Here is a 131,678-nt window from a genome sequence, read left to right on the forward strand (position 1 = left end):
GGCCCTTCGTGAATGGTGCCCATCTGAGAGTCCCTATCCAGAGAGGCTGGCAGTTGGCCTCCGGAAACAGGAAGAGAGTGAGTGGGGAGCTCCCTTGGGAACGTTTTTTAATTTTTTTTTAAAGGATTTATTTTTGTTTTATGTACATTGGTGTTTTGCCTACATGTGAGTCTCTATGAGGGTATCAGACCCTCTGGAACTGGAGCTACAGACAGTTATGAGCTGACATGTGGGTGCTGGGAATTGAACCTAGGTCCTCTTGAAAGAGAAGCCATTTTGCCTGAACTACTGCTTCTGTGTCGTGCCGAGCCTCTGTCGTGAGTCTTCCTGCTTGGGTCTTCAGACTGCCTTTTAGATTCGACTTCTTTTAGATTAGAACAGGGGAGAATGACACTCTTCTGATGAATTAGGTTCACTGTGAGGTGACGGAGACCGAGTTAGCCTCTTAGCATGGAAGTGGATAAGGCCACACAGTCTCCCAAAGCCTGCCCCTAGTGACACTTCCTTCAGCAAGGGTCTACACCCTGAAAGTTCCGTACCCCCACCACCCCCACCACCATCACCAGCTGTGAACCAAGTGTTCAAACACATGACCTATGGGGGCCATTTTTTATTCAAACCACCGCAGCAAACTAGAATATGAGGGCTAGAAAGATGGCTCAGTGGTTAAGAGCATTGGATGCTCTTACAGAGGACCCAGGTTTGGTTCCCAGCATCCACATGGTGGCTTACAAGTAACTCCAGTTCCAAGGAGATCCATCACCTTCTTTTGGCCTCCACAGGAACCAGACATGTACGCAGTGCTCACACATACACATAGTTTAAAAAAAAAAAAAAAGGCGGGCGGTGGTGGTGCACACCTTTAATCCCAGCACTTGGGAGGAAGAGGCATGTGGATCTCTGAGTTCACGGCCAGCCTGGTCTACAGAGTGTGTTCCAGGAAATCTAGGGCTACACAAAGAAACCCTGTCTCAAGAAAACAAAACAAAACAAAAAACTTAAAATAGGATTTTTTTTTTAAAGGAACTTAAACCACAGGTACTCTACACATTGAACAATGCTTCCCCCAGATTGTGTGCGTTATTAAATGAACATCTCAATATTGGACATGACCTACTCGCCTGCAAGTGGGTCAGGGAGGCCCACAGGTCCCTGAAACAGCACAAGTCATTGTCACGGCTCTCAGTTGCCCACCATAGCTAGATTATTAACATCCTACTGCCGAACAATTGGTTGTAAGAGAAATCAAACTGGAACTCACCTGAAAATGTCTTTTCTGTAGGCTAGCTTGTGTACTGACAGCAGGTGCTATATAGGTCGGGGTGGGGGATCGGTTTTATCAGGTAAAGGTAGCAGGGGTAGCCAATTACTTCCTGGTTGGATTTTAGGCCTGGCGCACAGGAGGGAACTCATACCTGGTATGTAGATCTCTTTTACAAGATTGTGACAAGTCCATAGCTTGGGAGGTCTCGGTCTACATGTTGTTAAACTGCTTGTTAAATGTTTAAAGTAAAGCCGGGCGGTGGTGGCGCACGCCTTTAATCCCAGCACTCGGGAGGCAGAGGGAGGCGAATCCCTGTGAGTTCGAGGCCAGCCTGGTCTACAAGAGCTAGTTCCAGGACAGGCACCAAAAACTACAGAGAAACCCTGTCTCGAAAAAACCAAAAAAAAAAAAATGTTTAAAGTAATGCACATAGATTAGAGCTGCTCTCAACCTCAGCCTGAGAAGCTTCTCCCTACAGTAGGCATCCGTTAATGCAGACTTGTCTGATCAAAGGGCCAAGAGTTGTTGACTATTGAGTGGTCAGCCATAAATGAAGCATCTATATCAATTCTGTGTGTGTGTGTGTGTGTGTGTGTGCAAAGCTCAGGGACCGTCACAGAAGAGAGAACAGGGAGTGTAAAAGCCAGGGTACTGGGAGGAGAGCTGTGCAGGGCTGTCTGCTGGACACGACCTGGCCATTGCCCTCACGGCTGCAGGGATACCAACACAAGATCCAGCCAACGAGCACATCACACATCAGCGGGCAGCACTGATGGGACTCAGTGGTTACGAAAGCAAAAACTAAAAAGGAATAGATACGAAAGTGGGAGGGAGACGTGGGAGAGTGTTGGGGAGGATGAGAGTTGGGTCCTGGAACTCTGAGTTCAGGTCCTCATGTTTGAAGAGCAGTCGTTTTGCCCAGGGTTCCATCTTCTCAGCCACCTTTTCCTCTTTCTACACTTAAAGAAGTGTGAAAGTAAGAGCGTGTGGCCAGTCCAGTAAGCAAACTCGTGTTAGCTGGCTCTCCAGTCCCAGTGCATGAGTCAACCAGCCTGGATGGAACCCATAGTGCAGGCCAGCTGCCGCCATTCCATTCCTCCAGGCCTTTGCTAATAAAATATGTGTTTTGGGGTGTGTGTGTGTGTGTGTGTGTGTGTGTGTGTGTGTGTGTGTGTTTTAAGCCAGGACTAGAGAGATGGCTCAGTGTATAAAAGTACATACTGCTCTTACAGAGGACCCAAGTTCAGTTCCCAGCATCCACATAGAGTGGTTCACAACTGCTTTAACTCCATCTTCAGGAGATCCGATTGTGTGTGCATGCCCACACACACACACAGAGACACATACACAAAGAGTCCTAAATGCAAATTAAAATAATAAAAAATGCACTAAACAAAAAACAAAACCCAAAGCCATAACCAAGCCTGACCAGGGTGTTTGTTGCAGTCTCTTGAATCCTAAGTCAAACACTAGGAGGAGACAGGTCAGCCATGTTGGAGCACATGTGCTCACGCGCATGTTACCTCATATAGACGCTCATATAGTGGTACATTATTTGTGCTTTAATAAATAACGCTTGCCTGAAGATCAGAGGGCAGGGCAGCCATACTAGTCAACCACACAGGCCAAGGAGTGGTGGCACACACCTTTAATCCCAGGACTCAGGGGACAGAGGCAGACAGCTCTCTGTTGAGTTCAAGGTCACTTTGGGCTACACGAGACTGAATCTGTCTACAAGAGAAACAGAGCTCACACGAAGGTGATCCCAGTACTTGGAATCACACACCTTTAATCCCAGCACTAAGAAGGTAGAGACAGGAATGATAAGCCTGGGCAGAGAGGAATATAGAGAAGAGACAGGAACTCAATGGAGTGTGGAGTCTGAGGATTCGTGGAGACAGGATCTCACTTTTTCGATCTGAAGATTTGGTAGAAGTAAAAGGTCTCTCTAATGGTTGACTGCTTTGCTGTTCTGATCTTCAGCTTGAACCCCAATATCTTTCTCTAGGTTTATTCATGCTACATGCTCACCCACAGGTAAGATCCTGCAGAGATTACTAGGAGAGTCCATCTGAGGATTCTACCTATGCAGGACCTGAGGACAGAGCCAGAGGTCACCTGGCAATCGCTCAATCAGCATCCTGCCGTCAGCCTCTGCTGTCTGCATATGGTTTCTGACTGCCATGGATTTCAAACAGCCTTGGCTTTCTTACTCCTAATGTAAGGCACCTCTTTGGCCTCTCTGATATCCAGATACCTGTGAAAACAGTACCCTCCCATGTCAGAGAGGTTGGGAGGAGCCCAGACTCAGTGTGATAGATGATCCAGTGAGGCTTAAACCAGAAAAGTATCACTGTTATAGAAGCGACATACACAGTTACATAATTCGAAGTTGAAGAGAGTCTACGCAAGAGTTGATGTAAACCAATGCAAACCAACTGTTTTTGTGATTGTGAAAGATAAGAGTGCATCTCCAGGAGAAACTGGTGGGATAAAACAAGCAATGTCCTCAACACCAGACACAAGAAACGTACCACTAGATCACTGACTCCCAAGATGAACTCCCACAGCACATGAGCCGGAAGCACTGGGTGAGGTGGAATTCCAGAAGTCCATGGGACTCCCCTGGTTCAGGGAATGTCTTGCATCTGGAGCCTTGGGACTTATTTCTCCTGGTCCTTTTTCTTCTCTGCTTAGTATTTATAAAATTCAAAAATTACCAAAAGAATACGTGGTAGCATTTCATTCTATTCAGGCTCCACCTACTTGGTCACTCCTTCCAGAGACAACTAGGGTTAGCTTGTGCCCCAGGACACACGTGGAGGTCAGAGGACAACCTGTGGGAGCTGGTTCTCTCCTCCCACCATCTGGGTCATCAGCCTTGGCAGCAGTCACCCTTACCCGCTGGGCCATCTTGCCAGCGGTGTTGCTGTGCTTCTCATGCAGAGGTGACAGCGTTGCCAGTGAGCGTGGCATGTTTGTGACAGTTCTGCTGACTACTGACCCACAAAGCTCTCCAGGTACATGCTTGAAATCAGAAAGGCCTGGCGTGCGCTAGTAGACATGAGGGAGTCCCCAGTGATCTGCCTGGCTGAAAGCCGTCCTCGCGCTTGGGAGAAAGGGAGGAAGCTCCAGAGGTTCAGCAGGGGTCTCTCTAGAAAATTCTACCTGTGTCTCCTTTGATGTAAAAACACATGAGAAACGGTGGGGCTGGATTCCTACAGCATGGATTCAGGGCACAGCCATTTGAGTTGGGCACTAAACTATAGGCAGGTCCTGATGGATTTCCAGCAGGGAGCCCCCTACCCTCCTCCACCCTACATCCCATGCAGGAAGCAACAGAAAGCATGGAGAGGTGGTTTGTGCTGCCCAGACTGCAGAGATGAGATGCCTGGCATTCAGGATACAGAGTTGTGCTCCAGAGAGGTCACACAGAGAGCAATCCTGTCCCAAATTTAGAACCTCCCCCACCCCAAAGCCCTGGCCAGGACCTAAGTAGAGTCTCAGCTCTGAAACATCTTCAGTGACGTCCCTGCAGGAGAAGCATCAGCCCCTGACACACCCATCAGGGAGAGTGTGCGCTGAAGGCTTGGAATGACAGGCTGAGCGGACTTCTATTTATAAGTCAGCTGACAGCATAGGAACAGCGACAGGAAAAGCTTCTCTCGTTGGCGAAGAGATGAGTGCACACCCCTCCCCCATGACGGGTCATCAGGGTGGCCATAGGGTACAGACACTCCCGAGTGGCAATAATAAAACTTTACAGCCCAGGGGCAAAGGGATGCTGGCCAGTCCATTCCCTGGAGTGAGGCCCTGTGCTGGTTCTTCAGAAGGGTCACTTCACAGGGTGGGGTTCTACTCAGGGCTCCCCTGCACATCTGTTTCCACTCATGATTTCGTGTGAGTGTGCACATTCCTGAGACTTTCATTGGCTCATTTAGTCCTCCCACAGCCTTTGCTGAGTGGCGACTACGGGCACGGTACGGAGAATTTGGTGAGATCGGTCCTGTCACTTCATAAGCGGGACAGGCCTACAGATGTGCTGAGAGCCACTGGTTCAAAGCCCAGGCACAGGGTTAAACTCGAAGACCACTAAAAACAAGTCTCTGCCCACTGGGAGCGCCCCACTCACAGAAGCCCCTGCCAAAAGCAAGAAAGGACTCCATATGTGTTAGATGGGGAATAGGCCCAGCAGAGACCACTGTGTCTGCTACACGGTCCTAGCACCTGAGCTATGGCTTCAGCCCTCACTCTCTTTGGGGAGTTTTCCCTCCTGCCAGACCCCAACCTGCACCACCGACAGGCTGTGTGTGAGTCACCCTTGTGTGAATGGAAACTCTTAGAAACCGATGATGCCTATGTTAAAGGTCCTTTAACATAGGTCGACTGACTAGAATTTCGTAATTGTGCTAGTTACCAAAGCAGCTCGGTTGGAAGAACATTAGACTGAAGAATTTAATAATGGTGGGGAGTTGGAATATTGCAGATCTGGAGCTATATTATCTTGGGCTCTCTTTATCCAGATTAGTAGCCATCCACTGCCCATCCCTGTGTCTGACCGAGAATCCGTGTGACTATCACATGAAACGCTTTGGAATGTCTTCACAGACCCCCATCCTAAAAGAATGTCATCAGACAGCAGCTGCAACCATAGCAGAGATGTCCCCTGCTTTGCTCTGATCCACTTACCTGACATTCCCATCTGTTCCTTTGAAAGGGTTTTCAATTTATAATACTCTCATGATGTAACTTTAAAAACGTCATGAACCTGCCACCACTCTGGAAAATGGTATTTGGGGCAACCTGATCCTATATCCTTGGGCCATGTCATGGGCCATTATCACTCATATTTGGCTCTATCCTCCTCATCTTGAGACAGGATCTCACTATGCAGCCTCAGATGGCCTGAAACGTGTATGTAATCCATACGCGCATCAGCTTCCTGAGCCTTGGATTAGAGGCTGTGCCACTGCCTGGCCTCAGAAACTACCTCCGAACTCTCTGAGATGGGAGCTGTTTTGGAGTTGCCGCTTAGCAGTTTCGCTGGACCGCAGAGCAGAGTGGTGTGGGGAGAGCCATGTAGGTATGTGAGGATGGATCCAGCTCCAGTCTTCTAGTCTGGGAAGCTGCACATCCTGCATTGAAAGCTGCTTCAGATGCAGATGGCTACAGAAACTGAAGTTAGGCAAAAGGAAGCGTTTCAACAACTGGAGACGCTCAGAGAATGCAGGCAAGTGTCCTTAGCTCACAGCAGGGAACATGGGCCTCACCAGGCTGTCCCAAAGTCAACAGGTTGGCAAAGCACAGAGTACCTGCTTGGCCTAGCCAGCAGCAGTAAGTGGCCACTCCTCTGGTGGGTCCTCCCCCGTCTTAGGGTACCACTATACCCGCTTGGGCTCCACACCCCTCCCCTACTCCTCACCATCACCTTGTAAGGTAGACAGGGCAGGCGTCGGCATTCCCAGCAGATGGGGAAAGACAAAGTAAGTCAGCCAATGTGGCCTAGGCGAGAGTGAGCTGGGTCCAGCTTCTGGGTTATCACCCAGGAGTTTCCGCGATGTGGGGAAACTTTTTCTGACCAGGAGCTAAGAAAGAAAAACAGCTCTTAACTGACTGCAAGAACAGTCCCAGGGCTACCCAGAGAAGAGATACCTGCCAGGGCCTGGCCTTCTTCTTCACCTACGCATTCGGAAGAATGAGCCCTGTATGCAGCCTCAGGCAGGGGAGTGGCTGTGTGACTGAGGAAAGAGCCCAGGAGTAAGGCCTGCTGGAGCATTGCCTGCCTGGGCTGGGAGCCAGCCTGAGCAGAGGAGCAGAAAAACTGCTCCTAGGAACCACAACTACTGCTACTAATGATGGTGATGTGGCAGAGAGGACACATCTGGCCAGGGATAACTACCAGTGGCTCGTTGGTCTAGGGGTATGATTCTCGCTTAGGGTGCGAGAGGTCCCGGGTTCAAATCCCGGACGAGCCCTGTCTATTCTTTTCTGTTTCCCCTTGGCCCGCTGCCACATCCACTGCCTGCTCATGCTAGAGGTATGACTGAAGGATCTTGATGTGATGGCAGCTGTCAGTCACCTCGGAGTCTTAGTCTATATAAATAAATACCTTGTTATTCCAAGTGGTGAAACTGGACAAGCGTGGCTGGGTTACCAGGCTTCCACTGGGAGACCTGGCCGAGAGAAGTCCTGTGAGTCATCTACATAGCACTAGGACCTAACTGTAAACCTGGTTCTTAACCCTTGAAGTTCCTAGAAATGCTTCATGATCACACTGGAGCAAGGAAGAGTTCTATAGCAATGTTTCAGTAAACCAGGCATATGGGGGGATTTTACTGAGAGAGAGAGAGAGAGAGAGAGAGAGAGAGAGAGGAGTGAGCTACTGAAAATATCACAGTGCCTCAGGATGATTTGTGTAGGCTTTCCCAGCTTCTTCTACTTTTTCTGACCCAAGAAGTACAAACTGCATAGAAAACTTACTCAGTCGGCTATGTAACAGGCAGACTCAACCATGCCCAGGCACTGAGGGCTGCTCAAAACACTGCCAGTCACGGTGGAAGTCTTCTGGCCCCACACCTCACCAAGGAGCTATTGGAGGTTGGTGGCTGCCGGGGAAGAGAACATCGGTTTTGTTCTGGCATGGAGCCCCTCCCATGCTCCATGGGGTGGGGGCGCACCCATGCACACACCAGCAACACTAATTCAACTCAGGGAGCTAAAAAATATATATATAAAGATAAGGGTCATATTGGGGCAGAGGCTGTGGAGACAGGGAGGAGGCGTGGGGCGTAGATATCATCAGGATATATTGACTACATGTATGAAATTGTCAAAAATAAATTAAAAACAAAGGAAAAGTTGTTGGATAATCAAAATGTACCCTATCTACAGCTATTCCTTAAGGCCTTCCATAAACTCTGTGCCCCAACCCCTTCTTGTGGATACACCAGGGAGAACCCCTCACCCCGTGTCTGTCCTGAAGGCGGTCAGCAGCCTACTGTGCACGTGCCCCCCAGTCAATGCTTCGGACTCACCCCCTGCCATGTAGAGTGGCTTTCTGTATGATCCCCACTGGTCCGTCATCTATATGTCCCAGTAACAGTGCCCTGTCATGGCTCAGTGGTTAAGAGCACTGACTGCTTCTTCGAGAGGACCCGGGTTCAATTCCCAGCGCCCACATGGCAGCTCACAATCGTCTGTAACTTCAGTTCCAGGGGATCTGATACCTTAATACCAACACACATAAAACAAAGTTAAATAAATTGTATCTGTTTTTTTTCTTTAAAAAAGAGTGGTCTGTCCCCATCTTTGTGGTGATAATTCCTCCTAGGGGAACAGAAGGAACATAGCTCACGAGAGTGCTCCAAGAGCTGGGATGACTCAGGAAAACTACTACAATCAAGACAAGAAAACCAACTGTAGTGAAAATAACCATGACTATAGCGAGAGCATCAAGGGAATAAAATAAAACATTAAGAAATGAAAAGCAGGGGCTGGAGAAATGAGATGGCTCAGTGCTTAGAGGACCTGGGTTTGATTCCACATGGTAACTTACAGCTGTCTGTAACCCCAGTTCCAGGGGATCCAACACATAAAATAAATCTTAAAAAGGGCTTAGATGCTTGCTTGCCCAGTGGTGTACGTCTATACTCTCAGCATCAGGAAGTGAAGACAAAAAAACCAGGCATTCAAGGTCATGGGGTTGGGGGACAACAATGCACCACACAGATTAGACTCAGAGAACTAGTGAGCTAGAAGATAGAGCTCATAAAAATCATTCAGAATTTCTGGGCAGTGGTGGCGCACGCCTTTAATCCTAGCACTCAGGAGCCAGAGGCAGGTGGATCTCTGTGAGTGAGTTACAGAGCAGCAAGGGCTACACAGAGAAACCTCGTCATAAGAAACAAAAACAAAAAACAAAACAACAACAACAACAAATCATTCAGAAATGTGAGCAAGTAGAAAAATACTATGAAGAACTATGAAAGAATAGACACAAGGGAGAGAATGATCCACAGGCTAAGAAGCTGCAGTATTTTTTTTAAAAAAAATGAGTATTTAAATAAAAAACTGAGAATTTCCCAGACTCAAAACCCAGACGTAAATCCTCAGGTTGAAGAATCCTGAGCTCAATAGGGTGGTACAACTATAAAGACAAAGAGAAAGGAAGATCTTCAAAATGGCTAGAAAGGAAAGTACCTAGCTGCTGCTGGTAGCTGTGTGTGTGTGTGTGTGGTATGTATGTGGTATATGTGCACATGTGTGTGGTATGGGGTGGGGTGGGGTGTGTGGTATATTTATGTGTATGGTATATGTGTGTGTATGGTGTGTGTATTTGGGTGGCATGTGTGTATAGTGTGTTTATGTGTGTGGTGTGTGTATGTGTGTACACATGTGTGTATGTATGTGGTATGGGGGTGTGGTGAGTGTGGTGCGTTTATGTATGTGGTATGTGTGTATGTGTGTATGTATAGTGTGTTTATGTGTGTGGTATGGGGGGTATGTGCCATGAAAATCCGATGTAATTTGTTGCCAGGTGTCTTCTATTCCTCTACATCTTATTTTTTAAGACAGGGTCTTTCCCTGAACCTGGAGCTTGTCATTTTGGCTAAACTGCTGAGCAGCAGGCCCCTGGGAGCCACCTGGCTCCACCTCCCAGTGCTAGAGTTACGAGTGTGTGCTGCCATGCCTGGCTTTTGAAGTGGATCCAAACTCAGGCCTCATGCTTAAACAGTATTTTACCCAAAGAGGCAACTCTGAAATTTAAGGTCAACCTGAACTACCTAGCAAGTTCTCAGTCAGTGTGGGCTAGAGAGTGAGACCTTGTTCCAAAACAAAACAAAACAAAAAGTCCAAGAAAGAAAAATCCATGTCCACCTAACTTTCATTGAAGGAGTATAAAATCCAGGCATTTCAAGAAAAAGACTAAGAACAATCGCCAAGCAATGACTTTCACTGACATACTGCAAATGCATTTCATAAAAAGGAAACAGAAGCACGCAAAAAAAAGAGTGGAATGCAAGCAAAAGTGGTGAACAGAGGAATTTATAAATATATCAGTAAGGCTGGAGATCTATTAGTGGCTCAGTCGGTTGAGACTTAAAGGAAAAAGATTATAGGATCTAGCCGCAGGAAGCCTGGGTTCTATCCGCATTAACTGGGTGTGGTAGTGCACACCTGTAAGCCCAGCCCTGGGGAGATGGAGACGGGAAGATCAGAAGTTCAAGATCATTCTTAAGGCTCCAGCCTTAAGAAAAAGAAAAAACCAGAGAGTGACGATGACAGACTACAGAACGGGATGGTGGTGATGAAGCTTAGTGGGCTTAGAAACAGGTGGAAACCAAACTACCAGACTGAAATTCAGGGAGCAGGAAAGGAGAGCATTGGTATGCGCTCAGCCACTTCCATTTGCTGGAAAAGCATGGCAACCGTAGACTTAGAGATAGAAGAACACGGCTGGGTGTGGTGGCAGCGGACATGCTACTTTTAACTGGGGAGGCAGAGGCAGAGGCAGACAGGTGTCTGTAAATTTGAGGCCAGTTTGTTCTACATAGTGGGCTCTAGGCTAGCCAAGACTATACAATGAGGCCATCTTAAAAACAAAACAAAAAAATAAATTCAAGAAAAGGGGGGAGGGAGCGGGAAAGGAAGGAAAGGAAAAGAATTGTAGAAAAATGTACCAGGAGACCAGCGTGAGCAGCATCTACACCAGCAGCAGCTGGGAAATAAAGATAAGTACATCCACAAACCGTGGCCCTTAAATTGGCCCAAGTACTTTACAGAGTAATTTGGCCACAATTAGTAAAATTTAAAGGCACCCATTCCATGACCCAGAAATTCCCTTCTAGGTGTCTGCCCTTGGGACACAGTCACACACGTGCCAGGAAGGCTTATATAGAATTGCCAGTTGCAGCATTTGTTTTATTATGAAAAACTGGAAGCAGCCCAGACGCCCACTAGAGACGGCCAGAGCTCTGTGGATATACTATGGGCACCTACAATTTTAAGGCTTGCACATGAAAGTGGAAATGTAATATTACTTAGACAGATGTCCAAACCACACAGATCAAAAATATGTAATTTTTACGAATATCTGTGTACAGCATTCTTTCTTTCATTTTTCCGAGGTAGGATTTCTCTGTGTAACAGCCCTGGCAGTCCTGGAACTCACTCTGCAGACCAGGCTGGCCTCACATTCACAGAGATCACCTGCCTCTGCCTCCCACATGCTAGGATTAAAGGTGTGCGCCACCATGCCTGGATAAAGTGCAACTTTCAAACCAAGGATGGTCAGGGTTGGTGTTTTTTTTTTTTTTTCCCCAGGTTCTAGGCTTCTAATTCAAATAAGGGCTGACACAGATCTACAAAGTAGCAAGGAAACTTTATTTAAAACCAACGCAAACAGTATGGACCAGAAAGAAGTTCATGGGATCAGTGGTTCACAGGGTGAGAGACTGTTCAGGGACTCCCAACTATGACTTGAGGCTTCCCTTTATGGGGTTCAACAATGGAGTTTTCACTAAAGTGTAGAATCACAGTAGCTCTCTGTTTTGATCAATAGGTTAGATCATATACTCATTTTTCACATATCCCTTTCCATAATACATCTGGTTTTAATTATAGAGGCACCCAATTATACATAGGTGTTAGCTGACAAATACGGCATTATCCCTAAAAGTTTACTCAAGGACACAGCTTTCCCTTTCTGTGGGCACACACCCCAAATCCAGTTTAGGTAGGACTGCCTTTCTGTTCTTTCTACTCAGATGCATCAGGAATATGTCTGTCTTTTATTGTTGTTGTTGTAAGACTAGCCTTTAACAACTGAGACATCTCTTCAGCCCCATTGGGAATACATTTGAATAAAAAACTTGATAGTTGTTAGGGATGAAGAAACTTGAACTATTGTTTAAAGAGTGGTGTGTGTGTGCCCTGATGGAGTCCATGGCAGCTAGGGGCGTTGCTATGAGAGGGCTGTGCGTGCATAGCACATGCAGGCGAAGGATCTAGGTTGCTAAGCACATTACAGGAGGGAAGGAGTGTGCATAACTAAACCTAGACAGGATCCCAAGATGCTACACCAGTTCCTGTGCTTACCTACCTCAGAATCAAATCTGGAAAGATATTAATTGTCCTGGAGAGATGGCTTAGGGAATAAGAATACTGGCTGTTCTTCCAAAAGACCTGGGTTCAATTCTCAGAACTGACATGGCAGCTCACAGCCATCCGGTGATGCCACTCCCAGCAGTCCAGCGCCCTCTTCAGGCCTTCTTGAGCACTTCATACATGTGGTGCACAGATATGAATGCAGACAGAATGTTCACACACCTTCAAATAAGTAAATTTTAAAGATATAGTTGTAAAAAGCAAACTTACTTCTGGGAGAAAGAAAGTCAGTTTTTGTTAATGATGGGACCCCCCTGGTAGGCCAACCACACTCCAGGGCAGGCCTGGAGTATGCTCCCAAGGGTAAGAGGACAATAAAAAATGGATTTTATTAAAAAAATAAAAGAGGACAACTCAAAGCTGGGGGACACGTAGTGAGGTGAGGGTGGAGAGCGTGGACATGGGAGGAGTGGTGGATGGTGAATAGAATCAAAATACACTGTATGAAACTTTCAAAGAATTAACTAAAATATAAAATTTGTTTCCAAGTAAAATTTAAAAGTGGCTAGGAATGCAGCTGGTAGCGGGGCTCTTGCCACCCTGCACAAGCTCCAAGCTTCAGTCCCCAGAATCCCATAAAAAGAAAAGCGATACAAGCAGTTTGCTGGGCACACGCTTGTTAAGTTAGTCTTTGAACTTTACTTTTCTGCACATTGCAAACGCTCATTCTAAAATTGTCTAATGGTTGCTCTGAGCATTTGGAAACAAGGGTAACGGGGGATAAATGGCGGCATCAGTCCTCAGAGCGGATGATCTCCTGGGATGGGTTTGGTGGTGAGGTTGAGTCCTAAACCCTGGGATTATGAGGTTTAATCCAGATAATCCCTCTAAGATAATCACCTGGCTACCTGGCTAACACACCCAGCATGCCTGACCTTTCAGAAACACACCCAGAACCACAGCCCCCCTCCCCAGATCTGCTAAGTTCTCTCCTTCTGATCCCTAACTTCACGTCATCTCAACTCCGTACTGATCCAAATAGTGTTTGCCTCCTACTAACAGACTGGTTCAGGTCCCCCTTAACTGTTCCCCCAGATCAACAGTGAGTGATGACCTGCACCCCAGGAACCAGGGAGAGATTAGTCCAAATGCTCAAGATTTAGGCTTCCCTGAGGAGATCTTGGGCTCCCGGATGGCACAACTGACAACTCCTTTCTTTCCACTTGCCCACTGCCAACCGCTACTGTGACCTGCTGCTGACACAGAGCCAGCAGGTGCACCGGGAAGAGCCACCGCGCTTCCAGAATGAGTCTCCTTTAGGTCCCCCATGGCAGCCACTCTCCATTATCTCTAGAAATGACCTTGCCGCCCAAGTCTGGCTGGACGATCTGCAGGACAGTAGGCTTGCCCAGGGGTTCTTCTCCATGGCGGGATTACTACGGCAGTGGGGCTGGAGTGGGAACCTGTCCTCTGGGGAGACGGCAAAAACAAAACATCCTTCATTCCTCCATCACCAGACTGGGGTGGTTGGGACTCACTACTGACTTTTGGGCATTATTGTTAATAGTGGGCATGAGTGTAAATTCCTGGGTTAAAATTCTGTAAGGAGTGATGAGGGCATTATTAATGTGGTTGGAAGAGTCAAGTTTACTCCTTTGTTCCTGGGGCCAGGTTCTTTGTTGGAAGCTGAAGATACGAAAATGACTAAGGTTGCTTCCCAACCTTGACGGCAGGAAACACTGCAGTGCTGCCGGGAGGGGAGAGCAGAGCAGAGGTGTCTAACAAGGAAAGACTGGGGTGTCCGGAGACTAATAAGCAGGGGATGTGCAGGCAGAGAAGCGCTTCGTTCCTGTGGAACACGGAGGGCCTGGCGGCCTGGGGAGGTTCAACACAGCCAGCCCACGTCCAAACTCTAGGAATGAGACTACAAGAGAAAAGACGGTTGCGTGTAACCAACTTAGAAATCACCCCACAATTAGGACTCGAGAAGCCGGTTCCTGTGTACCCACTTCTGACCTGAACGAGACCTGCTGACATGTCAGATCTGCCTCAAGATCAAGATCACCTCTTGAATAAATAGTTGAAAAAGTGAATAAGTCCCGTGGTTTCCCACACCTTCTGACAGAGGAAATATCAGCGGTGCCCACACGGAACAGGCCATAGGAGGCGTGACTAAAGGACAGGCGACCGGACAGGTCTTGGTGCATTGAGGCAGCACGGGTGGACTACGGAGGGCTCCTTCTAAGTCGGTCATTGGCTCTGGCTTGGGAAATTCGGTAAAAGCAGCGACCATCGCCTTGCAGTTGGCACATCCAGGTCTCAAGTTCCCTACCCTCCCATCCTGCAGCAGCTCTGGGGCACGTGAGGCCACCGGGAGGGGATGGGCTCGGTCAACTGCGGCTATGGGGACGCTGGCCCTACGTGGAGACCAAGGAATGCGCGCGTGTTTGCGCATTTGCAGGAAACAGTCCATTCTTGTTTATTCGGCATCAATCACCAGGACGGACCAGGCCCTGAAACCCAGCGCTGAGCAATCCCTATGAGCAAGCGGCTGACCCAAGGTGGGTTCTGCCGCCAGAACCAACCCATCTTGTCACTCCTTGGGAGCATCCTTAAGTCCAGGTAGCTCACGTTCGCTGTGCAGGCGCAGCAGACCGAGAGCTGCCTCGAGTGAGCCTTGGGCACTTTGTTGACAGGAGCTGAGCCTCTTGTACTGGTCCCTACTCGGTCCGGAGCTGGGGACGGACAGGGAGGGTTTCCGGGCGGCAGCAGGCGGGCACCCGTGTCAGGTGGCCAGGCCAGGCCCCGCCCCCTCGGCCCGCCCTCTCTCTTCCCTGCGCACCGTCCCCGGCCCCGCGGCTGCGGCTTCTGCTCGGGAGGCGGCGGCGGCGGGAGCGGCCATGGAGGCAGGCGGCGGGGCCGGCGCGGGAGCCGCGGGCTGGAGCTGCCCCGGCCCAGGTCAGAGCCGCCCCTCCCTCAGCTCCCCACGCTCCTTCCCCCCTCGGCTCTCCTTCCTCCTGACCCCCAGGTGCTCCGGGTACTGAGTCGGCCACCTCCCCCCTGGCCTCCACCGGAGACCTCTCTCCATCTTTGGACCTAGGGCGTCCCCTCCTAAGCGGTCACTCCCCAAGCGCTCCCCACCTCGTCTCTCCAGCCCCACAGTGCTTCCAGCTCGTGAGGGGCGGCGGGAGCGGGGAGGGGGGGCTTTAGCGCCTGCACCCTTACAATTCATAAAAGCTCTTGACCACGGTGAGGGTGGGGTGGGCGAGGTCTAGTGAGGGAGGGGAAGGGAGAGGAGAGGCCTGGGTTGGAGCCCCTTTCCTCCTGGTCCGACCGCCCCTCCCTCCTCTGCCTTGCGCCACCGCATCCTCCCAAAGCCTTCTTTCCTAGTTCCCATCCTACCCCTCTTCTCCTTGTGCCCCAAGCTAAACACTCACCCTTTTTCTGTATGGGCGAGGGTGAGGAGCCGGCAATATCCTGGAACAGGGGTGTTGAGACTGGGCAGCCCCGGGCTGGGATCCTCTCCTTAGGCGGAGCATGAGAGGTGGTGGAAGGAGTAGATTCGCAGAGTCGTCGGGCAGAGTGAGTCAGGTTCCTTCAGTGGGATTACAAATTCCGGGGCTCTCAGACAAGAACACACGTCCCTTTCTTTCCCCTCAGCCCCCAGCCTCTCTCGAATCCTACAGTGCCTACTTTCTCCCTGCTCACAGGACCCACAGTCACCACTTTAGGCGCTTATGAGGTATCTGAGGGTTGTGAGAGGAAGAAAGGCCAACGCTGGGGGTCCCTGGAACGCCGTGGAATGCAAGCTATGGAGGGTGAGTTTTCTGGGGGTGGGGGGAAGAAAAGACTTTCCGTCCTATTCCCCAATCCCTTTCCATCCTCTTCGTTCCCTGACCCCAGAGCTCTGAGCCAGGACGTGACCCTCCCCTCACTTCATTTCAGGCCCCTCCTCCCTGGTGGCAGAGCTCCAGGCCTCCCCTGGGCTCGGGCATTGATGGAAGTTTGAGCACATCCCTTTGGGCTCCAATCACCCAGCTAACCAGGTTGTGTGTCCTGGGGGAGCTGCCAGACAGAAAGAGGTCCTGCTGAACAGAGCCTGGAAGCAGCTTTTCAGCAGGGGGCTTGTTCTTGCTGCCTGCTGACCTGAATCCCGAGCTGTCTCTCCTTTTTAAAAGCCAGGACATGGACGTGTGAACTGTCTGGTGCCACCCCTGTCAACTTTGAATGGAGCCTTGCAGCTTTAGTAAGAGGGTGCTTAGGAGAGAGCTAGGTAAAGCCAACTTCCAACACCACACCCATGGGACCGGGCAGGTAGACCAACACATTATCTGGGACTTCCTGGAAAGTGTCCCCAGGCCCTTCTACAGTTCAATACAGGCCTGCCCTAGAGGCTTGATGACACAAGGGGCCTCAGATGAACCACATGCTGTTAGTATTAGAAAAGGGAAACCAGAGATTCAGAATTTTAAAAAAAGGCAGTCCCCACCAAGACAAGATTGCTATTTACGAGAACTGCATTGCAGTAAAAGGAGTGCTTACCAACCCGAAAATGGCACCAGTACCAATTCACGTTTTTTTGTTTTGTTTTGTTTTGTTTGTTTGTTTGTATTTGAGACAGAATTTCTATGTATAGTAGCCCTAGCTGTCCTGGTACTAGCTCTGTAGACCAGGCTGGCCTTGAACTCACAGAGATCTGCCTGCCCCTGCCTCCCAAGTGCTGGGACCACTCCTTGCTCCAATTCAGTGACTGTTTTTTGCTTGTTTGTTTTTTTCAATAATTTATTTTTACTTTATGTACATTGGTGGTTTTCCTGAACATATCTCTGTGTGAGGGTGTTGGGTGCCCTGGAACTGGAGTTACAGACAGTTGTGAGCTGCCATATGGGTGCTGGGAATTGAACTCAGGTCCTCTGGAAGAGCAGCCAGTGCTCTTACCACTGAGCCATTTCTCCAGGCCCTCCAACTCAGTTTTTAAAATATGTTAATAGTACTGGAGAGATGGCTTAGCAGTTATCCAGTGTTCGATTCCCAGCACCCACACGGCAGCTCATAACCATCCTATAACTCCAGCTCTAGGGGATCCAATACTTTCTTCTTTCCCCAAGGGAAAAGGGAAAAGGGAAAATGCACATGATGGACAGACATACAATCAGGAAAACACACAGATGCAAGAGAGAGAGAGAGAGAGAGAGAAAGAGAGAGAGAGAGAGAGAGAGAGAGAGAAAATAGATGTATAACATGGCAGGCTTTCTTTTATATATGAATTCAGCTTCAGACTTACCCTGAGAGCCAACTTGGGTCAGCAGGAAAGAGGTGGACCTTATGACACCCACTAGGAAAAAAAATAAATGTAGAAAATTTCAAAAAGGTATTTGATAATATGCATTTGAAAGGATTCCCACATTTATCCAGTGAACAACTCTGAGTCTTTTCCTTCAAACGTCTTCCTCTTTACCTACAGGCCAAGCCAGTGCTTTCCTACTATGAAAAGGCTAATATTTTGCAAACCACCTCGATATGGGTTGTTTTTCTTTTTGTCCCAGCATTGCCCCATTTGGCCTAAATACGCAGCTGGTGTCTGAATGTCTGGATCCCTTCTTCACTCCTGTCCCCACTACCCAGTGATCAGAGTAGAAAGAAGCGCCAGGTGTCCTGATGTAAGCTCCTTGTCGATGAGCCAGCATGAGGGAGCCCTAAGGGCCATAGACATTCAATATTAGGAGCTTGGAAGCGGGAGAGGCTACTTCCAAATTTGACCCACCGGAGCCTCACCGTGAGTTAAGTCCTGCCCCGGGGAACCTTGGAGGACACCAGGTGGCACTATTCTACTGTTCAGGTCCTGGGGTGGTGAGATGCTGCAGGGCATCATCAATAGAGGGGAATGGGCACTGACTCTCTAGTGAGACCGTTGTCTCTCCTAGGGGAGGTGTTACTTCCAGCTCTGTATGAGGAGGAAGAGGAGGAAGAGGAAGAGGAGGAAGAGGAAGAGCTAGAAGAAGATCAAGTGAAGAAAGGAGGGAGTTTGGGTTCCCTGTCCGTGAGCAAACACCGGGGCCTGAGCCTCACAGAGACAGAGCTGGAGGAGCTAAGGGCTCAGGTGCTGCAGCTGGTGGCCGAGCTGGAGGAGACTCGGGAGCTGGCTGGGCAGCACGAGGATGAGTCCTTGGAGCTTCAGGGTGAGCACCTGTGACAGGGCAGAAGGGCTGGGCCCGAAGGCTCTGTGTGTCCCCAGTTCCAAACCAGATGTCCCCCTCACTTCAGGACTCCTGGAGGATGAGCGGCTCGCCAGTGCCCAGCAGGCGGAAGTATTCACCAAGCAGATCCAGCAGCTTCAAGGTAATGCCCCCCCAAGGCTAGACAGCCACTGGCCACCCTGATCACAAGGTCACTGCCCCCCAAGGCTAGACAGACCCTGGCCACCCTGATCACAAGGTCACTGCCCCCCAAGGGTAGACAGACACTGGCCACCCTGATCACAAGGTCACTGCCCCCCAAGGCTAGACAGACCCTGGCCACCCTGATCACAAGGTAACGTCCCCCAAGACTAGACAGACCCTGGCCACCCTAATCACAAGGTCACTGCCCCCCAAGGCTAGACAGACATTGACCACCCTAATCACAAGGTAACGTCCTCCAAGACTAGACAGACACTGGCCACCCTAATCACAAGGTCACTGCCCCCCAAGGCTAGACAGATACTGGCCACCCTGATCACAAGGTCACTACCCCCCAAGGCTAGACAGACCCTGGCCACCCTGATCACAAGGTAACGTCCCCCAAGACTAGACAGACACTGGCCACCCTGATCACAAGGTCAGTGCACCCCAAGGCTAGACAGACACTGGCCACCCTGATCACAAGGTCATTGTCCCTCATGACTAGACAGACACTGACCACCCTGATCACAAGGTCACTGCCCCCCAAGGCTAGACAGATACTGGCCACCCTGATCACAAGGTCAGTGCACCCCAAGGCTAGACAGACACTGGCCACCCTGATCACAAGGTCAGTGCACCCCAAGGCTAGACAGACACTGGCCACCCTGATCACAAGGTCATTGTCCCTCATGACTAGACAGACACTGACCACCCTGATCACAAGCTAACTGCCCCCAAGGCTGGACAGACACTGACCACCCTGATGACAAGGTCACTGCCCCCCACAGCTAGACAGACACCGACCACCCTAATCACACAAACCTTACTTGGTACCTCTCTCTTCTCTATTCTTTCTTTTCTCACCACTTTCTCTTCTCCTTGCCCCCTTCTTCTCTTCTTGCCTTAATTTCCTATCTTTGCATTTCTACATGGTGGTCCTGACCTCCTCTTTTTCGCCTCCCTTTTCTCTTCCCAGCCTCCTCTTCCACCTCCCGCATCCCTGTTCACCCATCCAGGGCTGGGGTGGATGACCAAGATTGAGTCCTAGGTTATATTTCTTTTTTCTGGTTCCTCCAAGGGAGCCCTGGGGAGAGCAGGAGCCAACAACGGTATGTGACTGGGGGACACACCATGCATCTTTGAAGGAAACAGATAAGAACCTGAGTTTGTGGCCCCCCAAATCCTATCTTCCAAAGCCTGTGTCCCTATGTCTCAGAAAGCAGTAAGGCAGGCGTCCCATATTTCGCTGCACTACCAAATAAAGAGGGAGCTTTTGTTACTTCTCTGGGCTTCCGGGAGGTTTTGAGGATCTGCCCTAGAAAACAGCAGGGACTCTGTAGAGAGAGCTGAGATCAAGCCAAATAAAAAGTATAGCCATAACCGGAGGAGAAAGGTCTGGAAGCTGTCCTGGTGAGAGCAAGCGAATGTGTAACCCGAGGAGAAGAGAAGGGAACAAGATGTAAGCCAAGGGAGAGGCAGGAAATATGGCGAAGAGAAGGGAAAGTGGCAGAGACGCATGGCGCAGGGAGGGAGGGAGCGTGGGTGCTGGTTTCACATCATCCAAGCCCCTGGGCTTAGCTTTATGATGTACAAATTTCGTTACCTTGGGCAGGTCGCTTTGATCTCTCTGAGTCTCGGTTTCTTCCTTTCTTTCTTTCTTTTTTTTTTTTTTTTTTTTTTTTTTGGTTTTTCGAGACAGGGTTTCTCTGTAGCTTTGGAGCCTGTCCTGGAACTAGCTCTTGTAGATCAGGCTGGCCTCGAACTCACAGAGATCAGCCTGCCTCTGCCTCCCGAGTGCTGGGATTAAAGGCGTGCACCACCACCGCCCGGCCTCGGTTTCTTGTCTATAAAATGGGGCACACTCCTTTGTCCGTCAACTATTTGTGGAACTTCATTATATTTAAAGAAACCAACAAAGAACACAATTGACCAAATGCCTGAGGAGTAGATTCCACAGCTGGGCAGGAGGGCACAGAATTGTAATCCCAGTATGTGGGAAGTAAAGGCAGGAGAATCAGAATCAGGAATTTGATGCCAGCCTTGGCTTCATAGTGAGTTCAAGACTATGTGAGCTTCATGAGACCCTGTCTCATTAATAAATAAATAAATAAGAGTAAATTCTAAAGGAAAACGTAAAACGAGTTCAGTTGACAATAAAGGCAATACATGTATGAACTCAATAAATATGTGATACGTGGATGGGGATGAGATGGGGTTAGTTTTACATAGATGACTTCAAACTACAAAGGCCTTTTAGGTCAGTTGACAGGGCTAGCTTTCTGTGTGGGTGAAGTAGACACCACGGGAGGTATTTTCCAAGGCTTTGGTTTACTTTTTCCTCAAGTGTTGGGGGTGGAATCCAAGGCCTTTGTCAAGTGTTCTACCACCGAGCAATAGCCCTAACCCTCCGAAAGAGTCCTGTGGAATCCAGGAGGAGGAGAGGGAGTATGATTGCATCCTTGAATTAAGGCTGTCAAAATGGAGAGGGTTCAAAACATGCTTTTTTTTTAAATATATTTATTTATTATGTATACAATATTCTGTGTATGCCTGCAGGCCAGAAGAGGGCACCAGACCTCATTACAGATGGTTGTGAGCCACCATGTGGTTGCCGGGAATTGAACTCAGGACCTTTAGACGAGCAGGCAATGCTCTTAACCCCTGAGCCATCTCTCCAGCCCCCTCAAAACATGTTTTGAAGGTGCAGCCTTCATGACTACCGAGAGAAAATGAGTACATAGTGATACTTAATTGACTTGGAAAAGCTTGGCAAGAAATGAGTTTGGGGACTAGGGAAACCATTTAAGAGCTTTATTTGCCGGATGAGTTTGATGCCCAAATGAATATGTGAAGGAAGCATTTGAATGTGTGGATCCAGAACTGGGGGAAAAACAAGGCCTGGAAATGAGATTTGATCATTTTAAACATTCAGACAGCATTATAATCTATGGGAGCTGAGCATTCAGTTCCACCAAGAGATACCAGAGGGAGAGAAAGGGTCCGTTCTCCTAACTAGAGGCCCAAGGTAGGAGGAGGAACCAACAAAAGAAATGGTGATAGAAGAAAGACCTCAGTTCATCCTGTCCTAAAAGCCAAGAGCAGAAAATGCTTCTAGGAAAAGACGCTCCACCGTGTGTAAAGCTGCGAAGGCAAATGAGGTGGCCACTGGCGTTGGCAAGATGGAGAATCGGGAGACAGCGCAGATTGGATTGGAACTGGAGAGAAAACAGGAGGTCAAATGGAGAGCTGAGTATAGAGCATGGCGATAATCATTTAAACGAGATATGAGGGACAGTGAAGCGAGCTCAAGGGAGAAGGTTTTGTTTTAAGGTCAGGAACCCTTGATCTTGTTTATATGATGAAAGAAAAGGCCAGTTGAGCCAAGTGTTAGACTTTGTTTAGAAAAGAACCTTCCTTTCCTTCCGGTATGGAGAAGTCTGAAAATCTGAAAGACGAGGAGTTGTAGATAGATTTATTTCAGCAATCCCCAGGTGAGAGGCTGCGGGTCTCGAACCCACGCAAGCCCCGCCCCGCGGGAGGAACCTGAGACGGGCCCTTGCGCACGCGCGTTGCCCGTTTCCGCCAAGTGGGGGCGCTCGCGGCCTCAGAGGTACCTGGTGTTCAGAGGCCGTTCCGGCCGCCACAGCCCCCCGGGGCGGCACCGGCCGGGAGGCGGGAGGCCCCCCTGGGAGACCGCTTGTGGGGGGCCGGCGAGATGCAGTCCATAACCAGTAAGTGCGAGTCACCTTCCCTGCGCCGCTAGCCGACTCCCGAATCCTCCGCCGCGCCCGCCCCGACGGCCCCAGCCCGCAGTCAACCGGCGCCAACTCTTTGGAACCTGGTCCCTGCCTTTCCAGCTCCTGACTGGGCTGTCCCATCTAACTTCCAGGATAGGCCTGGCTCCTCGCCACCCATCCCTACCCCAACTCCCATGATCTGAGAAGGCGGTTTACAGAGTGAGGTTTGAGGGCTTGCTAGGGAGGCGGAGGTTAGTCGCGCCCCGCCCCCAATGCCCAGCCCAGGTCCTGGGTCTTCATCATAGTGTCCTGCTGACCTCCCCCCTGCCCTCGTGTCTCCCCTGCCAGCTAGACTGAGCTGAGGGTCTGGATCACACCCCCCGTAACTCCTTGTGCTGTGGTGTATATTTGTGTCGTGGGGTGCTCTTGGCTATGAACTTTATGAAAGCAGGGAACATGCTGTATTACTTCCTTTCAAATAGGAAGTCAGAGCCTGGGGATGTGGTTCAGTGCCTAGCATACATGAGGTGCTGGGTTCAACCCCTAGTAAAGGAATGCAGAGCAAAACAAAATCCAGGAAGTTACGCAGTCTAGTGCACATGCTTGATGGAGAGGAGCCTGGAGACTTATCCCGGACCGGACGAGCCTACCTAACGTTGATATCTGCCATCTATCCAAATAGGTCCTTTTTCTCTTCTCCCCGCTCTCCATACAGCTTGACACAGGCCTAGTGAGTCTGAGACCAGCCTGTGGCACAGAATGAGATAATATCTTTAAAAAACAAAAGAGGCTGGGCGGTGATGGTGCTTGCCTTTAATCCCAGCACTCAGGAGGCAAAGGCAGGCAGATCTCTGTGAGTGAGTTCGAGGCCAGCTTAGTCTAGAGCGAGTTCCAGGCTCAAGCAATTCTCTTGCCACAGACTCTAGATGGCTGGGGCTCCAGGCATGTACAACTATACCCTTAAATTTGTCTTATAAAACTCCTAGGTGCTCTTAAACATGTAATTCTGTATATAGAGACAAAATTCAGTAAAAATCGAATGAATGAGCCCCTCCCTCATGCATGAATACAGTAAATCTTTATTGAGCTGCATTCTGCTAAGCACATTACCAGATATGGGAGCTGTAACGGTGAACCAAAGCCGTTCACGTTCCCAGTTTTCATTGTTTGTACCCAAGTGAGGATAGAACCAAACACAAGCAAACATGCTGTAGAGTTCAAGGAGTGGTAAGAGCTCTGAGGATGTCTTTTGGAGGCGATGGAGGAGAAGCTAGGAACAGATGAAATCTGAATGTTTGGTTGAGTGAGCACGGAATGGGACACAGAGGCCATATGAAGCCTCATTCTCTTTAATCCCTTAATCCTGACGCTGCTTTTGAATTCTTACTGGAATCCATGCCTTTAACTCTCTAACTTTGAGAGTCTCACTCATTCCAAATGGGTACTGCATCTAGAACTCTGAGATGCAAAACTAAATAGGGAGACTCATGTCTGTAATCCTATCACTTGGGAGGCTGAGGCCTAGTGAGTTTGAGACCAGCCTGTGCCACAGAATGAGAGAGTATCTTAAAAAAACAAAAGAGGCTAGATGGTAGTGCCTTTAATCCCAGCACTCCAGAGGCAGAGGAAGGCAGATCTCTGTGAGTGAGTTCCAGGCTAACGGGGTCTAGAGCAAGTCCCAGGACAGGCTCCAGAGCTGCACAGAGAAACCCTGTCTCAAGAAGAAAAAAAAAAAGAAAAAGGAAAGAAAAGAAAGGAGGAAGAAAAAAGAAACCTCAGATGTTCCACAGAGTTCTGACACATTTGTTTTGCAAATTAAAATATATGTATAATCCATATGTAAAATGTAGAAACTTGTGAAAAATTAAGCAGTATCATGCTCAGGTATGATATGGAGATTAAAATACCTGCCAGTTATTCTATTTCTCTGAAGCAACTGTTATTTTTTTAAATGTATTTAAATGTGTGGCATACTTGTGTATGTGTCTGTGAATGCACATGTATGCATATGAGTTTGGAGCCTAGGAGTCAATATTGAGGGTCTTCCTTAGTCATTGTCCACCTTATTTTTTGAGACAGGGGTCTCTCACTGAGCCAAGAGCTCGCTGACTCAGCCCCAGTGTTCTGCCTCCACCTTCCACTCCCACTCCCCAGTCCCAAGGGCTAGGGTAACTGACTCATGCCTCCATGACTGGGTTTTTATGTGGATACTGGAGGCCTGAACTCAGGCTCTTTTGTTTGCTTGGCAAGCATTTTACCGACTAAGCCATTTTCCCAGCTTTGAAGCAGCTACTCTTTATGGGTGTAGATCTTTCTATGGGGCATAGACTGTTTTTCTGTATGTTTATGTTATATAGTGCCTGATTGGGTTTTCTTTCTGGTTACTAGAGCATGGATGCAGTTTTGTATTTTTAGTTAGTAAAAAGGCTTGTTTTGACTTGCTGGTTTTGGAGGTCTCAAAGGGGCACTGTTTGGCTCCTACTAAGGCCTTTTTGGTGACTAGCACCATTGATTCACAGTTGACGTTATCAGTCATCATATAAGTTAGCATGTCGTGTTTTATTATTTTATGATGAGCTTCTTTTTTAATTCAACCTTGAATCCTAAATGTGTGCTGTCTCACATCCTGTGCTTTACAGGGAGTTTGGGGTAAGGGACAGCCTCCGAGGCTCTGAATTTCCTAAGCTCCCAGGTTGGATAACTGAAATGCTCTGAACATTTTTTTTAGCTGTGGGATTTTTAGAACGACTTAGGACATTGATAAAATACTACCTACTAGGTATTTTGTTTTGTTTTGTTGGAATAGAATCCCTAGCTCAGGCTGGACGAGGTAGTTTCACGAGGTAGCTGAGAATTACCTTGAGTTTCATACAGATGAATAGCATGCAAAGTCATGGGTTTTCTTACGTTTCTGTCCATGTGTCACTGCACCGTGTTCTCATAGCACTTCATATTTGTTGTTCACACTAGCCCACATTGATGCTGTGAGTGTAAGGCCTCAAAGTCTGCCTGTGTACCACGCTTACAGCAAAGAGTCTCTGTCTATTCCCTTCTTCGGTATACTTTTATTTTATACCTTATGATGCTCTACCGCTCTAGTGGGGGAAAGACTAGGTTGTCTGTAGTTTCCAGACAGGAAGTAAGTCTATCCTGAACTCTGGGCTTCCATACCATGCTTAACTCATCCACTTATCTTCTTGACCATCAACCTTTGTGTTTTGCAGGTGAGCTGCAACATCTGCGAGAGGAGATTTCCCTGTTAGAGCGTGATAAAGACAGTGAACTTAAAGAAATAGAGCAGGAGTTGCATTTGGCTCAGGCAGAGATCCTGAATCTACGGCAAGCTGCAGCAGATTCTGCATCTGAGCATGAGAGTGACATAGCATCCTTGCAGGAAGATCTCTGCCGGTTGCAGAATGAACTCGATGATATGGAACGCATTCGAGGGGATTATGAGATGGAGATTGCCTCGCTCCGTGCAGAAGTGGAATTGAAGACATCTGAACCATCTGATTTAAGTGTCTCAGACTTCACTGGGATGCAAGGTATGAGACGTTTTGCCCCATTCACAGAGTTAAACAGAGGAGAGGACATCATAGGTAGGGAGATGGTAGAAGAAAAGTGTGAGATTATGCATTAGAAACTTCTAGAAGGAAAAATCCCCCATGTTTACTTTGAGACTAGAGAAAAAAAAAACCACTCAGCCATTACATAACCAGTCCATGGTGGTATAAGAATTAGTGCCATAGAGATGTTCCTTGGAGATTCCTAACAGAGAGCTGTTAGGCCCTCATTGATTTGACTCTGGGAAAATACTCCCTGTGGAAAAAAAGGTCTGGGGTGGACAGAAGGACCTGTCACCTCAGGAAACCCTTCCTGCTGCTGTGGCATCGTGGCTCTTTGCCTGAACCTGTTTAGGCCTCTAGTCCTGAGTCTGAGACCTAGAATGCTAATTCGTAGGTTCATTTAGCCCTCCCCAAAGTAGAAACTTTGGGAGGCAACAAATCAGAACACAAGACAGCTGGAGAGGAAGAAAGGTTATTTCTAGTAATGCATGTGGTACTCAAAAGCTCCAAGCCCTGTTTTCAGAAAGTCTCTCAGCTAGTTGCTAGGATTCATGACATCAGAGGGTTAGCCTTTATTCTAGCCTGGATTTATGATCTGGATATAATGGAGGCCCTATATTTGGCCAGGTCAAGCAGAGACAGTCAACAAGGAAATCAAAGAATTGCAAGTGTTCCCAGCTGAATTAAGCTTTTCATGAGCGCCTTTGGACGGGAGAGGGAGGCAGCACTTGGGAAAGGATGCAACTAGAGTGGCCCTCACCTGAGTCAGGATCTCAGCTCTAGCTGGGGCAGCATGGTCAACTTAGTCAGCTTATTAACTGACTCTCCAAACCTCATTTCTATGTCTGGAATATGGAACTCAGCATAGTTAATAAAGTCTTACAGCAGAATGGGACACTAGGACAGAAAAGCAGACTCAGGAAAGCACAGAGAAACCTAAACGATATGTGGAGTTAATCGTAAGGTGTTGCTGGTTCATAATCATGACAAGTAGGCCATGGTTAAGATGCTTAATAACTGAGTGACCTGGATGAGAATTCTCCCAGAGAACTTTTTCCTGAATTTGTGCACTGTCTTCTTTTGTTTTGTAAGTCTGAAACTATTCTAAAATTAAAGATTTTTTAAGGGGGGGGGGGTGGTCTTACGCAGGGCTATCTCAAGGATTCAGTGAAGGTCAAAATCATCAAGTTCAAATCTTCATGCACAATTCTCGATAAAGGTCTCCTTCCTTCTCATGGTAATCTTCAGTCTAAGATTAGTCTAAGAACATCTTATTTTTTTATTTACTTACTTGCTTAGTTTGCGCTATTTATTTATTTAATTAATTCAAGCTATTTATTTATTTATTTGTTTGAGACAGAGTCTCTCTACGTAGCCCTGGCTGTTCTGAAACTTGCTATGTAGACCAGACTGGCCTCAAACTCACAGAGATTTCTGCTTCTGCCTCCCAAATGCTGGGATTTAAGGTATGTGCCACCATGCCTGGACCTGTCTAAGAACTTCTGATTGAAATAAAGGAGAAACATTAGAAGTGATATTCAGGGATGTTGAATCTTCTGGTAGATACAATATGTCTTATATTGTAATCAAGACCAGTTAGTGTATCTTAAATGTCAGTAGAATTAGTGTTCTAAGTGCTGTGATTCTTTTATGTGTCCCAGAGTGTGTGACGTATATGTTAGGGTTGGAGAAGCCCTGGCCTCTGCATGCATGGTAGGAGCCAGAGGTTGGTGCTGTGTATCTGTTGGTATTCACCTGATTTTTTTGAGACAGAATTTGTCACTGAACCTGAAGCTTACACTAGTTAGACTGACTCACTAGTGAGCTCCAGGATATCTCACTGGTCTCCATCCCTCAGTTCTGGGATTGTAGGTACAAGCCTCCATTCCAGGCTTTTTATGGGAATACTGGGAATCAGAACTCATGTTTATACAAGCAAGCACTTTCCCTACTCAGCCATCTCCCCAGCCCCAGTAATATTATTCTTTTCTTTAAATATTTATTTACTTTTATTTATATGTGTATGTGTCTGTCACATGTTTGGGTAACCACTGGGTCCAGAAGAGAGCATTGAAGCCTCGGGAGCTAGAGTTATAGGTGGTTATGAGCCAGGCAACGTGGGTGCTGAAAACTGAATTCACTTTTATAGAAAAGCAGCAACCCTCTTAAAGGCTGAACCTCCCGTACAGCTCTGATGGTTCTTACTCATAAGGAGATATAACTTGGGTATGAAGGACAGTGGGTGCAGCTTGATGACAGCGTGCTTGCTAGCATGCATGGTGAGACCCTAGGTTCCATCCCAAGCACCCTTTGTCTTAGTCAGGGTTTGTATTGCTGTGCCGAAACACCATGACCACAAAGCAAGTTGGGGAGGAAAAAGTTTATTCAGCTTACACTTCTACATTGCTGTTCACCACTGAAGGAGGTCAGGGCAGGAAACTAGAAACAGGAGCTGATTCAGAGACCATGGTGGGGTGCTGCTTACTGACTTGCTTCCCCTGACTTGCTCAGCCTGCTTTTTTATAGAACCCAGGACCACCAGCCCAGAGATGGTACCACTCACCATGGGCTGGGCCTTTTCCCTTTGATCACTAATTGAGAAATGCAGCTGGATCTCATGGAAGCATTTCCTAAACTGAGGCTCCTTCCTCTCTGACGACTCTAGCTTGTGTCAAGTTGACACACAAAACCCGCCAGTACACTGTTACTCCCCACCAAAAACAATCAAAGAACCCAACAACAAGGAATATTTGGACTGTATCCAGGCCAGTGTCTTCAGCGTGATGATAAAGGAAATAAAGGATACTCAGAATGAGTGGGTTGTCTCTGAAAGGCAGATCTAGAAGTTCACATCTCTCAGGGTTTGTGCTAAAAGCATCATGGGTGCTATGATTGTGCCTCAGTTGCTAGACTGCTCGACAAGCATTAGTGAAACTGTGTATGATCCCAGGTACCTCATTTTAAAAGAAAGAAAGAAAGAAAGAAAGAAAGAAAGAAAGAAAGAAAGAAAGAAAGAAAGAAAGAAAGAAAGAAAAGCAGGCTTGGTATAATCCCAGCGCTCAGGAGGTAGAGGCAGGAAGATCTGAAGTTTAAGGTTAGAGACTAGCCTATGCTACCTGAGGCCCCATCTAAAAGGGAAAAAAAACCCAAGATAATGGTTAAGTAATTGTAAATAGTTACTAGAAACTTAAATACAATAAATTCAATGTACTTAAACCCTCAAGATCTCCCAAAAGCTCCATAGGATATTTCACTGGGAGCATTAGGATGAATACATGGGGTCTGTCTTCTGTGCCTGAGGAAAAGAGAGGCTGTGTGGCTTTTTGCTGTTGTTTCCATCCAGGAAAACTTGGGGTTGGTCATCAGTGCTCCCATCGCTGAGGATCTTACCTTTCTATGCTTCTCTTCTGCAGAAGAATTACACCAACTTCGGGAGCGCTACCACTTCCTGAATGAGGAGTACCAGGCCTTGCAGGAGAGCAACAGCAGCCTCACCGGGCAGCTTGCTGAGCTGGAGAGCGATAGGTATAGCCAGGAGGCAGAGGCTAGGGTCCTAAGTGGTCCTCTGCTCCTGGAAAGCAGTCATTCCTATGTTATCCCAAGGGTATGGAGACCTCCCACGAGCAGGCTCAGAATGCCACCAAACTATATCAGAATTATAATTAAGTGAGCTATAAAAATGTAGTTTTTTTAAAAATATTTATTTATTTATTATTTATACAGTATTCTGTCTACGTACATGCCTAAAGAGGGCACAAGGCCTCATTACAGATGGTTGTGAGCCACCATGTGGTTGCTGGGAATTGAACTCAGGACCTTTGGAAGAACAGGCAATGCTCTTAACCTCTGAGCCATCTCTCCAGCCCCTAAAAATGTAGTTTTTCTCTATTCTTGGCATTGGACTTCAGCTAGCTCTGCTTTATATTGGATCAACCGAGATCCCTTTGTTGTACACAGATATGATTCAGTCCTAATGGCATAGAGCAGTGGTTCTCAACCTTCCTAATGCTGCAATTCGTAACACAGTTCCTCATGTTGTAGTGTCCCTGACCATAAAATTTATAACTGTAATTTTGCTACTATTATTAATTGCAGTGTAAATATATGATATTCAGAATATGTGATATGAGACCTCCAAAGAGATCATGACCCACAGGTTGAAAACCACTGGTATAGAGCCTTCAGGTTGTAGGTGGCTTGACATCAGGGCCAGTCTTGAAACCAAGATCCTAGGATGCCCCAAACTCAAAATGCCTATGCAGTGAGGTGCTGGAGGTTGTGTAATCTTTTAAACATGATGCATTTGAGAAGTGAAGCACAGTAAAAGGCACTGTAGTAATTTTGGCCTAAACAGGAAGCACTGGGCCTGAGTACATTTGACTGGTGGTCATACCAGACAGAGAGCTCCTCCCAACATAGCCCTGGGTTCCGGATTACAGGACGCGCAGAGCAACAGAACGATGGTTGGACTCCCACATGCTAAGAAGCGTGATGTCAACAGAGTCTCAGACTTCAGAACTGGATTTCCCAGAGCCTAATGCTGAAATGCAGCTTTTGCGCCAGCAGCTGCTGGGAGCTGAGGAACAGATGCAGGGCATGCAGACCAAGGTAGGCTGCAGAGGGTGGAATGGCCGGCTGCTGCTACTATCTCTCTCACCTTTTCCTGTAGTAAGAGTAGGGCTATCAAAGGAGCACGCATTATGGCAGGGTTTGGTGTCCTGGGCCCCTGCTTGACTGATAGAAATATAGTCATGTGTCATGTGATGGCATTTTAATCAAACAATGAACCAGACATACGGTAGTGGTCCCATATGATTGTGAGTACTGAGAAGTTCTTACCCCTACTGATGTTGATGTGCAGCACATTACTGAACAGTGTGTGGTGATGCTGTGTAAACAAGTCTACTCTGTGAACTGCAGCAGTGTGAAAGCAGAACACATACAGTTACACAGTGCAAGAACTAGATGAGAAATGACTGCTACTGTTTTGACTGCTTTATGTTTTTCTTTTAAAAAAGCCTTTCTCCTTAAAAACAAAAACAAAGCCAGGCATGGTAGCACATGCCTTTAATTCCAGCACTCAGGAGGCAGAGGCAGGAGGATCTCTGTGAGTTCAAGCCCAGCCTGTTCTACAGAGTGAGTTTCAGGACAGCCAAGGCTGTTACACAGAGAAACCCTGTCTCGAAAAACAGGATGCCAGGCGGGAGGTGGTGGCGCATGCCTTTAATGCCAGCACTTGGGAGTCAGAGGCAAGTGGATCTCTGTGAGTTTGAGGCCTATATAGTGAATTTCATGACAGCCAGGGCTACACACAGAGAAACCCTGTCTCAAAAAAACAAAAAACCCAAAGAAACAGAAACTCCAGGATGCCATGTTATACTGATAGCATCTTCAAATATCTCATATTTGTTGTATCTATTAATGGCATCATTTTCATCTTTGTTCATAGTTCAATTTTGGGGTGTTCATTGGCACCCTAGGGATAGTAAAGCTTGGTCACCACACACACACACACACACACACACACACACACACACACACACACACTATACTATACTATACTATCTATGTTTGTATAACTGTACTCTGTAATGATCACACAATGATTCAATGGCTTAATGACAAATTTCTCAGCATGAGTCTACCTTATTATGTGACACCTGACTGTATTCAAATCTAAAGAATGACGTATTTTCCCTGTCCTTAGTGTGCATGTGTCATCTACCACAAATCAGCCCCATTTCCATTTCTCACCTAGTGTAAGGACTTGTGTTGTGAGTTGGAAGAGCTCCAGCATCATCGCCGGGTCAGTGAAGAGGAGCAGAAGCGGCTGCAGAGGGAGCTCAAGTGTGCCCAGAATGAGGTGCTTCGGTTTCAGACCTCCCACAGCATTGCCCAGGTAAACACTTCTAAGGGAAGGGCAGCAAGGCTCAGGGTCACTGCCTCCAGGGAGGCTGGCCATCGGGAGTGAGGCTGAAAACTCTGCTGACTCTTATCCTATGGCCAGAACCAGTCATCACCCAAAGCCCTTGCATAGAGAAGCCACATAGGATGGCATGTAGAAAGGTGGGCGTTGTTGAGTGTCTTCATCACTGAAGAAACGCAGCCATAGATCCAGAGAGCTTCTCAAGAAGCTCAAGAAAAGCATCCCTGAGGCCTGGATAAAGCCCCACTGCTTCTTGAGAGTAACTGCTTTACCCACATCCTCCCTACTGCAGAATGAGGAACTGAAGAGCAGGCTCTGTGCCCTGCAGCAAAAGTATGATGCTAGCCAGGATGAGCAGAATGAGCTTCTGAAGGTGCAGTTGCAGCTTCAGACTGAGCTCCGGCAGCTTAAAGTCATCAGATGCACACCTGTAGAGAGCCAAAGTGAGAAGGTAACAGCACCAAAGGTGAAGGGACAGTGAGGGGTCAAGAGCACTGAACTGAGGCTTTGGGGGAAGGTAAATAATAGTAACTCCAAAACTGGGGATATGGCTTTTGGTAGACTGTCTACCTAGCATGCATGAGGTCCTAGGTTCAATCCCTAGCATTGAAACAAAGCAAAAGCAGACAACATTTTTTAAGCCTAGTGTGGTGGAGCACATCTATAATGTCAGAACCGAGGAGGTAGAAGCAGAAAATTCAGGCGTTCGAGGCTAGCCCCAGTTACATGAGATTGGGTTTACATTTCTTTATAAACAAACACACAAGCCAAAAAGATGACCGTTTCCTTCAAGTGCCGCGTAGGCGGGAGGACAGGTGGCAGGTGAGGAGAGGAGAGAGGTTCTCAGGTGTTCGGTGGCTTAGTTAGGACAAGAGCAAAGTCACACAACCCGGCACCACTACCCAAAGACCCCTGCATGCAGGAGTTAAGGTGCCAGCTCCAGAAGCTGCAGGTCCAGCACCAGAGCAGTGTGAGTGAGAAGGAAAAGCTGCTGGAAACACAGCATCACCTGCAGAACAAGCTGCGGTGCCATGAGACAGAGCTGCATCATCTCCGAGGCATGGTGGACTGCTTGCAAGAGAAAAATGATAAGGTAAAAGGAGGACTAGGCCAGGAGCACATGCCAGGCCAGATCTTCTGTGAGGGTGACAACAGAGTGGGCCTGGTAGAAGTTCTGTGGAGGAATTGTTAGTGAGGTGGACCAGAGCCATGAGATACCCACAGCCTCCTTTTATTTTACACCAGAAGATCAGGCTGCAGAAAGGAATCCCATTGTTTCTTTCCTGATGCAATCTCTCAAGCCTGTTAGGGTTAGGTCTGTCTGATTCTCCCTGATTCTCCCTGGTTGGATGAAGTCAGGCTTGGGAATGTCAGGGGAGGACAGATCCAGAGTGAGGTGGCAGGTGTTCATAGGATGATGGCTCACCTCCCCTACCCAGAATACAGGGATGCAAGCCCAGCTTCAGGAGGTGAAGGGACTGTACCAGTCCAGCAAAGATGAGCTGGAACGGCAGAAGCACTTGTATGACCAGCTGGAGCAGGAACTCCTGCTCTGCCAGCAGGAGCTGTCAGAGCTCAAGACCAGCCAGTCTGTTTGTGAAGACGAGGGAAACTGTTCCAACAAGGTAATTGTCGTTCAGAGTGCTGAGTGCGTCTGGTACCAGCTTGGGAGAAAGGAGGTTCAAAGACAAAGGGTTGAGGTTACCCAGCTAAAGGCAGAAGACAAAGGCAGTCTTGAACTTGACTTGAGAAAGAGCCATAGCTTAGTAGATCAATGCATTTGATCTCAGTCAGTGTGAACATCTGTTTTCATATTACCCCATGTATATATAAGCATTTCTATATTGGTATTATAACTGTATTGATGTCCTGTCATTTATAGGGAGTAGCACGCACATAGACCCATATATGCTTATGTAAACTAAGAAGAATAGGGCCAGAGTCTGAAGCAGGATGTAGGTGACGGTCTTAGGGTCTGGTCTGCACCCAGAGTGCTGACTGTTAGAAGAACCATGCTCTTTTAGGATGTATATAGTCGGTCTTGGAGTAAAATCTCAAATCATAAATTTTGCTTTCTTCAAATTAAACTTTTTTTTTTTTTTTGGTGGAGGGAAGGGTAGGCACAGAGTCTCACTGTGTAGACTGGGTTACCCGTGAAGTGCTGGCTGTTCTCTTGCCTCCACTTCAGCTACTCAGGTTTCAGGCATGAACCACCATACCTGACTTGTAACAGAACAATATTTTTGTCTCACTTTCTTTAAGAAATAAATTCTGGCCGGGTAGTGGTGGTGTACTCCTTTAAACCCAACAATCGGGAGGCAGAGGCAGGCAGATCTCTGTGAGTTGGAGGCCAGTTTGGTCTACAGAGTGAGTTCCAGGACAGCCAGGGCTACAGAGAGAAACCCTGTCTCAAACACCTTCCACCCCCTAAAAAAGGAAGTGAGAGATCTGGTAGTGTACAAATCATTGAGATTTTATTTGTTTTAAAAATATCTGGTTTTGAGAATCATAGGATAATGTAGTCTTAACCGAAATTCAGCAATAGCTCATATCTTCTCTAAGGGTTTTACAGCGTGATTGACTGGTAGAGCATTCATTAGGCCCTAAGTTGTTTCCAGTGTGGGTGGGGGTAAAGGTAAGGAAAGCAAAGCTAAGGAAAAAATAGGTCAAAATTAAGTTCTTATTGATGAGGAAAATAAATTAAGTCTAAAAACAATCAGCAGAATGGCTGGAGCTGGAATCCCCTACAGTGTGGGATGTGGGGACGGTGTCACAGGAAAGGCCAGGGAGAGCACAGACACTGAGAGTGCAGAGCAGACTGCTCCAAACTACACAGTGGGGTTTCCCCTTAGTATAGTCTGCTCAGGGTGACTGACCAGGGAAGAGAGAGGACCTAGTACGTCACAGGGGGCTGGGAGCATACACGTGCTCTGCCAGCCCCCAAAATGCGCCTTACATAGTAACCCTGCCCTGCCCCCTCCCCACCATAGTGTGATGCACTGCTGTCCAGACTGACAGAATTGCAGGACAAGTTCAAAGCCTGCCAGCAGGAGATGGGGCACCTGCAGATGGAGCAGTGTGAACTCCTGGAGGATCAGAGGAGACTGCAGGAGGAGCAGGGCCAGCTGCAGGAAGAGTTGCACAGGCTCACATTCCCACAGCCCAAATCTGGCCTCTTGCAGAAGGTACTCATTGCCAGGGTGAGACCACTGATGGGGGGGGGGGTGCTTGAAGAGGCGTCCAGGTGTAACTGCACGTGGGAAAAATAAAAGGGAGGGACGTCAGCGTTTTCCTTTCTTGGACAAGAACTTCTTTCTTTCTCTTCATCCTCCCCACAGAGCTGATTTGGGTGTTTCTTCATAAGGGATTTAAACCTTAAAATGTATTTTATATTCTGAAATCTGCGCAACATTGTATATTTAGCTGTTTGGTCCATCTGGAGGATGCACCTGAGAATCACTCTGTAGACTGGAAAATATATCCACACATATGGATCTTTTTACTCAGTTAGCAGAGCTCCGTAGAAAGAACCCCTTTTCTCAGAAGGACTGAGTGAATCAATAAGAGATGGAGCCCAACAGGAATGGGGCCCAGGTGGGGTGCTTTCCCTTAATCATCACTTTCCCTTCCTCTGCCTACTCAGAGTCAGGAGCTGCTTTCAAAGTTACAGGACCTGTGTGAAATGCAGCTGCTCTACCAAAGCATGCAGGACGAACAGAGGAAACTGATAAAGAACCAAGAGAGTGTATTAAAGGAACAGTTAGAAGCACACAAAGAACTTCGAGGTTTCAAAGAGTCTAATTTCCAGGGAGTGTTGGCGAACCCTCATGATGCCAAAGGGCCTAAATCCTCCAGTTGTGAGAATAAGGTAACCGCAGCAGAAGGGAGAAGGTTCTCATGGGTACAGCTGTGTGGCGAGGGAGGAGTGGGGCTCTGGAAGTTGACTCAGGAAGGCCCAGGGGAATAGGAAGCAGGCTGAGCCTAAAGCCCTGCCCTTCACTAGTCAGGGTCCTCCATGGGCTCCCGTAAGTTGTTGTTTTACTTAGATGCCCTGAGGATCTCCGGCAGAGGCACACACTCTGGTTTGATGTTTGGAATTATAGAATGATTCAGCTTGAAGAGCTGAAGTGTAATCAGCATCTAGAACAGAGTTAAGAAGCCCAGAAGTCTGTCTGACCACTGGATTCAGTCCCATCAACATGGCATTTTCAAGATGCATGGGATCAATTCAGTGTTTGTTTTGGTTCCTTTGGACTGGCCCTAAATGTATTACCTTTTTTGTATGGCCTGGAAAGTCTACTCCATTTTCTGAGTGTTTAACGCTTTGAGGCTCCACAAACAAATCTGGGCCAAGTCATCTCCAAGAAAGCAGCTGCAACAGACAGGTTCGTGGTACTGACCATACTATCCAAGCCAGGTCACAGGGACTTAACAGAAAAGCAGTGTTTCTCAAGCACTACCAGGTGGTCATGCCTATGAGGGAAAATAGGTAGAAATTTCCATACAAGTCTGTTCTGAGTTGGGGGATAAATTTGGTCTGACGTAGACAGAGCAGGTAGACAGAGCAGGCTGCATGAACGAGGAGAACCAGGAAGTAGCAGAAATTCAAACTGGGGACAGGGGCAGGGAGGTTGATCATTCCAGGGGTGTCAGATATCCAGACTGAAAAGCCTGGGTAACATAGAGACTGGGAAACCAGATATAAACTATTTGCTGAATATTACCTGGGCCTGGAATACATACCTCAACCAGATATAGAATCTGGGCAGAAGGTACAAGGACTAGTGGGTAGCTAGACCTTGATTCCAAGCCTGCATCTTCAAAGGAAAGAATTCATATTCACACATTCCCAGCTAGGCTGATTTTACCATAAAGGGTAAGGGAGATAACTGAGCCTAAAGATCAGGATCGTGGGTACACTTGATTTAAAATTATGGTGTGGTAGGGAGCCGGGGTGTTCTTGAGACTCACCTATACTGCTTTAAGGAGGAAGATATGCCAGAGCACAAACTCAACAGAAACAGGAGCCCTAAAATCACTGAGTATCTGCCCTGGGGAGATTTTCCCAAAGGAGCAGTCACCTCTAGGTTCAGTGAAAGGCAAAAGCCTTGTGAGCCCGAGGTGTGTGCCTGTGCTTCTCTCGGGTGCACTCACATCTGCTCTGGGAGAGGGGCAGCTAAAGACTGAAATGTCTCAGAGTAATGGTGATGTCTCCCACTCCCCCGCCTCCCCCTTAGTTCAAGGTGCTTATGGACCAGCTGCAGGCTCTGCAGGTGCTATACGACACCAGTCAGAGGCAGCAGGAGCTACTGCAGCAGGAGCATGGGCGGCTCCTGGAAGAGCGGAGGAGGCTGCAGGCTGAGCTACAGCTCTGCATGGAAGAAATGCAGTTGCTCCAAACTCAGTCCCCCACCATAAAAATGAGTCTTGAGTCCTACAGGAAGAACTTAGGCAGCATGCCCCCCAGCAGTGAAAGCTTCCACAGGAGTTATGACAGCACCATTGAGGACAATGAATACTATCAAAAGAGTTATGTAAGCTCGCAGGCCAGCAATGAAAGCTTCCTCAAGAGCTATGACAGCAGCGCCAGTTGCAATGAGGCCTATCAGAAGAGTTACGGCTCCAGCAACACGAGTGTTACCTGTAAGAAGAGCTACAGCAGTGCCGCCAGCTCTGAAAGCTTTCACAAGAGTTACGTTAGCAGTGGTGATGAGGACCCAGCTGAGCCTGAAGACATAGAGGTAACCGGTGCTAGATGATTGGTCAGTCAGGGGAAGGTTGAGGGAAACATTACCAGGGGAGGAAGAGCATAACGAGTAAAACGGGAGCAGGGTCAGAGCTGGCCTGGAAGACTTCCTGAAGTATGTAAGGCTTCTGCTCACTGTTGTCCTGCTTCCCTCAGTCCTGACAGAGGTGGCCTGATTTGGACAAAGACCCCGGGGTTAAGGACTTGGAACATAGTCAGGATATTCTTTCTGGGCGGAAATACAGTCTCGCCTGGGCAGCTCCAGGGAAGGGCCTAGCAAAGTGTAAGGCAGAAATCAAATGCTTCTTGGGGTGCCGTCATTGCTCCCCCACTCTCTGCAGCACTTTGAGGAAACAGTGGCCAAGGTGCTGACCAAGTTGCAGGCAGTGAAGGCCCTGTACCAGGTGAGCCAGGAGGACCACGGGCAGCTGCAGGAACAGATGTGCAGGCTGCTGGGGAAACAGAGGGAGCTGAAGGACGAGCTGGAGACCTGTGAGAAGGAGCTGAAGGAGTGCATGGAGAGCCTTGAGAAGCCCACGGCTCCCCAGTGCGACAAGAGTGAGGTACCAGGGCAGAGTTTCCCCCAGGAAGTCCCTAGAGACCAAGGCGGGGAGGGGAGTGCCGGGAAACCAGATCCCAGGAGACCAGGCCGTCTGCTGCATCTGATGGGCAGTGCTCGGTGCTCGCTGCTGTTCTGCACTGGCCAGCCAGTCTACTTTTCCTCCCTCTGCTGCTTCTAGTCTCTCTCTTACTTTGTGCCCCAGAGCACTGTAAGGAGCTATATCTTTTTACTTGCCAATATTCTTTGATTATTTTTAGCACATTGTGTTTATTTATTTTTTTACTTTTATTTTTATTTTCCAACTAGGTTATATACATTCAAGGACAGGACTCTGACCCGCCATGGTTCACTGTCCAGTGGGAGGGTCCCTGCATGTATGTCTGGGATAGATGGGACAGACCCGGAAAGTAATAGCCACATGAGTCTAGTCTGATTGGTACTTACTGAACAGACCATATGCGGCCATCAGCCCAGGAAGGCAAAACCTGGGCAAAAGAAGGGAGGTGCAGGTACCTAGGACACTGCCAGGTATATGCAATAATTCCCCAAGTAATTATCTATTAGAGAAATGGACTAGGTGATGTAGGAGTTCTTGGAAAAAGAATTAAATAATAACAAATGCCTGAGGTTCAGAAGTGGTGTCAGTCCTGTGGTTATTCCCCGGACAGGTCATGATCAAAAACATAGTAATACTGTTAATTGTTTGTCATCCTAGATGTAGACCTGCTAGTACCTTGACTTAGGGGGAAAGTTATCTGTGAAACTGCATAGATCTCATTGTCTACTTGAATTTCTTATTGTCCACTTCCTTGTGAGCTTTAGGAGGGAGTTGCAAGGCAATGATCCCTTGAGGGCCTGGGCTGACTGGGTGGGAATGCTGTGGATAACTGGAATCCCACCACCAACAGATCAAAGAACTGCAGACTAAGCTGCGGGAGCTGCAGCTGCAATACCAGGCTAGCATGGATGAGCAGGGGCGGCTTCTGGCAGTACAGGAACAGCTGGAGGGGCAGCTGCAGTGCTGTCAGGAAGAACTCCGCCAGCTCAGAGAGAGCAGGTCCTCTGTTAGCTCCGAGGCCAGGGGGAAGAATGGCAATAAGAACATGAACAAGAATGCCAATGGAGTGAAAAACAAGAAGCTGAGCAAGGCTTGCTCAGAGAGCTCGGAGGGCAGCCTTGAGAACGGGAAGGTGAGTTGCAGCCTTAGTAGCCAGAGAGGCAGGTGGATGGAGGAGACCCCGGGAAGAAACATCATCCCCACTAACAATTCCTGCCAAGAAAGATACTTTGAGGAAGGCTTTTGGTACCACTGATGTCTGCAGGAGTTCTGTCTGTATAATTCTAGCACTTGATCACTTCTCTGGGTGCTATGGGGAGAATGCACAGCAACGCTTTTACTGACCTAAGGCCGACTTTTAGGACTCTGTTATTCCTAGCTACATGATCAAGAGAAAGACCAACTAGATAGAGAGAAAGAGATTTATTCAAGAGGACTGGGTGTGATAAACATTACCAGGAAGGGTAGGAAGCAGTAGTTAAGGAGCAGAGCGCAAGAATTTTGAATTATCATTAATTGCTTAAAATGGCTTAATGGTCAAGCATGAAGTGCTGGCTTAACATACTAAATGTGACTGCCCTCCACAACACTCTTGGAAAGATTAGCTAGAAGTCCCAAAATACAGTCCTGCACACCGGAAGTCTGACATGGTACAAGTAGAGCTTTCTGTCTTGAGGGTAAGATTCTTTATGGGTAACAGCAGCCCCGCCCCACCCTGCCTTCACCCCGCAGAGTCTGGAGGTGTTGCTGTACTACAAGGCCAGCCAGAGGAAATTAGATGAGATAGCCAAAGAGGAAAAAGAGATGGAGGAGGCAAAAAGGAAAGAAAAAGAAAAGCGAGACAAGAAAGACTTGTGTGAACTAGCGTCTAAGCCACCAGACCATAGGGAAGAGCCTGCACACGTAAAAGACGAGGAAGGGGACCTCGAAGAGTACCGCCGAGAAGGGGAGGACAAGGACGGCAATGAAGAGGCTGCTGAGGAGGGCAACCCTCTTACGCTTTCTGAGAGCAGAAAGGTAACCAGAGCCAAGAGTGGGAATGAACCTGGGGCTCAGATGCCCTGGTTTTCAGGACTGGCCCTACCAGGGGTACACTTCTACAAGAATGGAGGCCAGAGTATGTGGTGGGTATGAGAATGGGAAGGGGCTGGCGAAGCCAGTCTTCCTGAGGAAAATGACAGGCGTAGACAAGTTTGCTGTGGAGCCATTGCACAATGACTGCCTTTTCTTGGAACCAAGGTCACTTACACTATATGTAGCTCTCAGTCACCTCCCTCTGTCAACAGTGTCCCCTCATCCTTTTCCCTGATACAGAGAACCTTGATGATATAAACCCTTCTTCATTTCTGCTAGCCTCAGCAAATCACTTCATCCTCTTTTCCCCATGATACTCTGTGAGAGCTAACCCTTGTTAGTGCTGTGGCTTGTAGGCCTGTATCACCCACTAGGTTTTGCATATCATAGAATGTGAGAGTTGGGCCTCTGGAGTGTACCGGGTGATGCTCAAAAAGTCAGTCTGCACAACAGGGACACTAGCCAGTCTGCTTCCAGTCACTGCTCTCAGCCTTTAGTTCCTGGGCCTTTGAGAGAGTGGGAGGGGGTTCTTGGAATATATGCAGATAACAGAGGTAAGTTAGCTGCTTAGAGAAGTGTTTTCATCTTTTAGCAACTGACACACTTCCATTGGTATGTATCAGCCCAGTTTACAGTACAGAAAAATGTCTCTTGTGATAGGTTATCCCACTCACTTTATAGATATCTGGAATTTTCCCGCAGTTCGGTTTGCATTTCTGGTTCATGATCCAGTATACAGTTCCCTGTTAACCATGAGGTGAAGGACTTGTTACTTAGGATGTAAACAGGAGTAACTATAACCCTTCCCCAGGCCAGTGTTTCTTTTGAACTTATATTCTACCACAGACTGGTTCAGAGCTCATAGACTTGACCTCAAGGACCACTTTTCTAAATCGAAGCTTGACTTTTGTACTTCAAGTCAAATACATTGTTGATGTCTACATATGTAGATGTTCTTTTGTCTCAGTGGATCCTGAATGTTTTGCAGACAGCTCAACTGGCATTCATATTATTACATACAAATTCAGTTTCTCTCTAAGTTGCTGCAAAGAACTAACCTCTATTGTTAGATTGATGTAGTACATTGTGTCTCACAAAGCATTGGATTCCTAGGAGATTTTAGGAATCAGAGCTCTGCATACTTCTAAAACTGAAGGAGTAAAGCTGGTAGGTGGCTGACTCTTCTTGGAGTGATCCAGCAAAAAGTATCTACCTGATTCCTGTAAGGAAGCCCACTGTCCTCTCTGAAGCTTCACTTTTCCAGAGTATCTGACTTAAGAAGAAAGATTAGGTGCAGGTAATTTCTGCTTGACAAGATATGAGCTGTACATGACTAGAGAGGACACGGGTCCAGATACCTAATTTGGACCTGTCTGCTGCTTAACTCAGTTTTGCAACTGTTGCAGGTTTCCTGTACAGGGAACTCCTCTGCTCTTCTCAAGGCTCTGGGAGCAGAGAAGAAATGCCATTGCTCCAGCTTATGTGGTTTTTAACCTTTGATTCTTTTCTCTTTTCCCTTTGTTTTCTCATCTTCATTATCTGTTGGGTCTGTGTGTTTGTGTCTTTTCATACAACCACGCGTTCCCCGGTCTCTCCTGTGCTTCTCATGTGACATGTTGCAGCCATCCCCTGCCCCGGATCCCCCCATATTCTCCTTGCCTCTCGTAGGCCTGGTGGTCATATCAGCTCTGCTCTGGTGCTGGTGGGCTGAGACAGCGTCCTAACCCAGGTACTGGTATGGCTTCCTCTTCCCCTCAGCTTCTTACTCCTCCCATGACACAATAGGCGATGCTCAGGGCTGAGTTGTAGCCCTGGCTTTTTCTGACTTTGGTGCAAAACATACAAGCCTTCTTGAGCATGTCATGACGTACATAATGCACAGGCAGCTGGAGTGCTTACCAGAGGCACAGTTTGAGTTTCTGTCCTTGGCACATCTCTGTTGCTATAGAAAAAAAGCTACCAAGCTACTTCTGATGAGCTGATGTTTGCCTGCTGTTTAAACCCCAGAGACAAGCTTTTGCCAATGTTCCCACCCTGTGCTTACGGGTAAGAGGACATCCAAAGAGCTGTGCCCCTTCTGATCCTCGCACCCTCGGCTGGTCCTTCCACCTTGGTAGAAGTAGAACTGAATCCCTGCTGTAGTATGTATTCCCACCTTAAAAGGGTTCTAGTTTGGAATTTCTGCTTACCAGAAAAACGACAACAAAATCCCAGGAAATTATGTACAGTTGTGTTCATTCTTTTGGTGGATCAAATTCCATTATAATTGGCTTCTCAAGCCAGGCTTCTGGAGAGGATATGATGTTGGTGGAAAGTTCCTAATGAGTAGAGATGCAGATGTTCTCAGGAATCAAAACTGGTGTGGTCTGGGCACCTCTCCATTGGCCTAGCTCGTATCGTCTGGTCTGTTGACAGAATTTCCAGTTTAGGATGAAGATTGTTTGATGTTCTAAGGTAGGAGCCTGTGGTTCCACCTGCCTCCTGGAACCTGTCAGTTCTATTTTGACTTCCTTGTCAGACTCTGCTACTTCTCTCTCTCCTCTTCCTCTTTAAATAAATGCAGCTGGCTTAATGCAAAGTTCCAGAGTGACAGCTTTTGTTCGTGACAACCCTCACCATTTCCATATATATATATATAACATTTATTTGGTGAGCTTCTATGTGGAGGTCAGATGACAACTTTCGGAGTCTTGTGGTTTTTCTTCTGCCCTGTCTGAACCAGTGATGGAACTCAGGTCATCAGCATAGCAACAAGGGACTTTACCTACTGAACCAACTTGCCTCCCCTTCTGGCTTCTTTTCCTCTCTCTTTACTCTTCTCACAATCCCCTGCCTCCAGTCTTTCTCTTTTCTTTCTCTTAGGCTGTTCAGTTACTTCCCATGACAGTTTTTCGTTCCTTTCATGTGACAGGGACCTTTCCTTACACCTGTTCCTCCAAGCATACTTCCAGAAGTCTCTGAAGTCCCTGTGGAATGAGACTAGGGATTCAGCCACAGCCTTTTACCAGGTTCCACCTTGCCCCATCAGAGTGCAGGGAAGGCACTGTGGTTAAGGGTTCTCCTGGGAGCCATTTGTGCCCTGAGTTCTGGCCAAATCCCCAGTGTACAGTGTAACATGAGAAGGCCTGTTTGTTGGGGGTTTTTCTGTCCTGCCCGGCCCCCCAGCTGTTTAGTCCCAGAGAAAAATCACACAAGAGATCTCTATAAGTTATAATGCTGATTGGCCCATTAGGTCAGGCTACTTATTAGCTAACTCTCACATCTTGATTAACCCATTTTTCTGATCTATGTTAGCCATGTGGCTCAGTACCTTTTTCAGTGGGGCAGCTCACATCCTGCTGCTTCTGTAGTCTAGGCAGGAGTGGGAGGAATCAACTTCCTCCTCCCCAGAATTCTCCTGCTCTCCTTGCATCATTTCCACTTCCTGTCTGGTTTTCCCACCTACACCTCCTGCCTGGCCAATCAGTGTTTATTTAAAACATGATTGACAGAATATAGACAGTTCTCCCGCACCACTTCCCCCTCTTTTTTTAAAAAACAAAGGAAAATATCCATAGTCCATTTTTTGGGAATGTGGGCGTAGTATTTCAGGCTACTTCCTGCTGGTTGGGGGCGTTGATAATCTTATGGGGACCTAAAGAAAATTTAGAGTTGTGATCAAGTCCTGACTGAAGTATCCTGTGAGTCTTGATCATCTCAGGCAGCAGTCTTGAATCTGTTCTGGATGAAGAACTCAGATATCTGGGCCATCTGTTCCTACCAGAGATTGCTCAGGTGGTCTCCCTTGGTCAAAGATGATTTTTCTTAACTCTGAATAAATCCAGAGCCTCTCATTTTCTGTGGAAACAAAAGCAAAATCTCTTCTCCAAAGTAACATACCTTTTGACTTCAATTTTGAAACCAAGGTATTTTCAAAATACTTATCTTGGATTAATTCTGCAACATTTATAAGCAAATACCTCTTAGCAGCTGTTTCTCCTTCCTCCGCATTCAAACAATTTAAAGAGAGCATAATAACAAACAATATTAAGATTCTCTATGTATTTTCCATCTTTCTGTGGCTTTATTTTAACCTCTATTTCTTTGATTTTTACTTTTAACTTTTGGCTTTTTGAGACTGGTTCTCTGCATATCTTTGTTCTGGAATAACTCTGTAGACCAGGCTATCTTTGAACTCCCAGAGATCTGTCTGTCTCTGCCTCCCAGGCTACTCTTTCTTTCTTTCTTTCTTTCTTTCTTTCTTTCTTTCTTTCTTTCTTTCTTTTAGTTTGAGAACTTTAACCTTTAGCCTGTATATATTTTTAACATAATGTAAACCATTTAGAGGTTTTCTTACTTTTTGAATCTCTCTTTAGTGTATATCTCTCTTTTTTGACCAAATGGGTCTTTAATTTGCTAAGGAATATGGAGAAAACAACAGTTAAAAGCTCTTAAGGCATTTGAAGGTCCTTGCCAGGAAGCAAGCTGCAACATTGTTTCCATAGTCCGGACTGCCTGCTTGAAAGTCAAGAGTTTTCCCTGGCAGGACGGCCCAGAAAGCCAGCATTTTAAAACAGTGCAGCTTTTTCCCTCCTACAGCTGAAAAATGAAATGCTTTACTCTAGTCTTTCCCAAGCTTTCTCAGGCTTTCTGTGGATGTAGTTATCCACGTGGGCGCCATTATGTAACATGAAAGGACCAGGCCTGTTTGTTTGTGTTTCTGTCCTGCCCAGCTCCCCAGCTGTTTAGTCCCAGAGAAAAATCACACAAGAGATCTCTGTAAGTTATAATGCTGATTGACCCATTAGGTCAGGCTACTTATTAGCTAACTCTCACATCTTGATTAACCCATTTTTCTGATCTATGTTAGCCATGTGGCTCAGTACCTTTTTCAGTGGGGCAGCTCACATCCTGCTGCTTCTGTGATCTAAGAAGGAGTGGGAAGAATCAACTTCCTCCTCCCCAGAATTCTCCTGCTCTCCTTGCATCATTTCCACTTCCTGTCTGGTTTTCCCACCTACACCTCCTGCCTGGCCAATCAGTGTTTATTTAAAACATGATTGACAGAATATAGACAGTTCTCCTTGGAGCCATTTGTGCCCTGAGCTCTGGCCAAATCCCCAGTGTACAGCTTCTGCCCAGATCTTGAGGCACCATCGGGTAGAAGTCAGTGACAAGTGACAGGAGCTTGACCAAGTCTACTTCCTCCTGTTAGCTTTGTTCCCGGGAATACATGCTTTAGATTTCCATTTCTTCAATTTGAATGAAGAATTATTCTGCCCTGCCCTTCTCATAGTACTTGTAAAGCACCGTATTGCCCGTCAGAAAGCTGGCTCGGAGGCAGGAGTGCTTGCCTAAGTTCTTCCCTGGGATCCACTTGGTGGAAAAAGAGAACCTACTCCTACAAGTTGTCCTCTGACCTCCATGTGCACAATCTGCCCCAAAATAAATAATATTTTTAAAAATTAAAAAATAGATCAAATTCAGTTTTTAAAATCATAGGAATAACAAAAAGAGCATGCACTTGTATAGTGTGTGCTGCATGCCAGGCTCGTCTCTAGTCACAGTACACATATGGACTAATTTAATCCCTACAGCAATCCTCTGAGGAAGCGCTTACTGTGTCATTTTACAGATGATAAAACTAGTGTAGACAGGCGAATACAACCAGGAATTGTGGATATGAATGTAAGGAATTGATATTAACAGGGTGTGATTAAATATACCTGCAATCCTGTCCCCTCAGTTAGAGAGGCAGGAAGATAGAACTTTGGACCAGCCTGGGCTACATAGTAAGGACCCTGTCTCACAAAAACAAAAAATCAAATCCTCTTTCTGCTTCTCAGCTCTCTCATTGCTCCCTCCCTTACTCTCCCACCCCATTCTGCTTTGTGATTTTTTTTTCCAAACAGGGTCTCTTGTAGCCCATACTGGCCTCAAATTATTTGTAGGGGAGAATGACCTTAAACTCGAATCCTCCTGCCACCCCCTCTGGATTACTGGGATTATATGTGTGCGCCACCACACTGAGTTTTAGGGGTGCTGGGGACCAAGTCCAGGGCTTCATACATGCTAGGCAAGTGTTGTACCAACTGAGCTACACCCCAGCCCTATCCTCATCTCTTCTCACTCTGAGCACCTCTCGCTGGCTGGCCCAGGTATACAACAGATTGTGCTGGTGTCCTGTTCTGCTTATGCAGCCTTCACCCTCAGTAGCTCTCCTGGTAACCGATACTAATTTATTTGTGTCTTGTTTCTAAAACTCTGTTGTATACTGTGCACACTAAGTATCCTCTCTGCATTCTGTGTTAACACTTGATTGTTTAGAGTTCAAAGGCCAAACTTTCCATTCTTCTCTATTAGCCAGAGTTCATTACTGTAACCTATGAGTTTTTGTCAGGTTTGTTTGTTTACTTTGACCCCGTGTTCTCACAACAGTCCCCTTTCCTGCTAGCTTCATCTGCATCCTCAGGGGTGTCAAGGCCACTGCCTCTGTGTTCAGCCACACTGCATGGACGGGCCCAGGCTTAGGAACTTGTCTGGCCAAGGTCTCTTTATTCAGCAGTTTGGTCACTTAAGAATTGACCATGTAGCACACTGCACTGTTATCCTATTTGTCTGTCTGCCTGTTGTCTGCAAGGACTTCAAGGAAATCTTGTCAGACACTTTGCTTAAGTCCAAATATGATTTCCTTAATCTGTCAGTTTGGTGATACACCCAGAAGCCTGTGATTTCTAGAAGGCCTAGAAGCTCTTTGGGACGCTCAGCTCAACCCAGCGTTGTCTGTGTGCACATGAGTATCAGGCCACCCACTAGATCCCTTAACAGTGGCTGCATCATCTCCAGCAACGGCAACAAAAATGGCCAGCCCTCCCCCCAGCCGTCAGCTGTCTAGCCGGCTAGAGGTGGCTTCTGGAGGACAGCTTCTCACGTGGCCACACTAGTCTCTACTGGAGGACAGCTTCTCACGTGGCCACACTAGTCTCTAAGCACTGGGATTGTGTGTGCTACCACAGCTGGAGTAAACATTTTTTTCTAGACCGTCCAGTCGTCTTGAGAGGGCCTGACAGACCAGGCAATAGCCTTTATATATCCTCCTGGTTCTGCTCCAAGTTTCTTTTATGGATTTTTCTATACATTGACTTCCAACATTAAGTTTTTTCATTTCACATATTCTGTTCTTAGTAACTATTCCTGCAAATTTGAGAGATTATCTTTGCTCTTTGTAATTAGCTTAAATTTTTCTTTAGATCAGTTAGTCTCTAAACAAATAGGTTGTTAGCTTTAATGGGCTGTACTCCATTTTTTCTTCAAGCCATCTTTCTTTCCCCTTATGCTATAACTTCTGATCCAAAATCCAAATTCTGTCCCGTAAGCGATACAGTAAAAAAAGAATTAAAGATAGGAACATTTTCTCTTATTTTCATGTCCAAGAAGACTCCTGTTTCCTGGACATTTTCTTATGGTCCATGAATAAGAATCCTCGGGGTTTACAGCAGTTGGCGTGTTTAGAAGCCTTAGCACACGCTGGGTGCAGGCTACAGGAAGTCAGCGTTCCCTAGTAACTGAGTGTGGAGAGCTGGGGTGGCAGTTGGATTGGCTCCTGACACTTGCTTCCCAGGACCAGCAGCAGGTTCCCCTGAATTTCCTAGGAATAACACCATCTGACATAAAATCTCTGCTACCAGTGAATCCCCTACTTACTTCATCCTACAGTGCATTTTGGTCACCTCCATGTCCCTGCCCCTCTTCCTCTTAACTCAGTCACTTCAACATAGAGCTCATGAGATGTGCCTGCCTTCTCCAAAGGCGGGACTACCCCTCTTCTTCTCACACATGCACACGGATTGTCTTGCTTGTGCACTGGGAACCAATATTCTCATCCCACGGGGACAGATCAAGCACAGATTCAGGAATGACCTAAGTGATACAAACAGTATCACTATAAACGTAGTGGTGTCAAAATGAAAAGTCCACAGTCTCCATGGTTATCCAGGAAGTGAGAGAGGCTGAGCTATGTTCCTGAGGTGTGCCCTTGAGCAGGCAGGTGATTTCTGGCTTAAGGGAGGGTTCAGAAGGCTGGGGACTCACTGTTTTTCTTTGGCCCCCACAGAACATGTTTGGGATGTGGAAGCCTGTGGTATTCTTGGCTATTGCAGCAGTGGCTCTGTATGTGTTACCCAACATGCGACCGCAAGGTACAGAATACTGCTACATGGAGTGATGGCAGACCTGGGCCAGACCAGAGGGCAGATCCCCAGAGGCTACCACCCTCACCTTTGGGCAGAACACACTGTGCCAGAGCCCCCACCCACCCATGTGTCCCATCTCCTTTGCCTCAGCCACTCAGACTGGAAAGGCTTATGGGAGTTGCTGGCTCCTAACCTCCTGCCTTGTGTAAGAACCTGGGTTCCTTGTAATTAAATGTCACCCTAATTACATGAGACATTGTGCGGCTTTTTTTTTCATTAAATGTTTCACATAGCACTGAACAGAGCAATTACCTTTCAACCAAGTATTCCCACCTAAGAGTCTGCCTTTTAAATACAATTTTTCAGAAATGAGGTTGTCTCTCTCTGCTGCCAGCTGAATCACAGAGAGATTGAGCTGTACCTATTTGACACTATCTCAAGGAACTCTTAAAAACACAGAGGACTGGAGTGAACTGGGTACCCTGTGTATGGGACGGGGGCAATGAACAAACAAAAAACTTCTTCTTTTCTGCGCCCTAAGATCTTCATGGGAGCCTTTGTGGTTTAGTCTTCCGACTTAAGGGACTCAATTTTGGAGACAGTTTAATTAGTCAAGAGCCTAACAAGGCAGCAAACAAGACACTCGGATGCTTGAACTTAAGAGAATTTCATGAAGCAATTATGTGTGGAAGACAGGAGAACCAAGGAACTTAGGTCCTAACAACAGTGAAAAGTTGTTACCACCCTTGGCTGGAGTAGGAAGAAGGGATTTAGCCTTCAGGTCACAGGCCATCATTGAAGGAACTCAGGGCATGAACTCAGATCAGAACCCATGGAAGAACGTTGTTTGCCGACTTGTTCCCTGGCTCGCTTTGCTAGCGTTCTTATGCAGCTCAGGACCAACTGCCCAAGCATTGTGCCACTCAAAATGGGATGGACCCTCACACACCAGTCAAGACAGTCCCTGACAGACATGGTCATAGGCCACCCTGATCCTAGCAATCCTCCCTCAGTTAACTCACTCAGATAACTTTAGGCTATGTCAAGTTGACAGCTGAAGCCAGCCAAGATCCCGAGCAAGTCTGATGTCCTGAGGTCAATTCTCTGAACCCACAATGGAATGAAAATCCATTCCTGAAAGCTGTCCTCTGACTTCCAGACGCGCACCGTGGCATGCATTCTTTACTCAGCTGACGCACGAATGATACTCAGCTGGAGCCCTGAGAGGGTACCCTGACAGGACTGCTGTACCAGACCTGTGACGACGAGGGAAGTCTTGAACCCTTCCTCCTCCCAGCGGCTTGCATCTCAGGGGCATCTCATTGGCGAACCAGAGAGTAGACATTCCAATGTGTTGTAATCGTTCAAGATCAGCCTCCCGGAGCTCAGTGCTGGGCAGCATTGAGAATGTGTCTGGCCGGAGAGAGCAGCACAGCTGCGACCGTCTATGCAGCCCTCTCTTTACTTTCGCCCCTGTGAAGTCCTCCGTTTATGATTGGCTGTTCCATATGCAAGACCCCCAACTGTTTCCTTAAACCACGTGAGCAGAATGGCTTTTATGACCTCAAAACCCCTCTTTCTGCCTCTGTTGTGTAACAAACTTTCTCTGGGAATCGCAACACACACATCCACCCATAACAGAGAGGGGCCGCCTGACAGACCTGAATCCAGATGCCGCCCTAGTCAAATTTGGTGAACCAACGAGTTTAATTGAAGTCACTTCCAGGAGTGTGGGTGAAGGGTTACTTACAGGAGCAGAAGTGACTCAAAGACGGCTGCAACACCAGAACACCAGCCCGGGTGACAGTTCACAGCGCTGGGAATCTGCAGCACACTGCACAGCCTGCAGGCTTGGAGTGTCCTTCCCAGGTGTCTCAGTGGTCTACGCCTCTTCCAGGTAGCTCAGCTTGTCTGTCTTCTTGGAGGCTCCACTCCTTTGAGAGTCTTCTTTGCAGCTTGTCTTTATTTTATTCTATATTCTATATGCGGGCCAAATATCAGCAACAGTAGATGGAAGCTCAGAGACATACAGGACCACCACCAACATTTGGAATTAGAAGAGAAGATTCTGGGAGGCAGTCCATCTAGCCAAGGGACCTGAACCAAAAGCCTAGATAATGACAGAATATGATCTGCCTTCACCCACAAACAATTGTTCCCTTTAGGGTACCTGACCCCTTCCCCATTTTAGAACCTTGCCCTAGGGCTGGAGAGATGGCTCAGCAATTAAGAGTGCTTCCTTATCTTTCACAGAACCAGAGTTCAGTTTCCAGCACCCACACTGTGCAATTTACAACTGCCTGTAACTCCAATCCAGAGGACCCAATTCTTTCAGCTTCCACAGACACTTACACACACACACACACACACACACACACACACACACACACACACACCTTTCCTTTCTTCATTGTACTTAAGCCTTCAGGTCTTGTTGACCCTGAGTTCCCAGAGCACACAAAATAGCTCTCTTTTTGTTAAATGTGAAACATTCACCTGACTTAGCTTAAAAAGACTGAGAGAAGCCGATTTTAAGTCTAGAGAAAGTGTGTCTTCAACATCACAATCAGACAGGCACCTCAGTCTGGGTAGAGTTAGACGGAGGAACCCTAGCTACTGCCTTCCCATAGCTGCCTGCTTTCTATCCACTGCCTACAGGCTGGGCCCCTCGCAGGCCAGGCCACCGCAGGCCAGGCCCCCGCAGGCCAGTGCAGGCCTGCAGAGGACAGCTGCTGAGGGTCAGGGGGTTGTCTCTAAAGAGCACCGCTGGTTCTGGCAGGCTAAGTATCAGGATGGAGAGGAAAGGTGAGGAGAGCAACCTGTGGACACACGGCTGTAAGGAAGGACTCTCCTCCTCAGGGGAATCCAGTATCTTAGCAGCGGAAGAGATCTTTCAGTCCCCTAGTAAGTACCAGGTACCATACTTGACATCATTCATGTGTTTCGTTTTATTTTGCTTCTTGTCTTTACACATTCTTTGAGAATACGATTAATCCCGTTTTACAGAGGGGAAAGTAGAGGCTCAGAGGAGTTATGTAACCTACTGAAGTTATGTAACCTGCAGAGCTAGAAGTGGAGAGACTGGGGTTCGGCCCTGTTTCTCTCTACCATCCTGCCCGACATCCAGACAAGGCCACAGTATCACTGACTCTCAGAGTCCCTACACTGGAGGCCTAGAGTCATCACAGGTGACCGCGGGAACGTCCCTGGTTCCAAAACGCAAAATCCTCAAACGTGGCACATTTGACTCACTCCAGGGGCTTCGACCCAAGTTATAAATGACCACTGTTGGTGACTGATCAGCGGTGTCCCCTGATGGGAGAGGCAGGCTCAGGTGATGAGCCAGGCACTGAGATAGGTCAAAAGATAGTCAGGGGGCTATAAACAGCCCGTGGCCTGAGCCAACACTTCTCAAACACACTCAGCTGATGAAACCACCTGTAAAGCCCCTCCTGGGACCTCTGCCTGGCTTATGGGAAGAACATACTAGCTCTTCTCAGGGTGGGGGCCCCCCTTGGCAGGCCCCGGAACAGCATTGCGCACGGTCTGTTCTGCCTGCATGGCTGAGGCTGGGGACCTGGGCTCATGGGCTATATTGAGGGCTGAGTCACCAGCCTGCTCCTGGGTAGGCTGACTGTGACAGGCTGCGGAGCCTGAGTCAGGCCCCGATTTATCCTGGAGAGCAAGAGGCTCAGGTTTCAGGGAGGAGGGTGATGGGAACCATCCATTGGCGCTGTGTGTGCTGCCCTGCTACCGCTCCCGCCCAGTCATCCCCGTGTGAGCCCTGCACGCTGATCTCCCCCAACCCCCCCAGTGAGATGATGCATGCAAGGGAAACTATCCTTCTATCCTTCGGTGGTCTTGCCCCTTGCTAGCTTCCCTCTGAACAGTCCCACCCCAACAGAGTCCCTGGCCTGACTAGGAACCCCGATAGCAACACACACACACACACACACACACACACACACACACACACACACACACGAGACTGAGAGCCATGAGGAACTGTAAGGGGTCAGTTCTAGCTACTCCGGCTAACTTCCTTTCTCCCGCTCCTGTAGCTCAGAGAGTACTCTATTTTTCTTTTCAGCTCTATATTTACAAAGACAACACTACAGAGCCTAGTGCTCCTGGATCCTTGGATTGGCCATCAGAAGTCTGCCTTTACACACACACACACACACACACAGAGAGAGGAGAGAGAGAGAGAGAGAGAGAGAGAGAGAGAGAGTTCCTTGTGAGACCCAGCTGCTAGCGGTCAGAGCTAGGCATCGCTCCACAGGAGAGCTCAGTGCTGGTGCCTGCTGGGGGTTTAGACTATGGGACAGAGGTGGCTTGGGGAGAATGACAGTTTGGGAGACAAGGAGGGGGGTTGCCAACAGGAGAGTGGAATTCCTGAGCACCTCGTCACAGGCAGCCAACAGAACATGAGCTGCAGGGCCCAAGCTATTTATACCTCTCCTGTCATTCTCAGGGCCCCAGAGGCACCCCTGCCACACTCACCATACACTACAGGTTCCTTTTCTGTTTCTGGTCCCTTTTCTACTCCTCCCTGCTCCCTGCCTAGGGACCAGGCCTTCTCATTAGATGAGGAGAAAAAGAAATGATTGATGGAAATGTCATCATAAAGCACCGCCTCCCTCAAAGCCCCTACACTGCTTTCTAAGTCCATAATGGGCATGGTTTTCACTCTGCCCTTGAGGAAACAGTCCCAAAGATGTTCACTATCCTCTTTCTTTTCACTATGACTGGGAGGAGAGGAACAAGGTAAAATGATTTACCTATCAGGTCAAAGAACCATCCCAAGCCTCAGCTACCACATGGATTGAGTTAAGGGCTGCCTTCCTTCAATGTTAAACTTACTTTGATTTGAAGGATGGGAAAGCAAAGGATACACAACCTGGAAGAGGTCAGGACTTCTGACCGCTCCTTAATATATAGATGCATTTTTGTAGCTCTTTCCCTTGTCTGGGCCAAGCTGCTGTGCCTGCCTCAGTTTCTCTGTTGCCAACATCCCCATGCCTCTTGCCTTATCGGGCCTATGCTCAGCCCAATCCTGCCTAGGCTCCCTTCATGCCCACTTGCCCCTGGTCCTGCCCACTTGCCCCTGTCACATTTCCCTTGGCTCCTCTGCCAGGGCTCTTCCTGCTATTTGGCACACTCCTACTTTTCCTGGGAGGACCTGCTCTGTGGCCCGTGTGGGCATACTGCCCAGGGGGCTCCCTGGTATGACCTGGGAAGTCTTTCCCTCCCCTCACCAACTTGGTTGAGTCAGACTGGGGTGGTGGGGTGGCACACAAAGTGACTCACTGAGTACCTTTTTCCTGAGCTCAGCTTCATTCTGAGCCAATAAGTCTAAATGGACTAGTGACGGGGGCCCTGAGTCAGGTCAGGAGCCTTGGCCTTTCTCCCATAGCCCTGGATTTGTGCTCCAAACAAGGGTTTTCTGTTTGTAAAGTGGCAAAATAAGGGAATCCCTTTGAACTCAGTCTCCTCCCGCCAAGCCACCAAGTTGTCCTGGTCAGTGTCCCTGCTTCCTCTGGGGTTGTCTGCACACACACACACACACACACACACACACACACACTCTTACTTCCTTTCTGAGCTCACAGGTGGACAATACACCAGGCTAGAAGCCAGGACTCCTAGGTTGTGTCAACAGCCTTGTCACCAACTCCAGAAAATTCTGTCAACACCAGATGAGAGTGTTAAGCCCTTAACCATTGCCTCAGTTTCCCCATTCATTTCTTTAATTCAGCCTGGGTGTGGAAGGAGTGTACTTCACCCCTAAATGACTGAGACTAAATTTGGGGTGTAGAGTGTGCGTGGGGAAGCGCGGGGCAAGCGCCCCCACCCCATCCCGCTCCTCCGGGCTGAGTGGAGGAGGGGCGGGCGGAGGCGGGGCCGTGGGGCTCAGCGCGGCCCCCACCCGCGGGCCGGGCGGCATTCCTGGGAGGCCGGCTCTCTGACGTGGACCCCGGGGCCGCGGGCGCGGCAGGGGGGGTCGGCAGCCCAGGGGCTTCTTAAACCCCCTGCCCGGGCCCGGCCCGCATTTCCAGAGCACCGCTCCGCCCCGGAGGGAGATAGAGCCCTAACCGGACAGCCTAGCAGCTCAGCCCAGGAGGCCCGCGAGCCCCGCCAACCAGAGCGCAAGAGAAGTTTCCGAGAGCGCAGTGTCCCGCTCCGACAGAGCCCCGACAGCACCCGCAGTCTGACCCCCGGTCCCACGTCCCCGACCCCTTGCCGTGCCAGCATGATGAACAACAGCAACTACTCGGACGCCTCCGGTCTCGGCCTGGCCGACGAGGCGGACGAGATGCCGTCGACCGAGAAGGACCTAGCGGAGGACGCGCCATGGAAGAAGATCCAGCAAAACACTTTCACGCGGTGGTGCAACGAGCACCTGAAGTGTGTGGGCAAGCGCCTGAACGACCTGCAGCGCGACCTCAGCGACGGGCTGCGCCTCATCGCGCTGCTCGAAGTGCTCAGCCAGAAACGCATGTACCGCAAGTTCCACCCGCGCCCCAACTTCCGCCAGATGAAGCTGGAGAATGTGTCTGTGGCCCTGGAGTTCCTGGAGCGCGAACATATCAAGCTCGTGTCCATCGGTCAGTGCGGGAGACAGGGCACGAGCACAGCGGGGGTTGGGAGAGGGGACACAGGTGCGGGTACCGGGAGCCGGGAGAGAGCGGCTCCAGAGAGAGGACCCTGGTTGGGTTTCTCCCTCACTAGCACAGGCTGCAGCCCTGACACCCCTCTAGCGACAGCTGGCACCCCTGGGAAGTCCAACCTTTCCGAAGCTAACCGAACCTCTCAGTTTCAGCCTCCCTAGGCGCACTCCTACAAACCTGCTCAGTGTCCCCTTTTCCTTCCATCGGGCAACCCTTGCGCATGCTTGAGAGGACAGGGCTGGAGCCCATTGTTAATTCCTGGGGGGCGTCTCCCCCCACCCCCATGAAAGCAAATGGCTTCCTATTCCCTTCGCTGCTAGGCAAAGCAGACTTAAGACAGGTCCCAACCGCCTCTGGGTCCTCAGGGCCCTGAGGCCAGGGAGACTAGTGGCCCGAAGCTCCAGTGAGGCTGTTTGCGGGCATGTGCTCCCCATCTGGGATCAGGCCGGGCTAGGGCAAACGGAGCCCAGCCTCAGAAACCTAAAAAGGCACTGAGCGACCGGCCTGGAACTTTAACTCCTGATAGCCCTGGTCGCTTCTGTCGCCTGGGAGGAGGGGGACTCCTGACGGTTCATGCCCTGTTTCAACCCACCCCCTGGCCTGGGATTGGCTGCAACTAAGGGTCAAGCTGCCCTAGAGGGAGGGGAACGGAAGAGAGGAAGTCATTGAGTGTAACCAGATTTGGAAGGTGTGTCATTTCGAGTGGGGGTGGGGAAGACACGCTAGTCCTGCGAGTCCAGAAGCCCAGGGTGGGCTTTGGATGGTAAAAAGCTGCCCTACCCCCTCACAGCCCTGCCCGCCAGGACTAAGGTGTCCAGTTTGCACCTTGGGTGAACTCTTAAAGCCCTACTTGGATATACTGGAAGGACCCTCTGGGAAGATGCACCCTAGGCCCTAGAAGGGGAACTGTACATGTGCCAGGTGTTGTCCACCACTACAAGATACCCCCGAAGACGGCACTACTTAACTAGATGTCTGTCCACTCGCTAGTGGGCCTTAGGGCCACCCCCAGGCCTCCTGAATTAGCAGCTGAGATCAGTGTGGGGCCCTTTGCCCTGTCCAGGCTTCTGCCGGGGCCTTACCTCTTCTAGCCCCAGTACTAACCCCCCCCACACCCCACCCTCCTGCTCTGGCCTGGAAATAGCCCTGTCTCCGTGACACAGCAGATGTCTCTGAGCTTTCCAGAAGGACAAGCCTGAGGACAAGGGGTGGGGGAGGGGGCCCTGGTGTGTGTTGTGGGGGGAGCTAAGAATTAGGAGAGTGTTGGATGAGTGTGAAGGTGGGGGGGGGGGGCTCAAGACAAGCCAGTCCTAGGGCTGCCACCCCTCCTCCACCCCCATCACATCGGAACTTGAGAGACTGTACTGATTGTCCCAGGTGGGGTCTCAGGGGGAAAGTCTGCAGCCTCTGTAAGACATTATAGGAAACGGCTCAGCCTCCCTTCCCTGCTGGCTGCGGGGGCGGTGGGCCCCTCTCCAGGCCTCATCCTTCCCCTGCGCACCTCTCCCCTCCCCCTCACCACGGCGGTGCCTGGTTCCAGCCCCCTTGGCTCTGCAGCGGAGGGGCCAGCCCAGAGTAGAGGGGGAAGAAACGAGCGCTAGTTTGGGGGCGGGAGGGAAACTCCAGGGTTCCCGCTGAGAGGAAGGGGAATTGTGCCCTGTTTGGGCCAAGTGGCTCACCCTGTGCTGATGAGATAAGCCGTCAGCAATTCAGCGGCTGAGCTGGAGTTTGGGCTGAGGCTGGAGGGAAGGGGTACAAACACCAGACAGCGCGATCCCTAGGAGATGGAAAGAGAATACCGCAAGGGGGAGGGACTCATCCTACTTCTTCTGGCTCCCCATTCTATCTAGACTGGGAAGGGGTCTCCCGCCAGATACTATCTCAAGACCGAATGAAGGTCTGGGCACCTGAGGGTGGAAGTTCTCAGAGACTCCTCACTTCTCACTAGAAGGGAAGTTGGGGCTTGGAAAGGTTGCTGACAGCTGAGTTCACCTGGAAGAAGAGTTCTAGGCCTGGCTGGGGTTGAAGAGCTAGTTGCCCTTCTTACCCCCGGCGCGGGGTGCAACCCCCACCACCCTCAGTCCCTCCAAACAAAGAGGCCTATGAGGCAGCTCTGTCCCGCAGCTGTTCTCCAGTTGCTATTCCTTCGCTTAGAGCCAATAGCCGAGGGAGGGGCTGGAAGGGACAGCAGCTGTCCCAGCCCCTCCCTTGGCCAACTCTGTCTCCTCCCCTCTATTCTAGGCAAGGGGTGGGGGTCACAAACTAGCTGTCTGGCCCCTCCCACCCCTTGGGGTTAAATCCCCCCCCCACCCTAGACAGGCAGCGACTTGGTGGGATGCTGTGCGGGAAGGAGCCTGGCTTGAACTGTTCCACCACCCTCTCCCCTGCCTGGCCTCCTAAGAGGGTGGAAGGAGAGGAAGGTCATAGCACTCAGGGTGGAACTCTGGGTCTGCTACCCCGCCCCCTCCTGCCCCAAGCTGGGGACCACTTGCTGTCTGGCTCAGGGCCAGTTGCTAGGGAGAAACCGCTCTTTGCAGCAAACATGAATGACCCCCCTCCAGCTCCACCCCCTCCCAACACTGCCGCTTCAAGGTCTCCCTCCCAGGGGTCTGGCTTCAGTTTGCAAATAAGCCTTCTGGGTCTGGGAGCCTGACTTGGGCGTGGGCAGCTGTGAGAGCGGCTGGGGGTACCCGGGTGTCCCGTCTGTGTGAAAGTGTTGTGAGCGCGTGTTTGAGAGAGAGTGTAGGAGAACACCGGGAGGCCGTGTGTCATGGAATCTGAGAGCTGCCAAACCATTGTGCTGCAGCGAAGCCAGGGGAAAGGGGCGGGCGGCAGAGTTGCTGGGGAAGGAAGAATGAATCAGTGACATTGGGGCCTGCGGGTGGGGGTGGGGCCAATAGATTCCTCTGCCCTGGGGGGCAGGTGGGAGAGGAATGGAGGATGACAGAGGCTCCCCAGGCTCTTGTCCCCTAGCAAGCTCCCCAAGATCTGAGGAAAGGAGAACAGGAAATGATGTGTAAGGGGGAGCCTCCTGTCTCTCCCTCTTGTCTCTCAGGAACCTCAGTAAACAAAACTGAGTCTTCTGTCCCTGTTTGCATCCTACAAGCAGGGCACAGGGAAGCTGATTTCAGACCTCCGTTTCCCTATACAAATAAGATGGATTCCAAAATCTATAGTCCACCAAACTCCAAAGTATTTCCTGAGAGTTGAGGCCACGGGTGTGATATTTCCCCTGCCTCCTGTGAAATACCCTTAACCCTCAGCATTCGACAACATGACTTCCAAGGTTTGGCTGAGCATGTATTGTATCCCTTCTCTCCCCCAGACCTGTCTGTTACAGAAGCCCTTTCAGCCTGCAGATCAGACTAGAGGCAGGCTTGATCTGGTCCTGCTCAGCTTTAACTTAAGCTTTCAAAATAGTCATCCACTTTTCCTGAGACACTGAAAGTTCGAGCTCCACTGTAGAAACAAAATCCCGGGAGATGGCTAGGTTGGTAAAGCACTTGGGATGCAAGTCTGAGGGCCTGAGTTCAGATCCCCAGTGCCCATGTAAAAAGCTGGCACACCTGGAATCCCAACACTGGGAGGCGGAGAGAAAAGAAAAGAATCCTCGGGGATGCCTGACCAGCCAGTCTGGCTAAACTGCTGAGCTTCAGGTTCATACAGAGGTTCTATCTGAAAATGAGGTGGGGAATGATTGAAGAAGACACCTGACATCAATTTCTGTTATACACACACACACTTGTGTGTATATATGTGTGTGTACACACACACATATATATACATTGTCGCATATACACATACACACTCACATATATACATACATACCCTCACATATACACACATACACTCACACACATATACAAATATACATTCACACACATATACACACACTCGCATGTATATACACACACATATATATACATATTACCCTCACATATACACATCCACATGTATACACACATATATACATACTCACACACATGTATATCCACACACATATACACATAATACCCTCACATTCTCACATATACACACTACACACATATATACACACACTCACATATATACACACATATACACACTCACATATACAAACATATACTCACACACATATATACACACATTCACATGTATATACACACATATACACATACATACACTCACATATACACACAAACACAAATACACACACATGATAAAATTCAAGTTCTATAGTGAAGGAAGCTAGAACAAAAAGGAGAAAAATGTCCCAATCGATCCCATTTATATAAAACTAAACAGCAGACAGAAGGTCGGGGTGTGACAGGCAGGAGGGAGGATCACGGAAAGTTATGTATGAGAAAATTTGAGGAGTGATGGTTATATTTATTATTTTTATTTTATGCCAACGGTTTTGCGAGTATGCCTGATTGTCAGAGCTTATCAGATTATATTCTCTAATATGTGCAGCCTGGGTGTCAATCAAACGATTCAAACATGGGGCCTCGGGATGTGGCTTTGCTGGTAGAGTGCTCCCCTGACATACCTGAGACCCTGAGTTGATCCTAGTGCTGTGTAAACCAGATGTGGTGCTTGTACCTATGATGTCGCAGCTCAGAAGTAGAGGCTGGAGGAGCAGAATTCAAGGCTCTCCAGTCCAGGCTGGACTCAGGGCAAAACCGGTTAGGGCACTTGCTTAGATGCCAGGGAGACTGGCCCAGTGCTGGGGACGGTCTTGGGGTAGAGGAAGGAGTGCCAAAGAGGGAAGCAGCCCGTTTCTGAAGATGAGACCAGAAGGCATCTGGTGAGGTTCACAGGAGTGAACGAAGGGGAAGGTAGGCCGAGAAGATAGGTCCCAGAGGGAGGAGGACTCTCACCCTGCCGCTCGCTCAAGCTGCTGCTCCTGGGCACTGTCGGAGATGGAGGGTACCACCACGGGGTGCCTCTCTGAGCTGGCTTGTCCCCTTCGCTCTGCAGACAGCAAGGCCATCGTGGATGGGAACCTGAAGCTGATCCTGGGCCTGATCTGGACACTGATCCTTCACTACTCCATTTCCATGCCCATGTGGGAGGATGAAGATGATGAGGATGCCCGCAAACAAACACCCAAACAGCGGCTGCTTGGCTGGATCCAGAACAAGGTGCCCCAGCTGCCCATCACCAACTTTAATCGAGACTGGCAGGATGGCAAGGCTCTGGGTGCCCTGGTGGACAACTGTGCCCCTGGTGAGTAAACCAACGCGCCCCCCGCCCCGTGCGGCAGTTAGTCCAGTAGCAGAGTGGGAGACCACCTGGAGATGCTGTCATGACGTCCCCCAAGGAATCGGGACCACCCGTGGGGTTTGCGCCGCTTCCAACTGGGATCAAGGTTAGCTGGTGACTGGGCTAGATTCGATAGGAGCAAGAAAAGGATTCTAACCAATCATTTTATAGGCAAGCCTAGAAGTCCAGAGAGGACTAGTGACTTATCCAGAAACACCCTCCAGAAGTGACCTCAGAGCCAGGGCCTGTTTGGTCACGTGAACACCACTCCATTGCTCCAGCAGAAAGAAAGGAGATAGGTGGGACTTACAGCAAGACATCCCAAGCTGGATACAGAAAAGACTCTTTGTATGACGGTTGAGATGGCTTTGAGAGAAGGGTGAGGTCCAGGATGGTGTCATTGTGTTATCCAATGGCAGGTGACCCTGGCCTGCCCTTCTGGTGAGGTCCGAGCAGATCAGAGCCCTTAGAGAACTGAGCTGTACAGACCAGAGCCCCACCCAACAACCAGCTCCTTCCTGTCATCTACCGTGGGGCAGTTGGCCTGGGGAGCTTCAGCTCCTTGGGGGAATCCTCCCCCGCCCTGGGGTCAGCTGGGGAGCAGGGGTGGGAGGCGGGGGCATGCAGCCTGGGAAGCATTCCCAGCTGCTGAGCCATTGCCCAAAGCTGGTGTGGCTGCCAGCAGTGAGCTCAGCTGTCCCAGCCAGTCACGGATTCTAGCTTGAGTAGCCCCTTTCTCGCTGGTGTTATCAGACCATCTATCTCTGTCTTGAACCAAGCTGCTCCCCGACCCCCACAACCAGCCCTTCACAGGGTGGTCTGGGACTCCCTGAGCATTCTACCTGATGGAAGGCTTGGCTCTTGATGGCCATGCAGAGGAATCCATCTTCCAGCAGCTGCTTCAATGCCTCAGTTTCCCCAACAGGCAGTTGAAAAGGGAGAGATAACTATCGTATCTCTAAGCTATCCTTATTCTTAAGACTAGTATGGGACAGCTTAGAGAGGTGGAACTTCTAGGCCCCTGTGGAAAGCTGCATCATGGGACTATGGAGGACGGGGCCCTCACCTCTTGCCCATCCTTAGGCAGCTGGCATGAAGTGGATGAAGTGGAAGGGTCCTTGGTTGGGGTTTGGTGCCCAGGGTCTCTGCTAGGTCTTGGGTTAACAGGAGGCTGGCTGGCAGGGCTGGTGCCAGGCTGCGTCATCAGGGAAGAGAAAGGATGCATTGTTGGTGCTAGCAAGGACTGCTATGCCTTGACACGGTGATGGCTTGCAACGTCAGAGGATAGCGGGACTCTGGCTGGGGAAGGGCCTAGAGCTGGCTGGGAAGGATGTGAAGCCGTGAACTCTGGGATTGTTGGCCAAACGAACGCTCTGTGCTGGCTCCGTGGTTTACTCTGTTAAACGTACTTCCACCATCTCTCTAGGTCTCTGTCCGGACTGGGAAGCCTGGGACCCCAATCAGCCTGTTCAGAATGCCAGAGAGGCCATGCAGCAAGCAGATGACTGGCTCGGAGTGCCCCAGGTACACTGGCAGATGGGCGTAGTGGGGGATAGGATGGAGGGGTGATGGGAAGGTAAGGATACCTGGCCAGGAAGCAGGTGGAACTGGGAGGGCACTGTGCCATCATCATTTCTCCTTACGGCAGGTGATTGCCCCTGAAGAAATCGTGGACCCCAATGTGGATGAGCATTCTGTCATGACCTACTTGTCCCAGTTTCCTAAGGCCAAGCTCAAACCTGGTGCCCCTGTTCGCTCTAAGCAGCTGAACCCCAAGAAAGCCATTGCCTATGGGCCGGGTATGTGTTGAGTCCTAATAGCTGTCCCACGGCAGCATCTGGGAAGCTGTAGGATCTTTGAGTGACCTGGGTTCTGCTTCGGCCCGCAGGCATCGAGCCCCAGGGCAACACTGTGCTGCAGCCAGCCCACTTCACTGTGCAGACAGTAGATGCTGGTATGGGCGAGGTGCTGGTCTACATCGAGGACCCTGAAGGGCACACGGAGGAGGTAGAGTGAAGCGCTGGGGGTGAGGGGATTGGAGCCAGGGGCTACTAGAGGAGTCCAGGACCTGTGGCATCAGTAAGGGTGACAGTCATGTCACTTCCAATCTTTTTCCTTCCCAATAGGCCAAAGTGGTTCCCAACAATGACAAGGACCGCACATACGCCGTCTCCTATGTGCCCAAGGTTGCTGGGCTACACAAGGTATCTCCCAGAAGGCCCTCCTGCTCTCCTGCCCTCCTGGATGTCCACGCTGTTGCTATCACTACTGTCCCTCTTGGCCCACACCCCACCCCCACTGCCAACCTCTCACCCTCATTTCGCCTCTCCACTCCCTCAGAACTAGTGTCCCCTAAGCTAACCTTGGACCCCCCTTGCCCCAGGTGACCGTGCTCTTTGCTGGCCAGAACATCGAACGTAGCCCCTTTGAGGTGAACGTGGGCATGGCTCTTGGAGATGCCAACAAGGTCTCAGCCCGTGGCCCTGGCCTGGAACCTGTGGGTAATGTGGCCAACAAACCCACGTATTTTGACATCTATACTGCAGGTGTGTGTTAGCCACGGCGGGTTGAGTGGCAGCCTCTGAGAGCATGTGGTTGCGGGACTGAACTGGCTGAGACAGGGGCATAGGTGGTAGTGGGGTAGTTTCGGGATGAGGGAGCCTGATCAGATGTGTGTGTCTAGAGTGGGCACTGACGGCCTGTCCTTTGCAGGGGCTGGCAGTGGCGATGTGGCCGTGGTGATCGTGGACCCACAAGGGCGGCGGGATACAGTAGAGGTGACCCTGGAGGACAAGGGCGACAACACATTCCGCTGCACGTACAGGCCTGTGATGGAGGGACCGCACACGGTGCACGTGGCCTTTGCTGGTGCCCCCATCACCCGAAGTCCTTTCCCTGTCCACGTGGCAGAAGGTGAGTGCGCTTCACCTCACCGAAGCCAGACGCAGAAAGCTTCAGTTCTGAGAACTTACGAGAAATGGGGCACTTCCTCCACAGGGGTGGAGGTGGGGGCGGCAGCTAGGGCGGGCTTGAGGAATATGGGAGCAGCTAGGTGGGGCTCAGAGGGAGCTGTCTTTCTCATCCCTCCACCCCAAGAAGGCTGGTTTGGGTAAGGGAAGGGTCGGAGATTGCATGAAAAGAGACCAGAACATGGGCAACACTGGAGGGTTGGGAGACGAGGGCGGGGGCTGAATTGGCAGAGCACACATCCCGTGCTCTCAAGGCCCTCTGTTGATGATCCCGCCCCCGACCAGTTCTCTCCCTGTACTCAGTGCCCTTGCTGCCGCCCACCCCCTCTGTGCCCATCATCCACCAGGCCAAGAGAGTGACGCCACGTTAGTACTCGCCAGTGGAGGTGTGGCCAGGCATGGACATAGCCGACTGGCCTCACCTGTGCTTGTGGCATGCCCACACGGTGTGGATTGCTCCCATGCCATGGCGCTCTGTGACAGGCTGGAGTCCCATGCCAGTGCCTGTGTTCTCTGGCAGGTCTATTTTCTTCTCCTGTTTGCCTGGTAGTTTCCATCGTAAGACTTGCGATCTGCCCCACTGTCTCTCAGCGTGCCCTGCCTGACCCCAGCTGCTGAGCCACTGCCTGTGTTCTGTGGCGGGGTCTGAGTTCTGTGCATCTAGCTGTGTTCTCGTCTCCAGCGAGTCGAGAGTATGTGTCGCTGTCAGTTTTGCGGTGGCCCGTGAGCTCCGTGTCATTTCCTGTATTGTAGCAGGCTGCTTTCCATGCGTTGCCCATGAGCGGTGGAAAGGCGTAATGCTACATGGAAAATTTCTTGTTCCATGGTGGTGCTGGATGTTTTGTGGCATGCCACCGTTTGTGAGACCGATATGGTGGTACCCAGAAGGCCTGGGCTATAAGTAGAAGGCCTTAGGTGTGGGTAGAATCTTCCTTGTCTCTGAACCCACTCAGTGCAGACTCTGCCACGTCTTTGTCTCAAATGGCTCTGGGAAAAAGGCCCTGACCTGGGCCTGCACCAGATCCCTGCCCAGCACCTAGCCTTGCTCCCAGAAGTCCCGGTTCTGTGGTGGACACAGAAAGCATGGGGCAGGATTGCATGAGGTCATGCCTAGTTGCTGGGAAGGATCACGAGATCCATGAACAGTTAGTGACAAGAAGCTTGGCCTTTGTCTGGGGCCCTTCACACCCAATCCTTCCTTCTGTTTCTTCCTCCTGCAGCCTGCAATCCCAATGCCTGCCGTGCCTCTGGGCGAGGCTTGCAGCCCAAAGGCGTCCGTGTGAAAGAGGTGGCTGACTTCAAGGTGTTCACTAAGGGTGCTGGCAGCGGAGAACTCAAAGTCACTGTCAAGGGGCCAAGTGAGTGCCAGGGACCAGGGCTGGGGGACTGGACAGTAGTTCTGACAGTCAATGATAGCCAGCACACCCAACCCCATCCTGAGATTCCAGAGACATAGTGACCAGAGGCACTATGGACTCTCCTCTCTGCCTGTTTCCCAGTCTGCAAATTGGAGCTGGTTTTCTCTACCATGTGTGCTATCCTGGGCTGCTGTGCTCAGGGATGGCACACGGTCCCAATATTAGTTTCACTCTGCCTACTATTGGCATCTCCCTTACATAGGCCTAGGTCCCAAGGACTCCTGGTGTGTGTGGGGGACTAAAAACCTGGGACTCCCAGACTTTTGACCCGTACTCCCTGGCCCCTATTTCCTCAGAGGGCACAGAGGAGCCCGTGAAAGTGCGGGAGGCGGGGGACGGTGTGTTCGAGTGCGAGTACTATCCTGTGGTACCTGGGAAGTATGTGGTGACCATCACGTGGGGTGGCTATGCCATTCCCCGCAGGTAAGCATAACACCCCGTCCCTGTCGGGTCTTCCCGTGGGTGGCATTGGTCGCAAGGAAAGGAGGTCACTCCCTGCAGATCTGAAGGAGGGGAAGAGGGTAGCTCTGATTGGGTACTTCCTAGCATTGATGCCAAGTCCTTCCTCTTCCTATAGTCCTTTTGAGGTCCAGGTGAGCCCAGAGGCCGGAACCCAGAAAGTGCGGGCGTGGGGTCCTGGTTTGGAGACTGGCCAGGTGGGCAAGTCAGCTGACTTTGTGGTGGAAGCCATTGGCACGGAAGTAGGGACGCTGGGTAAGTGGCTGGGTGGCAGAAGAGGTGTGACATAAAGGATTGGTACTGAGGAGTGGGGGCAGAGTGTGAAAATGTTGAAGGACTGGCTGGAGAGATGGCTCAGAGGTTAAGAGCACTGCCTGTTCTTCCAAAGGTCCTGAGTTCAATTCCCAGCAACCACATGGTGGCTCACAACCATCTCATAATGGGGTCTGGTGCCCTCTTCTGGCCTGCGGGTATACACACAGACAGAATATTGTATACATACTAAATAAATATTTTAAAAAAATGTTGAAGGACATCAGGGCAACTAGGCAACTATAGACAGGGGACATAAAGGTAACCGGGGTGGGGGCAGAAGGAAACATGGGGGACCTGCCTTAGGGGCCTCTCTGACCCTTCCCACCTCTCCGCAGGCTTCTCCATCGAGGGGCCCTCACAAGCCAAGATAGAGTGTGACGACAAGGGTGACGGCTCCTGTGACGTGCGGTACTGGCCCACCGAGCCTGGGGAATACGCTGTGCATGTCATCTGTGATGACGAGGACATCCGTGACTCACCCTTCATTGCCCATATCCAACCAGCCCCACCAGACTGCTTCCCGGACAAGGTGGGGTCCTGGCTCCCACACTCTGGCTGGACTGGGCTCCGGTGCACTGGTCCTCCCCCTTTCCCCAACCCCACCCTCCACTCTTGCCCCACACAGGTGAAAGCCTTTGGACCCGGCCTGGAGCCTACGGGCTGCATCGTGGACAAGCCGGCTGAGTTCACCATTGATGCCCGTGCTGCTGGCAAGGGAGATCTGAAGCTCTATGCCCAGGTGGGACATTTGCTGTCCCCACAGTGCCCCACTGCCACACATAGGGGCCTCCAGAAGGGAGGCTGTAACATCACAGAAAGGCAGGATTGAGTCTCACGTAGCCATAGTTCTATGGAAAAATAAAACCGTGTTTTCTTACTGATAAAAATTCTAAAAGCATATTATCCCAAATTCATTTTTGAATCAATAAGATGATTTCATCAAATATGACATTGGTTTCAAGTCAGTGTCCACTGACCCCCTGAAGGTCTTGAGGCTCCAAGGAGACAGCTGTTCTTTAAAAGGCTTGTTAATCAATTTTAGGAACATTGATTTAGCCCAGCCTCTCCCTGACTAATGTATAAGCTAAACATAAGCTGGGAAGCAGGCCACACAGGTGGCCTCATGCCAAGTCTTTTGGCTCCCAGGCCACCAAAATACGTGGTAGTAGACTCAGGACCTGGTATCAGTGGCTGGGTCTTGGAGTGGGTGTGTAGATACTGAATGGGAACGGAGCAGAGAGTGCCTGATCCAGCAGAGGGTGCACCGAGAGACCGTGTGGCTGCTTCTGCCCTTATGAACATTGCTTGCCTGGTGCCCACAGGATGCAGATGGCTGCCCCATCGACATCAAGGTGATCCCCAATGGTGATGGCACCTTCCGCTGCTCCTACGTGCCCACCAAGCCCATTAAGCATACCATCATCGTCTCCTGGGGAGGTGTCAACGTGCCCAAGAGCCCCTTCAGGGTATGCCTACCAATTCTGCCCCTTGCACGCTGCCAGGGGTCCCAGGGGCGTGGGGGCCCCATGTAGCAGATATTGCTGTCATGAACCCTCTGCACATTTTCCTGCCTCAAAGCCCTAACAAAGAGACTAAGACTGGTCCAGCTGAGGCTGGGGAGGGGAGGTGCCGGGAAAGGTTAGCCCAAATATCAAGCAAAAAGGAGTACCCTGAGCATCAAACCCCTGTCCACAGGTGAATGTGGGAGAGGGCAGCCATCCTGAGCGGGTAAAGGTATACGGCCCCGGAGTAGAGAAGACAGGCCTTAAGGCCAACGAACCCACCTATTTCACAGTGGACTGCAGTGAAGCCGGACAAGGTGCGCAACTCCCTTGGGGATGTGTTCTGGGTGGGGAGGGCTCCCATCTGCCGGAACCAGTCGCCTGGTGCAATTCCAGGAGACTCCAATGTGAGGCGCCCTTGAGTCTCACAGCCCCTGCCCTTCATCCCTCTCAGGCGATGTGAGCATTGGCATCAAGTGTGCACCTGGGGTGGTGGGGCCTGTGGAAGCTGACATCGACTTTGACATCATCAAGAACGACAATGACACCTTCACAGTCAAGTATACACCCCCGGGGGCTGGCCACTACACCATCATGGTGCTGTTTGCCAACCAGGTACGGCAACCCTCAGCTGCTGGAGGCCGTGGGCTTGCATGGCAAAGGTCTGGGAAGGCGGCTGGAAATGAGCTGTTCCCGGGGCAGAAGGCACAGCTACCCAGAGGCTGTGGAGTCCTTTGTGTGTGTGTGTGCACTGTGCCCCAGACAACACGGGAGGTGCCTTTAAAGGTTGCCTTTGCTCTCAGTGGGTCCCTGAGCTTCCTGAGCAGCAGCTAGCTCAATACTGTGCCCTGGAAAACCTGATCAAGACTTTTCCACATCCAGGAGATCCCTGCCAGTCCCTTCCACATCAAGGTGGACCCATCCCATGATGCCAGCAAGGTCAAGGCTGAGGGCCCCGGGCTGAGTCGCACAGGTAGATGTCTGGGCAAGGATGGGGCTGGTGTGAGTTGGGGCTGTGGTTAATTGGTTTCCAGGCCCCCATGACCATATCTTGGGGGGGGGGGCTTCCAGGTGTGGAAGTTGGAAAGCCGACTCACTTCACGGTGCTGACCAAGGGAGCCGGCAAGGCCAAGCTGGATGTGCACTTTGCTGGGGCAGCCAAGGGCGAGGCCGTGCGAGACTTTGAAATTATTGACAACCATGACTACTCATACACTGTCAAGTACACTGCTGTGCAGCAGGTAGGTCTCGGCCCCCCCATGCTGTCCCCTGTGCTGCTGATGGGGTCTGAATGTGAGCTCCTGCACATCAGACCCCTTCTGGGTCCTTGGCCCTTCCCTCTGGATCAGTGAGCTGCGGAGTCCCTGGAGCTGTTACTAGGTTATATCTAAGCCACTCCGTTCTTTCTCTTGTACCCAACAGGGCAACATGGCAGTAACAGTGACCTACGGTGGGGATCCAGTCCCCAAAAGTCCCTTTGTGGTGAATGTAGCACCCCCACTGGACCTCAGCAAGGTCAAAGTTCAAGGCCTTAATAGCAGTAAGTGAAGAGCCACCCTGGGATCGCAGGGTATGGGTGAGTGGCTTGAGTCTCTGCTCATGGTGTCCCTTGCCTCATGCAGAGGTGGCCGTGGGCCAGGAACAGGCCTTCTCAGTGAACACAAGAGGGGCTGGTGGTCAGGGTCAACTAGATGTGAGGATGACCTCACCCTCCCGACGACCTATCCCCTGCAAACTGGAGCCTGGGGGTGGAGCAGAAGCCCAGGCTGTGCGCTACATGCCCCCTGAAGAGGGACCTTACAAAGTGGACATCACCTACGATGGTCACCCAGTACCTGGCAGTCCCTTTGCTGTGGAAGGCGTCCTGCCCCCTGATCCCTCCAAGGTAAATACATAGGAGCTGGTGGGATCCAGGAGTTGGGGGCCGGTAGAAAATATGGGTGAGTTAGCTATCGGCAGAGATCAAAAGGACATGCGTGCCTGGAGCAGGTGCATCCAGGGCCGGGACCATCCTTTATGCAGGACTGGTCTCAGAGCCTGGCCTTGGAATCAGACCTGATCCACTGTTGTGTCGTCTCTGCCTCAGTGTCCCCTCCTGGAGTCGTGAAGACTCTGTGGTAGCTGCTACCACTCGAGGTCACAGCTAGGTCACAGCTGCAGAGTCTGACGGGTGTGCTTATCTTCCTAGGTCTGCGCCTATGGCCCTGGTCTCAAGGGCGGGCTTGTAGGCACTCCTGCCCCATTCTCCATTGACACCAAAGGGGCTGGCACGGGAGGCCTGGGGCTGACTGTTGAGGGCCCCTGCGAAGCCAAGATCGAATGCCAGGACAATGGCGACGGATCCTGTGCTGTCAGCTACCTGCCCACAGAGCCAGGCGAGTACACCATCAATATCCTGTTTGCTGAAGCCCACATCCCTGGCTCACCCTTCAAGGCCACCATCCAGCCTGTGTTCGACCCAAGCAAGGTGAGGGCCAGTGGGCCGGGCCTGGAGCGTGGCAAGGCTGGAGAGGCAGCCACCTTCACTGTGGACTGCTCGGAAGCGGGCGAGGCCGAGCTGACCATTGAGATCCTGTCCGATGCTGGCGTCAAAGCCGAGGTGCTGATCCACAACAACGCGGATGGCACCTACCACATCACCTACAGCCCTGCCTTCCCGGGCACCTACACCATCACCATCAAGTATGGCGGCCACCCCATACCCAAGTTCCCCACCCGTGTCCACGTGCAGCCTGCAGTTGATACCAGTGGCATCAAGGTCTCCGGGCCTGGTGTGGAGCCACATGGTAAGAGAGGAGCAGCCCACAGTGCCACGTTATGGGACGAGGTCAGGAAGGAGGGAGGAGAGCTGGGGGATGAACAAATGGAGGTTTTGGGGGCTCAACACCCCAGAAAAGGAGCGAGGGGGTTCAACAGGGCATGAAGATTATTAGTCTCTGCTCTTGTGACAAAAATGGCATCCACCCCTGGGCACTTTTCTGGTAAGATCTTTGAACTCGTCCATTTAAGGCATCTGAGACCCAATAAAGCCGAGACTACATAAAACGGCACAGCGGGAAAGCTGTGTTGTGGTGGGTGGCAAGAATCGGGGGTAGTTACCTGAGCCGGCTGCTTGCAAGAGAGCCGGACTCCTCTGGAATAAGCTGAGCCAAGGCAAGACGGACACAGTACTCAGCCTGGCGGGGCACCAGCCAGGGCAGAGGGTGGCGCTAAACGGTGAAGGGGGCAGAGGCAGAAGGTGTGAGGAAAGGCCTGAGCCTCACGGGGTGCAGAGAGGAGGCTAGGCTCGACCTGGAAGACAGCTGTGGAGTGAGGGATGAGGAAGGGGCAGCATGAAGGCTGAGTCTGGCTCCCTGGATCTAGGTGTCCTGCGGGAGGTGACCACTGAGTTTACTGTGGATGCGAGGTCTCTAACAGCCACGGGTGGCAACCACGTGACGGCTCGTGTGCTCAACCCCTCGGGGGCTAAGACAGACACCTATGTGACAGACAATGGGGATGGCACCTACCGAGTGCAGTACACCGCCTATGAAGAAGGTGAGGAGTTTGTAGGAGTGGGGCTGGATCATGGCATGCTGGGGGTGGGGGTGGGGCAGGGAGGAGGGTCTGCTGTCCCCGACTGACCCTGTGACCGGCTTCCAGGGGTGCATTTGGTGGAGGTGCTGTATGACGAAGTAGCTGTGCCCAAGAGCCCCTTCCGAGTGGGTGTGACCGAGGGCTGTGACCCCACCCGAGTCCGGGCCTTTGGGCCAGGCCTGGAGGGTGGCTTGGTCAACAAGGCCAACCGCTTCACCGTGGAAACCAGGTATCTTTCTCTTTGCCTCACCCTGACCCGAACTCGTGTCCATCTTGACCCCTACTGCTCGCCCTGCCCATTTGCTCCCGTCACCCACTCTATTCTATTTCAGGGGTGACCAGGGATCATTCTCCCTGCATTCCCACAGCTCATGCGGTCCCTCTCTCCAGTACTGGGCCCCAGCCGCCTGCCCACTTTGTTCCTCCCTGACCCCCAGACCCTTCCATACCTTTCCTTGGCTCTAGCACAGCTGACAGAGTGTTCTTTTATAGGGGTGCTGGCACAGGGGGCCTTGGCCTCGCCATTGAGGGCCCCTCTGAAGCCAAGATGTCCTGCAAGGACAACAAGGATGGCAGCTGCACGGTGGAGTACATCCCCTTCACCCCGGGAGACTACGATGTCAACATCACCTTCGGGGGACAGCCCATCCCAGGTGGGCAAAGAGGCTGGGGTCACCAGGAAAACTGGGCGGAGAGGGGGATGTGGAGATTGGCGGAGGGCAGAAGCAGGTGTGAGGTGCTGTGGATGCGATAGCTCTCCAGTTCATTCCCAGAGGCCTTCCTCGCCTGTAGCCCCAGACCCTGCTCGCGTAGGTCCGCTCCCTAGATTTGCTGTCCTAGACGGACGCTTGGGTGTGTTGAATCATCTTCCGTTATTAGAGGAACTGTGTCTGCTGAAACCAGACACTGTTTTCTCCCGATTGGATTTTGCATAACCTCTTCATATTTCAGCCACAGTGTCAGAAACAGAAGTTGTTTTTTAAAATATTCCATTTTTTTTCACATTTTAATGATTTAGCAGGGTTTTCTTCCTGGGCTGAGCCCAAGTAAGTGAGGTTTTTGCCAGCCTCAGTCTGCAGTCAAATTTGCCTACTCTTGGTTTTTTGTTTCTTAGCAAGTTCCAAACTGCTTTCCCGTGTTGGTCCGTTGTCCCTGTGGGCCTCAGTAGCAGGTCACCTCCATCTTGGATTCTCAGAACAGGGAGACAGACTTTCCCGGGCAGTGGGTTAACACCATCTCCTCCTCCTCTTCCTCCCAGGAAGCCCATTCCGAGTTCCTGTGAAGGATGTGGTGGACCCTGGGAAGGTGAAGTGCTCAGGACCAGGGTTAGGGACCGGTGTCAGGGCTCGAGTACCTCAGACCTTCACAGTGGACTGCAGTCAAGCTGGCCGGGCCCCTCTGCAGGTGGCCGTGCTGGGCCCTACAGGTACAGAACGTCTGGGGTAAGAGACAGAAGGGAAGTGAGGTTCCAGGAGGCCCTCTTGACCCCACCCCTCTCCCCTGTGTCCAGGTGTGGCTGAGCCTGTCGAGGTGCGGGACAACAGCGACGGCACGCACACTGTCCACTACACGCCTGCCACTGATGGGCCCTATACAGTAGCTGTGAAGTATGCTGACCAAGAGGTGCCACGCAGGTGAGGCCCAGCCTCGGGCAATCCATACTGAGCTCTAGAGAGCTTTCCCTGGGGCCACATCTTCAGGGCTAGGACTTGGACAGAGTCCCCGTTATTTGTCCGAACCTCCTTCCTGGGGCTACCTCATCCTGCTCCACTCCACTTCTCTGCCCTGAAGATACTATCACCCCAGGAACTTTGATACCAAATCAACATCTAGGAAAAAAGCCACAGAAAGCCTAGGTACTTGCCTCTTTAGATAAATAACAGCATCTCCTTTGGAGAAAAAAAACTGTTCAGACTGTGTTAAAAGGGTCCTTCAGAGACCTTCTCCAAGACTCAGAATGTCACTTGGGACCCGGAACCAGCCCCTCCACGCCACCCTTGCAGAGTTGTTCCTCCTTGCCCATAGGTGGGAAGGCTCCCAATCCTAAGCTCCAACCCCCTGCTGACCGTCCTTTCCTTGTTTTTCAAGCCCTTTCAAGATCAAAGTGCTTCCAGCCCATGATGCTAGCAAGGTGCGGGCCAGTGGCCCTGGCCTCAACGCCTCCGGCATCCCTGCCAGTCTGCCAGTGGAGTTCACCATCGATGCTCGGGATGCAGGGGAAGGGCTACTCACTGTCCAGATCCTGGTGAGTCTAAGCACAGCCCCCTTTCCAGCCGGCCTCTGTGGACATAGGCAGACTTGACCTCTCTTTCTCCCCTAGGACCCTGAGGGCAAACCCAAGAAGGCCAACATCCGAGACAATGGGGATGGCACATACACTGTGTCCTACCTACCAGACATGAGTGGCCGATACACCATCACCATCAAGTATGGCGGTGACGAGATCCCTTACTCGCCCTTCCGCATTCACGCCCTGCCTACAGGGGATGCCAGCAAGTGCCTTGTTACAGGTGAGCACCAGTTCTGCATCCCTTCTCACCAACCACCCCCCCTAACGTGCATTTAGGCCCCCAGCCCAGTCCCTGGGAGATGCTGGCAAAGAGCCCGTCTGCTTTATCCCAGACCTGCCACACACACCCCCCCACACACACACACAAACACATACACCAGCTCATCTTGAACCTTTATTGCCTAACTTTCTTATCTATTTCCAGTGTCCATTGGAGGCCATGGACTGGGTGAGTAACCTTTTTCTTTCTTTGCTAGGGGCTGGAGGCTGTGGGAGCAGCTGGAGAAGAGAGAGCTAGGCATGCCCTCCACAGCCCCTGATCTGGTTTTCTCATTGTGGCAGGTGCCTGCCTGGGTCCCCGAATCCAGATTGGAGAGGAGACTGTGATCACCGTCGATGCCAAGGCAGCAGGCAAGGGGAAGGTGACCTGCACAGTATCCACGCCAGACGGGGCGGAGCTCGACGTGGACGTGGTTGAGAACCACGATGGCACCTTCGATATCTACTACACAGCACCCGAGCCGGGCAAATACGTCATCACCATCCGCTTTGGGGGCGAACACATCCCCAACAGCCCCTTCCATGTGCTGGTAAGTTCATGACCATGGTGGGCAGGAGAACAGGGGTGGAGAGTGCAGAAAATGCTTCCTAGTCACTTCAAGGGATCCTGGAAGCTGTCCTTGAGGAAGCAAAGAACTTGTCCCCGTGTCCAATGAGTGGATCCTGGAACCAGAGTGTCCTAGAATCGAGCCTTTGTAGTCTCTGCAATCTTCCAACGTGCAAGGAAGTGGCCCGGCTCCTCCTCTGACCTCAGGGATGTCCTCCCTCTCTGGAGGGGCTCACTGTGTTCTTCCCTGTCCCTGGCTCCTCTGTTTCCACAGAGGTGGCCCTGGAGGACAAGGGTGGGACCCCTGAGGTCCTCACCCGGAACTTCAGTCCTGCGCCACTCTGAGGCAGTTCTGGGCTCTAGGTCCCACCACAGTATGTGCCCTGTGCATTGCTTCTCAGGCGTGTGACCCCCTGCCTCACGTGGAGGAACCCGAGGAAGTGCTGCAGCTGCACCAACCCTATGCCCCTCTTCGGCCTGGCACCTGCCCCACACACTGGGTACTAGAGCTTCCCATGACAGGCCTCGCCAGCCTTCTCTTCCCCACTTCCTTCATTTCTTCCTCCTATTCTTCTGCAGGCTTGGGCCGTGGTTGGGCCTCTGGGGAACAGGCAGGCATTAGGATGGGCAGAGGGAACCCAGAGCTGGGTATGGCACCCCTCCTTTTGCAGCTGACACACTCCTCCTGCCACTCGGGTTTCATTATTAACCTTCTTGTTCTTTCCTCGTTCTCTCTGACTTCAGTCACAAGGCAGGGCCACACCCCCAAGCCCTCCCTGCCAATGCTCTTCCTTCTCACCTGCTACAGGCCACAGAGGAGCCCGTGGTGCCCGTGGAGCCATTGGAGTCGATGCTGAGGCCCTTCAACCTGGTCATCCCCTTCACGGTGCAGAAAGGGGAGCTCACAGGTAATGGGTCCTGCACACATGAGGCTCTGATGAGAACTGAATGTGCTCGTTAGCCTTTTATCCCAGCTCATGTGTAGCGATGCGCACTGGGGCCCCCGAGAGAGAAAACAGATGAGTCTGGGTCCCACAGGTTGGGCGGAGCTAGAACTCAGGTTCAAGCCCCCTGTCTTCCTGTTCAGCATCATCCTTCTGTTCCCAGAGAGACTGCTTCCCAGTGTTTGGCCTCTGGTGAAAACAGAGCTACACAAGAGCAGGCCCTGGGGCAGGCGGGGCTTCTGGTGGGAGAAGCCAGGGACCCTCATGTAAGCGTGTCTGCCCTGCAGGGGAGGTGCGGATGCCCTCTGGTAAGACAGCACGTCCCAACATCACTGACAACAAAGATGGCACCATCACAGTAAGATATGCGCCGACGGAGAAAGGCCTGCACCAGATGGGGATCAAATATGATGGCAACCACATCCCTGGTGAGTTGCGGGCAGGGTGAGACTGAGGCAAGAGATGCTAACGCCATATTAGTCTTGCTTTCTTCCTTTCAATAAATATTTAAGCACCTGCCATGCACGGGCACCAAGGGAGGTCCTGGTGGGTGATGGGCTTTTAAGAGCCAGGTCCATATGGCAGGAACATGGGGCTCAGCACCCAAGGCTGTTGAAGATGCTGGGGGTCAGCACGGGTATGGGAAACCCCTGCCCTTGTGCTGATCCAACCTTATCTGTCACTTACCAGGGAGCCCTCTGCAATTCTATGTGGACGCCATCAACAGCCGCCATGTCAGTGCCTACGGACCAGGTCTGAGCCATGGCATGGTCAACAAGCCTGCCACCTTTACAATTGTCACCAAGGATGCTGGGGAAGGTGAGGAACGCTGCCAAAAGAGGCAAGGGGACTTAGCGGGTGCAGGCACAAGGGCGCCTCTGATCTCAGCCCACTTTCTCCTGCAGGGGGTCTGTCCCTGGCTGTGGAGGGCCCCTCCAAGGCAGAAATCACCTGCAAGGACAACAAGGATGGCACATGCACCGTGTCCTACCTGCCCACAGCACCTGGAGACTACAGCATCATTGTGCGCTTTGACGACAAGCACATACCGGGGAGTCCCTTCACAGCCAAGATCACAGGTGAGATGCACAGCCGGGCACGTACAACCTGCCACGCACACACTCACATCGGTCACTCAGGATGTTTGGGCAGGGACTGCTGGCAAGCAGGAGAGCATCTTGAGATAAATATAAAGTTAAATTTAAAAGATGTGATCAGGGGGCTGGAGAGATGGCTCAGTGGTTAAGAGCATTGCCTGCTCTTCCAAAGGTTCTGAGTTCAAATCCCAGCAACCACACGGTGGCTCACAACCATCTGTAATGAGGTCTGGTGCCCTCTTCTGGCCTGCAGACATACACACAGACAGAATATCATATACATAATAAATAAATAAATTTAAAAAAAAAGAATAAAAGACGTGATCATCTATGTCAGTTCAAGGACAGCCTAGTTTACACAGTGAGCTCCAGGGCAGCCAAGACCACGCAGAAAGACCCTGACTCAAAAAACAAAAACTAAAACAAGCTGGGCAGTAATTGTGCACTTGGGAGACAGAGGCAGGGAGATCTCTGTGAGTTAGAGAGTTCCAGGATAGTCAGGACTGCTACACAGAGAAAGCCTGTCTTGAAAAAAGAAATCATGGGGCTGGAGAGATGGCTCAGAGGTTAAGAGCATTGCCTGCTCTTCCAAAGGTCCTGAGTTCAATTCCCAGCAACCACATTGTGGCTCACAACCATCTGTAATGAGGTCTGGTGCCCTCTTCTGACCTGTAGGTATACACACAGACAGAATATTGTATACATAATATTAAAATATATATTAAATATATATACATAAATGTAAAAAAAGAAATCATTTCACTTTCAAGTTATTCTTGAAAATGTAGGACATTGGCACGCCTTTGGTACCTTGAGAAAGCCCAGAGACGCTTAGCACTGTGACAGGGACATAAGAGTCCAGTCGTCTAGTCCTGTGTCTTGTTCAATCACACCATGTGACTCAGGATTAAATACATAAAGGTTCAAGCAGGGACTTAGCCCTTCTGGGACTGAGACAGGCCTGACCCGTCCCAACTCCCTCACAGGTGACGACTCAATGAGAACATCACAGCTGAATGTGGGCACCTCCACGGATGTGTCACTGAAGATCACTGAGAGTGACCTCAGCCAGCTGACGGCCAGCATCCGTGCCCCTTCGGGCAACGAGGAGCCATGCCTGCTAAAGCGCTTGCCCAACAGGCACATTGGTGAGCACAGTGACTCATGCGGGTCCCTGAGTGGGGGAGGCCGTAGGGTTGTTCTGCTTAATGTCTCCCCTCCACAGGGATCTCCTTTACCCCCAAGGAGGTGGGTGAACATGTGGTGAGCGTACGCAAGAGCGGCAAGCATGTCACCAACAGCCCCTTTAAGATTTTGGTGGGGCCTTCAGAGATCGGAGATGCCAGCAAAGTTCGAGTCTGGGGCAAGGGCCTTTCTGAGGGGCAGACCTTCCAGGTGGCAGAGTTCATCGTGGACACTCGTAATGCAGGTACTTCTTACCCCAGGTCCCCTCCTCATTCTAGCTGGCATCCCACCAATTCTTGTGCCTCTTTTCTGCCCAAGATCCCCCCCCCCTCTGGCCACAGCCTCTTCCCCTGGTCTCCTTGGGCCTGTTGGGATTCAACCTAGAGCCCACTGGGGGAAATGTTCCCCAGCCAGTTCTGTCACAGTTAAGAGAAAGCTCAGCTGTCGTGAGCTTATTGGTCCCCACTCCCTGGAATCTAATAGGACTGCAGTACAGAATTTTCCAGAAGGCCTCTACAGTGGACCTTGACGACAAACCCTCGGCTTGCCTTGCTACCTCTCATGGCGCCATTCTCCTCAGTGGCCACTGTACTCACTCCGCATCTGTCTAGGCAGGGTCTACAGTATGGGTCAGGAGAGCAATGTGGGTGTGATGTCATAGGCTCAGGGGAGACGTTTTCCTCACTCCTTCCCGTAGGATATGGAGGCCTAGGGCTGAGCATCGAAGGTCCTAGCAAGGTGGACATTAACTGTGAGGATATGGAAGACGGTACATGCAAAGTCACCTACTGCCCAACGGAACCGGGCACCTACATTATCAACATCAAGTTTGCTGACAAACACGTACCTGGTAAGGCTCAGGGCTGCGGCTTGATGGAGACAGATCTGGTGACTAGGCATGGGACCCGTGACCCTGATTCTCCTCCTCTCCCTCACAGGAAGCCCGTTCACCGTGAAGGTAACTGGCGAGGGACGCATGAAGGAAAGTATCACCCGGCGCAGACAGGCACCTTCCATTGCCACCATTGGCAGCACCTGCGACCTCAACCTCAAGATCCCAGGTAGACAGCCAAGGCGGAGGAAAGCCAGGGAGGGGCGGGGCTGGCCATGGGGTGCACTTGCAGCCTGAACCTGCACTGGGGCCTCTGGCTTGCTTGCCTCCCTCCTCACTTCCTGGCTCCGGGCTTTCTCTAGGAAACTGGTTTCAGATGGTGTCCGCCCAGGAGCGCCTGACGCGGACCTTCACGCGCAGCAGTCACACGTACACCCGCACAGAGCGGACCGAGATCAGCAAGACGCGGGGTGGGGAGACCAAGCGTGAAGTCCGGGTGGAAGAGTCCACCCAGGTTGGCGGAGACCCCTTCCCTGCTGTTTTTGGTGATTTCCTAGGCCGGGAACGCCTCGGCTCCTTCGGCAGCATCACCCGGCAGCAGGAAGGTGAGCAGAGCACTGGGAACTGGGGTCCCCACAGGGAGACGGGGTCTCCTGCTTTGTGAGACAGAATGGCCCCATCTCTGGCTACCTTGGCCTAGATGGCCAGGACAGGTCTGAGCAGAGAAGGGGGGTTGCTGAGGAAGGAGGGCACCATGGAAACCAGATACAGCCTCTCATTGGCCTGACATTACTCCAACCCTTCAGGTGAGGCCAGCTCTCAGGACATGACAGCCCAGGTGACGAGCCCATCTGGAAAGACAGAAGCCGCCGAAATCGTTGAGGGCGAGGACAGCGCATACAGTGTGCGCTTCGTGCCCCAGGAGATGGGTCCCCACACAGTCGCCGTCAAGTACCGTGGCCAGCACGTACCCGGAAGCCCTTTTCAGTTCACCGTGGGTCCGCTAGGTGAAGGTGGTGCCCACAAGGTGCGGGCCGGAGGCACAGGGCTGGAGCGAGGTGTGGCCGGCGTGCCAGGTAAGGGGCAGAAGCCAGGGAGAGCTTGGGGCCAGGGCAGCCAGTGTGAGAAGCAGCCATTCTCAGGCGCCACCCTTCTTCTGTTGCCCTGAATACAGCCGAGTTTAGCATCTGGACCCGAGAAGCTGGCGCCGGAGGCCTGTCTATTGCTGTGGAAGGTCCCAGCAAGGCAGAGATTGCATTTGAAGACCGCAAAGACGGTTCTTGTGGCGTCTCCTACGTTGTCCAGGAGCCAGGTAGGCGTTCACAGTTGGGTGGGGAGTGGGCTGCCCCGGCTACCCTCATCAATCCTGGGTTTCTATTTGCTGACTAGACCAAAGGATGCCTGGGGCTGAGGACTTTCCCCCACTAGCCCCTGTCCCCCTTCCACCCCAAGTCTCTTCACCTACTCAGAGCTGAGCCCTGATCCAATGAATTTGCCCTGGGATGAGACTGGGCTGGGCGTGGTTTGCCCCTTCCGCCCACATCCTGGAAACTGCGCTGACTAGCTTCCTTCCCCAGGTGACTATGAGGTCTCCATCAAGTTCAATGATGAGCACATCCCAGACAGCCCCTTTGTGGTGCCTGTGGCTTCTCTCTCAGACGATGCTCGCCGACTCACCGTTACCAGCCTCCAGGTCTGTGCCAGGGTGGGACCTGAGACATGGGGTGGGGGGGTTCGAGGAGGGCAGGCCCTTATTGACTTAGCAGCTTAGCAGTGACCTTGGCAGATGAGCTGGCTGCAGCCCCTTCTCCCACCATATACAGCATGGGTCAGGACCCTCGGGGAAGCATGTCTGCACCCCAGTGAATACTTCTCCTTTGGCTCTGTACCTTGTCTGTGCTTTTCACAAGCCCCATCCTTCCTGAGAGCTGGCCTTTCTTGTCACTGCGTTCCTCCCACTTTCTTCAGAATGTTTGCAGCTAATGACTTCATGAGAATATGTACATAAAACCAATTCAAAATAAGCCCAAGCTAGTTTGCAAAGGACTCCTGAGCGGGCACTTGTAGCCACAGAGTCTGGGCAACTCTCCTGGCCACTGGGACCAGCTATATTTTTTCCTGTTGTGGCATCTAGAAAGATCTCCTTTCCTTCTGCCATACGGGAAAGTGCTCCATGCAGGCTTTCAGCAAGCCATACAGGAAATGGACACTCTGTCACAGAGCTGTTGTGTCCGGACAAGGAGGAGGCTTTGCCCCATGTCTGTTTAGCTACCCTACCGTAATCCTATCAACCAACGGTGAAACCCTCCACTGTAGCCCAAGCTTCCATCCCCGACCCCTGAGCCCTGCTTGTGTTCTCCCCACTTCCCCCCCTTGGCCACCTCCTACAAGAAGTGTCCTTCCTTGGGCAGTCTACACTCAGCCCACCATATCCAAACTCTGGTAACAGGCCTGCACTGCTCAGCATCTGGCCTCTCTTCCTCAGCAGAGATACAGATACATCACTCCTCATCGTGTGTGGTACCCAGCAGGGTGCCCACCTCATTGCAGGTGGATGTAGACAGTGGCAGACCAGCCTTTGCCTTCTCAGCCCATCCCTGCCATCTGGACTGCAGGCAGGGTCCGTGCTGGAGAGGTGGGAGCATTGAGCTGCAGATAGGACTGCATTAGCTCCAGCTTCCTGGGACTCTGACTATGCTCTATGGTCTTTGCAGGAGACGGGGCTTAAGGTGAACCAGCCGGCATCTTTCGCGGTGCAGCTCAACGGGGCACGGGGCGTGATCGATGCTAGGGTACACACGCCCTCAGGAGCTGTGGAGGAGTGCTATGTTTCCGAGCTGGACAGTGGTGAGCTGGCCCTGCCCCTGCCACCTCCTGCCAGTCCAGAATCTCCAGGGAAAGGGAGGAGAAAGGTGAAGGCTCACTCACCAAGCTTCTCCCTCACAGATAAACATACCATCCGCTTCATCCCCCATGAGAATGGTGTGCACTCAATTGATGTCAAGTTCAATGGCGCCCACATTCCTGGAAGCCCCTTCAAGATCCGCGTTGGCGAGCAGAGCCAAGCTGGGGACCCAGGCTTGGTGTCAGCCTACGGACCCGGACTTGAGGGAGGCACTACTGGTGAGTGTGTGGAGCTAGGCGGGGAGCAAGGTTACATTTGGGGGGTGTGGTCAGACACCCATTGGGAGGTCAGGCACTTGTTGGTACCGACTTGCAGTGTTGTCCAAGGACCCCAGGGCTCCGTTCTGGGCTGCGCACTTTCTAACCTTCAACCTTGCTCCATTCTCCAGGTGTGTCGTCAGAGTTCATTGTGAACACCCAGAACGCAGGCTCAGGGGCCTTGTCTGTCACCATCGATGGCCCTTCCAAGGTGCAGCTGGACTGTCGGGAGTGCCCCGAGGGCCATGTAGTCACTTACACTCCCATGGCCCCTGGTAACTACCTCATTGCCATCAAGTATGGTGGCCCTCAGCACATTGTGGGCAGCCCCTTCAAAGCAAAGGTCACAGGTGAGTACCCTGGGTGGAGAAGCTTCAATAGCCCAAGCCTGACTGGGGGACTCTAGTGACCAGTCACATCAGATTGTAGTCTGCCCTCAGTTATGGTCAAGTAACCATGGTGGGGATGGGCCCGACTAGGAAGCATTCCATTCTGTAGAGTTGGGGCTGGAGAGGTGGCTCAGCGCCTAAGAGCACTGGCAGCTCTTCCAGAGGTCCTGAGTTCAATTCCCAGCAACCACATAGTGGCTCAAAACCATCTCTCATGAGATCTGGTGCCCTCTTCTGGCATGGAGGTGTACATGCAGAAGAAACATTATATACACAATGAATAAATACATCTTTAAAAAAAAAAAGAAAAAGAAAAACACAACTCTTTTTTTCAATGCTGGAGTTTAAACCCAGAACCACGTCAGTAGTAGACTAGACCTCTAGTTTGCTCTGTTTTAAAGCCATAGCCATACTCCTGTGAGTTAACCTGAGTCCCCAGAGGAAGCCTGGAGAAGGAGCGGTGGAACCAGAAGTGGTTCAGGCCCAGGAATAGCAGGGAGTGGAGTGGGCTGGGAGTGGCTTGTTTGGAGTAGGTTTCATTCTTCCAGAGCTGCGGCTGAGGGCGGGAGGGTCCCGGGACATCCCAGAAGCTTGTCAGCCTCCTAGAAAAGGACAGAAGTCCTTCTGACCAGGCCCTTGGCCACCTCCTCCGCCCTTCAGGTCCCCGGTTGTCTGGAGGCCACAGCCTTCATGAAACATCCACAGTCCTGGTGGAGACCGTGACGAAGTCCTCCTCGAGCCGGGGCGCCAGCTATAGTTCCATCCCCAAGTTCTCCTCAGACGCCAGCAAGGTGGTGACAAGGGGCCCTGGTCTGTCCCAGGCCTTTGTGGGTCAGAAGAACTCATTCACTGTGGATTGCAGCAAAGCAGGTAAGTTCCAGCCAAGAGGCTGCTCTGGGGTGAGGGGAGGGGGCAGGAAGCTGTGGGGAGGCTGCTGATGGCCCTGCTGTGAGCTGCTCCCCTCTGCTTCCCTCTCCAGGCACCAACATGATGATGGTGGGCGTGCATGGGCCCAAGACCCCCTGTGAAGAGGTCTATGTGAAGCACGTGGGAAACCGGGTTTACAACGTCACCTACACTGTCAAGGAGAAAGGAGACTACATCCTCATTGTCAAATGGGGTGATGAAAGTGTCCCTGGAAGCCCCTTCAAGGTCAATGTGCCCTGAATCCCACAGGTGCCTCCCCCAGCCCAGGCCCCCCACCTCCTGTCAAACTCACACCTACTCCAATGTGCCACAACCATATGCACACTCGCAGAGTCAGACACTAAAACACCTGCCTCGGGTGTGAAGTGAGTGGCGCAACCTCCCGCCCCTCCGTGCTTGGAGGGGTGGAGGGCCTTTATCTGTCTGGGATCAGTGTCCCTCCCGTGTGGCGTGACTGGAGTCAGGCTCAGGGGCAAGGGGTTAGACAGGGGTTGGGGGTCTGTGGAAGCCCCAGGATCATAGTGGGGCTGAAGCCAGTAGGCAAGCACTGAATTGGGGTGTCTGTGTGGGAGAGGTCACCCTCACAAACTGCCAGGTCTGAGGACTCTACCCCGCCCTCTGGTGGCCACAGCCCTAGAGTGCGGGACTTGGCAAAGAACAATGAGAAGAAAATGGAGCCGGAACAAGCAGCCCATGGCATGTGGACTGGCCCCAAGTGACGTGCTCTGCCCACGCCAGGCTTCCTGGGAGACTGATTTCTCTTGTTTTATTATTATTTTTGTATGGTTGCACAGCTCTGCCTTATCGGGGGTCTTTTTTTACACATTGTGGGGCCCAACTTTCTGGGAAACTTTTGCACATGTGGAAAACACCAAATAAAGTGTAGCTGTTGCGGAGGCTTGGCTGTTCTCTATGGGGGTGTGTGCTTGTCCACTGCTGTCCCCTGGCCCGGAGTAGAGGGCCACACGGAGGCCAGATGGTTGTTCCCCAGAGACCTGACCCCAGGCTGAGGGCAAGGGCCTGGGGAAATCAAGAAGTCTGGAAAGTTCCCTGAAAGAGGACCTGGTGGTGAATCGGTCTCACACTAGCTGGAAGGTTGGTAGACGGCAGATGACAGTGGACACTATTAAGGGTGACTGGAAAGCCTCTTACATTCAACCCAACCTGAAGGATGTTCTTCAAATTAGGTTCTTAGAACTGTGACCATGCCGGGTGGTGGTGGTACATACTTTTCGTCCCAACATTTGGGAGGCAGAGGCAGGCCGATCCCTGTGAGTTTGAGGGCAGTCTGGTTTATAGAGCAAGTTCCAGGATAGCTATAGAGAAACCCTGTCTCCAAACAAACAAACAAACAAAAACCGGAACTGTGACCACAAAGGTCAGGTATGGTAGACCACACCTTTAATCCCAGCACTCAGATCCCTCTGAGTTTGAGGCCAGCCTGGTCTACATAGTGAGTTCCAGGACAACCAGAGATACATAGAGAGACCCTGTCTCAAAAAAAAAAAAAAAAAAAAAAAAAGCCGGGTGGTGGTGGCGCACGCCTTTAATCCCAGCACTCAGGAGGCAGAGGCGGGCGGATCTTTGTGAGTTCGAGGCCAGCCTGGTCTACAAGAGCTAGTTCCAGGACAGGCACCAAAGCTACAGAGAAACCCTGTCTTGAAAAACCAAAAAAAAAAAAAAGAGTTGTGACCACTGGCTCAAGCAGTAACGCTCTTTACCCAACAGAAACCAAATGAGAATCCTGAACCTTACTCCAGACCTGAAGTCAGACCTGGACCAGCTATACCCTCACCTCAAGTCTTGACCTAGCTCAGGTCTCCTGGGCTCCACAGCAGCTTCTGAACTAATCTCCTGGCCCTGACCTGCCCTCCATGTTCCATGTAGCTAGAACAGGTTCCATTAAAGGCCTGGTGTCCCTCTGGTTTAGAGCCAGGGCCGCTGTGGCACTGGTCCCATTCCAGGAGATGGTCTCCACCCTCCCCTGAGTTCAACCTATCTCCCCATGTGGTGGGGCAGTGTACCCAGTCCCTATCTGTACTCTGCTCCTCACCCTGCTCCGTGGTTTCCAGGATACCTGTGTTGCAGCTCTGGCCTCCGCCTGGAACACCTTTGCCTTCCCACACTTGTCTTTCTGGCCACCAGGAAGCTTTCTTGGGCCTCTTTTGGCCTCTTCTGAGTCACTACTACCAATTTCCACGCTTCTGTAGGGCACATGTCTGTTTCTGGTCATTACCCTGATCTGTGGACAGACACCCATGACCTCCACAACCAATCTAAGCTCCTGACCCTGAGGGTTCTAATACAGGCATGAATGATATGTGAACAGGCTGCAAAAAAGTTCACTTCACCAGACGGATCCCATCCCCACGCACGCCACAGTGACAATGTGACCACAGCCCCCAAACCTGACTCCTTTCAGTGACTTGTCTGCTTCCTCGTTCTCTATTTAAGTTTCTTCTTTTGTGTCCCAAGAATGAGGCAGGACAGAAAGACTCATGGGATGGGAAGGAAAAGGTGCCTCCTCACTCCCAAAGTCTGGTTCAAGGCTGAGAGATAAGAATTCCGGCACAAGGGAGCTGGAGAGATGGCTCAGTGGTTAAGAGCACTGGCTGCTCTTCCAGAGGTCCTGAGTTCAATTCCCAGCAACCACATGGTGGCTCACAACTATCTGTAATGAGACATGGTGCCCTCTTCTGGTGTGTGGGCATACATGGAGGCAGAATGTTGTATACATAATAAATAAATAAATAAAACTTAAAAAAAAAAAAGAATTCCGGCACAATTCACATTTTCTGTGAAGACTACCAACCTAGAGACAATACTCCTTTTCTGGAGAGATATTTCAAATTAAAACAACAGTGAACCATGCTTACGGCCTAAGCATGTATGGAAGCTTTATGGGACTCTTCTGAATAAGTCTAAACTGTTGCTGACAATGAAAACATGACATCTTCCTCAGGCTTCTCTTGTGATTTAGGACTGTAGTTATCAACTGTAAGCCTACCCAGGGCACATCGGGAACCACCCTGTGATCTCATGTAAGCTCCTTAGTAACCCTTTGAAATGTGACGACAGAAATCACCAAAATAGCACATATGGCCATGGTTAAGACACGTCATTCTCTCTTGAGAAGCCCACACCCATGTTTGAATACATCCTATCCTTCCCCTGAGAACCTCGCAGCTGCCCGCCTCTATTAATCTCGCTAATAAATTCAAACTCTCCTTGGTACTGGCTCCTCCTGAAATTCTTTTCTGAAATCAAACAAACAAACAAAAAACCCAGCTTTACCTACAAGAGGTCTCAGAAAAAGCAAAACAAAAAAACCCTCAGACTGCTGCAGATGGCAGTATAGAACTGTCTCCTGCCCTGTCACACTGTAGGTGACAGGGAGTATTTTCCTCTCCTGGTTCTGGATCTGCCACCAAGGCCCCTCTGGAGCTTCTCTTTATTGCATCCCTGCTCTTCCCACTGAGATTTCTCACTTTTCCTCTGCCCCTGCAGGGAGCTCCCGAGAACAGAAATCCTGTTCTATCAATCATTTGTCCCTAGCTATTATTCCTGGTTAACTTTTGATAAATGGCGATTAAATGAAGGAGCAGTGATGAGCGTGGCATTCCTCAGCTACTTCGGGCTCATTCAACCCACTGAAGGTAGGTTTGCTGTCTTGAGCACCCAGCCACCTGTGCTCACACAGGACTTGTGCCAGGGGCTGGAGCAAATGGTCCCATTGACACCCTCACACCCCCTCACTCCCTGCCTCTCCCTCTTTGCCCCAGATTAAGAGCTGATTTGCTGAGCTCCCAGTGACCTGAAGCTGCTCTCACCCAGTCATAGTGGGGCAGCAGGTGCTGAGCAGCTGTGGGCCTCTCCCCAATCCTCTTCCAATCCTGCGGCACGGCCCTGAGAACCTCAGTGCCAAGTCTAAAAGGAAGCCTCAAAACAGTCAGATCGAGCATGAAACCCGAGTGTGCCCCCAAATCCCAGGCCACATTGTTTCTATTTTACTTGTAGTTGTGACCAAATACCTGACAGGAAGCAAATACCTGAAGGGATGATGGGTTAAATTTGGCTTGCAGCTTGAAGTTACAGTTCAGCAGGGTGGGGAAGACACAGCAACAAGAAGCTTTTGACTGGGGTGGTCGGAGCTCAAGGCCGCTCACACAGATGGGGAGGATCAGGATGCACAGAACACATCTGACCAGCTCAGAGGACACTCAGATCACATTAGATATCTTCTGCCTTTTTACTGGGTTTTGGAACACATCGTATGTGATGGTGTTACCCATATTCAGTGTGTGTGTTGGGAAACCTAAGGTATGTCTCACTAATGACCTGGGACCAATGTTTCTTAATTCAATCAAGTTGACTGCCATACATACATACAACCACTAGACCAGATCATGCAGATGTGCCAAGCATTCCAAACCCAAGCCCAAACCCACTGCTCCCATCTCTGTGTGTAGGCATTGGAAGAACAGTGGCCCTTTCCTTTTTAATCTGCTCATTTTAGAGTGTACACAGTCAGCAATGCTACTCTTAGCCCAACAGATGAGCAGGCTAGAAGACAGCGTCTCTTTACTTGCTGCTCAAACACATCCGATCTCAAAAGCAGTCTTGAGTACTCTGACTCTAACAATCTTTCAACTCCTATCTGCCACCTTCCCTGACACCACACCTGCATTCCAGGCACCATCACTTCTGTTTGCTCCCCCTCCCCCACTCCTGCAGTCCTGCTTCCATACACAGCCCAGTCCCAGGAGAGCTCTATTGCGCCAGTCCGGTGATAATTACCCTTTACTCCTCAGGGAAGCTTCCCGATTCTTTAATTTTGTTGGTTTGGTTTCTGAGATAGGAGTTGGCTGAGTATCTCTGGCTGTCTGGAACTCTTGTAAGACCAGGTTGGCTTTGAACTCAGAGACCTGCCTCCCAAGTGCTGAGGCTAAAGGTGTGCGCTACCACCTCCTGGCCTGTTTTTGTTGTTGTTGTTGAGATGGGTTTTTAAAAAACAATTATTCACATTTATTTAGCTAGTTAGTAAGCCTCTATGTGTGTCTATGTGTTCCAGGACACAAATGTAGAAGTCAGAGGTCAACTTGAAGAACTTGCTCCTCTCCATCCACTATGTAGGTTCTAGGGATTGAAACTCGGGTCATCAACTATGTGGCAAGTGCCCTCACTGACCCTCTTGCTAGCCCCAAGACAGTCATACAACATAGTCCGGGCTGACCTTGAACTTGAGGCAGTCCTGTTCAATCTCCTAAACGCTAAGGTCACTTCTATATATACTCAAACTTTAGCAATGAACATAAGGCCTTGCCTCTCTACAACACTACACAGTGTCACCAATTCGCCATTTCTTTAGTAATTAAATATATATTGAGTAATTGTTAACCACGGCATAGTTGATGCGCATGTGTACATGACACTGACTTAGACCTGAACCTTCCAGCTAGCAAGTGTCTTTTCTTGGACACGTCTGTAAACCCAGACTGCGGCAAGAATTGGAAAGTCTGACACCTGACTGGGCAAAACAAACAAAGGAGGGAGGAATTAGTGGTGAATCCCTATAATCCAATATTCAGGAGTTCAAAGCCAGCCTGGTCTAATTCTGAGTTCCAGGCAGCAAAGGCTACATATAGCAGGTTTCAAAAAGCAAACTGACAAATAAAATCAAAACAAAGAGGCAGGGGTATGGCGGAGGTTCAAGTCTTAAATCCTAGTACTTGGGAGGCTGAGACAGTAGGACCACCACAAGTTTGAGGCCAGGTTAGGCTAAATAGTGAAACCTATCAAGAAAGGAGAGAGAGAAAGAGAGAGAGAGAGAGAAAGAAAGAGAGAAAGAGAGAGAGAGAGGATATATCCTCAGCTGTAGCCACTAATAACAACCCCTGTGCACATTTACTGCGTTGCCTTTCAAAAGGTGGGCCCTGCCCACCTTCAGCTCTTCAGCACTCTTGTCCCCGAGGACCAACGGGTCTCTGTCCCCCTCTCTGTCCGTTCTCTCTCCTCTTCCAATAAGCTTCCCATGTGAGCCCTGCTGCATGGTGTGGCCTCTTCGTGGCGTTTTTAAATTACAACAGAAGGGGCGAAGGAAGGAGAAGGAAAGAAAGAAAAAAATCAAACCATACACCGAATTGACCTGAAGACCCTAAGGCCCAGAGTACACTATGACCTAACACACATGCCGCCCCCCCCCTCCCCGCGCCTCCACCGCCCGGCGCGAGTCTCCGAAAGAACATATGTAACAACGACAACAAAATTTTTAAACCAAACAAACTATACACAAGCTTTGTTCTGTGTGGAAAAGTAGCAGTGGGATCAGGAATTCAAGGCCATTCTCTCCTACACTGCAAGTTCGAGACTGTCCTGGACTATATGAACACCTGTCTCAAAAAGTCAAAAACAAAATAACACACACACAAAAAGAGAGTATGCCCCCTGAAGTCTCGCCCTCTAATAACTCTAGGTTCAAACAAACGTTTATTCCAGAAGGAAGGAATAAAAAATAGAACGCCCGAGAGAGGCCTCTGCCGCTCAGCCTTCTGGGAGACGTAGTTCCGGCCTCTATGGCGCAGGAGTACTGAGGCACGTTCCCGCTAATGCGCATGTCCGGGAGGCGGGGAATCGCGCATGACTGAAGGGCGGGGCCGCTGCGGGGGCGGAGCATCACAGGTACCTGGTGAGCGCTCTGCTCTGCCGACAGAATGGCGGGCAGGGGTAAACTAATCGCGGTGATTGGAGACGAGGACACGGTGACGGGTTTCCTGCTGGGCGGCATAGGGGAGCTTAACAAGAACCGCCACCCTAATTTCCTGGTAGTGGAGAAGGATACTACCATCAATGAGATCGAAGACACGTTCAGGTACGGTAGCCTGTGAGGCCTAAATGAATGGATCCTTCCGCTTGTAAGCCTAGAATTAGCGGCCTGTTTACCTGGGTATCAAGCGGCGATAGGGATCGAGATGGTCCTGGAAGCCATCAGCCCCTCCGGAGCAGAGGCCTCCGCTTCCTAAGTTCCCTTTTGGGGCTCGGAGGGGCCCGACGTACGGCAGGTCCACGAGCTCCCCGTCACATGATTGTGTGTCAGGGTTAGGAGAGTCGGGCTTGTTGTCCGCTCCTGCCGTAATTGGACGCCGGGAGCCTCCAGTCGGTGGGGACCCGCGGGTTCAGCGCTTCTTCCGGGTCCCTGACGCTCACCTGTAGTGTATTCTCTGGATCTTACGTTTCGAGTTGCACCCCAAACAAACCACATCCAGTGTGAGTCTGGACAGTGGGTTCGTGTTTGTGTGTGTGTGTGTGTGTGTGTGTGTGTGTGTGTGTGTACACGCTTCATTTTTCTTAGAGGCTCACAATTGTCCTGTAAGGTAGTGGTTATTTCTGCTTACCGGCGAGCAAAATAAAGGGCGGATAGGTTAAGGCACAGGCCCAAAGACACAACCAGTCGTAAGAGGCTCAACCTAGGTCAACTCTTTCTCCTTTATTTGTTTGTTTAACTCAGTGATTCTTTGTGTAGTCCTGGAACTCGCTCTGTAGACCAGGCAAGCTTTGAACGCAGAGATCCGCCTGCCTCTGCCTCCTGGGTGCTGGGATTAAAGGTGTGCACCACCACTGCCGGTCTCTTTTTTATTTCATTTTTTTAATTACCGAGTCTCTGTGTGTGGTGTGTGACCGTGGATGGAGATCAGAAACCAACTTTGTGAAGTCAGTTTTCTCTTTCCACGGGCTAGTTCTGAGAAGTCAAGCAGCCAGCAGACACCTTTACCCACTGAGCCGTCTTGATCGTCCCCTTTGCCTTTCTTAGCTAGTGCCAACTCTGCACTCTTCTCTGCAGTCTGCCTTGGGGTTTCCATTTGTCTTGAGCACATTGGGCAGAACATCTGGAAAGTATGGCCTTCCACAAAGACCTTGGGCTTCAAGCCCTCACTTTGTACCCTGGGTCAAAGATCATAGTTCCAAAAGGTGGGTGCAGGCCTTCCTTTTAAGCCAGGAAGGGCCCTGTTGACCAGAATCGAGGATGCCAACTCTCTATTCTTTGCCTCACTCCTTTTCCAGGGCTACTGTGCCAAATGTCAGGAACAAACTGCCCTCACCTGTTTTCCCTAAATAGCCCAGTCAAGGGATACTGGCTGAGACTAGTTCCCACTGCCTGAGATGTGGCAGACTCAGACCTGGGAGACTGTAATGATCTCTAAGCAATGTGGCAAAGTGACCTCCAATGTCATTGGAGGACAAATTTTACTTCTAAGAATTTCCCATGTTTCCAACAAGAAGGGATCCTAACATGATTAAGTCAAATCTATTCCATGCTTGGCACAAAGTGGGTAAAATAAATTGTTATTCTTGTTTTGTTTTTCAAGACAGGGTTTCTCTGTGTAGCCTTGACTGTCCTGGAACTCTGTAGACCAGGCTGGCTTCGAACTCACAGAGATCTGCCTGCCTCTGCCTCTGAAGTGCTGGGACTGAAAGTGTGCTTCTACCGCCTGGTTCTCTCTCTCTCTCTCTCTCTCTTTCTCTCTCTCTCTCTTTCAGTAAATTATTTTTAATGGGTAGATGTGTGTGCCTGTGATGGGGGGGGAGTGATCACATGATAGGAAAACCATAATCATAATGACAGTCTCTGTCTGGAAATTGTGATTCCGTCATTGCTGAGTCTCCTCTTTCTGTCTGTCTTTAGCTTATGGCAAATGCCATCCTGGCCCATCCCCCTGCCCTCAAGCAGTGTAGACCTTGAGGCCTTCGGTGTTCTCCTCAGCCCTATATCTTAAAATTTCTACCTTCTCCACCTTCATCAATACTAAGAGTCTTATGTTTCTAGACTCTTCTTATGCTGATACAAAGGGCTTCATACCTACTTCCCTCTCCTCCCCTTTCCTACCCAGAGGCAGCATATAGAACACACTGATAAGCACCCTGGTCAGTATGGTTCTGAGCTTCTGAATGCAATTGCTTCATCCAAGGAAAGCTATGGTTGAGACCCTTGTGCCCCTGGTCACTGCCATTCTCCTCCTCTTCCCCAACAGGCAGTTTCTAAACAGGGATGACATTGGCATCATTCTCATCAACCAGTACATCGCAGAGATGGTTCGGCATGCCCTTGACGCCCACCAACGCTCCATCCCGGCTGTCCTGGAGATCCCATCCAAGGAGCATCCTTATGATGCAGCCAAGGACTCCATCCTGCGCAGGGCCAAGGGCATGTTCACGGCCGAAGACCTGCGCTAGGGCTCCTCAGCCGCCAGCCCCCTCTCACTACCAGGCCTCTCCCAGTTTGCCATCCTCTATTTAAGTTTCAAGCCTTGGTTTCCGGCCCCTCCCTTCCTCTTCACTGAGTGGCTCCTAAGCTGTTGGGGTTCTGCTGTTCAGATCCAGGCTGGTTAGGGAGAGAAAGCCCAGCCATCTTCTCTCCCCACCCCCTCCTCCCTGTGCTGTTACACAGTGTCATTGTTGATATTAAAAGAATATTCTCTCCAATCGGATGCTGGGATGGATACGTGAGGGGTGCAGTGTTGGGGTACATTAGATCGGCAAATAGGCGGAAGCTACCAAAGAACCAGGTGACAAAGAAGAGTTGAGCAGGAGCCTAATTCAAGGACTGGTCATCTACATCATAGACTGACTGCAGGGATGGAGGACAAAGTTTGAGCCCAGTCCCTACCTTTGTGCCTTTACTCAGTTTTCAAGGTGCTGGGAGGGGCCTTGCTTGCCCAAGCAATAAAAGCAGTTGCATAGGATTGTTATTCTAGATCATTCTCACTCAGCCTATGGTTCAAGACCCTTTGGTGTGCTCTTTCACAAGGGTCACCCAGGACCATCAGAAAACACAGATATTTGTATTATAGTTCATAACAGTAGCAAAATTACAGTTATGAAGTAGCAATGAGAATAATTTTATGGTTGGGGATCACCACAAAATGAGGAACTGTATTAAAGGGTCACAGCGTTAGGAAGGTTGAGAACGACTGCTCTTGCTAGAGCTAGGAGCCTTCAGGTTTGGGGATCAAGGTGTTTAGTTTGTGAGCCCTGCCCCAGGCTGTCTCAGGAAGGGTGACCCAGGACATCTGCTGAGGGCAATGGCAGGTAGAACTCTGGCCCTGTGTGAGGTGAGGCTCGGTTGCCAGGTGACTGTCCCAGGGCAGCCCCCCACTGTCTCTGCCCGCTGTGCTCACTCAGCAGTAGCCACCTCGATAGTGCTTACTCCCTTGCCACCATGTCGAGGCAGCTCAACATGGACACCCTGCGGCAAAACTTCTGGAAGGAGGAATACCTCAGAGAGATGAAGTTGCGCTGTGAATGGCACCGCAAGTTTGGGGCTCTGGTGAAGGCCAAACAGAGGGCTAAGGCCGCAGCTCGCCTGCCCCTCAAACTGCCCACCCTGATGCCTAAGGCCCCGGAGTCACCACCACCTGTCTCCAGAGCAGCCCTTTCTAAGGCTCCCAGCCCTGCCCCAGAGGTTCCTTTACAGTCAGAAATGTACCCAGTACCACCTGACACCAAAGCCCTGCTCTACGAAGGCATCTCCCATGACTTGCAGGGTCGCTACCAGTATCTCAACGCCCGAAAACTGGACCTGCCAGAGATGCGCTACCTGTTCCCCATCACCACCAACTTCACATATGGCTGGCAGCTGGGTGAGCCCCAACCTCCCAGAAATGAGTCACCTCACAGACATGGAGCTTGTGCCTTACGCTGGAGAACTGGCATCCTGGGGAAGGCCAGATTGTGTAAACAGGGCAAGGAAGTAGATTTAAGGGACAAGCCCTGTGAAATGAAGGGATGGTGGGGGCAGGGGGCGGGCCCATGTGCTTCAGGTTGAATTGTTAGCAAAGGTCAGTCTTGGGGCTTTTAAAGCTGAGGGTAAATGATAGGGGTAAGGCTGAAGGTAGGTTATCAGCTGGGACAGAGACAGGAGGAGAAGCTTGGTGGGAAAGCGCGAAGGCCACGGGTGTCACTGCTTTGATGAGGGCCCTTGAGTGTCCGTTTACTATTAGTCCGGAATTTCTAGGAAGTGTGTCCTGTTACCTGAGTGTGCAGAAATTTTGGATGGTTGGAGAGCAACACAATTCCCTCATATCCAACCCATCCCCTCACAAGTAAGGGGAACAGCTTCCCAACAAAAGCAAGAGGAGGCCCCAGAAGGGGATGGGGTAGAAGGAAGTTCCATGTCTCCACAGTCTGTCCCTGTGACAATCATAGCTAGAAGCACACTGACCTAGTGACCCTGGCGGAACATCTTAGAACTGGGTTGCCATGGCCGACAGCTGCAGGCCACACTGCCATCACTGCTGAGTCCAGTTGTCCACCACCCAGACGTATTTTCCTGTAGCCTTCACCCCTCGGAAACCCTACGGAGTCGAGCCATGGGCGGAGTCCTAGGGATATGTGGCAGGACACTCCTGTACTCCAGAAACCCACTCGTAGTCTGACGTCTCTTCCCAGGCCCCCCAACAAAGCAGGAATTGGTCTCCTGCAAGATGTGTCGCATTGAGTCGTTCTTCCGTAAGAATGGAGCCTTTGCACTACTGGACCCCCGGGACCTGGCCCTCTGACCTTGGGCCAGGCAGTGACAGAGGAGCAGAAAGAGGAAATAATAGGATTTTGGTGGAGCTGCATTGCTGTGTGTGTTTGTTCTCCCTGGCTTCGATGCTTCCCTCGGAACCTTTCTGAAACTGCTTCACACTTGGGGTTACCCTCTAGCTTTTTCCTTAGCCATCATGTTCATATCTCACGGCGACCTAGCATGGGCAGGAGCAGGCTGGGTGGTGTGCGCACTATTCTCCAGGACTAGGCTTCACAGTGCCAGGGGACAGTAGCTCCTGGAAGTTCTGGGTGTTCCTGGGAAGACAGTGACTTGTCAATCAGATGTTAGGGCAAAGTAGTGCCTACCATTCCCTGCTCGCCCCTCACCTGGTCCCGAGTGCCCGCAGCCACTGAGTCCTTCCTCGGTGCACTTGTTCCAGCCGCTCTCGCAAGGTGTGTCTCCATCCTGCCGCATCCTCCTAGGTGGCAAGAACCGTCCAGCGCCCGCCCCTCTCCCGCTGGACCCCTTCGGAGGCCGCTGGCTGCTGTCCTCCCCACCAGGGGCAGAGCCGTGGTGACCGAGCCACCTTTCCCCAGATTCTTGCCTGTAGTGCCATCTGAGCCGCTCTGGGAGGGAGCACCAGCGGGTGAACCCTGCGGTGATGGTTCCCAAGGATGCGGAGTCGTTCCAGGACCTGGGGAGGCGGCAATGAGCTGGGCCTGCACAGGAGACCCTCCCATCGCTTCCACCACCAGCAGGCCGGGCCCTGGGACGCACCCGCAGCCGCTGATGTTCGCGGTCCTGCCTCCGCCGCTCCTTGGCTGCACCGTGCAGCTCCAGCAGCCGCTGCAGAGCCTCCTGCTCAGTGCGGGCCAGTGCCTCCTCCGTGCTCCCGGGCCCCGGCCATGCGGCCTTTGAGAATTTGGGGTCCCTAGGGCCTCTCTGCTCCCAGATTGAGCCAGGAAGCCTCGTCTGGGGCTCCTGTTCCCCAAAGGCCGGTATCCCACCTTCTGGGCCTCGGAGCAGCGGCTGGGCAGGAGGCACCAGGGCACAGGGAGGAGCCCACTTCCCTTCCTGGGTCACCTGGGTGCTACTACCCGGGGGTCCTGGTATCTCGGTTTCCACACACTGGGGGATCGGTTTTCCTGGGAACCTGCAGAAATCCCTGGAATGGCCCTGAGGGTCGCCCTCTTTCTGGCGCCATACTGTCGCTTTCCCCCGGACTTCTGAATTACTGTCTTCCCCAAACTGAGGGGTTTTGAATTCCTGGCCCTGCTGAGACTGCTTCCTTTCTCTTTGACTCTGAGGCGCCCCTTTGCCTAGTCCCGGAATTGACTCTCCGTTATACCCCTGTGGTGTCTCCTCAGGGTGGCCCTGAAGTGAGTCTACCAGCAGTGGCAGCAGTTCTGCTCGCTCACATCTCAGGCCAGTGTCAAGCCGCTTGGAGGGATCTTGAGATGCTGGCAAGCCCTGGGAAGCCAGGTCAGCCGGCTCTGGGGCTTCCTGGCCCAGCTTTCCCTCCTGTGGGCTTCTGAGAGTCTGCCCACCGGAACTCTGAACGTTTGGCTCTGCTTGACTCCTTTCTTCCATCTTGTCTGGGTCCTAGGAAGGAAAAATATTTTGGGCCCAGAAAGTTTGTGCTCTTCCCTCAGCGCCTTGCAGATCACACCACTGCCACCGCCACTACCCACCCACTCTTGCTGATTCCCCGAGTGTGCCAAACCCGTTTCATGTGGTGTAAAACGTCTCAGCAATGGTCCCTCCTTCCTCTAGCTGTAGGAGGCAGCCCCACCTCACCCCAGCAACCTTCTCCCTGGCACACTCCACCCCTGCTGCCCCCTGTCAGGGCCCTTGCCCATGACCCTTTGACCCTTTCACCTTAAACTCTGAGTTTCCTGGCTCCTTGAAGTTACCGCTGCCCATGGGACGTAAGCAACCTACAGAGAAAAGTCAGACATTGACTAATGTCTAGGGCCGTCCAGGCTCTGACACCCATTCCACCGGAATTAGAATGCAGATATCTGGGGTGGGCCCTGTGCATAGGCGAGGGAGGAGTCCCAGGAGTGGCGCTTCGCAATTCATACACCTTCATTCCCACCGCCTGCCATGCACGGCCTACCGTGTGTTTTCTGTGTCTACAAACGGCCAACCCCAACTTCCTCATCTTTTTAGCTCAAAGAGATCTGCACAGTTCCTCGTGCTCCAAGAGCACTACAAGAAGGACGCATTTGCTGAGGTCCTCCTAGGACCCCACACACACACACACACTGTGTGCGCCACACTTTCCCTGCTGTGAAGGAAAACCCTACTCTCTGTTTCTGGCAATAAAATCAAAGGAAATTTACAATGAAATTTTAAACCAGAGCCTGGCTTAAAACTGCCAAGTCTTCATAATTAACAAAAGAAATCCAAAAAGAGGGACGTGCTGTCGCTGCTTCTTGCAGCTGCGGGAAAGAGAGCCTCTCTGCAGCCACGGAACTGAGGGTCTGCTTTTCATTGCTCCTAAACCCAGCTCCTTTGCAAGAAGACTGTTACGTCTTTCCCTTGCAAGGAAAACAATATTCTCAGCAGTAACCACAGGGGTGTGTTTTCTGTGGAAATACATGCGGCTTCAAAGGGCTCTTTGAACTTACAAGATTCTTGACTTTAGAAAATCATTGCCAAAAGGTGGGGAAACACCTACCCTCTTCCTTCTGAGCCCCCATGCCCAGGTAATAGTGTAGAGACTACCCCACCCCAGGTAATATAGTGTAGGGAGTACCCCACCCCCAGGAAATATAGTGTAAGGGAGTACCCCACTCCCAGGTAATATAGTGTAGGGAGCACTCCACCCCCAGGTAATATAGTGTAGGGAGCACCCCATCCCCAGGTAATATAGTATAGGGAGTACCCCACTCCCAGGTAATATAGTGTAAGGAGTACCCCACTCCCAGGTAATATAGTATAGGGAGCACTCCCTCCAGGTAATATAGTGTAATTCGTATCCCTGTCTTTGCAAGAGGTAACATTCTTGTAAAAACTCTGTCAATCAAAAAAGGAACCATTAGCACTCTTCCAAGAGGTAAAACAATTGGAAGCATATAACTTTGAGAGATGCATTGCTTGACACATAATTTGAGAATCAATCAATACAGCAGCCTGGAGGAGGAGAGGCCAGGGCACCATATCCTACCTGCGCACTTCGTATCTTATTCTCTCACAAGGTTGTGATCTCAAAGGCTAGACCAAGTCCTCCCATGTCTCCTGTATGGCACTGGCTTGGCAGAAGGGTAGCAAATGGATAGTCTAGGCTTGCTATTCTGTCCCTTCTCTGTTCCTTCTTCAACTGCTGCCTCTTCCTGTCTTGCCCCAGTTCAGTTCAGAATCCCCCTGGACACAGTGCCCGAGATAGCTGGTGCCAACTCAAAAACGGGCAATGAAACCTGCTTCCATCAGGCATGGTGGTGTACCCATAATCCTGGCACTTGTGAGGCTGAGGCAGGAGGATTGTGAACTGAAGATCAGCCTGGATTATACACCAAGTTCCAAGTTAAGATGACCCATGCAAAGCTGGGCAGTGGTGATGCACACCCAGCCCTTGGAAGGCAGGTTGCTGAGTTCCAGGCCAGGTCCTGGTCTACAGAGCGAGTTCCAGGACAGTCAGAGCTACACAGGGAACCCTGCCTGGGCGTGGGGGAGAATAACAAAACAAAACGAAAGGTGGCCTATATAGCAAGACCCTGTCTCAAAAATAAAGAAAAGAAAAGAAAAGAAAAGAAAATCCTAATTGCCATCCCCAGCTAACTTGACACTCAGTGGCAAGGTAAGCGATGAAGAGTGACCCGGATGAGACTGTCCCTGCCTCCCAATCTAGTCTGGTTTACCAGCTCCAGGAGCGCCGTCTCCCTTGACTTCTGGACATGCTCCTGTTGGTGTACCAAGTGTCGTCTCTGCAGGCATAATGGGGCCCTCCAGCCTTGGGTCAGCATCGCTCCTGGCTTCACCCAGATCTGAGGCAGATGAAGGATCTGTGGACTGTCTCCTGCAGGAGTTCAGCAGCTGCAGTGGGGAGCAGCCTGCCTGCTAGACTCCCTTGACCTTTCAGGCTGCTAAGTCAAGTCGGAATTCAAGGAGCCCCCACCCCAACTCCTGCACCCAGTGGATCCTGGGAGCTGCGGTGTCCTGCCAGGGACTGAGCAAAGGTCTAGAAGGAATTGGAGGAAGGAGGAGGAAGGAGGAGGAGGAAGGATTGCCACAGGAAGTGGGTTCTCTGTCACTGTGAGGCGAGACTCACCCCTTGAGGAGCTGATGGCTCTCACTCGGGGCTTCCCCAGCCTGGAGTGGAGGGTGCAGCTTGGAACTCTGCAGAGATTAAGTGACCCCAGACTCACAGAGTAGCATTCCCCAGTAGGAAGGAAGCTCCCAGCAGGCCTCCCAGCATTCATGCCCTTTGTGACAGTCTTCCTCCAGCCTGGGTGAATTCTTCCTTAGTGGTCACTACTAGCAAACCTCCTATTCCCACAGAGGGTGCCTCAGTCTCGAGAAACCACTAACCTGACCTCAGTGGTGCCATCCCCAGTTCTCAGCTTTGTTTTGGGGCTGGTCACCTAATCAAAGAATCCGCCGAGCTTGAGCCCTGCATGGGGGAGCCCATGGCAAAGGCTGCTCAGCATCTCTGTCTCAGGGCCACACTGGGCACCAGTACCTCTGCCCTCTTGGACCTGCCAGGTGATGTCATTCCTTCTGGGCAGCCACATGGAAAGACTTTGTGTACGGCTCACAGTTGATTTCACCGGCCGGTTGTTAACTGTGCAGTCTTCAAGTTAGGAGCATATGGTATTTGTTGGGTATGGTAGGAAACCTTTTGTCCCACTGAGTCCAGTGGTCCTCCCAATGTTCTTTGAAGAAAGATCTAGAAGGATCTATTATTACCCACATTTATAGCTGAGCAACTGGAAGCTGAGAGTCCGCAGGAAACCACAAAGCAGAAATTTGAACCTAGGCCTGTAAATCCTCAAAGCCCATGCATTGCCCACTTCCCCTCACCCTCTAGACCACCTGGCTGTCACATGGTGCCCCTTCTCACCACACTCACCAGATGCTTAGAGTCCCCATCTAGATTCCTGCCCCAGGATTGGTTGCACTGGTTCCATGCATGCTGAGCCTGGTCTCTCTGGCCATAGACCCTAGCCCAGGGGGGCCAGAAGAGGCCCAGCCCAACTCCAGTCAGCAGCTCCAAGTCCCAGAGAAGCTGCATGAGGATGGGAAGCCAGGAAATGAGGGGATCCACTCTGCCTTCTGCATCTGCTTCCCCCATGTGCTGGCCTCTACCTTCTCCTGGGCCTGTAGGCTCTGGTCCATCTCCAGCAGCATCATGGGTAGCTCCAGCCCTGGGGGACCGTCCCAGCCCTCGTGTACCTGGAGCGGGAATCATGGGTGTCAGATCCCCGGCTACTTGTCCTTTGGAAGCAGCCATCAGCCTTCTGTACCTGTTCTATTGCAGTTTGGAGCTGGCCTAGACCTGCAGGGCGCTGGAAGAGAAGTTGGTGAAGGGTCAAGGCTTGCTTGAGGCTACAGGGGAGTCTTGGATCCCCAGGGGTGGTTGCCTGTGCCATGTCCTCTTCCTCTTCTGTATCTGTATCTGCCACAAGGGCCTCTAGAGAGGTGGAGGACAAGGAACAAAAGCTTGGATCTCAATAATGCAGGGCCCTGACACTTGAGCAGGGCCAGGCTGGGCAGGAGCCTCCCAGGCTCACTCTCGGATAGGTTTCCTGGACCAAAGGCGGAATACAGAGCGTGACACAAGACACCTCAGCGCACGTGCCTATTTGCAGCCCTGGTGAATATTTACATATGCATTGTTCTGGTTTTCTATATGCTGCTGTGGTAAAATGTTCCAACAAAAAGCAACGTAGTGGGGCTGCAGAGATGACTCAGCTGCTAAGAACACTTGCTGTCTTTGCAGAAGACCCAGGTCAGGCCCCCAGCATCCACTTGGCAGCTCACAACCACCTGTCAAACCAGTTCCCAAGGATCCTCCACCCTCTTCTGGTCTCTGTAGTCACCAGGCATACGCATCATGCCCTTGTAAGCATGAGGCAAACACAGACACATAAAAGAAAAATAAATATCTTTAGAAACGCTATTTAGAGGAGAGCGGTTACAGGTTACAGCCCATCACGGTGGGGAAGTCACAGTGACAGAAGAGAGCTGGTCACATCACATCTGTAGCCAAGAGCAGAGAAAAGAAATACATGCGCTTAGTACTCAGCTAGCTTCCTCTACCTGAATACTGTCCAGGGCCCCCAACCAGGGAACAGTGCCATGCATTTTCAGGCTGTGTCTTCCCATGGCAGTTAAAGCAATCAAGACAGTGCCCCACAGACGTGCCCATAGAACAGCTGATCAGGACAAGTCCTTCACTGCCACGCTCTTCCCAGGTGCTCGTTGGCTGTGCTGAGGATTAGAATTAACCACCGCATGAATACATCCATACTTACAAGAATTTTCCACCTGTGTGATCTGGTCACCAGGTAACTACGCTATGTATGGATCATGGTGACAGCAGCATCCCCGGCAGCCTAACATGTCAGGACCCACATGCCTCTGCATGTGATTCCCTCTCGCAGCTCCATGCTATGATCACCCTTAATCACATATCATGAGACTGGCAATGCCTCCCTCACTTGGAGGGACATGACAGACACACTCTGGGAAAGCGTGATTCAGGGACAGTCAGTCCAGCAAGAGCACAGCCTCTGCCACCCGCTAAACATTGTTCCGGCTCATCCCACCCGTGCCTCTTCCTTGCAAGACACATGCTGTTGTTGTTCTCATGTGACACAGGCAAACTATTGCAAGGAAAAGGACCAAATGCAGACAAAGGTCTACTCTACAGTTGAGATGTCAACTATCCCCTGGAAGACCTATGTGTCAAAGGCTTGGTCCCCAGGCTGGCACTACTGGGTGATGCTGTGGTCTTTTAAGGGATGAAGTATTGTCGAAAATCCTTAGATCATTGGCAATTGAAGCCTATTTTGGGACCCCTGCCCTGTCTTGTCTCTCTTTGTTTCCTGGCTCATGATGTAAGAAGTTTGCTCCAATGAATAATCTCCGCTGTTGCCACCTGCTCCCCTCACCAAAGGCCTAAAGCAGCAGGGCAAGCCAGTCTCGGATGGGAGTCTCCAGAATTATGAGACAAAACAAGCCTTATCATTTATAAATTAAGCGCCTTGGGCATTTCATTATGGTAATGGAAAACAGCCTATGTTGTCCTGAGCAGTGTGGCTTACTTGCAGCCTTGCCATTCCTGCCAGTGCAAACTTTTCTCTCTGGCCTCCAAATGAAAATGGCCTCTCTCTTCAAAACGCTGCGCTGGGAAGGTGGATGGGCTCTAATTCAACTTAGCACTCTGCTGCCTAAGAAGATAACAAAGATCCCGGCTGCTTCCTTTCCTGGGCCATTGAGCCCTCACTTACACAGCTCATATATGGCAGAGAGGACTCAAATTCTGGATTATTTCTACTTTAAAACCCATGTTCCCTCCCCTACAGTGACGTCTTGGTAAGCTGATTTTACTGACTACATGCCCACCTGATGCTGTGACTGTGAACACACACACAATGTGTATGTACATGACATGTTTCTAAGGGTACTCATATATGCACATGAAGCTGTATGTACTTGTGTTGTCTGTCTCTCCCTAGGCAACGAGCCTCATGTCACCAGTTCTTAGTGTGACCAGGAAGACGAAGCATCTAGTACTGCCAAACCCAGAGGAACAGCAAGACTTGGCTTGTGCCTCTTCTCAGGGGCTCTGCAGCCCCTGCAAGGCCCCACACAGATCCACAGAGGGTCTCACATAAGAGTCACAGGCAGTGGTGGTACACTCCTTTAATCCCAACCCTCGGGAGGCAGAGGCAGACAAATCTCTGAGTTCAAGGCCAGCCTTGTCTATAGAATGAGTTCCAGGACAGCCAGGGCTACACAGAGAAACCCTGTCTCAAAAACAACAAACAAAAGCCAACAACAACAAAACAAAACTATCAGTCATGCCTACCACACAGACTAGGCACAGGGCAGGGACCAAGGCACTTGGGTCACTCTTTCCATTTCAAAGTTTCCCAGACAGCAACAGGAAGGGGCTAGTTGGGGCAGCCCAGGGGGACACAGGCACAAGGATGACTCTGCCCTGGGCCCCATGTTCCAAAGCAGCCCAGTGAACACACAAGTGCCATGAAGAAATACACACACTAGGAAGTCATGGGCAAGTGTAGAGTTTATTCTTGTGTTTGGCACTATAGATGGCCAGAGTACAGGCCCAGGATCCATTGCCTGAGCAGGGCACCGTCTCTCTCTCTCTCTCTCCAGCTGTGGCCTGGAGGTTGCTGCTGACCAAGGGGTGGCTTCTGACCAGATAAGTCCTGGCTGAGGGTATCCTTAACTCAGGGTGGAACAGGGGCTGCTCCTGCCTAGGACTGGGCAGTGTGTGAGCTGCTTAGTCGCCAGTAAGCAGGACTGGTGGGCAGGTCTCAGGTGGGATGCAGTGGCCTTCATGTTCCAGCAGGCCCGCAGGACACCGGCATCCTGGAACACAGGGCCTCACACAGTGGGCTGCCAGTTCCCCTAGGGGTATGTGCTGGTTGAAGCAGGTACGGGGACAGGGTGGTCCACACTCATCAAACACAAAGCCACGGTCCGTGGGGCAGCCCACCACTGCAGGCAGAGGAAAGCCATGTCACAGAGGTCCCCAGGATCTCTCTGGATGTTAGGTCATTGTGCTACGTCTCCCTGTACCCTCCCTGCCCAGACTTCAGTCTATTGGTCTACCCCTCCTTTCCGAACTGGGCCTTCATTTCATGCGAACTGGTATCACCTCCTTACCACAGAGTGTAGGGCCCCTCCAGACAGGAGTCACCCCAGCCTGGCGACAGTGGCTAGCATAGGCTTCCAGGGCATCACAGAGACAGGCGTCCGCTGAGGCTCCTGGTCCACAAGCACATAGGTCATACACACAGGCAGCAAAGAAGGGTTCTGGGGGTACCACAGCATGGCAGTGACTGAACGGTGAGGTCTTCAGGAGCCCACACCGGGCATTGGCCTCACGCCTGGCACGGTAACCTACTGCCCGACAAGGGTCCACCTCTCGGCCTGCAGAACAGGGCCGGCTAGGACCTAGCCCTTCAGGGACCTACATGGAGAGAGCAACCATGATATGAAAACATCACTGGCAAAATCTCCCTTTGAGTAGAACATGTCACGCTCCTGTAAACAAAGTCTTACCTACAACCTTAAATGGAACTCATTGGATCAGGGGGGGAAAAAATCAAAAGGAAGGCCAGGCGGTGGTGGTGCACGCCTTTAATCTCGGCACTCAGAAGGTAAAGGCATATGGATCTCTGTGAGTTCAAGGCCAGCCTGGTCTACAAAGTGAGTTCTAGGACAGGTTCCAAAGCTATACAGAGAAAACCTGTCTCGAAAAACCAAAATAATAATAAATAAATAAATAAAAAAGACAAGAAAGCAGAAGTGGGGGGCTAGCTGGGAAGAGGAAGAGGAAGGGGATTAGTGGGAATAGGGGAGACCAAGAGAGGGTGATGGGGAGATAATCAAAATACAGTAAATGCATGTATGAAAATGTCAAAATGAAACACATTATTATGCATAATTAATATATGCTAATGAAAACACATCTTTTAAAGAGCCAAACATAGTGGGGCACACCTGTGATTCTAGAAGTCTGGGGCAGGAGAATCCTGGGCGAGATAGAAAGGTCCAGGCCAACCTGGACAACACAGTGAGACTTTGTGTCAAAAAAGAGAAAGCAAATGAATCAAAGCGCCCCCTTTGGGAATAGCGAAGGATGGGCTAGATTGGGGCGCAGTTGGAAGAGTGCTTCTCTCGCACAAAGGCCTCACTTTGATACTCTGCACCCCACAGAAAACCCAGGATGGTGCTGCACTTGGGAGACAGAGATGGGAGGATTAGTTACACAGTTCACAGCTACACAGAGAGGTCAAGGGCAGTCTGGGTTACAGGAGACCCTTTCTCAAAACGGAACAGAAGGAATCAAAAGTGCCCATCACTTAGGTCTGTGATTCCCGTACAATGGAAGCTGGGAGAAGAGGATCATAGGTCGGACAACAAAGGAAAGCACCGCCTCCCTTTTGAGATAAAATAAGACGGGTGGTAAGTAGACCTTGACTTGTTCAAGGTCACTCAGTCTGTAAATAATGAGAGACAGAGCAGGCTTTAGGGATTCAGGAGACAAGGCTTCCAACAGGCCATCCTACTCCTGCTATTAATCGAGACAGGCTTCAAGCCTCCAACTTCCATGATAACCCCCGAATCCGTCTTGGGTCCCTTTCTGCAGCGAGGCCAGTGCCCAGTTCTTCTAATGCCCCAACTTCTTGTTCCCAAGTCACTCACCTTCCAGCTGTTTCCAAACGCAGCCTCAGTGACTTGGAGCCTCCCATCTGGACCCTGCAGATCATCCTGGGCAAAGCCATTGAGGTTCCCACAGAGACCACAAGTCCGGCCCCGGTAGGAGCTGGGAACTCTCACCTCCACCTGGGACTGCCCATCCCACAGCACCTGTGCGAGAGGCCTGGGACTAGGGATGGGGAAGGAGAGAGACCCAAGGAGCTCATGTGCTAATTTGACAGTTTCCCTGCTTCAGGATGAACGGTGCACATTGCACATCGAAGGGCCACCTCCCTGGCCTGGCCAAACACTGATGGTGGAGAGGGCTGCCCACTATTCCTGGGTACCGTTCAACTGAGTTTCCGGTGGAACAAAACCCACTTCTTGAGATTCACTGTCTCGTGGTCTCAAGGATGATACAATGCAATTAGAGTCTGGATCAAGGGCACACAAGTATGGGTTTGTCAGTTATGACTCTGGCTGGAAGCAAGAGAGCAAGCCACCTTCCCTCATGGGAGTTGGGAGAGCCCACAAAGACCACCTTGAACACCTTCTTGGCTGCTTCCCTATCCCTATCAACACCCCACTTTACAGACAGGCAAACTGAGGCCCAGAGAAGGCGGATGGCTGAGCTAAGACTGAAAACAGGCTCAGGACAGAGCCTTTAGAGGAGGTAGCTGTGCTCTCTCCCTTCTGCCTCCTCCTTCCACCTGGCAGGAGTAGGCACCTATCTTTGTAGGATGAAGGAAGCATGGGACCCGGGCCCACCCAGCGTTGCCCTGTAACCACACCTGAAGTCCAGGCTGGGCATGCAGGATCACAGTGTGACCACGAAGTTCAATGTACAACAGTGGCTCCCGAAGGAAGGGCAAGGTCACCGTGTGCTGGTCCACCTGGGAAAGAGGGAGAAGAGAGGGGCCGTGCTGGGCCAGACAGGAGAACTGTGCAGGACTGACCTTCCCCCGGTCCTTGGCTCACCACGACTGTCCTGCCCTGCAGCAGCCTCACAGCCACGGTTCCCAACAGCACCGCTACCTCTTGGGTCCAGGCCACACCCCTCCGGCCCCGGTCATCATTAGTCACGTGGACACTATGGGGAGGAAGGACCTGAGTGCTAGAGGTCAGAGGCGCCGGGTTTAGGCGGCAGGGAGTAGGGAGAAGGGTGCACACCTGAAGTCGTCGCCGTGGCAGTCCTTGGCCAGCACGTAACTGCAGCTGCCCTGGAAGTGCAGCAGGCGGCCATCGAAGGTGCGGTAATGGGGGTCCCCGAAGGCCATGCAGGAAGCCGGTCGCGACAAACAGCGGGGACAGCAGCTGCCGGGGCTCAGGGCAGGAGCCTCATCCTGGCCTCAGACCCAAACACGGTCAGTCACAGGACACTCCCTTGTCAAGTCTCAGCTGACTCTCATAGAAGTCTGAGCATTCGCCCATCTTCTCTCTGACCCCTTGAACCCAGATTCACTGAGAGCGGGTCAGGCCACCCTCTGGCGGTCACTCCCGGAACAGCACCATCCCTGGCTCCACTAATAGCTCACGAAGGGCTACTCGAGGCCTAGCCCCCCTCACGGCTCTGGGACGGCGGCAGTGTCCTGTGCACCCCGCTCCTACCACCTTGGACCAAAACACTCACCGAGCCACATGTGAGCTTACTGCAGCGTTGGCTCTGGCAGCGCACAGTGCCAGCCAAGCAGGAGCAGCTGGTGCAGGCATCCACGGCCCAGTGTTCCCCAGAGGCTACCTGGCGGCCCTGATGCACGCAAGACTGGGTAGAGGCTGAGGGAAAATGAGACAAAGAGGGTCAGTGGCCTCCTCCAACACTCCCATGCTGGTGGAAGGACACACATTTCTCCTTCTTAGACTGAGTGGCGGAGGATCTCCTTCCCATTTGCCCTGTTGTGCGCTCCTGTGGGGCAGACAGACAGGATCATCTGTGTCACCCTTCCTCCGCTGTCACAGCCCTCACCTTGGCGTTGCTCACCCCAGGTGCCAACCGTAGGCACCTCCAGCCAGTCATGAGGACAGGGAAGCTCTTGGAACTCCTTGAGGTGCCACCCCACATGGCACTATTGTTGAGGGGTTTTCGGCAGGAAGCAAGCCTGCAATTTCTGGGGGCTTTCTGAGGAGGGTCGTAGACAGCATCTCTGCCATCTGTCCCTTCTGTCTGCCCCCAACTATGCAGGTGGGAATGAAGCCCAGGTCTCAACTCCTTGCCCAGAACAATGTGACTGCCACTCACATGGCCGGAATTTGCTGGCGGAGGTTGGACCCTCTTCCCCTGGCACAGCCACCTGTACCCAGGTCCTATGACAGGTGCAGGTAATGCCAGCGTTGCTGGGAGTCTGCCAACTCTCCATCCCTCACATTCCTGCCGAGAACCCCCCCGCCCCCCAGTCTAAGAAAGAGAAATGAGTGTTGTTCCAGCAATACTCTTCCCTTCTTGGAACTCAGCCCCATTCCGCAAGCACCCTGAGGGTGTTCATTTCCTCAGCAAGCCTGGTAAGCCTGGCGGGAATCAGGCCTTACACTCAGGCTGATTGGTTATGGAGTCCTGGAGATCCAAAATGCCAGTCCCTGGAACCCTCTACTGGGCCAACCCCCAACTGCAAAACACAATGCCCACAGTGGACCTGGGGACCACGAGGCCCCTGAAAAACCCTCAGGCTTGAGAATGCAGGCTTCGTTCCCTATTTCTTCTGCCTCCTGGAGCTCCCCTCCACCCCAATGGGTACCTTCTCCATTTCCACAAAAGAATGAAAGCCGCATTCCGCCTGCAGACCTCAGGGCACCCACGAACGCCACCCCTTTCCTCCTCCAACCCGAGGCTCCTCTCTGATGGGGAGACCAAGTCTGGCCACTCACCCTTACACACGGGGCAGCAGCTGCCAGCGGGTGTGTGGCGCTCCCACAGGTGACAGCTGAGCTCAGGACAGGTCCGGTGAGTACAGAGCCATGTCGGATCCTATTGTGGTCATGTAAATATGATATAGAGAACATAGCAGGTCTCATGGAGTCGTGGGGGCAGAGCTGGGAGTAGGGCGTAGGCAGGAGATGACATTCAAGACAATTGTCAGGGTGAGCAAGAGCTCAGGGGTGGCTACAGAGAAGAGGTGAGCCACAGTTCACAGAGTGGGAAAAAGGGGGATCTGGGAGTCTCCACAGCAGGAGGGCTTACCTGACACTGGCAGGTATAGCAGGGGTCTGGTGGCATCAGCTCAGTCCCCCGTAGGTCCTCTGTGCAGTTACTCAACGCTTCTGTGAAGGCAAGAACCCAGTGTGGGGTGAAGAGGTCAGGGGACGGATCTGCAGTTCAGTTCTCTCCATACTAAGAAAAGTTGGATCTCCTGGAGTTTTTTTCTGTTTGTTTTTGTAGGTGAGCTCAATGAGACAGAAAAAGTGGAATTACTCGTGAATTTGCATCTCATCCTTGCAACAGGGGCAATGATAATCCCCACAGCAATGGTGTATCTGTCCTTTACCAAGCCAGTTTTAGTACATGTGCTGCTGAAGCACCTTCAGCCCCCTGGGAGAAATCTGCTACTAAATGGAGTGGGACGGGAAACCCACACAGCATGGCTCCCTCTGCCTGGGGTTACTGAGCATGGAGCACGGCCAGGTTGCCTGGCTTCTTGTTCCTTCCCTTCATGTAATCTGGTCAGCGGGGGAGTTAGTGAGGGATCCCAGGTTCTGGCTCCATCACTCCATGAACACATGAATCTACTCCTCTGAGTCTCAGATTTTCGTGTGTAAAAAGGGAACAATACCACTTTTCCTGACAGGGTCACTGTGAAAATTAGATGAGATGCAGTTTATGAGAAGCACCGAGGGGTGTGTGGTATGCATTAGGTGTTTAATAAAGGAGTCTTCCTCTCACCCGTTGCAGTTCGTGCTAGCGAGTGCTATAAGAACCTATGGTCCTGATGGAGGCTCTCACAACGTTAAGCACGTACTGAATAGCCCCGAGCTATAGCTTAAATACGATGAAGATGGTGGACTGTGCGTTAACAAAGAGTTGTAAGTCTCTACAATAAGCACTTGAAAAGAGGACAGAGGGGCGAGCAATCCCCCCGGAGACTCCTGTCTGTGTGTAGGAAGATGTGAGCGTGCATAGCAAAGCTGGGCCATCATGTCGCTGATGGCTTCCGCACCAAAGATGGGGAGTCTGAGTACTACACGCCAAGTCTTAAATCTAGGAAACAACTGTGCTATTTTTCAATATTTATAATGAAAATATGACTCTCTTTACTTCCACATATCTTTTTAAATTCTTATTTGAAGAAAAGAAACAGACTGGCTCTCCCTATCCCTGCTGCTGAGCCATTCAACATCCCTATGGGTCTTTGCTTCGCAGCTTCCAAAGAGTCAGCGGACAACTGCTACCCTACAGCGCCCCCTGCTGGGCAGGATGTTCCACAAAGCGCACCTGGCAGCAGAGGCCAGCAGTCCCCGCCAGCTTCCACTTAGGAGTGGAGCGGGATTCACCCATTTAGACTAAATAGTACACTTGAGTCAAGAGAGGGCTGAGGCAAAGCGGGGGAGAACTAGCTGGCTCTTCTAGCATTTCTCCAGGGATGCAGACCTGCCCTCCTAGTTTATCGGCCCCTTCGCCTAGGACTCACGGGCGCAGGTGGGGCAGCAGTGCCGGGGCCCAGGGGGTAGACGCTGGCTTGGTGGGCAGCCCACCAGAACGGGGCACTGCCGCCGGCGACAGTGAAGGCTGGGAGGTCTCCCAGGCTGCAGCTACAAGAAGGATGAATGAGGAGAGATGAGTCCAAAGCCGTGGAAGCTGAACTGCCCCTGGGCACCAGGATTCCCAAGGGTGTCTGCTGCACCCTCGTCTTCAGGTAGTGTGGGCATGTCACCTCGTTCTTAATCTGGAGATGATGCCCCTTGGGGCCTGGACCATCACGTGACCTCTAACCCTTCCGGCGCTCTTCATCACCCTCCCCACTCCACTGCCTGTCTTCGTACCCATAAACTGTTCATCACTTTTGTTTCTGGCGATAGGGTCTCACATAGCTCAGGCTGGCCTTAAACTTGATATGGAGCCAACCCTGGCTTTGAATTCCTGGCCCTCCTGCCTCTACCTTCCCAGTGCTAAGATTACCAACATATGGCACCGTGTGCCATGTATGTGGTACTTAGGACTGAACCCAGGGATTTGTGCACACCAGGTCAGCACTTTACCAACTGAACTACATGGTAGCCCTCGCCACTACTGCTAAAGTAGAGAGTAAACACTTCCCATGTGGGCTGCTCGCTGAACACCACCACCTCAAAGACCAGGTCCATCAACAGCTTCCCTATTTGGACCTTGTGCTCTGCCTAAATCCAGACCTGGTCCCACTGACCAAGCTCAGCTTCTGTCCTGGGCCCTGGGACACACGCTGTCTGATCCCCATGATCCTGCTCCATCAAGTAGCCAGGCCCAAACCCTGCCCTCTCCTACCTCACAGATGCACACTTCACAGGGGTCTGTCGCCGGCTGGAAGCTCTCCCCAGGCTCGTACTTCCGACCCTCATGCTCACAGCCTTGGGGACAAGAACAGAGGAGAATGAGGAACCTTCAGGCTGACAGCCATGTCAAGAGGGGGCTCCTCCACGCTTCAGCTCCTGTCCCTCATCCTGGAGCTGAGGAGTGCACAAGAATTAAGGCCACTGCTCCTGGTGGCCCCTCACACCCACCTCTGCCACCCAGCCCAGCACTAAAGCAGGGAGGTGCTCACCCCCTGCCCAGCACTCCCTCCCACACCAGGTTCCAAGTACCAGAACACCGAGGGCAGCAGTCACCGGGCTCCTGCTGGGGCCGGATGCAGGCGCTGGCACACTGGACTTGGGCACAGGTGACGACGCCCTTGTGACACATGCAGATGGAGCAGGGGCTGTTGGCAGGCACCCAGCTACTGCCTTCAGGATGCTCCTCCCCATGAGCGAGGCAGCCTGGGTCCCAGGCAGGCAGGTGTAAGCTTCGAGTCCAAGATCTGGTGGCTATCTGCACCCCCTCCCATCCCACCTGTGGTCAGCAAGATATGGGGGCACCAGAATGGGGGGGCATGGATATGGGTCAGGACAAAGTTCATGTCTGTGGTGATGTAGGGAGTCATTTGCGTGTTTGATCAAGTTGCAGGCAGCAGGCGCTATCAATGAAAGCCCATCGGGCAACACTGGTATGAACATGGGATGAATCTCCCTATGCACCCATGATATCTCTCCAAGCCTCAGTCTTCTCCTGTATCCAGTGGGGATTATGTCTGTCCTGTCTTGTTTACAAGGCAAGGGATGCTGAGGGGGTTCTGGGTTGGCTACCCAGGGTGGGGTGAGAGGCAGCAGACTGGCTGAGAAAGGCTGGGATTCTAGAGCCAGAGGCCAGAATGTGCAGCTTGACCTTGCGACCTGCAAGCTGAGTGGTCGGGAGACTTAGGTCACCTTTTCGTGTCTGTTTTTCATCCTCAAAACATGAGAGGAAGGGGACCAGGGAGACGGTTTAGCCAACAAATCCACTTGCCACCAAGCTGGACAACCTGAGTTGGGTCCCTGGGAGCCACGTGGTAAAATGGGGGGGAAAGACCCCCACGGGCTGTCCTCTGATCTCCATGTGCAGGTTGTGATGTGCTCCCCAAACAAAATAAATGAACAAAAGTAATAAAAAGTAAGAATGAGGACAGCATATCCAGATAAGATAGCTGTGCTTTTAAAGTGAGGTGTGTGTGTGTGTGTGTGTGTGTGTGTGTGTGAGAGAGAGAGAGAGAGAGAGAGAGAGAGAGAGAGAGAGAGAGAGAGAGAGAAAGTCTTTTACCTGTAATAAATGTTATTAATCATGATTATTATTACTACTGAAATAGGCAGGAATCTAGCCGGGCACTAAGGGTGTGTTGGTCCAGGAGAAGAAAAGGCTAAATGCGGATTAGGGGGACAGCCAAGCACGGAGGAACGGTGGGGGTGAAGGGAAGGTTATAGGATCAGGGGCTGAAGTGTGGGTACGAGGTCGGGTATACCTGCGCATTGAGGGCAACAGCTCCCTGGCTCTGTGACCTGAAGCAAGCAGGGCAGGGGCGGGCACCAAAGCCTCATACAGCTGACCTGGCCGGCCTGCGGGCAGGAGATGCAGGGTCAGGGGCGTGCCATGAAGGCTTGGACCCAGAAGCATGGGCCACCCTGGCTCAGCCTGGCTTCTACATACCCAACAGCGGCAGCGCTCGCAGCTGCCTTCGGGTCCCTCAAACTCCTCCCCATCTTGGTACTCCCGGCCCTGAGAGCGGCAGCCTACGGGAGACACACATTCTGTGGGGAGTGGGTCTACCTGGCAGAGCAGAAAGGAGGAAGAGGGCACAGGTGCCAGGCACACAGAAAGATGGTGGCAAACTATGCTCACTGTGACAAACAGGGCAGAAGCAGGGGCCCGGAGAAGGCTGTGTGCAGTGAGCCGGAGGACATGGTTTCTTCTGGCAGTGCATAGAGCCTTCCTGGGTGAGACATCACAGTGTTACTTGGACTTCCACATCACCTTCCAATCAGATGGCACTACAATCTTGGCAGGTACCCTGCCGAGCTTATCAAGGCCGAGTCCCTCTTCCCTGGCAGGAGGGACCTGACTCCACTTTCACCAGATGTCACAAGCAAAATGTCACAAGTCTAGATGCAGACAACCCGTCCCCGGCCAGAAAGCAAGATAAGGGATGAAAAGATGCCAAGACCCCAAAGAGCCCCTTCACCTGGCAGGTGCAGAGGGAGCAGGTGGGGTCAAGAGGATCAGGAAGGGTCTCTCCAAGGGCAGCAGTGATTCCATGGTACAGGCATCCTGGCAGAGTGGGGAATGGGACAGGTGGGCCACTGTCAACAGAGCCCTCCACACACACACACACACACACACACACACACACACACACACACACACAAACTTAGCTAGAGATAGTAAGGCAGAGAGGGGTGGGGGAGGGAAGGGGTGCAGGGGAAGGAAGCTATAATCAGGATTATAGGATTTTGCACAGAGATTTGCATGCATGAAGAGGCTGGGGGACAGTGGATGCGAAATGGAGATGGAAGACCTAGGAGAATATCCTGCCTCCATGGGAGAGGACAGGGTGGCATGGGCCGGCTGGACAGGTGACCAGGTGGGTTGGGTCAGAGGAGGTGGGCTAGAAAAGCTGCCCATCCTGGTTGGTGACTCAGGGCAATGGGAACCACTGGGCCGCTTTCGAGAGGGTGACATTTTAAGAAGGCAGCAAAACAATTTAAGAGTAGGAAAGTTCAGAACACAAAGGACCAATTGGTGAGGTGACAGTGGGAACAGAGAGGAGGGTAGATCATGCATATGGGGATTCTGGGAGTAAGAGAATCTCTGTGTGCCTATCTCAGGGGATTCAACTGTACACAAACCTCCCACCCACTGGAGCTTAGCCCCAGGGAACCCCAGCAGGAGTAAGGGGGTGAGGCGGGTGGCTCATACCCTGGCAGGTTGGACAGCAGTGCTCGGGCACGATGAGTGGGTGGCTGCAGGCTGGAGGCTCACAGGGCTGGCGGGTGCAAGTCACAAAGCCTCCAAGGCAGGTGCACAGGTTGCAGGGTTCCCGGGGATCTGGGAACTCCTGGCTGCTCAGATAGGATACCCCCAGATACTCACAGCCTATCAGAGATGGGAACCGAATAGGAAGGCAGAGAAGGGAGAGAGGAAAGCAGTCGTTCCCTGAGCTTGACCTGGCAGGAGGCCAGAATCTCAAAGACCTAGCATCCGGGGCAGGTTTTCTCCCCTGCACCCAGCAAGGAATCCTAGTATCCGTCTATAGGGAAAACACGCAAGGCTCTGTGACAGGGTTAGATGCTCAGCAGGCCGCTGCTAGAAGGCTCCAATTCTCCCAGACTACAGTTGGGGATGCAGTGGTGTAGATTCAAGTTAGCCCCGTTCCAATACTACGTCAACGCAGGTTGATTAAGGAGGGTGACAGCCTGCCCTGTACTCCTCTATGACATTTGGCTTGCATCCCTTTAAAAAGGGGGCAGTGGGGGTGACGCAGCAGTTAAGACCACTTGTTGCTCTTGCAGGGGACTGGGGTTCAGTTCCCAGCACCCACGTGGTTTGTGACCATCTGTAACTCCAGTTCCAGGGGGTCTGACGCCCTCTTCTGCCTTCTGAGGCCATTAGGCACACACATGGCACACAGGCATACATGCAGGCAAAACACTCTACACACAAACTAAATAAACCTAACAAACAAACAAACAGAAAGAAAAACCCAACGAGGTGAACAGGGTATAACAGCACATGCCTATAATCCCAGCATCTGCCAAGTGGATGATCAGGAGTTCAAGGGCAGCCTCAGCTACACATCGAGGGGAGGCAAGAGAGTGGCTAAGGATAGGTTTGCAGCGTGTACAAGGACCTGAGTTCAACTCCCAGTACCCAAGTAAAAAAAAATCCATACAGGGCTGCCCACACACCTATAACTCCAGCTCAGAGGGGACAGAGTATACACATATATGCTATTATGTATGTATGTATGGATATCTAATAGATAGATAGATGATAGGGAGATGATAGATACATAGATTGAAGATAGATGGATGGATATCTAGATAGATAGATGAGAGGTAGGTAGATGATAGATAAACACATAGATTGATAATAGATGGATGGATAGATGACAGATAGATAGATAGATAGATAGATAGATAGATAGATAGATAGATAGCTATTTTTATATTTTTTGAAACATCACATTGCTGAAGTTGGCCTTGAACTCCCGATCTTGCTGTCTAGACCATTTCAGTCCTAGGATCACAGGCATGGGCAGAATTTAACAGTATTGTGCTTTTGGGGGGCGGTGTTTGAGAGACGGTTTCTCTGTGTAACAGTCCTGGCTCTCCTGGAACTTGCTTTGCAGATAAGGCTGGCTTTGAACTCACCGAGCTCCACCTGCCTCCGCCTCCCAAGTGCTGGTGGGATTAACGGCCTGCGCCACCACCGCACAGCGACAGCATTGTCCTTTAATTGTATCCATTTTCATGGTAATCTGTTCATGACAAGTCTAACTTTCTCATTTAATCCATCTAGGGGGTTGGTGAGATGGCTCAGTGGGTAAAGGCTCTTGCCAACATGCCTGGTGATATGAGAAGGCTCTTGCCAACGTGCCTGGTGATATGAGTTCAGTCCCTGGGAACTGGTGGGAAGAGAAGTGACTCTCAACACTTAGCTGTCCTCTGACCTCCAGCTACATACATTTAGCCAGTATGTTCATTTGAAGAAAAGGACCGGGGCTGGAGAGATGGCTCAGAGGTTAAGAGCACTGTCTGCTCTTCCAGAAGTCTTGAGTTCAATTCCCAACAACCACATGGTGGCTCACAACCATCTGTAATGAGATCTGGTGCCCTTTTCTGGCCTGCAGACATACATGAAAGCAGAACACTGTATATGTAATAAATAAAGATTAAAAAAAAGAAAAGGACTAAATAAATAAATAAATAAAATTATATTTGGTAGAAGATGTTAAAATAGATTGGGTTTGCTGATTAGCGCCTGTAATCCCAACATTTGGGAGGCAGAGGAAGGAGGGGCAGGGCAAAGGTCATCCTCTGCTATACAGCAAACTGGTGGCCACCATGGGATACATGAGACCCTGTCTCATAAACTAAAGAGTGCTAAGATAATACAAGAGTGACAAGGAGGGAGACTTCTCACAGGAGTCAAAGCTTAGGCACGATGGGATTTGGTAATTTGCCCAAATTCATGCTCTTAAATTGTTTCAAACTAAGGGGGAAAAAAATGCAGGCATCAGCACAGGATTTTGTTGTTTGTTTGTTTGTTTGTTTGTTTTTCGAAATAAGGTTTCTCTGTGTAGCTGTGGCTGTCCTGAAAGTCTCCCTGTAGACCAGGCTGGCCTTGAACTCAGAGATCCACCTGCTCTGCCTTTGGGTGCTGGAACTAAAGTCGTGGCCACCACCCTTTCTTTTTCCTTACAGTAGAAATTGTTTTACTATTTTGATCTACTTTGGGGCAGTGAAGAGGAGGCTGGCTCGGCTCTCTCATCAGCTCCCCCTCCGAGCCCCGGGAAGGTTGTGTCCCATTTTTTCCCAATCCCCAACTCACTATCACAGGTAGGGCAGCAATCTTCCCTGGCAGGGAAGGGACATTGTGCAGGGGCACAAGCCCGGGGCTCACAGTTGACGCTGCCTTCCCAGCAGAGGCACACGTGGCACGCGATGCTAGGAGATGGGAAGCGCTCTCCAGTGGCGAACTCCTTCCCCTGGTACAAACAGCCTAAGGGGGAAGAGCATGGACTGGGGGAACGTGGTGGCTGGTGGCCAGACCCTGTAATTAGGCCTTAGTCCTTACATTCTTATTAAAGTCCCCAGGTAGGAGAGACCGCCCGCCCAAGGAAGGAGGACCTTTGGGAAGGCATATTCTAAGAGCAGGGACACCAAGGCTGGGAGCCGGATAGCCGATGGCAAAACGGGATGGGGGGGGGGGGGTGCCTCCCGGATCTTGAAGGGTACCACAGAGGAGGTACCATCGCAGGAGGGGCAGCAGGGGCCCCGGCGCGGGTGGGTGCAGGGTGCTGGCGGGCAGGGCAGTCGCTGGCAGGACACCGAGCCGTCCAGGCAGAGGCAGCGGCTGCAGGGGTCTCCCGGTGGGAAGAAGTGCTCCTGGTGGCGGGCGGGAACCGCATCCCCAGACCGTGAGCAGCCAGCAGGGACATCTGCGAGAGAGAGAGAGAGAGAGAGAGAGAGAGAGAGAGAGAGGGAGGGAGGGAGGGAGGGAGGGAGGGAGGGAGGGAGGGAGGGAGGGAGGGAGGGAGGGAGGGAGGGAGGGAGGGAGGGAGGGAGACAGAGACAGAGACAGAGAATCACGTGGCACGAGGGGCAGGAGGAGCCGCGAGGAGGGGCTGCCTTGGGAGCGTTGCCGACCTACCTCGGCACTGGGGGCAGCACTCTCCCGGAGGCAGGACTGGCTCGGGACAGGACAGCGGCGGACAGCGACGCGCCAAGCACTGCACGTTGCCGCTCTGAGGATAGACAGAAAGATGAAGTCAAGTCGGATTAGCCCAAGTGATTCCCAACCCTTACACACACTCCCTTTGACTCCGGGTCACACACTCACCAAACAATGACAGAGGCGACACGGGTCAGTGGGGTGAGGGAAGTCCGCTCCGTTGGGGTACTCTTTCCCACCAAAGGCACAGCCTAAAGGGGGGTGGGGGGCAGCTATGGGCCGCTGTCTCCAGGGCTTAAGTACCTGTTGGGGAGTTCTCCATGCCATGTGCACCCATATCCCAACCTGGCGACCTCACCTTCGCAGTCTGTCCTGCAGCAGGTGCTGGGCAGCGGGTGACCACAGGGGGCGCTGGGGCAGGCACGAGGCTGGCAGCGAGCTTGGCCTTCCTGACAAAGGCACTCTTGGCAGGGGTCTCTTGGATGAGGGAAGCTCTCTCCATCCACAAACACCTGTGTCTCCAAGACGCAGTCTGGGCAGCAGACAGTAGAGAAAGGCGTTCCGGCAGAGGTTGACAGGGCTAGGTGCCACCTGCAGCCTCTCCAGTGCTCCCAGAACCCAGAGCAGTGCTCCCAGAACCCAGGGCACCAATCAGGGAGAGGAGGATGGAGACTATGGGTAGCAATGTATATCTTTCTCACTGGTATGAAAAGTTGGAGTCCCATTACCAGATGGAGATGGGTGTGTGTCTCTGTGGGTGCTGAGTAGAGCTTACACAAGTGTGTGCCTAGGACACATCCATGCACACAGGGATCATGCCCCACACACGCACCCACACTGCAGGAACCTGTGTTACACAGATGCATAGGTGACTGCATCCGAGAGGAAATGGAGGGTCACAGAGAAGGGTGGTCTGGTAATACCAAAGGGTAGCAAAGTCTTTATTTTCTTTCCATCCATGCCCTTCTGAGTTCCACAGAGCTCTTAGTTGTGTGGGACCAAAAACAGGTCTGAAAGCCCCTGCTTTGGAAGACACCTGTTGGTCCCACCCAGCTGTGCGGCAATGGAGTCCGGATCCCCAGGCCAGTCAGACACAATAAACACATACCTGGACACTTGGGACAGCACTGGCCCGGTCCATTTTGAGGCTTGGCACAAGTCGTGGAAGGACAGTTGACCAATGAGCACCTCACAGTCCCATCCTGGGAGCAGAGAAGGGATAATGGGAGAGGGCCCAGGAGCGGCTCTGCGGGACAGCGTTAAGCCCAGGAATGTACCTCACAGTGGCAGGCATGACAGGGGTTGTCCACATCTGTGAAGTTCTGCCCGTTGGCATACACGAGGCCATGGTAGGTGCAGCTCTCACAGCTGGGGCAGCAGGCACCTAAGTGAGGCAGGCTGGTCAGGGTGGGCTGGTCAAAGCCAAAGAGGAAAGATGAGCTCTGGTGGGACACTCACCAGGTGGCCGGGTAGGATGTTGGCAGGGTATTGGGGAGCAAAGCACAGCCCTGCACACAGGCACCCCATCTTGGCAGGAACAGGTGGTACAAGGCTGTCCATCTGGCTCCCACTGGATCCCCTCAGCAAACTCCTCGCCATTGAGCACACAGGCTACAGCAAGGGAAGGGGGCCTGTCACCATGGCAACCTAAATATCTTCATCCATCCTTGTCCTTCCCAGCCCATGGGGATCCTGGTTTGCAAACACCACAGCCTCCTTACTGGGGTAGAGTTCTCCCCTGAACTCCACCCCATGCAGGGCCCTTGGCAGTCACTCCCCAGAACATACACAGACACACCTGAGCAGAGCTGGGGGCCAGAGGCCGACCGAGTACAGGGGGCGACCGGGCAGTCCTGTTCCTCACAGGATACGTCACCAGCCTAGGAAGAGGGTCGAGTGAGCGGCCCTTAAGGAGGGACACAGCACTGGGCGGACGGTAGGCACACTCACCAGGCAGGAGCACTGAAGGCAGCGGCCATTCTCTTGCAGGGTGAAGGTGTCCTGGCTCTGATAGTCATGTCCCTGGTATTGACAGCCTGGACAGGAGGACAGGGTCTGGGGGACAGGACTAGCGACGGGGCAGGAAGCATCCTGCCATCCCGAGGCAGATCATCCCCACCTTGAGGAAGATCACCTAGGCAAGTCCTCCAGGAGGCCCTGCCTGCCTCCACCACACACACCACAGAGCGTGTGCCCTGAGAGTGAGGTGAGAGGGGGTAGGAACATAGGTGCGAGGAAGGCAAAGCTCACCATCATCCCGAGCCTGTCCCTGGTTGGCGCCTGGCACTCACCCTCACACACGGGGCAGCACTGCCCACGAATCCTGCCCGGATATCTGCAGGGTGCAGGCGGGCAGGGTAGAGGCTCACACTGGACACTCCCATTCTGCCAACAGGGCCCAGTCAGCAGGGAACAGGCCCTGAGCCAGGCCCTCCCTGCCAGACAGACATACTCACAGCACAGCGGCAACTGGAACAGGGGTCCTGGGAGCCCACTGGCTCCCCACTGCTGTGCTCCCGCCCATTTAGGAAACAGCCTGTTGGGAAACTGTGCTTAGATGCTCTTCAGGGGAAACTCACCGCCCCAGGCCAGGCCATCACAGGTAACTCATGCTGGGCCAGCCCCGGGCACTGCTGGCCTCCCTAGGGTCTCTGTTCCACTCCTGACTCACCATCACACACTGGGCAGCAGGTGCCCGGAAGGGGCCTGGCAGGATACGGACACAGACTGGCACACTCCCGCTGGCGGCAATGAATCTGGCCCTCCTAGCAAGGGTAGGCAAAGGAGAGACCCCCATCGCAGGGTTCAGCCAAGAAACAGAAATGGCATTAAAAGCCCAGCTATCCACTCATTAGAAGTCCCTATGGGATGAAATGCACCCCTCCACACCCCAGATTCGTACATTGATGCCTCAGAATATGGTTGGTCTCTTTGGGAAACAGAGTTAGTGAAGATGTAGTCAGTTAATGAGGTATTACTAGAGTAGGTTGTCCCCCAACCCACTATGACTTAGCATTCATATATAAAGAGGAACTCAGACACACAGAAGGAAAATGCCCAGATGAAGCCAGATCTGGATGCTGCCGCTGGCTCAGCAGTTAGAGTGCTCACTGCTACTGCAGTCTGGTCAATCTAGTGAGACTTTCAAAACAAAATTTTTTTTTTTTGACAAGTGAAAAATAAATCTAAAATCTTAAAAAAAAAAATACTTGGATGCTATACGAGCCAAAGAACGGCAACAACGATGAGAAGCCAGGAAAGGCACAAAAAATTCCTTTTCATAGCGATCGAAGCAAAGCAAACCTGCCACACCTAGGTCTTAGACCTCAGGTCTCCAGAAGCATGGTGTATATTCCTGTCATTTGAAGTGACTTAGTGTGTAGCCCTCAGTTACTGAGGCCCTAGGAAGCAAGTACAGACGTACAACCTAGCATGTCACTTAGCTACCTGTGACTCAGTCTGTCTTTCTGGAAAAAAAAAAAAATAGATGACCATAGTCCGCTGCTCAGAGGCCTATGGATTAAAATGAAAAGTGTGGGCGGGCCTCTACTTCAGGACGCCGATACTTTCAAGTGCACCCTTTGCCAATTCCTAGGGTGTCTTTCCCTACATCTCCCTCCTCACCCACTCTTCAAGGCCTAGGTGAACAGTACCCTCACCCATGAAGTTCTAGATCCAAGCTGCCGAAGAACAAGGTGACTCAAGTCACAGAACCCACGCAAACTTTTTTTCAAGGTCAACTTTTGAAATGCAAAAGGAAACAGGGAAATTTCCATATTGTAATCTACTTACCCATCACATGCAAATAATTATTTCAATATATGATCAACACAGAGTAGTCGAGATATTTTGCATTCCTTCTTGTTCTACTGTCCCTCTCTTTGGGTTTTTTTGTGGGTTTTTGTTTTTTTTTTGTGTGTGGGGTTTTGCTTGTTTTGTGTTTGTTTTGAGGAAGGATGGCTGAGACAAGGCCTCACTCCATAACCTGTGCTGTCCACATAGTCATGATCTTCCTGCTTCAGCCTCCTGAGAATTGGGGTCACAGGCAGGTGAAACCACTTCCAGACAGGGTCTTACTGCGTAGCCCAGGCTAGCCTCAAATTCATAAATTTCCCATCTCTGCCTCCTAAGTGCTGAGGTAAAAGGCATTTGCCACCACATCTAGCCCAGCCACATCTTCCGAGTTCCGGTGCCACCGCATTGGCTACTGTCTAGTCCAACTGTGTTCCTCTCTCTCTGGTGCTCTGACCACCCAGTGTGTCCTGCCCTATTGGCTCTCTACCCACATATGAACTTCTTGAACTAAAATTACCAGAGCCGGAGAACAGGCAAGCCCACCAGGTCACATGCTCACAGGGCCCACAGTACAATCGTCTCTATCTCTGCCTCTTTTCAGTGCCCCCAGATGTGGCTGGTGGAATGAAACCAAGAATCCAGCAGACCCGATGGCAGGGCAGGGTGAGGGACAATCCAAGGGCAGCCTCAGGACTCACCAGGCACTGGCAGATGCGGCAGGGGTCTCCAGGAGTGGTCCACTCTTGGCCATGGTCCCTGTGAGAGTTACCTTCTGTGCAGCCCAGGGCTGGGGACGGAGAATGGCAATAATGGGAATCTTCCTGGGCCCCATCTTGCCTTCCTCTCCCCGCTCCTCTCACGCTCCTACCTCTGTCTAGACCTGTGGTTTTCAACCTTGTTAACGCTGCGGCCCTTTAATACAATCCTGGTGTTGTGATAATCCCAACCACAAATTTTATTTTCATTTCTACTTCTTAACTGTAATTTTGCTACTGTCACGAATTGTGAAGGGCTGCATCCACATGCCCCATTACAAGATGGCGCTGGCATCCGGTTTCACCGCCAGGTGAACGCACATGTGCTAGGTAACTTTCCACTGCTGTCCCCGTCTACTCCCGAGGCTTCACCTGGGCTAATTGGGCAGCGGACCAATCCAAGGGTGACACGTCCGAAGCAAGGACTGCTTCCTATATAAAGGAGGGGTTCCCTCATTTAGGGGTCCCCGGCCATGTTGGCTTATGCTCTAGCTCCCAAGGGGCATTAAAGCTTTTCTGCAGAAGAATCCTAGTGTCCCGCGTGGTTCTTGCTGGCGAGACGGTAGCGTGGGACAACGAATCATAATATAAATATTTTTGGAGATAGAGGTTTGCCAATGGGGTCGCACCCACATGTTGAAAACCACTGGTCTAGACTCTCAGGGACTCTCAATGCCCCAGACAGGGTGAGGTCCTCATTGCTCCTCAGCTTTCTTGTCCATGCCTTCCCTAGACAGCACAGCATATCCTCAGTTAGTGAGGACTCCCCTGGAATGCCTTCCCTTCCGTGGTTAGACGGACTTGGTCTCCACAGTACCTGGTCCCTACTCCTTCTCCCGCCTCACTAGTTTAGTGCTGATGTGACTGAGAGTCACCCTCTAGTGGCAATGCCTGAGGGAGAAGTCTGTGTCTGGGTGTCCAAAGCAGACAATAGTCACGTATTATACAATATCAGAAGGTACATCACATGCACCTAACAAATGGAGAAACAACGGCTTAGAGTCATGTAACCACTAAGAGACAATGGAAAAATGTGAACTCGGGTATTGACGATCCAGAGTGTAATTGGCCTGGCATTGCTTGTCCACTGATCAAACATAGGTCTAGAAGGAAGGGCTCTGGAGTCGAGAAACAGGGAGACACCTTGCTGGGGACTCTATAAATAAAGAGTCACGGGAACTGGAAAGATGACAGTGTTTTAAGGGCACTGATTTCTCTTCCAGAGGACCTGAGTTCGATCTCCCGCACCCTCCACAGGCACTGCATACACATGGTGCACAGATGTACGTGCACCCATACACGTTAAATAAATACATGAATAAATGAAAGGGTCATGGGTTCTCACCTTGGCAGACTGGGCAGCAGTGTCCAGGCCTCAGGACTGGCTCGGGGCAGGGGCTTGGCAGGCACTTCACAGGCACACAACGAACCAGGCTCCTCTACAATGGACAATGTCTGTAAAACCCCTGGGTGTGACTTTCCGCAGGCTCAAGGTGGGCAGGTGTTTAGCAGGAATGGCACCAGGTTCAGATGGCATGGACAGGGCTAACAGTGACAGACATGGCAGGGTGGGACAGAAATGGCCCAAAGAAGCAGGCCCGGGCAGGGGCTGCAGTGACTCACCAGGCAAGAGCACTGGAGGCAGGGGTTGGAACTGGACAAGAAGCTGGCCCCTTCCTCATGAAGCTGTCCTTCATACTCACAGCCTGGAAGGTTGGTGGCCAGGATGGCAAGGGTCACTAGAGAGCAGGGTAGGTGGACAGCACCCAAGAGAGGACATGGCCCCAAGCAGGCGTGGATCCACGGAGGCCGAGGGGATAAATGGGTATGAACGGGGAGTCACCTGGACGGCAGACGGGGCAGCATTCCCCAGGTGGGGTGAGGGTCTCCAGACAGTTGAGCTCAGAGCACGAGGGACCTTGGCACTGTACAGCTCCTTCCTGTAGAGCAGACATCAAGTCCTCCCCTGAACTCTCTCCACCGTCCATGCTGGGGTACCCTGCAGCCCTCAGAGGCCTAGCAGGCTCCAAACTGAGATGCTCAGAGGCAAGGCCAGGCCTCGAGTAATGCAGAGCAGCAGGGAACATAAGCAGTGGCAGGGGTTATACCCTAATTGTCTTACCTGGCCAGTGGAGAGGACACAGGTCTCTGGATGCCACATCTCAACAGCCCTGTGGCCCCCAGAGCAGCCTTCAGAACTGGGCAAGGATCCCCAAGTAGGAGACCCAAATGCTTGGGACGACATCAAAAGCTGGACCGCCTATTTTTATATTTCCTCCATCTTCCCAGCAAGCGGCAGTCAAGTGTCTGACTCTGACAGTGTGCTGACTATTTATAATGGGTGGAGGAGGGTGAAAGGTGAGCCCATCCCCCCCTCCAAGCCTGTGCCACATGGGACACAATCATCAAAGGCTCTTGTCATATGGAGCAGCAGTGGCCCCGAGACACCATGAAAGCTCTCTCTGTGTGTGTCCATGGCTTTGAATTATATAGTTTGGGGCATGAGGAGAAGATTGCTGGGGCTCTAAAGCAGTGTCTCGTTTATGCTCATCAGGTACTCTGTCACCGAGCTAGCCCCAGAGTCCCTTTAAAGTTCACCAGCTCCCAGGACTTCAGCCTTGGTCTCCATCCTAGGGCTGGCTGAAGTCCTTATCCCCGCCCACCCCCCCACCCCGCTCCACAGCTGACCACCAACTGGGATGCCTCTCCTGGTAAGATACTAGACAAAGAACAGGGCACTCAGTTACAATAGAATTCCAGAGAAGTGACACTGGACAGCTGGCCTGGTGATGCGGGTCTGTCATTCCAGCTGCTCTGGAGGCCGAGGCAGAAGGATCAAAAGTTCAAGACTCGCCTGGGCTGTAGAATGAATCCAAGGCCAGCCTGAGCAACTCAGCAAGACTATGACTCAAAAGAAGCAAGCGAGCAAGCAAAGACCATGGAAAGGGGGAGGGGAGTCTGTGAATATAGATTAGTGGGTGAGTGCTTGCCTTGCATATAGAATGCTCTTGGTTTAATTAACACACATACACACACGCATACACACACGCCTAATGTGGTGGTTCATACTTGTAATCTACCACTCAGTAGGCCGAGTCAGAAAGATGGCCCTGAGTTGAGCCCAGTTTGGGCTACCCAATAAGCTTCAGGCTACAGTGTAAGAGCCTCTCTCAAGAGATAAATAAAAAGCCAAATGTGGTGGGGTCCATTTAGAATCTTAGCATTTGGGAGGTGAAGACAGAAGGATCAGGATCTCAAGGCCAGCCTCAGAAACATAAAACTAAAACAAAACCAAAAACTAACAAACAAACAAAAAAAAAAAACAAGAACATAGAGTATGTCCCAAATACTGTATGGGTATACTGTGTATATTTAAATCATGTGTTTTTTTGAAAGTCAGAGTTTGCAAAGACTAATTAAAGAAGAAACAATGAACTTGGGAGGCAGAGGCAGGAAGGCCCTGTCACTTTGTGATCAGCCTGCTCTACATAGCGAGTTCCAGACCAGCCATGGCTACATGTGAGACTCCATCTCAAAACAATAAAAATGCCTACAGAGTCACTGCCTCCCTCCTCCCAGCTCTTCTCGGGCCTCTGCCATCGCTGTCCTCCTAGTTTCCCATCTGACTTCTCTTATTCCATGGGATCTAAGTAGTCGGCCCCTGCCTGTTCTGTGGAAACAGCCCCTGCCGGCAGCCCACTGCCCTCTCTGGCCCAGTGTAGCAGCCTTCCAGCTGGTCTCTGCACCCCTTCCATACCAAGAGGATATTTCTAACACTCTTTGGCTCTGTGGACTTCAGTAGAATCCCACCGCCATAGAAGGAAATCCAAACAGCATAACGGGCAGTATCCTGGTTCTTCTGGCCTTCCTAGACTGTCTCCCCATCTCAGTACCTGAATACAGAGGACTCTAAAGCCTTCCTCTTTCTAGTGCAATTCCACCAGGCACCTCTGGGGGCCCAACAAGTATGTGGAGACTGAGCTCCAGAAAGTAGAATCAATGGGAATCCCAAGGAGGAGAGTCCGGGCAGGAGAGGCAGACAGACACCAGAACACAACCAACACAGCATGTCAGTGATAGGTGGCTAGAGAGAGGCAGACAGAACACAGGGACAGGTCTGGAATATCTAGGTGGGTCTCAAGCACTCACCAGACAGTGGCAGGTGGTGCAGGCGTCTGGGGAAAAGGTCTCCCCATGACCATAAGACTGGCCATTGTGGCTGCAGCCTGAGGTGGAGACAGTAATGTCATTTGGGACCCTCGTGCCTCCTCCAGGCCCCCAAAGAGCTGCAGTGAGGACACGGAATGATACTGACCGCGGCAGTGGGGCAGGCTGGGCTGGGGGCCACAGTGTGCGGTCCCGTCACGGCACACACAGGTCGTGCAGGCGTCAGGCTGGCAGCGAGCCCCTTCAGGACAGGCGTGCTGCAGCCCGCAGCACTGGGGGGCAGCGGAGCAGCAGTCACGAGACTCCAGTTGCAGCACCCTGGCTTGCAGGTCCCTGTTCTGGGGAAACAGAGTGGAGGGGCAGGCTCAGCTCAGCTTCTATCCTAGACAATTCCTTAAGGATTGTAAAATGGGGAAACTGAGGCAGAATGAGGGTTCCCGGGCAGAGGTGGGTGCCCGTCCATCAGTGTGTTTCAGGAAAAGTAAAAACTATGGCTTGGACAGAGGAACTCGGGATTCCTTCCCTGTCCTAATAATTAAACAGTAATTTGGAGTGGGGACAAACCCTGGCTGGTGGTTACATGTTATGAAGCCTAGTCTGGTCGTCCACTCTTGCCTCAGTCCCTCAGGTGCTGGGATTACAGGCATACATCAGTTTGCCTGGCTTTTAAAGACATCACTACCCATTCACAGCCTTCTCTAGCGGTGTCTTATGCCTTCGCCGTATCCCATTCTCTGACAAACACATGAGAGGATATGTAAACCTGAATCAAACACACATACCCTGGAGGCTCCACATTCCAAAAGGAAGAGGTGTTAGGACCAGTCAGAGAAGAACCTCTTTCTGTGTATTTACGACAGAATTCTAAGGGCTGGGGATATATACCGTGTGAGGACCTGGGTCCAGTCTCAAGCACTGTCAAAACAATAACCAAAGAAGCAAAAGAAGGGCAAGAGGATGGCTCAGTGCTCACAAACATGGCTGCGCATGCAGAAGACCTGGGCTTGGTTGCCAGCCCCCACGTAATGGTCCGTAACTCCAGTTCCAAGAGACCCAACTCCCTCTTCTGGTTTTGACAGGCAGCAGGCACACGCATGCTGTACATATAAACATGCGTATAAAAACCCATACATGTAAAAATAAAAATAAATCTTAAAAAAAAATAACAACAAAGGTTGGTCGTGATGGCGCACGCCTTTAACCCCACACTCAGGAGGCAGGTGGATTTCTGTGGGTTCAAGGTCAGCCTGGCTACCTAATGAGTTTCAGGACAGCCAGGGCTATGTAGGGAGACCCTGTCTCCAACAAAATGAAACAAACAAAACCTTCTACTTTAGTGTCCTTGGGGCCTCTAAACCCAATCCTCTCTCTTTCCCCCAAAATGCAAAGCATATCCTACCCCATCCCTGCCAGCCTGCCTCCACAGTACCTGCTTCCTGAGGTCAGTCACCTCGGCTTCCAGCCGCTCCAGCCTCTCCTCCAGGGGGCACCATTGCCGTTTGTGGGCCCCAGCAGGGACCGAAGAGCCGGAGGGTGTCTGATGCTGATAGTCCAGAATGTCAGCGAGCCTCGGGTGCTCTCTGGAGACCTCCCCACCTAAAGGGCGCAATAAGCCAGCTTGGCCTGTGGGCTGGGGTTGGGAAGGTCTCCTGGGTTCTGTCCTCTAGAACACGCATGGGAGAAGAGTCCCCCTGTGCCCCACCGCATCCACCTCCCCGACATCTGTGGGAGGAGACATGGTCTGTGAAGGTGCTGGAGTGGAACCAGGCAGGCAGGGAAGACCATGACAACAGAAATGCAAGAAGACAGAAACTCTGAGAGCACCAGAGTAGCCTAGATCAGTCTCCTGAAGGGACAGAGAGCAGCATCTGGATCAAGGCCTCCCTGAAGCCTGCTCTGACTCTGCGGGGATTCTTAGGCAGGGAGCTGGGGTGTCTGGATCATCCATCCACTGTGGGCCAGAGATAGCTTGGAGATCTAACATGTTACGTTTGATCAAGGGTCCAGCACAGGCCGAAATGCAAGGGAGGGTGTTGGATATGTGCAAGAAGGGCTCTTTAAATATTTGGAGGTCTGGTATGTGTGTGAACATGTGTGTGCGTGCACACACGTGTGCTCACGCATGTCCCCACTCATCTATACCTGTCAGTAAAGGAACGGCTTTGGGAAAAGGTGCTCCCCACCCCCTGTTTATAAGTGTGTGCCAGAAGCACGGGGCATATTGGATGAGGTGGGCTCTGGGAAGCAGAACCTAGCTCTGCCATTCTGGCAAGGCCCCCGGTAGACGGGGCACTCCAGGCACAGTGAAGACAGCCTGTTCCTGGTTCCAGACAACATTATGTCCAGGAAGGAGAAATGTGTCTCTGAGCCTAGGCATGGAGTGGGGTACAGCCACGTTCCCCTCAGCTCACACCCACTAAGCCTGGAAGGTAAAGGCAAAGGCTGCTTCCCACAGACATCCAGAGAGTGGAAGGGGAGTAGAGGCTCCCCAGAAGAGGTGACAAAGGAGGTTGAAGGTAACTGGCCTTTCTTTCCCACAGCGGTAACTCAATCAGGACCAGCTGGAGTAACTGAAAGCCTTTTCCCCAGGGACACCTGAGAGGCAGAGGGACATCATCTCCTTCTTTCCTGACCACCCCCCGGGGAGGGGGCATTCCAGTCCAATGTCTACCCAAGGCTCAATTAGTGCCACCCCAACTCACTCAGCTACCTAAGGCAGAAATCTGGGACTCGGTGCCTCCCTTCTGTACCCCTCTTAATCCCCACCAGTTCCCCGGTTTCCCAGCTGTCCCACAACCAGCCCATCCTTTCTTCACCCACATGAAGGGTGTTCGTGGACAGGGGTCTCGGTATCTGAATCCCTCCACCCAAGCATGACCTCCTCTAGCTCCGCTACCCCCGCAGACCCAGCACTCCAGCCTGCGCCTCCAGTTCGGCTTAAGCAGGCACAACAGAGGGGCGTCAAGGAAGCAGCGGCGGGGGCGGGGTTGTCCTCTGGAATCCCCAGCTGAAAACAGGGCCAGTCACTTTCCTGGAAGATCTTCAGAAAATCCTCCTGGAAATGGCACGAGCCAGGCTGCACCCCAGAAACTGAATTCGGGTTGCCCCCCAGCCTCCTCCTACCCTGTTCCTGCAGAGACCATCCATTCGTGCAAGCCCCAAAGGCTATAGCCTGACAGGACAAAGTCGGTTCCCACAGAGAGCATTCCCCCTCCCCCCTCCCCTTCTCTCAATACAAATAATTAACTTCAGACACCCAGATACCAGGACAACCTCTTCTTCATTGTCGCTCAGGACTCCTTGGCAGGGACGGCAGGGGGACCTGGCCCAGTCCAGGAGTCCCTGCCTGGCCGCCCCTCCCCCACTCTGCTCGCCCACCGACGGGGAGTACGGAGAGACAGCTCTGAGGCCGGCTGGGGACAAGTTGCCCAGGCGGGGCTAGAGAAAAGGTCTAGCCCCGTCTGACGGATTGCCGGGCCGAGCCAGAAGTGGGGGCACACCCTCGACGCCCCGACTCACCGCATGCGGCCAGCACCAGACTCCCGAGCTGCAGGAGCAGAGGTAGCAGCACCGCCCCGGGCCCCGCCATGCTCTCTCCTCCCGCCTCGCTGTGGGTCGGTGCTCGGCGGGCGCTGCGGGAGGCGGGGTGCGGAGACTCAAGCCGCCGCCCACCCAGTCTTTGTTCAGGGAGGGCCTGACGGTTCTCCGCCCCTTGGTGCCTGCTCCCCTACCCCACCATGGGTTTCTTGCACCCGGGGGCCCCTGCGGGTCCTAACCCATAACAGTCTTCCAAGTTCTGCAGGAAGCTGGGCGCAGAGTTGAGGGGTCAGGGCCAGTCATCTCCCTGCCCTTTGGGACTGCTCATCTTTTAAGGGTTCCAAGTAACTTTTCTTTCTCTTACCTCGTGGGTGTTATAAGAACAGCAGGCTCAGCTGGGTTCAAAACCCTCAGCAAGGGGCTGGAGAGAAGGCGCTGTGGTTAAGGGGCCTTGCTACTCTTGTGCAGGACCTGGGTTTGGTTCCCAATACCCACATGAATGCTCACAGTCTGTAATTCTAATTCCAGGGAATCCAATTAGTAACTTCCCCAACACCAGGCAATACACCCATGCAGGCAAAACACCTCATACATATAAAATAAACTAAATAAATATTATTCTATCCCAATCCCTATGTAGTCAATTCCGCATGCTTGTAAATAACCCTTAAATTCCCTCAGTGCCTCTGCCTTTTTGAAGCAGTGAAACCCACTGTCCACTTAAAACTGTACAGTGAAGAGCAAGCCAAGTCATTTAGATGAAGAATCTCGGGGGCTGGGACACAGGAAGCCTGGGTGTAAAGCGGTGTGGGGGCATACACCCACAATCCTGGGTGTAAAGCGGTGTGGAGGCACACCCACAATCCTGGGTGTAAAGCGGTGTGGGGGGAACACCCTCACAATCCTGGGTGTAAAGCAGTGGGGGGAAACACACCCACGACCCCAACTTTCCCAGTTGAAGCAAGATAATCAGAGGTTTCAATGCTACACAGAAAGTTTGAGGCCTGCCTGGGATACATGAATGAACTCCTGTCTGATGAACAAAACACACACACACACACAGAGAGAGAGAGAGAGAGAGAGAGAGAGAGAGAGAGAGAGAGAGAGAGAGAGAGAAACACGTGAGATGGGGAGAAGAATTGAGGGGAGTGGTGGTTGGCAGATGGTTGCCGGTCACTTTCAGTCAGGAGTACCCACTCTTCTCTTATCCGTTTCTTTCCTGGACCTCACTCACCACTTCTAACCCAGACCCGGTCATGGCCCAAAATGCCCAGACCTTACTTCTCTGGTTGGATGAGCCCCCTATTCAGATGCAGCACTGAGGCAGGCCTTCAGCCCCTGTAGGGAGCACAATTGGGCCCTTAGCAGGAAGGAGACCAAGTGTGGGAACCAGGAAAACTGTCCACCGAGCCCAGGACTGGGAACCAGCTCAGTGCAGCTGGGAAGGCAGGATGGGGCCCCAGGTTCACAGACAGAGGGACACAGAGGGTGGAGCTGTGAATCCAGCCAAAGTCCCTCTGCTGGCCTTGAAGATCTGGAATGTGAAGCCACCCTCCCCCAGCTGAGGCAGGGCAGGAACCGGAGGTCTCCCTCAGGAGTCAAGGCTTGAGTAAAAAGAGGACAGGGTCTCTCCCCCAGATGTGTGGGCCCCTCTTGGGGCTGAGCAGGGGGGAGGAGAGACTGTGACTCAACCTCTGTGACCTGGAGCTGGGGTCACACAGCAAAGGGAAAGCCAGAGCCAGTGAAGCCAAGAGAACCAGGAACTAGCAGTTCTCATCCAACCCCGAAAGTAATGAGAGCAAGTGAGAGACAGATAGACAGAAACAGAGACAGAGAGAGAGAGAGAGAGAGAGAGAGAGAGAGAGAGAGAGAGAGAGAAACAGAAACTGAGAGAGAGAGAGAGAGAGAGAGAGAGGAAAGAGAGGGGGAGAGAGAGACAAAGAGACTGACAGAGAAACAGACAGACAGACAGACAGAAACAGAGACTGACACAGAGAGAGAAAGAAACAGAGACTGACAGAGAGAGAGGAGAGAAAGAGGAAGAGAGAGAGAGGAAAGAGGAAGAGGAGAGAGAAAGAGGAGAGAGGGAGAGAGAGAGGAGGGGGAGAGAGAGACAAAGAGACTGAGACAGAAACTGACAGAGAGAAGAGAGAGAGACTGACTGACAGAGACAGACAGACAGACAGAAACAGACTGACAGAGAGAGAGGAAGAGAGGGGGGGGAGAGAAAGAGAGGGGGGAAAAGAGGAAGAGAGAGACGAGGGGAGGATGTTCAGGCATGTGCACACCGCACCAGTATGGACCAGGAGGACAATCGCAGCAGGTTTCTCTCTCCACTGTGGACCCAGTTCAGACGATTAGGCTTGCGCTGTTAGCACTCAACCTGCTAAGCCATTTTACCAGCCCACAGTAGCCAGTTTTTCTTCTCTTTGGCCCTAACTTCTAATCACCCTCCTCAGAAACTATTTGTGCAGATGAAAATATTAATTCCCAATCTGGCTGTGGTGGCACATGCCTTTAATCCCAGCACTCTCAGGGGGATCTCTGTGAGTATGAGGCCAGTCTGGTCTACATAGTGAGTTTCAAAACAGCCAGGGTCACACAGAGAAACCCTGTCTCAAAAACAAAAAAAGCCAAACCAAACCAAACCAAAATCGCTGGAACAAATACCCATCTTTTCTCATGATCTCTAAGCTGTACCCCAACAATGCAGGGAAGAGTGCCTCTGCCCCCATTTCACTCATGAAGCAGCTGAGAGAGCCGGGTTCAAAGTCTTTTTGAGCATCAGCCATGGAGCCTGCACTCAAGGCCAGGTCCCTAGCATGTCAACACTGCCCCGCCACACACACACACACACACACACACACACATCCTCACAGAATTGTGCCTAGTCCTGTCCCTCACCTTCCCTTCCGAGAGATCTTGGTAGATGCTGAAACTTCTTTGGAATGTCAGTGTGACATTTGGATAATGCTCAGACCAAAAAACCAAACAGTTAAAAAAACAAAAACAAAAACAAAAACCCAAACAGTTTAAAATTAGTCTTGAGTTTTGGTATGACTCAGTTTCCCCAAATGGTTACTTCTATTAATTATACATGATTTATTCTGTTAAGTCAGCATTTATCAGTGTTGGCTTGAGTTGATTCAGGTATTTTAATAACCTTAAATCATCAGATATTTGT

The 131,678-nt window shown here is 51.3% G+C and overlaps 6 protein-coding genes, 1 long non-coding RNA gene and 1 other non-coding gene across 29 annotated transcripts; 5 read left to right on the top strand and 3 right to left on the bottom strand.

Annotated features, from left to right (window-relative positions):
• Positions 1-7,167: 7,167 nt before the first annotated feature.
• Positions 7,168-7,239, top strand: Trnap-agg (transfer RNA proline (anticodon AGG)). Its single transcript has one exon. It is a non-coding gene; the product is annotated as a tRNA-Pro (tRNA).
• Positions 7,240-11,626: 4,387 nt separating this feature from the next.
• LOC146889689 (uncharacterized) lies at positions 11,627-16,084 on the bottom strand. The gene is made up of 2 exons (XR_014999955.2): positions 15,808-16,084; positions 11,627-14,294 (listed from the first exon to the last, which is right to left on the bottom strand). It is a non-coding gene; the product is annotated as an uncharacterized LOC146889689 (long non-coding RNA).
• On the top strand, positions 15,220-48,841 carry Ccdc136 (coiled-coil domain containing 136). Of its 14 annotated transcripts, XM_085683821.2 has the most exons (19): positions 15,220-15,328; positions 16,081-16,188; positions 18,295-18,549; positions 18,635-18,709; positions 25,712-26,032; positions 29,467-29,578; positions 30,493-30,661; positions 31,812-31,952; positions 32,272-32,430; positions 32,902-33,072; positions 33,419-33,604; positions 34,970-35,164; positions 35,623-35,847; positions 37,217-37,720; positions 38,067-38,288; positions 39,196-39,477; positions 40,077-40,361; positions 42,041-42,147; positions 48,511-48,841. In XM_085683821.2, exons 1-18 carry the CDS (start codon positions 15,271-15,273, stop codon positions 42,140-42,142), a joined length of 3,570 nt encoding a protein of 1,189 aa, XP_085539947.2. In that variant the 5' UTR covers positions 15,220-15,270; the 3' UTR covers positions 42,143-42,147; positions 48,511-48,841. The 14 variants fall into 14 exon arrangements, with proteins under 14 accessions (XP_085539947.2, XP_048306997.3, XP_085539950.2 ...); XM_048451040.3 differs by lacking the exon at positions 42,041-42,147; XM_085683824.2 differs by lacking the exons at positions 40,077-40,361; positions 42,041-42,147.
• Positions 48,842-54,545: 5,704 nt separating this feature from the next.
• Positions 54,546-83,291, top strand: Flnc (filamin C). 2 transcript variants are annotated; one of them, XM_087901883.1, is made up of 48 exons: positions 54,546-55,197; positions 60,220-60,468; positions 61,931-62,028; positions 62,153-62,303; positions 62,393-62,511; positions 62,631-62,708; positions 62,888-63,050; positions 63,217-63,417; positions 64,694-64,831; positions 65,188-65,314; positions 65,469-65,605; positions 66,001-66,194; positions 66,291-66,404; positions 66,988-67,131; positions 67,361-67,484; positions 67,622-67,782; positions 68,050-68,140; positions 68,239-68,408; positions 68,590-68,707; positions 68,790-69,052; positions 69,356-69,953; positions 70,531-70,704; positions 70,810-70,972; positions 71,236-71,396; positions 72,002-72,169; positions 72,254-72,377; positions 72,832-72,988; positions 73,064-73,253; positions 73,458-73,481; positions 73,595-73,842; positions 74,261-74,359; positions 74,668-74,767; positions 75,091-75,231; positions 75,494-75,622; positions 75,709-75,882; positions 76,887-77,048; positions 77,126-77,329; positions 77,783-77,935; positions 78,024-78,146; positions 78,280-78,522; positions 78,724-78,993; positions 79,092-79,229; positions 79,495-79,610; positions 80,632-80,764; positions 80,864-81,040; positions 81,211-81,429; positions 82,129-82,338; positions 82,448-83,291. In XM_087901883.1, exons 1-48 carry the CDS (start codon positions 54,843-54,845, stop codon positions 82,633-82,635), a joined length of 8,181 nt encoding a protein of 2,726 aa, XP_087758009.1. In that variant the 5' UTR covers positions 54,546-54,842; the 3' UTR covers positions 82,636-83,291. The 2 variants fall into 2 exon arrangements, with proteins under 2 accessions (XP_087758009.1, XP_087758010.1); XM_087901884.1 differs by lacking the exon at positions 74,261-74,359 and having other exon boundaries at positions 54,547-55,197.
• Positions 83,292-89,032: 5,741 nt separating this feature from the next.
• On the top strand, positions 89,033-91,872 carry Atp6v1f (ATPase H+ transporting V1 subunit F). Its single transcript, XM_087901866.1, has 2 exons — positions 89,033-89,263; positions 91,422-91,872. Exons 1-2 carry the CDS (start codon positions 89,106-89,108, stop codon positions 91,621-91,623), a joined length of 360 nt encoding a protein of 119 aa, XP_087757992.1. The 5' UTR covers positions 89,033-89,105; the 3' UTR covers positions 91,624-91,872.
• Positions 91,873-92,021: 149 nt separating this feature from the next.
• On the top strand, positions 92,022-94,010 carry Spmip1 (sperm microtubule inner protein 1). The gene is made up of 2 exons (XM_048451050.3): positions 92,022-93,029; positions 93,838-94,010. The coding sequence occupies exons 1-2, from the start codon at positions 92,609-92,611 to the stop codon at positions 93,945-93,947; spliced, it is 531 nt and encodes a 176-aa protein (XP_048307007.3). The 5' UTR covers positions 92,022-92,608; the 3' UTR covers positions 93,948-94,010.
• A 172-nt stretch (positions 94,011-94,182) lies between these two features.
• On the bottom strand, positions 94,183-99,374 carry LOC125411150 (uncharacterized). The gene is made up of 5 exons (XM_087901739.1): positions 98,994-99,374; positions 94,697-95,521; positions 94,498-94,613; positions 94,306-94,456; positions 94,183-94,233 (listed from the first exon to the last, which is right to left on the bottom strand). The coding sequence occupies exons 1-5, from the start codon at positions 99,372-99,374 to the stop codon at positions 94,183-94,185; spliced, it is 1,524 nt and encodes a 507-aa protein (XP_087757865.1).
• Positions 99,375-102,158: 2,784 nt separating this feature from the next.
• On the bottom strand, positions 102,159-128,578 carry Kcp (kielin cysteine rich BMP regulator). Of its 8 annotated transcripts, none has more exons than XM_087901860.1 (38): positions 128,477-128,578; positions 126,387-126,553; positions 125,106-125,295; positions 124,940-125,016; positions 122,634-122,730; positions 122,414-122,496; positions 122,136-122,229; positions 120,734-120,822; positions 118,912-119,005; positions 118,697-118,776; positions 118,532-118,625; positions 118,191-118,276; positions 118,039-118,120; positions 117,699-117,851; positions 117,518-117,624; positions 117,349-117,442; positions 116,599-116,772; positions 116,409-116,491; positions 116,220-116,313; positions 115,819-116,007; positions 115,398-115,568; positions 112,764-112,940; positions 112,030-112,115; positions 111,690-111,780; positions 111,498-111,580; positions 111,313-111,406; positions 110,084-110,257; positions 109,767-109,849; positions 108,937-109,057; positions 107,493-107,572; positions 107,180-107,279; positions 105,951-106,093; positions 105,491-105,663; positions 105,299-105,410; positions 105,112-105,213; positions 104,327-104,491; positions 102,782-103,088; positions 102,159-102,613 (listed from the first exon to the last, which is right to left on the bottom strand). In XM_087901860.1, the coding sequence occupies exons 1-38, from the start codon at positions 128,544-128,546 to the stop codon at positions 102,396-102,398; spliced, it is 4,677 nt and encodes a 1,558-aa protein (XP_087757986.1). In that variant the 5' UTR covers positions 128,547-128,578; the 3' UTR covers positions 102,159-102,395. The 8 variants fall into 8 exon arrangements, 5 of the variants coding, with proteins under 5 accessions (XP_087757986.1, XP_087757988.1, XP_087757989.1 ...); XM_087901863.1 differs by having other exon boundaries at positions 102,474-102,613; positions 102,782-102,883; XM_087901864.1 differs by lacking the exon at positions 102,159-102,613 and adding an exon at positions 103,622-103,682 and having other exon boundaries at positions 102,951-103,088.
• Positions 128,579-131,678: the final 3,100 nt, after the last annotated feature.

Source organism: Myodes glareolus, chromosome 25, assembly GCF_982192425.1.
Source record: "Myodes glareolus chromosome 25, mMyoGla1.1, whole genome shotgun sequence".
Lineage (NCBI taxonomy): Eukaryota > Metazoa > Chordata > Mammalia > Rodentia > Cricetidae > Myodes > Myodes glareolus.

What these genes read in the sequence shown, in the direction of transcription:
- Ccdc136 (XM_048451040.3), top strand. Translation starts at nt 15,271, where the DNA reads ATGGAGGCAGGCGGCGGGGCCGGCGCGGGAGCCGCGGGCTGGAGCTGC. An exon ending in TGCAGGGCATGCAGACCAAG is followed by an intron (nt 30,662 to 31,811) that starts GTAGGCTGCAGA and finishes TTTCTCACCTAG; the next exon opens with TGTAAGGACTTGTGTTGTGA. An exon ending in AGGGAAACTGTTCCAACAAG is followed by an intron (nt 33,605 to 34,969) that starts GTAATTGTCGTT and finishes TCCCCACCATAG; the next exon opens with TGTGATGCACTGCTGTCCAG.
- Flnc (XM_087901883.1), top strand. Translation starts at nt 54,843, where the DNA reads ATGATGAACAACAGCAACTACTCGGACGCCTCCGGTCTCGGCCTGGCC. An exon ending in CCCTGTCCACGTGGCAGAAG is followed by an intron (nt 63,418 to 64,693) that starts GTGAGTGCGCTT and finishes TTCCTCCTGCAG; the next exon opens with CCTGCAATCCCAATGCCTGC. An exon ending in CGCTTCACCGTGGAAACCAG is followed by an intron (nt 70,973 to 71,235) that starts GTATCTTTCTCT and finishes GTTCTTTTATAG; the next exon opens with GGGTGCTGGCACAGGGGGCC.
- Atp6v1f (XM_087901866.1), top strand. Translation starts at nt 89,106, where the DNA reads ATGGCGGGCAGGGGTAAACTAATCGCGGTGATTGGAGACGAGGACACG. An exon ending in GAGATCGAAGACACGTTCAG is followed by an intron (nt 89,264 to 91,421) that starts GTACGGTAGCCT and finishes CTTCCCCAACAG; the next exon opens with GCAGTTTCTAAACAGGGATG.
- Spmip1 (XM_048451050.3), top strand. Translation starts at nt 92,609, where the DNA reads ATGTCGAGGCAGCTCAACATGGACACCCTGCGGCAAAACTTCTGGAAG. An exon ending in CACATATGGCTGGCAGCTGG is followed by an intron (nt 93,030 to 93,837) that starts GTGAGCCCCAAC and finishes GTCTCTTCCCAG; the next exon opens with GCCCCCCAACAAAGCAGGAA.
- LOC125411150 (XM_087901739.1), bottom strand. Translation starts at nt 99,374, where the DNA reads ATGGCTGCTTCCAAAGGACAAGTAGCCGGGGATCTGACACCCATGATT. An exon ending in GCGAACATCAGCGGCTGCGG is followed by an intron (nt 94,614 to 94,696) that starts GTGCGTCCCAGG and finishes CCGCCTCCCCAG; the next exon opens with GTCCTGGAACGACTCCGCAT. An exon ending in CTGCGGGCACTCGGGACCAG is followed by an intron (nt 94,234 to 94,305) that starts GTGAGGGGCGAG and finishes CTGTCTTCCCAG; the next exon opens with GAACACCCAGAACTTCCAGG.
- Kcp (XM_087901860.1), bottom strand. Translation starts at nt 128,546, where the DNA reads ATGGCGGGGCCCGGGGCGGTGCTGCTACCTCTGCTCCTGCAGCTCGGG. An exon ending in GTGCTGTCCCAAGTGTCCAG is followed by an intron (nt 116,773 to 117,348) that starts GTATGTGTTTAT and finishes TCTGCTGCCCAG; the next exon opens with ACTGCGTCTTGGAGACACAG. An exon ending in TGCAGGGCAGGACAGTCGTG is followed by an intron (nt 105,214 to 105,298) that starts GTGAGCCAAGGA and finishes CCTCTTTCCCAG; the next exon opens with GTGGACCAGCACACGGTGAC.